The following is a 144,179-nucleotide window of genomic DNA, read 5'->3' on the forward strand; positions in this document are numbered from 1 at the left end:
CATGTAATTTTCTCATCACTAAAATGGGCATAAAGAGAGGATTCATAATGTTATAAAGAGTAGGTGAGCTAATGTCTGTTGGTCTATTATATTGAGTACTGTGTTTTAATGATTAGTGTTTATATCTCTCTCTTCTTAAATCATCTCTGTTAAAGGGGTGCTCTGAAGATCTTTAAACCCACAATATTCCTCTCCTGATGAGAGCATACAGAAGCTGCAATGCATGAGTGCAGTGAAGAAGAGACTACATCCTGAGACATGCTTGCTGCACGGAGACTAGCCACCAATTCTGCTGTGCAGAGATTTCAGGAGTTTACAGCTGGTTCTATGTTTAGTTGTATGGCCTCTGTATGAGAGACCAGTGTGCTAGCTTTAATCAGCCAGTCTGGCAGGTTTGGATGGAGACAGATTTCTCAATCTTTTCTGATTTTTTTTTTTTTTTTTCATTAAAGACATCTCAACTGGTTGTATTGAATTTCTACTAGGCACTTCACCTGCAAGACTCTGAGATTTTATTGGAGGCAAAATTCTCCAAATTAAAATAACAGTTCTCTTAAGCAAAAGAGACTGTAGTGGAATGAGGTGACATTGCTGGTCAATAGGTGAAGAGGCATGGCACAGTCTGTGTCTCAGTGGAGGATTTCTGGGAAAGCTAGATAGAAGGCATTGAATTTCTGTAAATGGAAAATGGCATTGATCAGTGACTTAAGAGACTGGCTGCCAATGCTTAAGATAATGGAAAATCTCTGAAAATTGTCAGAGATGCTTGCTAATCTGAATGGAGGAAGACATAATATTAGAAAATCTTCCTGTCCTTTGTTGGTTACAGTTTCAGTGACTGTGTTTTCTTTCCTTCAATGCTTCATATTATTCAGAGATATTAAAAAATGTTAATTTCATGTCCAGAAGAAAAAAATCAGAAATACAGTTAGTTCTTAATTTGCAAATGTTGCTTCTCTGTCTTCCTTTGCCCTCACATGCACATATTATCATCCTTTTCTGCATGTTTCCAGTTATTGTTTCCTGTAACCTCCTGCTTGATACAAGTTATTAGTTCAGTAAATCAACTTTCATAAGCTTAAGTTAGGAATGTCATCTTGTTTACTCTGTCAAAATAGCAAATAGAATTTCCTTCTGCGTTTACCTGATTACTCTTCTAAATATGGATTCTGATCTACCCTCTTCATAAATAATTTCATTTTAAACCCAAAAGCGTTAACTCCTGTGAGAACTAGTTAAGCTGTAATCTAACCAATGAAAGAACCACCATTTTAGACCTTGTCAAGAAAGTGACTCCTGCTTGAGCCTTTGTCCTGAGATCTTGTTCTGAGAATATTTCTTACAACTAGAGCTCTTATGTCCAGTATTAATGAGGAGGGAAGATCACACTCAGCTACCACCTCCAGCCACATGTTTCACTTTGCTCTTCCACCCCAAAGATATCAATGGTTATGGTTTTAGGCTAATAGTTCACTTAGAAGGTTTATATTTTTACCCCTGCACCGAAAAGAAGCAGTCCCTACTGTAAAGAAGGTTTGCCTTGATAACTGCTATTAATAAGTATTTGTTATATAGCAGGATGGAAGGCATATGAAACATCTGTTGAATCGATGTCTAATGAGCGAAGTGATGAATGAGAATGATTGTAGCTCAATGATGATAGCATTTTTATCACGTTTTTTCCAACATTTTCCCCTGCAGTAACTGTAATATTCATTTGCACCTAAAGGCCTATTTTGGGTCAACAAATAGGAGCCAAAGCTAAAGGGAAGCTGACCATCTGAGTACGACTTTATCTCTTGAGAAATCATGTTTTATGGTATGATGCGAAATTGTTTTGTTCTTTAAGATCACAATGATAATAATATTTATTTGTATTCACCCCTGGAATGTAAGGGAAAGATGTAATCCTTACATATCCTTTCAGAAGAAGTTTCCCAGATCTCATGAGGCCACAATTTTGGATGCTCTCCCATAATGAGAAGAATCTACAAATTGCTCCTGTTCCCCTTTATTAGTCCATCAGAGTTCTCATTTAATCGTCATTTTTTCCATTTCATGCTTTCCAGATCCGAAAACCTTTCCAGTGGTGGCCTTTATGCATTCTAATGATAGTTAATTGGTTGTCTTTCATCTAGCCTTAGTTTCTCTCCCAAACTATATTAAAAGCCAATGATTGTAACAATTCTAATGATCTGATGTGATATTGGACAGATCAAGTCTGGTCCCAGAATAATGAATAAAAAAACAAGAATAAAAGGATATAATACTTTCTTACACTTGATTTCTTTGCTGTGCTTCCTAAACTTATGCAATATTGATTGACACTGGTGTGTGGTGTTGGGTTATCAAGGGCATGAGAACAGTGTCACTGAATTTACAATCAAATTGAGACTAAAGATGGTTGTACTAATAAAGATAATAAATTTGATATGTTTGCGTATGGTTTTTAACCTATGCTTTTAGATTATCTTTCCCACTCCTACAGTACAAACGAGATGGGATGTTAGCAGCCCATGGCTGAAATGAAAAACAGCATGGAATGAACAGGAGACGAGATGAATGAATGAAAAGATGAATAATATATTTCTTTAGAAAAATATGCAAATATACATCTTTTTGCTTTTAACATGCTTTGTATTAATTTATACATATACATATCATAAGCATTTCACATAATTTGGGCAGAACTGTGTGCAATTCTATAATAAGCTATTTTGTTTTCTTCAGCCACTACTATATTAGCATAATAACATCTAAAATGTTTTAGCAATATATTATCACATTTGTACCAGAGCTGCCAGAAATACTCTGTTTTCCATGCTTGTAAACAAAAATAGAACAACACTACATAACACTGTGATTGGAAAAATACCTTCTTTTCAATTCCTCCCTTACATTCAGTAAAGGAGACTTAAACTACTTTAGTATCCAAAATTCACTTTCTCTGTAGAAATATAATTTTCTCTGGGTGCACTAAATATGTAACCATAACAAATCAATTTATTATCTTTCCACAACTAAATCACTTCTGAAAGGCAGTGGCAAAATATGACACAGATGAGACTGGAGATTTGGAGGGTTTCAATGTACCTCCTCATTTAGTGTACAAATTAAATAATGGTAACTCTGATTACTGTTGCAAATTCACAAATTAATTTCAGGTGCCGTTAATGATACTAGTTTATTCAGGATTGTTAAAAATCTTATACTGGGAAGTAAAGAGAGATATGGGAATACAATACTGGATTTTAATGAGAACCGTTAAACATGAATTAATTTATGGTTAAATTTGTAGCAGCTAATTTTTTCCCTCTCCTATTTTGGTAATAACAAGAAACAAGAGGTCAACCACAACATGATTTATAATTAGCCCTCCTGAATCTTCCTGGAAAAGACTGAGATCTTGTTAAGCTTTGAAGCTGGGTGGAAAGCAGTTAATGGACTTATGTGGAGTCTTTTAATTACCAATTTTCAACAAATTTATCTCTTACTGTTAGATAGCACCCAAGGGCAAGAGGTAATCTGCTTTATAAACCTTGGAGTAATTTGCTTTATAAATACTGGAGTTTAGGAAAGTGGAAAACTCTCTTTAAAGGGAGTATTGTCTTCCACTAAGAATTATATTTTTGGCAGTTTTGTAAAAATTTTTAGTGATAGATTTTTTGTGACCTCTCAGTTTATAAATGTCAGCAACTAAAGTACATTCAACATTAAGACCAATTCTTTACAACAGCTAGGGCCTGCCCAATGGACAGGATTATCCAAAACCAAGCTGAGCATGTAATGTTTCCAGCAAATTGACTCTAAATTTCTTTTGCATTCAAAGCATACATCTTCCTGCCAAATGCAGGTATTTTTCTTCACATATTTAGTAATCTCTCTATTAGAAAGCCACTTTGTCTTGCAGAGGTCATGTAGTTCATGTGGTTTACATTGTAAGGATAGTAAAACATCTCAGTAACATCAGAATTGACTGAAATTAAAAAAAATAAAAATCAGATCCATAGCCAAATACAGAAATATTCTAATTCAAAATCCAGAGTTAAAAAGAAAAATATTGACAATGATTTTAATTTTTCAAAGTTATAAATGGCTCAAAATTGACAAGGAGCACCCTGTATCTGAACTAGGTCAATTTCATTGTTTTTCTTTGATACTTTGCTTGCATTACTGTGACATTTGCATCTCAGTCCTGGATGAATGATGGAGTTCACAAGTTGCAGTGGGAGATTCCATTCCTAGACTGTCTCCCAAAGCAATAGTACCAAGATTAACTTTCTTCAAATTTACTATGGACAAATTCACTGAATAATTCTTCACAAATGATATGTTCGGTTCCTGGGAGGATGGAGAACACTTTAAACACATGGTGTTTCTCCCAGGAAATGATGGCTCAGTGATCACGATGCTGTGTTTGCTTCACATTCAAGCGGATGTTTCTTGCTCTATGATATTCAAAGGGATGATCTCAACACTCTCCTCGCCTTGGTTGTTGGCTGGTTCATTCCTCGGCTCCTGATGGCAGATGTAAACCCGGATGTCGCCGGCCTCCGCAGCAGCTGCAGCGCGAGCCGAGCGGTTGGAGGGGCGCCTCCCCCAGCGCTGGTTCCATTGAATTTTGAATTGGACCCATTGGCGCTTCACGGTGGTTTGGACCTGGAAGAGAAAAAGCAGCCTGGTTTTTATATGATAGTCAGAAACGATCCATGCAAAGTTTATGAACATCATTCTTAGAGCTTATCAGATGTTAAAGAAAGTTAAATTGTAATTCTCATCTAAAGGGCTGGGCTGTGTATGCTGTGGCCACAGAATATACTTGGAAGAAGAATTTGCAAATAGAAGAACTGCGTTACTTGCCTAAATTACCCCTGACAAGGTTGTTTGCTAGTTTTAAGAACAGGTTTCTTTAGCTTTCATATCCCGTGAATAAAAATTGATTTGGTTTACCAGGTAATGTGGTATGCATGTCATAATAGGGAGAAAGGTTGATAAAACTTTTTATATGCTACCATCCCTGATAAGGCAGAAGTTTTTATTTAAGTGTGCACATGAAAAATATATATGTAAACCATAGCGCAGTTCTGGATTTTATGATACCAGCCTCATACCGTGAACTTTTCCTTGTCCAACATGACTTGAGAGGGGGTATGCCAGACACACCTCTGGTTAATGCCATGACAACTTCTTAAGAATAAGATTTCAATCTCTTTCTTTTGAAAGACTTCTAAAATGTAAATAAACTTTCCAGACTTGTTTTATAAATACGATAAATTATATATTGAACACAAGAGGTGAAGATGTTAACATCAGAAAGCTCTAAATATGAAAACTACAATAACCACAACTGAAAACAGCATCACAGACAGTGAATTTGCTTGTCTAGCTCTGCTTTTTATAGAACCAAATTCAACTTAGTAGTTAAGTTCCTCCTTCCTGTTGTCTCCAAAATTCTTGCTTTTCTCTATAGCTGAACAAAACGAAAAAAGAGATTATTGCAATAATCTCTATTCTGTGTTTCTGAGTTTCTATTGCTTTGTACATATGACAAGCTTACCTAAAAATATTTGCATCAATTTATTAATACATCCTTAGTTCATTCTGCTGCCAAACTCACATATGACAGCTAAACACATGAGAGAGAAACTGGGGAATATATAATGTGAAATAAATCATGAAAACTACTTGATCATGGAGAATCATTTTATCTACTTTACATTTGTACAAATCTGAAAGATGAGAAAAATGACAGCAAAACCGATTACTGTTATAAAACTGTATGTATAATATAAGGCTGAATGGTTCTGTGGCAAATATACTTTTTTTCTGTATCTAGTAGAGTAACAGTCTCCTCTGAGAATTATATTGTTCAGATATTTTTAAAGATATTACTCAGGGAAAGACAAAGTCAAATGATTCCTCAAAAAGCAACTAAACGGAGTACAGAAATTGTAGCTGGAGAAGTTTATCTTCACATAGCACAGCAACCGTAAGGTTTGAGGTGACAAATGGCAATCAGAATTATTTAGCAATCTGATAGTTTGGAATAGTAGACTTTTCAGATTATGGAGGCAACACATCCTGCGTTTTGTTTTACTTTGTTTTGGAGGTAATGAGTGCTTGCATGCAGGGTACTTTATATCTAAAGTGATTTAAAACAGACAAAGACAAAAACTTTAAGTGCTAAGGAATAAGGTGGGCCATGCAGCTAAAAGTTGTATTGAAAAAAGCCACACAGGAACAAAAGATAGAATAACAAGTTTCAGCTGTTCATTGAGTGTTTACTATGTACATAAGTATGTGATCTATATTAACTTATTTAATCCTCACAACAGCCCTATGGGAAGGGCACTATTATCTTCACTTTACGGATGGGGCACTGAGGTTACTCAATGTGTCCAAAATCATATAGCTAGAATGTGGCAAAGCCACAGTACCAAGCACAGCCTGGCTTTATTTGGATGGTACCATTACCGTAGCTTCAATGCCAGGGTTATAATCTAGGAACCATCAAATGCCCCACTGAGAAACTGGGAAATATACAGGTTCAGCACGTTTTTGGAGAAGCAATGTCTCCAGTCAAAGGAAGTTGAGAGGCCGGGCGTGGTGGCTCACACCTGTAATCCCAGCACTTTGGGAAGCCGAGGTGGGCGGATCACGAGGTCAGGAGATCTAGACCATGCTGGCTAACACAGTGAAACCCCGTCTCTACTAATAATACAAAAAATTAGCCAGATGTGGGGGCGGGTGCCTGCAGTCCCAGCTACTCAAGAGGCTGGGGCAGGAGAATGGTGTGAACCTGGGAGGCGGAGCTTGCAGTGAGCCCAGATTGCGCCACTGCACTCCAGCCTGGAGGAAAGAGCGAGACTCTGTCTCAAAAAAAAAAAAAAAGGGGGAAGCTGATAATTTCCACTAATTCAGTATCTCTTAAATACCAAGATTTTCCTTGTAGCTGAAACTTACACATATATTTACAAGTATCCAAGCAGGCAGTTACGAGTTTAGAGTTAGTTTGCAAAAGGATCCAGCATGAAAAACAGGTCTTTTATTTCTCACCTGTCCTTTTAAAATAACTCCCATTAGAGTATCCATTTATATTAATAAAGTACACAGCCCAGCATGGGGCCAAACGGTTTGATTTCTATTTTAATTTTTTAAAGTTATTATTACAGAAAGGATCATGGCCTTCTCTAATCGCATCTAAAATTATAACCTATCCTTTTGTGTGGAGATGGCAACCTGCTTTGATTTGTAAACTATTCATATAATAACAGGCCCTTAGCAGCATATAAAAGACACCTAAAGAATTATAGACTAATAAGGGCAATTATCTCCTACAATATCACAGGTTGAGCCTGATGCTGCTCTGATGACGAGAATAAGGGCATTTAATCTGAAAAACAAAATAAAACAAAACAGGGAGAGTTTTGTTGCTCCTGAAAATAAAAGAAATGTTATTAGTTGTAAATGGGATAAATGTAACAACAACAAAAAGATTTGAATTATATAAATTCATCACTCACTAAAAAAGCAACACACTTTTTACATTTTTTCCTAATTATATCCATTTATGTATTGCCAACTTAAAGAAGTAGAGCCCTGGTCTTACAGTTTGAAGGCATAACTATTACATCTGGCTCTATTAATAAGCTTTGCAAAGTTGGTATGTTTAGGTCTCAGTTCCTACATTTGTACAAAACAAAATAAGGTTAGAGTCTTCACGGTTGGATTTGAACGTTTTTGTCTTTCACCTTTCTTTCCCCGAGTTCATTATAAACACCTACTATAGTTACGTACTGCAGAATGGAAGGTGAGGTTTAACCTAGGAGTTTTGATCCAATGAATGCAAAGATTGTAATGCCTACTCCTTCACACTGTCACCACAATCTAACAGACCTGCTGCAATCTGAGCTTAAGATTTAGAAATCATGATTTAGAAATCATGATTTAAAAAAATTAAAAAAAAAAAAACAACTTTAAATTCCCTGGAAGTTAAAAAGTAATTGCACACCTTTTGTTTGTTTGTTTGTTTGGTGTTTTTTTTTTTTTTTTTTGAGATGGAGTCTTGCTCTGTCTCCCAGGCTGGAGTGCAGTGGCGCAAGCTCAGCTCACTGCAAGCTCCGCATCCCGGATTCAAGCGATTCTCCTGCCTCAGCCTCCCAAGTAGCTGGGACTACAGGCGCCTGCCACCACGCCCAGATAATTTTTTTTTTTTTTAGTAGAGATGGCGTTTCACCATGTTAGCCAGGATGGTCTCAATCTCTTGACCTTGTGATCTACCCACCTCGGCCTCCCAAAGTGCTGGGCTTACAGGCGTGAGCCACCACGCCTGGCCTAGATGGTTTTATATGACTTCTGAAAGCCAGATTCCTATTAAGTCCTATTAATTAGATGCTAAGGGATACTTGTGAATATTATTTACAAAGTTGTTGCCAACATTCTTTTCAGCCTTTTGGAGGCCATAGTGGCAATATCTCTACTGGTCTCTGATTTTATCTTACAAAATCTATATGCTCTATAATTAAATTATTAATTTATCTATAATTAATCTATAATTAAGTACATGATCAGGGCTTTTTGATTCCCATTCATTATCTCTTTTCCTATGTTTGGGGAAGATTCCTTGTTCTAAAAGATAGCAATACATAAGTATCATTTATAATAAGGGTAGACTTTTTGAAAACATTTAACCTTTGTATTTCTTAATTTTCTTAAATAAAATTTCCCACATCTCCCCAATTCATTAAGTCAAGGTCATCCACTGCTTGAAACACAAGTATGATTGTGTCTAGAATCGTGGTTCTTAAAGTGTAGTCTCTGGGTCAGCAACATCAGTATCACCTGGGAACTTGGTTAGAAATGCAGGTTCTCAAACCCCACCCCAGACCTACTGAATAGGAAACTCTGCTGCTAGGGTCAAGCAATCTCTGGTTTCACAAATCTTCCAGGTGATTCTGATGTACACCCAAGTTTGAGAATACTGGTCTAGACCAAAGAAAATTATTGCTTAGCTTTGAGACTGTGAGTCTCAAAGCTGACTTTCTTATATCTCTAGAAAGACATTGTATTGAAAATCAGGCTTTATTGAGTGGAGAATATCTAAACAGAAAAAAACTTCTCTTTGCATATCTTGTGAAAATCTTACTGGTCTGCAGATAGTATTTTACTAAAAGCTACAGGGTAGAAAACATGTAGAATATGATATAGGTAGAGACCCTCACAGACAGGAAGGGGAAGTGGTGAGTGCACAGCCCTAAGAGGCCTGAGAGGAAGAGGAGAGAAAGACAGTTGCACAAATGGCCTTACATTTCTCCTTCATGGTGGGAGTACCTGGGAAAATGGGGAGAAGAAATCAAGCAAGAGATAATTTGCTTTCTTAGGAACACTCCATTGTATCAAGTTTTTCTTTTCGATTTGAAAGCAGAGTCTTGAAAATAGCTAGCCCTGAAAAGAAACTCCACATTTGCCCCTGGCACTATGTCCAACAGCAGAGCAGCAATGGCTATGGCATGTAAGGAAGATAGATTCACAGGCTCTATATGGTGTGAAGAAAGGAGCTGGAGTTCCAGGCTCCTCAGGTAGCTTGGTGGAAAGAACTCGTGAATCAGAATAGGGCTGTGGCTTCATCAAGGAGGCCACAGAGTGAAAAGACCTCTTGAGTGCTTAGTAGTAAGGGGAACCAGCGTGAACTTCATCAGTGGGTGCTGGCATTATAACTTGGCAGCCAGTTGCTCTTTTGGACAAAGGCTTTTTGAATTTACTGAATATTTTCTACAAAGAGACTGCTGTAAACCACTAGAAGCTGGTGGAATAGTCTCTTGAAAGCGGGATAAGCTACAGGAAACAAACAAAATTTTAGCTTTTGCACACTCCAATTTGTGACAGTTAAATGGAGATGTTTCTGATCATGCTACTTTCATCTATAAACTATTTTATCCACGATGTACAGAGAATAGCAAGACACAAGAAAAGGGAGAAAATCCAGTGTGTTGTTAGAACTTTCATTTCTAAGCTACTTCTTGGAAACAAATTGTGCATTTTTTATAGCTGCAATCATCTTTTTCAGGTCTTTTAGATACCTAATAATTTACTGATATGTTTGGATAATCAATGTCTACTCACTTGGAAGAGTCATTGTAGGAAATGCTTGATACATATGCATGCTCTATGGTCATCTCCCGATTCCTGTTACTTTAATTCTTCACATTCCTTTCCTGCTTCTAGTCTACCCACTGACTCTCTATATGATTCATTTTCATAATGATCATTTCACTGATAACATACCAATCATGAATCAAAATTCAAAAATGAAATAATCATTTCATTGATAACATACCAATCATAATCAACATTAAATTGAACATAACACAATGTGATGTGATCTCATTATCACATTGAGTTAGCCCCCTAGATTTCTGCTAAAACTCAGTATTCAGTCAGGCATCGTCCCATCACAGCCCTATCTTAGATGCAGCTGGAAATAACTTCCCGCATGTGTGAGTGCCCTATCTGTGTTCAATGTTGTAAGGTGACGCATTCACAGCTGAGACTCAGATGCCTAAAATCCATGGGCCTGTGATATTACATTTGGCACAGTACACAATTTCTACATTATTAGAAATGTCACACTTGTACCTTCCCCCAGTAACGGGATCTTAATGAAAATGGAAATGGTTTCTTTACTTCAAAATCAGAGATAGCGTACACTCAAATGAACTCGAGACATTCAATTGCTAGGGTACCCCTGGGTTTTCTTTCTATGTCCGACACTTTCAATGACAGTATCATAGCTAAGACGCAATAAATATTGTGGAATTTTTACAAATGCATGCAATCCTCTTGTGTTTTTCCAGGTATGCCCCACAGAGCTTGATTTCTTATATCAGCTCTATTTTGATATTATTTTAGATGAAAAAGTTTATTTTGCATGCAACCTGAAACAACCCAAAAGGCATGGATATACATTTACAGAAATTGATATAAACATGGGGTGACTTATGCCCTACTCATTTATTAGCTTTTATCATTCTAAAAAATATTAAAATTCTAAAAATATTGCCACTCTAACAGCTGGCAATGGAAGGATGTCTTTTCGTTTATATTCTAGGCCCTTAGTCTAGCCCCTAGCAATAGTAAATGCACAATGTATTTTTGTTGAATGAAGGAATGAGTTGGTAGATGAATTGATGAAGAAAGGAAGGAATAAAATGTAATAATTAAAATGAATAGGAACAATGTAAACTTTGTCATGTTGGGGTTGGAAACAGGTATGAACAGGTCACAGAATAGCAAAATATTGTAGGTGCTCACTAAATATTATTTAACTTAGAAAAAGGAATAGGGAAAAATTATCAACTGACAATGGTTAGAAACATTTCTAATTACTAATAGGAAAGTAATATATTGATGTCTTGGCAAAATGTGATTTGCCTTGTATGGAATTATTCTTAATAGGAATTGATTTAAAATGTTCGAATATGCTTGGGCATTAAAAGTTGTGTGGTTCTAGAAAAAGTATACTAACATAGCTCCAGGAAGGAATTATAGATATAGGTAAGTTAATTGGGACTTAGTCAATTTAATTGAAAATCAGGAAATCTGTGTTCCAGTCTGGGTTATAACCATAACTGCATTTGTGACATTGGGTAAATCACATGATCTTTCTGGAGTTTAGATTTCTTCCCTGAAAAATGAGAAAGATTTTGAATCATGTTCCCTAAAACCCTGGAAGTTCTTTGGAAGGACGTCTGGAGCTATAGAAGTTCCACTTTTATGTTTTATAGATTTGGGTCCCAGGAAAGATTTGGTTGGAAGAAAGGGTAACTCTGGCTAAAAACACCCTGAGAACAGAATGGATCAGCCATATGGCTCTCTAGATTTCACTGATCTAAATATTCGCATTGTAGATTATTTGAGAAATCTTTTTGAATCTTAACTTCAGGGTGATTTACAAACTCTGAATAAGTAGTAGGGCGCTAGCACCAAGCAACTGGAAAAGAAGGTAGGAACTAGTACAAACCGAATGGAGATTGTCTGCCCTAATTAGGGCTTGGGTCTTCCAAAGGGAATAGGCATATGACTTCTCTTTCTAATGGCATCCAGAATAGCTTTCACTATTGCTGCTAAGGGTGCTGATCTGTTCAAGATGCAACCCGAGGAAATTAGCTGGCTGTCTGAATCATATTTACCATTGTACTACACATCCATAGAAAAGATTGAGCTTGGAGTAGTGGAAAAAACATAATGTTGCTAATCACAAAACCCTATGAGGTCAACTGTAGAAGTGAGATGAAATGAAATGTGCACGGAGGCCCTTTGGAAAAAATGCTGCCTTTACATAAATAAGTGATAGTATTATAAGAAATGCCTGCTTACCTCATTGTTGCAGAAGCAGTAGATGGTCGCAACAAAGAAGCCCTAAAAAGGGAAGGAAAAATACAGTTCAAGTTATTTTTGTGCTCATTTTGTTGTTTAGTAAACAATATGATAGACTGCCGGAGAAGGCTCGATGAAGGAAAAAAAGCAAGAAAAAGAATTATCTACCATTCATAGTCAGTGCTGCACTATAAGAATATTCCATTAGAAATATATTTTTTCTTGTTAGGATTCCATTGTTTGGCTAAAAGGACAGCTCTAGTAAATCTAATTAATATTTTGCTCCCTTTAACATGGAGATTTATAGCAGCATATGCTGATTATGGTGAATTTGAAAAAAACACTACGCTTAGAAAATTTAAAAATGGAGACCTTGTAGAATTTAGTAGAGGGATCTTTTACAAGGACAAGTGTCACAGTGGATGGCTGTGGGTCTGTGTCCTGTGTTGTCACGGTGAACTAGTGCAGTACCATACCCACTGCCAAGTTCACCTCTCAGATAAGGACATGGACTAAGAAACAGCCTGAGACCTGGTCACTGCTTGAAGATTTCTTGTGCCCAAGGTTTGACTATGGCCAAAAGCACAGCTTGAACTATTCAAACAATCCCTAAACTTTCTTTCTAGTCCTATTCATTTTGACCTCCTCCTCACATTAAACTAATATAGAAAATAAAACTATTTTGAAATTTGTAATAGAGACAGCAAAACTCTGCCTAAGAGCCTGTGATAGAATTACTCCTGCCGAGGACTCCCACATCCTATCTTGCTATCCAAATACAGCAGTATGCTTGCAGTGGGGCTTTAGATCTGGGGAAAAGTGAATGGAACTAGGGCAGCCATTCTACTATCCAGTGTGGCAGACATGGGACAGCCCAGGACAGCCCCTGAGAGTCCGATGCATTCTCTCCTACATGAGGAGAGGCCTGGATACAACTTCCCTTTATAGCACTGAACCGTCATGAATGGATTCCTGACATTTGCCTGACAAGTGGAGAGTGATAGAGCAGGAGGCATGGACAGCTTTGTGCAAATTCCTCATTACCCTAGAGCCAGCATTTATTTATAAAGGAAAATCTGACAATTTCTGTATCTATGACCAGGGAGAACATGCCTGGATGGGACCAGCTGAGGGCCCTGGGAATGACAGGAAAGCAGGTACAGAAAGAAACAGGAAGAAAGAGCCTCAAAAAAACTGATGTCCTTAAGAATTTTGTCTGGGCTTATTGAATTGGAGGCTTAAATGTTATGACATTTAAGATCATGGGTTTGTCAGGCGTGTGCAGTGGCTCACATCTGTAATCCCAGCACTTTGGGAGGCCGAGGCGGGCAGATTACCTGAGGTCAGGAGTTCGATACCAGCCTGGCCAACATGGTGAAACCCCATCTATTAAAAATACAAAAATTAGCCGGGCATGGTGGCACACACCTGTAATCCCAGCTACTCAGGAGGCTGAGGCAGGAGAATTGCTTGAGCCCGGGAGATGGAGGTTGCAGTGAACTGAGAGCGTGCCACTGCACTCCAGCCTGGCGGACAGAGTGAGACTCTGTCTACAAATAATAAATAAATAAATAAATAAATAAATAAATAAATAATAATAAAAGATCATGGGCTTTAGAGTTAAAATCAGCTAGCTGAATAAACACAGTAGTTGCATAAATACATCTTTGGCTTCCTTACCTGGAAATGAATCAGAGAGTGCATCACGTAATCATATATCTTCCCAAGTATCTTGTTGGAAGGTCTCCAGGGAAAGACGACAAACTGGATTCCCAGCAGGGGCACAAGGATCATGGTGGCCTTCACAGCCTTCAGGTACATGTGGGATTCCGCCTCATGGGTTTCCCTCATTTTGGTCACAAGCACCCGGACAATGTTGAGCAAAAAGAAGAAATTGACCTGCAAATATATGGTGTTATGAGCAAATCATACAGAAAAGTATCACTTAAGAATGTGCACTGTCCTCAGTTTTTGTTTATCCAGTGTGAGCAACAAATGTTACCTATGTAGAACTAGAGAGTCTACCCGGGAGGTAGCACAATTTGCTCAGCATTTCTAGGGCTCTGGAGAAGTGGTTTAATTTTATGTTCCCTCCAGCAGTATATAAAACAGTTGCTAATCATCCTTGCCAACACTTGGTATGAACACTCTTTTTAATATGAGCCTTTCCATGGCGGGGGTGGTGGAGGGTAGTATTATCTCATTCTTGTTTTAATCTGCATTTTCCTGATGATACATGAGCTGAACACTTTTTCATACATTTATTAGTCTTTATTTGGAACACTGCAGATACCTTCTTGGACTCTAAGGTTTGTCTTTTCAGTCTTTAAATGTTGTCTTCATTTTAATGTAGCTGATTTATCAATCTCTTCCTTAAGTGCTTTTTTTATCCTGCTTTAGAAATCTTTCTGTATCTGAAGCTCATGAAGATAGTCACCTAATGTGTCTTTTTTGGGGGGCCTCTATTGTTTGGTCTTTCACATTTAAACCTACAGTTAACTGAAAACACATTTTTTTTGTGCCTGGTTGTGGAAGGAATCAGAATTACTTTTTTCCCCACACATATGCAATTGCTAAATACATGTTTGAAATTTTTTCTGTATGTATATCTAATTGACCATCTCCTCCCTCTGCTCAAAAGTGTTGCTGTCATAAATCAAGTGACCATATTTGCATGGACAGCTCTTTCAAAATGATAATTAATTGATGAATCTTTTTTTTTTTTAGTTTTGAAATGCACTAATGTGCATTTCCTTTAGTCATGAAATTAGGAATTCCAAACATATCAATTTCTGTTAATTTATAGTCATTCACAGTGAAGTATGCATATAATTATCTCAGATACACATTTTAAATTTGGATCCTGGAATCTGCATTTCCTTAAAAATTTCTAGATAATTAAGGCAAGAAATGTGTGTTTTAGAATTTTAAATATAAGAATAATTGCTAAAGATTTTACTTCATTTGTTATTTTATTAGGAGATATTTTATAACCATGAATTTATGAGTAGCTATTATTACTTTTGTTATTTTTAACAGATAAAGATATGGAGCAGTACTAAGTTTTAATGACCTAGAGTTAGAGATTATCTTCCAAAAGTACCTGAAAGACTATTTAATCTAACTTTTTCCTTAAAAAAATCAGGGGACATTTTTAGGTTAATTGATTTATCTAAATTTTCAGAGCTGGTAGATGATAGAGCTAAGACATGAGGCCAAGTCTACTGAATCCTAGGTAAGTAAGAACCGTAGCATCCTCAGGAAGAATCTGACATTTGGCTGGAGTCCACTATTTATTACTATCTCACTAATTGAGCTTGTGTTGAATATTTGAATTTCTGGACCTTAAGTTCACAGAACCAAAGACTTTTAGAGCTCTGGAAAGTCAAAGTTTTCAAAGATCCTAGATGTTCATAACACGAGCAAACTTCTTGCAGCCCCTTGGCCTCTCACCTTTACCTAGGGAGTTTAGTTATAAAAGTCTTAAAATATGAGCTACATTGCTGTTATAGTGTGAGTCTGTAATGAAAATGAGCTCACGATAACCCCTCCACGTGTAAGTAAAAGGCATTTTTTGAAGATTCTAAAATCAAATTGCTTTTTTTTTTACTATAGAATGCCATCAAATTAGCTTCATTTTGAAGTTATAAAACATGATACACAGAACCATATACACAGAAATCTCAACTAAGAGATAACACTACTAACATTGCAGTAAAAAACTAATTCTCACCACAAGTGCCGCCATGACAGGGCCATGGATTATGTAAAGCAAATGGGTTTCCATACTCAGCCAGCAGCTGAAAAAGGGCGAGGGGACACATTAATACACAAATACATTTTATTTATGAATATATTAACTTAAACATTACCATAATACCTACTTGTCATTGAAGTACACAGCCCTGGTAATAGCATGGATAGTGGTTGGCACCAGCGGAAACCCTACAAATGTGAAAAGTACAAATTACACTTGGTTTCTTGGTCATAACCTTTAAGTACAGCTGCATGGAAAATGGTAGTGTACTTGCAAAAATACTGGCAAATTGAGTGAATCTGTCAAGATGTTCCCCTGATATTTTCACAAAAATCGTCTTTGGTCAAGTCAGTCAAAATGCTCCCAGTTAGAACATCATGTACTCCCGGAGAGTTTGGTTAAGAGCATCCAAATAATTAAAAGCCTTTTACAAATTGCTGAGTGCAGTAGGTACACGATGACTATTATTACCATTGTTATGTTTGTAATGGTGACTATTAACTGAGACCAGAAAGTCTTTCATTGTAGGTGAACTGGGCTGTCTCAGGGAGAGGAGCTGGGTCACCCCAGAGGGATGTGACCTGGGACTGTGTATGAAAGCAATAGTCTGATTGCTCCTAAAGCCTTAGCTGATGTTCACATTCTTTCTTCTAGGCTTTTTTTGTTTTTCTGTCTGTTTATATCTCATGCGGTGATTCTGTTTCCTTTTAATATGAATACTTCAGAGAAGCCAGTACATTCCCTACTTTCTGTAGGTTCTGGCTAGAGAAACTTTATGAAGGCAGCTTACTGTACCTCCCTGACCAAACTCAAATTGCTAGTAAAACAAACAAACAAACAAACAAAAAAACACAACTTTTAAATTTATAAACAGGAAAATGGAGACAGTTATTGGAATACGTCCTTCTAGATTATAATTTTTAAATCAATTTGTATTCTATAAGTATAACCTAAAGTTGTAATTCTCATTAAAAAAGAAAAAATAAGTCTTTTTACTCAGATGTACAACAATAGAATATTGCTTGATTTGACTGAGACATCTGTAGAAAGAAATTTTGTTATTGTCATCAGATTAAGAAATGTGTCTTAGGAAAGAATGAAATCAATGCATTTTTATTTTCCGTGAGTTATATACAAAAAGAGGTCTCAAACTATTGAATTTCCACCTGAGAACAACCTCAGCTTTTAAACCCAGGCAGCATATATTTAATAGGACCATAGATTTAATGTTTGGCCTGAAATAATTTTGAGTTTCTTTACACAAAACATGATTGTGTTATTCGCTGCAGTTCTAACATACCATTTTCCCACTTGGGCTCAGAAACAGAAACAAAAGTCTCTGAATTTATTTTGAGATGCATATTTTAGAATTAGACAGAAAGAGAGGCATATGGAAAACTGAATCCCACCTCACCATTTTGTAGAAAGGAAAGTGCTTTCTACTTCATCTGGAGAGGAGTATAGACCCCACACCTTTTAACATCCGGGGCTCTTTGCCTTCCTCTGGCTATGATGCCTCCTTTTAGGTAGTTTGCTTTTTCTGTTTTTTTTTTTTTTTCTTTTTTCTTTCTATTCTTCTCAAGGTCCCAAGATCCATAACAACCCATTCTTTCCACCAAAGATGATGAGATTCAGAATAATCCTGTCTCTGTAGGGTTCATTTTTTAGAGGGATTTAATAAATTCTATTTGTTCAATGTAGAAATCCATGGGGGAAATTTCCTTCCTTTGATTTTTAACAAGGGGAAAACCAGCAAGGCAAGGCGAAGAAACAGTTTGAAGAGGGTTGCAAAATAAATGATTTTGCTGAGAGCTAAACTTCAGTTTTGAAGTTACTTTGATTGGAGAGAAATCAACGACTAAGTGGTGCCATGTAGACTTGGAAGGGAGTAACTACTGAAAGAACCGTTCTTTGATTTTCTGTTGGGCAGAATTTCACCATCAGATACTTGTTCACCCAGTGGCTGATGTTTACAATGTCTCTTATAATTCTTTGAGATTGGTTTCAAATCCTAGAGTTGGTAACATTATTCACAGCTGAATTAAATGAATGGGCTTTATATCACCTGCAAACAAATTAGGTGCTATAATACAACTGGGCGTTTTTGGGCCAAATTTTCTGCAGTCTAACTTTCAAGGCTCTTTTAAAAGTAGGTAGGTTTTGCTTTTTTTCTGGCATTGTAAAATTTAGAACCTATCATACTGTCTTCATGTGAAAAAAATTTTCAAAGGACTATAAAAATATTATCCAGAAGAGATTTATTCTCTTGCTCTATTAAACTTTATAAAGTTTCTGTGAAGCTATTTTTTCTTGAGAAATTAATTGGTATTAATTTTACCCATTGTCCTCCCATCCAAAGATAATGCTTGCTTAAAGTTCTAAGAAAGGAGCCATTGCTTTAAAATATGTTAATTTTGTTCTCAGAGTTCAGATTTGGCAATGTGATTTTTCAGTGGTAACAAGTTTGGTGGAATTTTGGGGTGTGTGTGTGTGTGTGTGCGCATGTAGAAAGATAGTCTTAGCTTTGGCATGCTAAAAACATTACATTTTAGAACTATTTGGTTGACTATCTTTCCAAAAATCTATCTACAGAAGTATAAATCCCTCCAATTCTTTTTTCAATTTAAATTTTTATATTATTGTGGCAAGAACAATTAACATGAGGTCTGCTCTCTAAACAGATTTTTAAGTGCATAGTACAATATTGTTACCTATAGGCACAATGTTGTACAGCAGAAACCTAAAATCTACTCATCTTGCATTACTTAATCTGTATAACCATTGATTAGCAACTTTCATTCTGTGCTTACCTTACTAAGTGTAATGTTCTTTGGGATTCTACTTGAATCACTCTAATGAAGTTTTAAATAGTTGTTGATTACAGAAGCTTAAGGTATCACATAAACAATTTACTTATTATGATTGCCTTTGTTTTTGATACAGCTGAGCAGCTTGTTCCTTTTTTCCTTTGAATTGTTTATGTGTTTTAAGCAGATATCTTCATTGAGCTGTCCATGATGATGCCAAAAAGTTTTATAACTAATTCACAATGAATCAGGATACTCCAAGAACAGTATAAATTGTTCCTTCCAGGGTGCCCTTGTCTCTGCTGAATGTCACAGACAATAATAAATTTACAGCCTTTTTTTCCCATGAAAAATTTTCTGAATGTGGCAGATAGATGTTTTGAACAATCAAAACTGGTAAAAGAAATATACCATAGATTTTATTTCAAAGGAAATAAATCTGGTAGAAAGTGTGTGTTTGTATGTGTGTTTGGGGTAGAATGTTATTATCAGGTCTCTGGAAGGCATTTGATCAGCATAAATTATTATGATTGTGATTATCAGAACTGCCATTGGAGTGATTAAATTGTATTGAGTCTATTCTTGGCATGACCAGATTTGGAAGTCTAGAAATTGTTGAGAGGGTGTACATATGGATGAGAAGGCCAGGGAAAGGAAAAATTAGTCTCTTTGGAAGGCTGGGGCTAAAAGAGAAAAAAAATAGTAAAAGGCCATTTTGAGAAAATTTTGTCCTGTTTTAGGACAGGAAAGAGCAGGAGAACTTGTTACCTGATGTGGAACCAGCAGGATAGTGATAGCCTGATTTCTAACCTCACTGGATGGTTAAGGAAACAGGGTGCAGCTGCTTCCTTAACAGCTGCTCCATGTAAGGGAGCAGCCATGCAGATGAGGTGATCTGGTGAATATCCTAGACAGCCTGTACAGTTCACAAAGACCCCTTTCTCAGTCCTTTGCTGGAGGGTTCACCATCCCTAGACATGTTCACACTATGTGACAACATCCCCCTCAATTTTCTTGGCCACAGTTTATTGAACCAGGGTAGGCTATCTGCCTACAGTTGGATCAATCAGATTCTCTTGTCCTGCTATTCAGAACTGGAACTTGGCCGGGCGCGGTGGCTCAAGCCTGTAATCCCAGCACTTTGGGAGGCCAAGACGGGCGGATCACGAGGTCAGGAGATCGAGACCATCCTGGCTAACACGATGAAACCCCGTCTCTACTAAAAGATACAAAAAACTAGCCGGGCGTGGTGGCGGGCGCCTGTAGTCCCAGCTACTCCGGAGGCTGAGGCGGGAGAATGGCGTGAACCCGGGAGGCGGAGCTTGCAGTGAGCCGAGATCCGGCCACTGCACTCCAGCCTGGGCGACAGAGCGAGACTCCGTCTCAAAAAAAAAAAAAAAAAAAAAAAAAAAAAAAAAAAAAAAAAAAAAAAAAAAAAAAAAAAAAGAACTGGAACTTAAAGATAAGCATTTAGTTTCTGTGAGTGCCTAGAACAGAAACATGTGTACTCAGGAAACTATGGGGCAGGATATATTTACTATGAACTGGATGGAACAGAGACCCTGTGGTCTATGGTCTATAAAGAAAGAGAAGGGTAAAAACAGATACGCAGAGGAAAAACAAAGACAAAAGGCAGAGGGAGAGAGCTCTTGGTTTATCCGGTCCCAGGCTACAGCCCTTTTAGTTGCCTGGCTGTATTTCTGCCCTTGGATTCCATGAGATATACTAGATTCTGACAACTTCTCTGCATTTGCTTAAGTTAGAACATCTTACCCTGTTGCTTGCAACCAGATAATTGTGGCATCATCAATTCAATTTTGAGGCATCCCGCCTATCTGCCCCACTGACCCACCATTATCGGATTATCCCATTGGGCTTGGGGAATGCATTTGGTTAAAACCATGTACTCCTGTCATGTAAGGGTGTTATGGAAACCAGTATGGCATAACACCAGCTCCTTTCTGCAGTTTGCAGACTGCAGGAAAGACTCCAGGCTGCTTATATGACTTCCCAAGCACATTTCTATAAAGTTGGTGACAATGCCTGTTGGGCAGGGCTTTAAATACAAAGGGTGATGTTTTAAAAATCCCTTGGATTATCCTCCCTCCTCACTTCATCTCTCCTCTCTTACCAGTATTTGGAGGGACTCCCCAGCCTGCTGCATTAAAGGGCAAGCTTAGCTGAAGGCCATCCACAGCCTCTGCTCTCAGAGTCACAGTCACCCATCATGTGGTATGGATGTGGTGAGAGAAGCCTTTGGCTCTATAGTCAGTGAGGGATGGCCCACGAGTTCCTCCTCTGGTATAGAAGTTTCAAGGTAAGGCTGAAACTTTTTTTTTGATAAGGCAGTAGGTGTTTTTATCGCATCATTTAATATTCTTTCATTGCCTCAGCTTCTGTTCAGTTCCCTTCCACCAGGGGGAGCTGGACTTTCAGCAGCCCTGGGGGAAAGGGAGCAATTCTAGAGCATCCCTGAAGGACTTCAGCACCCTCCCTTAGTTTGTACAGAAGCAGCCACAGCTTAAACAATCCAGCCCTAAGCTTTCTCGAGCCATTGCCATGTGCTGTGATGTCACACCGGCTCTACTTGGAAGCCCATGTGGTTGTATCTGCCTCTCAGCTGGACTCCGCTTCCTGAGCTTTCACTGGAGGAATCCTGCTGATGGATTGACAGGAAGAAATATTCTTGAGGAAGGAAAATGAAGCCAGGATAGGGGAGGTACATAATTCAAAAGGTGAAATTCTCCTTTGCTCTACAAACGTGATGAATAAAGCAGAAGGAGGCCTAATCAGATCTTCTCTCAATAAGGGAATGTTTTGTGTCCATTATTAGCTAGGTTTGTTCCCTGAAGCCACCCTTTGGAAGTCACCCTTATAGTCATACCTTCCTTCTCTGTGCAGACCCTCATGTTCAGCACAGTTGGATTGAGATTGTTAAAGGGCTTCTACAAGTCTTTTGGAGACTGAACTCCTGCCAGTACCTGTGTTCCATCATTCCTTGAAGGACCTGGGACTTTACTCTATTCTCTGAGACCAAGACTAGAAGAAGACTGAAAGCATACAGACAGAGGTGAAAGTGGCTCAAAACTTAGCTGCAGAAAATACATACCCCAGCCCAAGAGATAATACCACCGCAAGCGTTGCTTCTCAGTAAACACGGCCATGACGATGAGTGTATGAAGATAGATCCCTTCACAGAGCATCCAGAAATAGTTGCAGGCCATCATGTACTGGTGGAAAAAATGCAAAATCTTGCAGCTCACCTGTCAGAAAGAAAGGAAGATACTCAGAGGAAGACACAGGTAAAGATCTGGCAGTGAACACAGAGTAAATGTGAAAAGAAGCCAAAGTATCTACATTCAGCTTGCAAGGCAGTTTCCCAAGCATCTGTAAACATGTGCCACCCGCTATACCCACAAATCAGAGTGAATGCACAGATCACTGGTATTACATGTAAATAGCCAAATAAGCCAGTGGAAAACTAGTCCACAAAATGTTCTTCCTTGTTACATTCTGGGGACTTACACAGATGGGATCATTTTCCTTCAATTAGTCAGACTCATAATCTTAGGCACTATCTAGGGATTTGATGCATGACTTTTATGGCCCCTTTTCTATGGTCAATGAAGCAAATAACCCAGATATTTTTAATGCTCCTCCTGAAATTCACTGATTTGTTGATGATGTCCCTTTAGCAGTAAAGAGGAGAGAGTCAGGTGATAAATTTCACGTCTAAACCCAGGAGATATGCTGAGCTGCTGTTTATGCTTTTGTTTTCATATGGGAGTCTTGGTTTACATATTGGGATCAAGCCCTCTCTGGGCACAGAGATTAGGATGACATCCTTGCTGAGAACTCAGTGCAGATATAGGAGCTATACCCTTGGAAGAGTCAGATCAATATTGTCTGTATAGAAATAACCATTGCTTATACTGCATAATGGAATACTTTTATTCACTAGTCACTCCTGGAATAGGATTTTTCATCTTGGTACATTAGCATTTTGGAGTAGTTTTTTGTTGTTGTTATGGGGGCTGCCTTGTATATTGTTGGGAGTTTAGCAGTATAACTAATTTCTATCCATTAGATATTAGTAGCATCTCCCACACACTCTTGACAATCAAAAGTGTCTCCAGATGTTGCCCAATCTCCCCTGGGGAGCAAAATGCCCCTAGCTGAGGATGCCTGACTGAGGGTACTTAGCTGTGCTGATCTCTTAACAACTATAACAACAACAATAATGACAACAGAATTTAGCATTCAAAATCTTAGGTATTAGGGAGTAGTTATTTGCTTTACTATTATTTTACCAAATACTCTGTTGCTTCTTATTTTGAATTTGACTGCATTTTAGGCCTTTTCCTTAAAAAGTAAGATAGCCATGAAGTGACTTTCAGTACTGTAGCAACCTTTTCCAAACCATGCATTTTATTTAATGCATAAGAGTAGTAATTCATTTACTCAGAACCTGTTGTGCTGAGCTAACAGACATTATATTGTGTTTCCTTTCCTATCAGGGTTTATTGAACATAAGGAAAAGCCCCCTGGGCCCAGGAGAAGGCAGATATGGCATTGTCAGAGGTAGAATCAACCTCTGATTCTGACCAAAGTGGTACAGTGGCGCAGATAATTAAAAACACCAGGTAATCTAAAAGTAATTTCTATTTGGCTCAGAAAAGCACTGGCTTCCCTTCCCCCCACCTGATTACCTTCCTAACTGGGATTATTTGATTTAATATAATGTTAGTTTTGTATTTTCTAAGCAAGTACTTGCTATATTTACCTAACACCCAAATATATAAGTAAAATATGAAATTCAGTTGTTACTCTGGATTCATTTGGAAGACTATTCTTATTTAAAAGTCCTATTCCTTCTGGATCCAGAAATTAAGCATACGGTTTGGAGGCTGTCACGTGGGGAGAAGGAGATGGGAAGAGAACAAAGATGATGGTCTTATGCCTTTGTCACCCAGAGCAATTTTGGCTTCAAATTTTATATACAGTTAATTATTGTTATTTTCAGTAGTTATGGTCTATAAAGTTGCTTCAAAAACTGAAATAGCAAATACTGAGCCATTGCTCCTAGGGGAAACACATGGTTAGGTTCCTATAAGCCTCTGGTCACAACATTTTCACCCAGCAAACGATAGCTAACTTTGTTTTATGTGTTTTGTTTAAAGACACCTTATTTAACGTATGTTGTTGCTTCATTCACACTGAACTCTGTCAATAGCACTATAACTTCTACCTGAAGAAAACTTCACTGACACACACATATTCTCTGTCAGTCACATCACCGCTTTCTTGTACTTAGGAACACCATACAGCACTTCAATATTATGCTTGGGGGGCTATTTAAAACAGTAAAATCACCAACAAAATTCATAAAAATGTAAAAATCTTGGCAATAAATAGATCACAAAAAGGACATTTGTTTATAGTATGAGAAATGAAACAAGAAGGCACAGAGCATTGCCTTGTTTAACCTCAGCTGGGAGCTGCACATCAGGTGGCTCCAATTTCTGGACACTCTGTGAGTGTCTGTGAATGACAGTGAATTTGCTAGTATTGATTTGGGGGTTACAAATAATTTATAGGAAAAAACAAATTTTCAAAGGTGAAATTCATGAATAAAAATGAGAATTGACCATATTTGGGTTTGACGTAAGATATTGTTTGGAGGCTAAAGGCCTCAAAAGCTCACACAAATTTTTGAAAATCACCAGTCTATTCATTTTAGAAATAAACACCTCATGAAAACAATTAGAAATATCCAGGTGATCAAGCTATTAGAATTTTTCACAAAAATAGTTTAGCACTTAGATCAATGTTTCATAACTAAGGTGGTTTATCAGTGTCACTTGATAATTTTTTAACAAATACACATAACCATACCTCATCTCTGTTTTTTTTTTCAAACTATTTTCCAGAATTTCTAATTTAGGCCCCTGGTTAAGAATCCTGTGCCCAAGATATTCAAGGTAATTCAGTTGCATTGAACAAACATTTATGGAACACCTGCTATGAGCCAGGAACTAAGCCAGCTCTGGGAGTATCAGCATGAATAAGATATTGTCATATAGCCCCTGACTTAACTATAACCTTTCCATCAAGGGTGGAGTAAACCAGGCATTAAACAAAATAATGGGGTCTCTTGATTAGGGTTAGTCCCTACCGCCATTCTGAGATGGTTTCCTAATTAGCAGCATGGGGTATTAAGGAAGTCACTCTCAGATCAAATAAGCTAAGTAACTTTTCACTAGCTTTCTAAAGGTAAGTCACACCAGTGTAATTTTGTTTAAAGTAGTATGATCTCCCAAATTGCAAGACAAAAATCTATATTCAAATAATATAAATGCATCACTCCCAAGTTAAACAAGAAATACTTGAAGCCAAAAGTAGATAAAATTTGAGAGTTATGCTCTATTTTATTTTCTTCATTAACATAAAAAGAGATAATTGCCACTGTGAATGATATGTAAGTAAAAGCCATACTATCCACTTTGGCTTCAGTGAGTCGTAACACTATTCAGTGCCCTTACTACTAGTTCATGTTTTAATAAAAATATACAGTTTGTTGAGCAGTATGTAACTTTCAGGTGGAAGGGATCCTTCAGTTTTTTGACTGGGTACACTATTTAATCTATCTTTTCCACAAAATGCCCCAAAGGGCGCTTATAATAATTTGATTAAAATGGAATCAGAATTACAGAACAGTTTTTCCTTAATCTAATAAATCAAGTCAACCTTAAAACTTTATACAAGATAGATGCTCAGCAGTGAATTTATTTCCTATTATATTTTTCAAGGGCACTTAAGAAAATTCCTCTGATCTACATAACATAGGAAATCTTGTGTGGCAATATGTTCAAGAACCATTGATAAGGGAGCAAAGAGTGCTTCCAAATGTAAACTGCTTTAGAATTTTTGTTTTTTAAGAAAAGAGCAACCTTATAATAGATAATCAAAGTTTTGAGGTGTTTTTCTGTTGTGGTGGGGGTAGAGGAAGACCTTCAGTATGAGAAATAGAAAGCAGACCAGAGCTGATCTGTGAAAACAACGAAAAGCAATAATCATGGCCTATGTCCTACTTTTAAGCAATTGAAAATCCACCATGAACTATTCTTGGCATCATTTGCACCACAGACCTATTACCAGGTATAACAGGGAGCTAAGGAATACTATCTTGCCTTTCAGAATGTCTTCCATCATCTTCAGAATGCCTGAAATGCCATATGGTTTCATTTCTTTAGCTTAAAGCTGTTTTCCTTACTAAAATGCCAACACCTCAGGAAGGGATTACACACATATTTTACCCTATCACTCTCTGAAATCATACAGTAGGAAAACTGAGGGGTTGGGGGATCATAAAGAATGCAGATTTGGAATGTGATTTATCAAATATTTATTGAGCTTGTATTGTATTGCAGGCAGTAGGCTAGAAGATCCAAAGTTGTCAGAGTCCCTATTCCTAAGAAATTTACCATCTTGACAGGTTCACAAAGAGAAGATCCAGGGAAGTGTTGCCAAAAGTAAGCACTCTGAAAACTTTGGCAATGGCCAAGCTTGTGCATATTTCATTATTAGGGTATACTTAATTCTCATGATACATTTCGTGTGCACAAAAACTCTTAGCTTTCACACACACACACACACACACACAACTGCAACTTCTCCTTCTCATTGGTAAAATTGGGGTATTAGATTCAACTTCTGTGTTGATTTCATATGGTTAGGTATAATAACACATTAAGGAAAATTTTGTGAGATGTTTTAGTTTTGTTTTGCTGTAAAACACATTTGGCAAAGGATAATTTAAAAGAATAGCCATATGTTTCCTATATTCTGCCAGGATTTGATTAAAATGCACACTTTAGATAAGATCTTTTGGTTTTTCAAAACGGTGGCTAAGTTTGATGCAGTAACCGTGCTTGCATTTTTGTGTCCAATCCTGGGCTAGGGCTGCAAAAATAAAGATCAATGCTTGCAATCAAGGAAGTTACCTTCAGGTGGGGAGACACATACATAAACAAATAAGTGCCACAATGTACAATGATTTCCAGAAAAGGTAATTTTTGTAGCCTACTTTAAGACAGTTAAAAATTCTCTTCTCAGTTAAGTCAGAGGAGAAAAAATGGATCAAACTAGCAGGGCTTGTGTTATTAATATTAAATAATCTACCCAGTTTGTGTGAAAATTTACAAGGAACAGATTAGCAGATTCTGCCAAAGTCACACACATTCTACTCTTCTTCTAACTTTTCTATTTTCTATTTTTGGGGCTGCAATATAGGTTACTTTATAGTAAAAGAAGTGACTGACTATTAATTTACTTTTCAAATTCACATGGACAAAACTGAGGCAAAATGAAGATCCTGAAGAGTATCTTCCCCGTTTCTTTAGTTATTAGGGGGCCAAATAAATATGTTTGGAAACTTACAGCAAACAACTAAAACCACATACCCCACTATACAAACATATTAATAAATAAAATATTTAAAAATTATTTTGAAATGGTCTAAAGAGTACCAACTCCAAAATACTTTGCACTGAATCAAAGCTGCCAATTTTATTTCTGCCAAGTTTTGTTTCAAAACAGAAATAAACTTTGCTATATGTTCAGCATGATCTCTAATGATTAAAGATAATTATTTACATTTCCCTGAAGCTTCTAAAAACGTTTTCTCATCAGTTCACTTTAGCACAGAAGGAAGAGTGTGAAGTGATGTTTACCTGAGCAGGTGAAGACGAATCAATAAGTCAATTTCTAAATATTTTACCTGAAGAAATAGACATTTTAAGAGAGACTGAATAGTAAAGATTTATGGTCTATGTTGGTTAAATTGGTCAGGTTAATTTTTTTTATTAAGTTTTATTTAATGTATATCTAGATTACATATTGAGTGAACTTGTAATTGCTGTTAAATATGTTTCTACCTGATCCATTTTTATCTCTGTTGCCTCTTCCATCTCCACCCTCAGGACTTAAACCCAATAATATTTATATAGAGAGTGAGCAGCAGTTGCTTATTAAATCAAAATGAATATGGCTTTTGGTAGTGTTTATAATGTTGTTCTATTGAAAATATTTTAACTCCTAATTCAATATTATTTTATCAAGTATCCAAACAAGAGCTGCTTATCTATGATCTGACAAATAAATTCCAGGGAACTTTTAACCTAACAGCCCATTAATTCTTACAAATGTCTGCAAAGATCAGTACATACCTGCAGGGGTCAGGCTGCTGACATCAATAGAAAACTTAAAATGCTGGGTGAATTCCTGTGGGGGCATCTTAAATTTTTGTCAAGGTTTTCTAGGTTTCCAGTGTGGGTTCTTTAGAGGATAGCAGTCCCTAAGGTCTGCTATACACTGTCATTTATCCCCTGCAGTCTTGGTCGAACAGTTATTTCCCTTTGAACTATGGTCTTCAGACTGGGCATGCATATGTGCCTTTGGGTGTACACAAAGACTGTCCAAGGGGCATGTGAATATTCAATGGCCATTTGCACCGTTTCGTAGCATTCTTTAAGCTATCCTTTTCCATCTATCCTTTCGCTTTACAACATGAAAGAACACTTTTCATCTGAAACAAAGTTTACTGTGGTTCATTACTCAAGTGTTAAAAAACTTACAAATGTCAAACAATGGGACAATGGAAAAAGCTCCTTTAAAGATTAGTAAAGGTGCCCTACCTTGAGATGTTCTGTTTTTCTCTGTCGGACCTCTTAAAGTAAATAAATTTGATATGGGGTATTCTAGCTTGTTGGAATGTTCTATGAAGGATATGGCTACTAGATCATCCTTTCATTCATACACTAAAAAATACATATTGAACAAGTGTGACATGCTCATGGGCTCCTTCACATTCACATGGTTATGGGGTCAGTAAAAGACCACACATAAGTGTATACCCAGAATCTGAGGACCGTCTTCTCTGACTCTCTTCTTTTTGAGATTTATTTCCTTCACTTTTGGGGAGCTGTAGTTGGCCTAAATTCTGTCTTCTATTATTCAAGTCAGTAAAATTGAGAGTTTTCTATCAGAGTTTTACCTGTCCTGGAAAGGGATAAAACCATGGGAACTCTACTCACAACTATTTCCATTTTGAAGTCTCATCTTCTTTCTAGCATCTCCCTGTCTTGGTCTCTATCCAGGATCTTCAGATAATTTCTTTTTATATTTTGTTCAGGGTTTGTAGTTGTTATCTGTGAGAGGTTTTTGCCAGACAGGAGCTATTCAGCCATCACCATTTTATTTTTAATCAATTTTAGTTAATGAACCACTGTAATATATACTCTGTAACATCACATGAAAATTATGGTAGTAGGGTAATCATATGGGAAATTTTAAATAAAACAATTTTCTTCAAAAAGTAGGTCTTATATTATTCAGATATTACAGGATATGTAGCTCAATAACAGTCCATCTACATTTCAGGAGTAATCTTTTTCCCCCAGTTTATCTATTTAGTTGTAACACTTTTTTTTTCTGAGACACTTCCTGCCTTCATGATTTGTAGTTTATGTTAATGCCTTTCTGGTCTTGAGATAATGCTCAAATAAAATATTTAAAAATATAGTTGCCTGTAAACATTGTAGTTAAATTTTGATAGTATACTTGCTTTCACTTCGTAACAATAGTTCACATTTTTAAATTATTTACACTGCATGCAAATCATCCAGAACTTTTCAAAGCCCTTGAACTTATTACATGTAAAACCCATAAGCACTTTTTCTCATAAAGAAGACATGCAAGGCTTATTTATCAGCCGAATTCAATTACATGTGACACTAAGAAGGATGCTTGCCATTGAAGTACTATTTATGTATGCAATTGAATATTTTTTCCACAATGACCATTTTTACATGGGGCTCATTTAAAAGCTTGTCCTTTTCTGCTCCCCTTATCATTTCAATTAAAAGAAAATAAGCTTTGTCTGAATCAAATATACTCAGAGTCCGTTCTCTCCATCCTTCCATCCCAAACTGTGTTTCCTCAGAAAAAGAGCAATTACAGAGCAAACAAACCTAAAACAAAACAAAAAAAAAAAATGGAAAGGGTCCCACTTTATAGGGTCATCACATAAGTTTCGTTTTCCACCAGTCTGCCCTTGTCCATGAGAAAGAATTTGAGATTCTGATTCATAAGGTGTGGTGTGGGGCTTGAGATTCTGCATTTCTTATTTATTTATTTAAACGCAATAATATTTTAATTTTATTTTTTAGTTTTTTAAAGTTCTCCTTTTATTATAGATACAGAAGATATATATACACCATGGAATACCATGTAGACATAAGAAAGAATGAGATAATGTCCTCTGCAGCAACATAAATGCTTCTGGAGGCCATTATCTTAATTAATGCAAGAACAGGAAACCAAGTATCACATGTTGTCTTTTATAAGTGAGAGTTAAACATTGATCACACAAGAACATAAACATGGAAACAACAGAGACTGGGGACTAGTAGAGGCAAGAGGTAGAGAGGACGATGTGGGTTGAGAAACCAACTATTGGGTACTATGGTCACTACCCGGGTGACAGGACCTGTACCCCAAACCTCAACTCCATGCAAGATGCCCATGTAAAAGCCTACATGAGATTGTGCATCTCTAACCGAAGCCCAGGTGATGCTGATGCAGACCATGTCTTGGAAGAATTTAGGGTTCAGAGAGGGCCTCCTCAGTACTTGTTGCAGTGAATTTACTGCAACTCCTGTTGTAAACTCCTGTTTACACTCACAGTGCAATGAGAAACACCCTGACTTTGATTCACATATATTTTAAAACCTCATAAGGAGGAATTACAGACCTCTTTGTCAAAATGCCAGTTCAGTTGATAAACTAAGGGACAAAAAGACCCTCATCTCACCTGGTAAACTGTCAACTTGTACAGTCTTTAAAGCCAGCTGAATGAAGTAGAAACCTCATCAGAAAGTCTAGCAGTAAGCAGCTATGTAGGAAAGTGCTGCAATCTTTCCTCAGAGGAATTTAAGGATGTAACATTTTCAATTAAAAGTGAGTCTGTTGTGCAATCTTGAGATGATTCCTGATAAAGTCTCAAAGAAAATGAGTTTGACTTTGTGGAACTGCGTAGTTGTCATTTGGTGTGTTTAGGAAAAGAATTAAAAACAAACACTGGAGAACAAAGTCTCATCTGAGATAAATACAGTGGGAGATGATCCTGAAATTGGCAAAGGAAGCACTTTGGAAGTGTTAGGAAGACAATGCCAGAGCAAACAGAAGGGTAGGCTCTACACAATTCTGATTAAAAAACAAAACAACAACAACAACAAAGAAATGTGGTAGGGGAATAAAAGTTAACCACTTACTACTCTCAGGGTTTGTTCTCTATACGGTATAGTGAGAGTCTTATATCACCCTTCACTGGGGATTCTCAAGCCACCATTGATTTAGCTGTATATGTTCAGACCACAGCTCTTGAGGTTATTTGTGATTTACAAGCCTCTACATATGTGTATTCTACTTTTATACTTAGTCCCTTTTAGAATCAAGCAGTGTTTTACAAATGTTCTGAGTTTCACACCTCCTGTGCTGTATCACACAGAAATGAACAAGGTGCCACGGTTAGTAATTGACAGGTGATAAAGCCCTAGTGATAAAGCTAACAATGATAATACAAATAATGATAGCTGATTTTGAGAGTTGTGTGCCAGCCGATGTTTTGTGGACTTTAGGAATACTGGCTTATTTTTCATAGACAGCTTTAAGAGAAAGGTACTATTATGATCTCCATTAGGAAAGTAAGGTACGGAGAGGTTAAGTAACTTACTCAATATTAAAGATTAATCTGTTAAGTAAAAGAGCGAGGATTTAGATCCTGCAGTTCAGCAAGAACAATAATGTAATTTGGACTAATCCAGCTAAGCACAACAAATATCAAATTCGAGTGTCACTTCACAACTTTCCAGCAATGATCCAACATACCCTAACAGAGTGTGCAAAACCTCTAGCATCTCAATTGGAAGCTCTTTGACAATAAAAACAGATATATAACAAATTCTGCACTAAATTCATGACAGCCTTCTCAAAGCAGGGGAAGCTAACTGCAAATTTTGAGATGAAGACTTGCTATGTAAAACATGTCACAAGATACCATTTGTAAGTCACTGATTTCATGTGTAGTGGTACTACCAAGATCGGCCAAATGAAGGAAACCGGAGAATGGGTATATGTTTATATCCACTTTAGGAAGAGATTCTCCTTCAAATCTGTATGAGAAAGCATCCAATTATAAACAATAACTTTAAAAAGGAATAAAGAAATCCTCTATACTTTTCTGCACCATGTGACCTTGGTTAAAAGATCATTTATGGGTTTTGACATGCAAGTAAAGTGAAGTAGCATAAATGGCTAGGGTAGGATACTTCATTCCATTACCACATCTTGGCATTACTCTTTCTGCATTGTCCTTCAAATGCATCATACGCTTTCGTTCCCAATCTAGTTTTTTTTCATAAGCTACTGAAATGGATCATTTCAATCTGGTTTTATTTACCATTGACCACTCATCTCAAAAACTCTGCTATCACGATTACCTCTCTCATATTTATATATTCTCCCTTGCACCAGCCTCCCTTGGACTGGGCAGGAGTCCAGTTTCCACCCTGGGTTTTGTCTTCTCTAGTGTCTTGGCTCTGAGCATCCATTCTAAGCTAATCTTCCTGTGCCTACCTAAGAAGAAGCTCTGACATAGCCTGGTGGCTCAATTGTCCTGAAAAAATAAAGTTTAGAAGACATTCATGTTGCTTTCCAGAACTTGGAATTCATTTGACTTTACTTATATAAGAGGCTATAGAAAATACGACTAGATTGTTTCAGTTTCTGAGGTGCAAAGTGCTCAGGTTTCCAGTAAAAACTAATCTCTCTGCATTGTGCCTTTCAGACCCAGATAAAAAAATCAGAGAGAAATTTATTTCTAAAAAAATGACAAATATCCTGCTAGCTTCCTTTAGATGCAGCAAGAACAATGCTTTTAATTCTGCCTCCTGACTTTCTACATGAAGATCATCGAATGAGCACATAGAACAAAAAAATAAAATAACATTTCAGATATTATGGAAATGAAATGCTCAAATGACACAAATAACAATGGGCAATTTTCACATCACTCAATAAACTGAGGATGTATTCAGCCCTTCTTTATGCCATGAGTTATTCTGAGTTTAACTTTTTTTAAAAAAAAGAACATGGAAGGAATAAGATTCTCACCCTTGGCCGTTCAGGAGATAATATAACTTTCCAAAAACTACCCAGGGAAGAAACTATTAAATGGGAAAAGGACCACAGATCCACAGGGATTCTCCACTGACAGTGAGGACAGGGCATTGTGTGTGTGTGCGTGCGTGTGTGTGTGTGTGTGTGTGTTTTCCTTACCCTCAGCAAAATAATAACAACAACAACAACAACAACAAAAAACTCATAGAAATAGTGTGACAATATTTGGGATGAGGCAGCCTTCCTCTTCAAAAAATAACTTTTTAATATATTCCCATGGGCATTGGTGAGGAAAATGATTGCTGATTCAGTGACCTTGAATTGATCCAAAATGAAAACAAGCAAACCACAACAACAACAACAATAAACACACACAAAAAACCCACCCCTCTGTCTGTCTTTAGTTTGCTTAAGAACGAAGTGTCTTTAAAAATTTCGTATTTTTTTTTTGAAGAAAACATATGCCTGAATACTGACAGATGACATGCTGATAGATACACTTTTTTTAAATTTATGACTGTGGTTGTCATTCTTATGTTAGTTGCAATTTCAATAAATATTTGTAGATTGACAATGTCCAATAACTTCTCTTTCCCCAATTTTTTTTGGCTGCTTTTCTTTCTTCCTTCCTCCTTCCTCCCTTCTCCCTTCTCCCTTCTTCTTCTTCTTCTTTTCCTTGTCTCTACTTTTCTTGGCTAGGGAGGACCTTAATCTAGTGTATTCTGGAGTGTCAGTTTTTCAAGAAAAAATCAGTATTTAAAATAATTTATTTCAAGTAATTTTAAATATATGATTCTGACTTAGTAATGTTCATGACATGATTCTCAGCCTTTGGATACTCTTTTGCCTGTATCTTTAGAAGTGAAGAATTCTATTCCCAGAAAAGATAGGTCTTGAAAATAGCAGTAAAATCTTTTCTAGTTCTTGTTTATCCCCTTTATAATGAAATCTATTACAATGGGGAAAACTGCTTTCATGATACCTGAATTTACAGTTTCAACTGTAATCTACTTTAATAATCTTTTGGATGGGAAAAGATACTCAAGAAATTGGACTTCTATGAATGCATTTATGGCAGAATGTGCATTTTCAAGGTGAAATACAATACAAATTTCACCTTGTGTGTCTCTCTTGGTGGTGGCACATAACCAGTTTTTAGGATGAATAATGTATAAAACATGTCTCCTTGAGAATTATTTCCTTCCCTTTCTTAAACTGACTTTCCCATGCCTAGAGACAGCAACCCTATGTTGCTTGTATAGGGAGGGTTAGATAAGAGATCTAACAGCACTCTCATTGGAAAACAATGACTGTGTTATTTTAACACTGAGAAAGTACTAAAAACAAATAGCCTAGTTTATTTCCTCTAGGTGAAGTGTATGCTTCACAATTTACAGACATGAATTAAGTTTTGTCATTGTAGTTATTTTGTTCCAGTCTATGCTATTTATATGTATTTGAGGAGGGATATATGTTTCCAGATTTTCTCTTACGGAAGAAACAGACATTTGAAAATATGCAAGAGGCACAGTGTGTTCTCACATATGATATTGTCCATTGATCATTGTAAATGGCTTGTTATCGGTGGCTTGTTTTCATTTTGTCTAACTTCAGAGGGAAATGGACTCTTTTAAGCATATAGAGAAAAATGTCCAAATTTTTTGCCTCTTCGTTTTCTGTGGAAAAAATACAGTTTGAAATAGATAAAAATGTGACTAAACTCCATATGTGTGGTTGCAAAACTCACAAAGCTATTTCCATGTTAGACTTGGCTCATTGCGAGGGATTACATTTTTGGTGGTCAATAAGTATTTGACTGATTGGATAAAATTCTATTTTAAAAATGTTTTATCATTTTTTCTTAGGAAGTTCATTCTTGCATAGCTAAAAACATCAAGTCTGTTAGGTTAAAAATACACTGATTGGAAGAACCAGGTGCTACTCATGCCATAAAGATAAGCTGCTTTCCTTTCTTTCAAACTTACTTTAAGAATGCCTAATGTGTTTGGGTGAATCAATCTCACTCCTCCATACTCAGAGGAAAGTTTCCTGTTAATTTCTCTGGCTTCCTGAATCTCACACTCATATTCTCCTAGGAAATCAGGTGCATAGTGGCAGAGCCAGGTCCCTAGACACCTGCTTATGGGGTTTATTAAAGGTTACTAGACAACAGAGGAGCTGCAGGGCATATGTGGTTTGACTTAGTGGTGGCTGGGGGACAGCCTATGTGCTGTGGCTGGCAGAGCCCCTGGGCAGGTCCACCCCTAAAAGGCCTATGAAAGTGGAAACATCTAGCAATGACAATGAATGAGACTGCCAAGATCAATTAATAGAGTAACAGATTTGTTGGAAAAGTCAAGGACAGAGACCTAGGGAGTTAGTCATAAGGCGAGAGTTGACAGCAACCTTGTGAGCAATCACTTGCAATATTAGGCCCTCGGGGGTTTTGAAAAGCTTTATGCTTCTTTAGGCTCCAGGACAACCACTGGGAAGTGAGTAGAGCAGTTTTTATTATTCTCACTTGATGCATAAAGCTACATGGTTTCTATAATTTAGTAGCAAACTCAGAAAAATCCTGAATTTTGACTATTACAGGAAGATAGGTTGAACAAGATCTCGCAGTGGATAAGAAGTCCCTTTTATATTTATAGGTGGGAGACAGGGAGACATGGGTTTGAGACTCCCAAAAGAAGAGGAGAAAGAGTCTATTCAAGAATTTATGATACTTCGCAATGTGACTGAGCATGCTCCCGGATCAATGTGGTTGATTATTCAAAAACTGAAGCCTCATTTCTTGGCCTACTCCCTACAGAGAGTAACTTTCCTACAGTTTCCACTCTTAATGGGAAATGGAGAGCCACGATGTGACTGTTCTCTGCAGAGAGATTCTTAGTTAATTGCTTCTACCTCTGTTTTCATCTCAGTGGGGGCCAGCTTCCCTAATTAATTGTAGCGGGCATGTCTGGTTACGGGCAGCCATCATTTTGGAATGGCTGAGCCCATTTCATTAAGAACATATCTTTCTAGGGCAATAAATAAAGACAATCAAGAGTACCAAGTGGTAAAGAAGAGAGAGGTTGGCTCCTGTGTGAGATAGGTCTGGGTTTGAATCCCATCCTTAAGTACTCATGGTTCGAGGGACACTTGCTCTCACCAAGCCTCAGTTTCCTCAACTTTAAAAATGGGGATAATTCCACCCGTTGCTGGGATATTGCACAGATTAAATCAATTGACATTAAAAAGGAAAATTCATCAAGATAAACACATTTGGTCACATTATTCTGCAGGTAAGATGGGACTTTGTCTCTGATAACAGATGCCATGGTTTTAAAAGATAGATTATAATGTCTCTCTGCATATATTCATACTGCAAAAATTATTAACACTGTGGAGCCATTAGAAACTAAATTAAGCTGCTTTCCCATGCCATGCCACTGTTACACAGGATGCATGCTCTGGGCAGATTTCACACATTTTAGTTATTGGGTTGGCAGAATTGTCAAATGCCAGTTTTGAAAGATGAGGCTATCTACAGATGCTTGCATAACACAGTTAAGCAGAGAAACAAAAATGAAAATATCCCTTGGCCCTTCACTGCGAGCTAGGTAGCTTCTATCTGTGCTTCCAGATGCACTTTCTATCCTGCTCCCACTACCCTGGGCCCACAGAAATAAATCTGTACATCTCTAGCAGGGCTGCCTTGCCCTCTGGTTTCTGGATGAGCTCAGCTATGGGGACCCTCAGTAGAGACTGGAAGATGAGAGTGAGTGAACAAGGGATATTTATTTCTCCACTTCCTTTTGTGGAGTTGCCACAGGCTGGCTGTGTCCTAAGACAGAAGTCCTCAGTTTCCGTAGGGCCTCCTTTACCACACCACCTTTCTGTCTTCGGGTTCATACACCTTTCCCTCTATTTGTCCATTCGGGCCTGGGGTGGTAATAGTCCCCACTGTCACTAGATTCCAGTGTATTGTCTCCACATTTGCATTAGGATAAAACATATGGATGCATCAATTTTGCAAAACAAAAATTATCAAATATTGGTAATTTCATACTCAATCTAATAAACAGTTACATCATTAAACTGTTTTGAATAATTCAATTAAAGTGCAGTTCATTAACAAGTAAGGAAAATATTTGTTGTTAAAATTAAGGAAAGCAGGTTTGCAAAGGAGACAGCAGAGAAGCACTTGGAGATTTTTTGGGATGAAAATATTTACTGAGGGCAAAATAACTATTAAATAATAGAAGCTGTAATTGTAAATTATTTAAACACTGGATTGATAAATAAAAATTTCTGTAAAGTAAATGGTTACTTGGTATCACAGCACCAAAGTGATTTGATTTTTTAGAAATTAATCTGGTATATTTGGAAACCTAATCAAGCAGTTTGGTATAAATAAGCCCTCACTGATTTACAGAGATACATCTGATAATGCAAAGGAAAGAACAAAAACTGAGAGTAAGGAGACCTTAATTTGAGTGCCCGCTCCCCGCTCCAATCAGTTATATGATTTGAGGAAAATCACTTTGCCTTTTTGTCATCAAGTTTCTGATCTGTAAAATGAGGAGTCAGGGATAAACAACCTCCAAAATCCCTTTTAGTTCTGGTTTTTGTTAGTTTGTAATACCAGGGACTGGTATCAATGAAAAAGCAGAGCCTCAAGGTGCTCCTCCTCTGTCCTTCCCTGACAGTTTATTTGCTTCATTCAGTAGTTGGCTGATGATTTCCAAACTTGGCAGCACAGAAGAAATATCCAGGGTATATTCCTCGGCTCCACCTCATACCTACTGACTCTCTACTATCACGGGGACAGTAGCTATTTCATATTTACGAAATCTCCCCCATTGATTCTGAAGTGCAGCCAGGATTGGAAATCACTGTGAAAAACACTATCTTGGGTATAAAGAGAGAAGACTGATGACAAATACGGGTTATTCTGAACAACTCTCAGGACAATTCTGGTAGAAGAAATCCAGAATGGTTCTGAGTAATGGAGCTAAATGATTTCAGCTCTCCTGTTCTCTGTAGTACTCAAATAGAAAGAGGACAGTCACCATATTTGCTTGTTGCAATTGTGCATGTGGGCATAAGTTTCAGAGATGTTATGTCCTATTGCCCTAACTTTTGGATTTCCTGTGCCATTATAAACCTTTTTCAGAGCATAATGACACAAAACGTGATCATATTTGTATGGTTCATTAGCATAAGGGAATAGCTACTCATAGTGGAGATGACTGGGCCAAGCCCAGCTTATCATGAGAATGAAGAGGGGATCAATATCTAGGCAAACCTGTAACCACTTGTGGCACACTAGGATGACTGGGAAGCACTGCCTGAGTGTACCTAGTATCATCTATGTTCACAAGACGTGCTCAATACATTTGTCATAGATATTAATAAATTATTGGTCAGTCTTAGAAATACATGGTTTGGGCTGGGTGCAGTGGCTCATGCCTGTAATCCCAGCACTTTGGGAGGGCAAGGCGGGAAGATCACGAGGTCAGGAGTTCAAGACCAGCCTGGCCAATATGATGAAACCCTGTCTCTACTAAAAATACAAAAAAATTAGCCAGCATGGTGTCACATGCCTGTAATCCCAGCCACTCAGGAGGCTGAGGCAGAATAATTGCTTGAACCCAGGAGGCAGAGTTTGCAGTGAGCCAAGATCCCACCACTGCACTCCAGCCTAGGTGACAGAGCGAGACTCTGTCTAAAAAAAAAAAAAAAAAAAAATTTATGGTTTGTTGTATGATTCTTATCTGCTTACGATTCAATTATTTTCAGTTCTTTACTATAGCTTGTAATAATTTCTTCCAGAACCTACATAGAAATGACATGCCTCACAAAATGCAAAACTCAACTGTGGAAGTAAATATGATTACATATGTAAACAGCTGCTTAAGTCCAACATGAACACCGTGTTCACTATTTACAGGTACTATATCCTTTAAAATAAAAGTAAAAACAAAACTATGCAGTACTTACCGGGTCCCTTCGCACGAGCTCTCCATTGGGTACTACTTCAACCAGGTGGATGATGATAATCATGGAATTCAGAATGTAAGTAAGAAACATGTTCTTGTGCAGGGTTACCCTTTGGCAGCCAAGGCTCCTGGAAGAAAAAGTAACATAAAGCATTGACCAGTGCCAAAATGTTAGAGTACCTGGGAAAAAAACATTTTGGTAATATTTTTCATATTTTCTTTAAAAAAAAGATGAAAGAACATATAGAAAAAAGTAAGGCTGGTCTCCTTTTTCAGATTTATTACTACTTTTCTGCCTGATTTTAAAAAAGATGTTTCCAATCATAGCAGCTCATAGTTTTCAGTCCTCAGAGTGACTTCATACAATAACTGAAAGAGTGGGTGATAAAATCTCTTTTAATTATAACAAATGTTATAAAATTAGTTAACAGAAGGACTCTTAGATTAGAAACTATTAGGGTTTGCAGTGTGCTTCAAATGAAAAGCCTACTATTCACTGTTGCAACCAGGAAGAAAATATGTGGCCAGTGGGGTCACAGAGCATGAAGTCAGAACCAAGGCTGCCTGTGACAAGGTACCGAATCTATGTCCTTGAGTCACTGCATACACACACTTCACATCTCCTGGCATCCTCCTCTTCCATTATTTCTGTTGCTATCTTCTTATATCTTATATTCCAACTAGAATCATCACTGTAGTTCCTCTTTTCCAACCCTCCTGATGGTGGAGCTCAGACACAGGCAGATAATTCTTAATAGGTGCAAATGAAATGTCATTATGAGGCATATTGTGATTTGGATCCAATGAGAGCTGTCTAAGTGCTGCTGTTTCTTGGCAGAGTCATTCCCCACCTTTTGGGTATTAAGCAATTTGTTGGGCTTTTATTCTTTTCTCCTCCAGTTTCATAAACTTGTACATATGTGTTGGTGTGAATGTTCACATAAACAAACATTAATTTGAATATCCTATTTTCATTTTTTGATGTAATGGAGAGAGCCTACATCATGACTATAACAGAATTGCAGTGATTATCCTAGACAAATGAAAATCTTATATTTATCATATTTGATAAGGCAAAAAATATTAGCATAACATCATTTGCCATGTGAAAGCTTAAAACATGCAGTTAATGATGCCAATGACTCATAACACTAACTATTCCTAAAAATATCTTCATGGAATAAAGTTAGAAATGAAGAATTTTGAAAAGGAAATTCCGAGGAAAAATGAAATACAAAAATGGTCTGGGTTTACTTACAATGCCTTCTTATATTTCCAATTCAAAGGAAAAATAGTTGTCAATTATCCGTAGCAAAAAGCAAATTTAAGTAATAAAGGCAGCTGTTACAGCATATTTTAACTATAATAGCTACAGTTTTCAACTTTTTGGGAAGGATAAACAATAACTCATTAATAAATAATATTTTTAAAAATTCAACTTGTTGAACAGGGATAGGATGTAGAATTTACATCCATGAGGCAGGCTCTGATAAAGACAGGATTTAGGAAAGAGCTTTCTCTTACACACACGCTTCTATGGACTACTCTATTCAGCAGTATGGAAGTCTGTTAAATAAATCAAACCCAACTGGTTTTACAAAGCACTAAAGGTAGGTTGCAAAATTAAATTTAAACAAAAATATTACTTATGTGAAACCTCATGATCGTTTATACTGCATAAACTTCCATCTTGTGACTGCTGCAATCAGCACAGTCGAATCTGTGACCTGCCATCTTTCATAGTCACAAGAGCAATTTATAATTCTCACTGGCGGTTAATTATGGAATTCATTGTTTAATTCAGCCTGGCTTAGGCCAATGATAATTGACATTATCTAGAACTAAGGAGTATGAATGAATGTATCATACAGCGATGATATTCTTATGCCTGGTTTTCTTTTGACTGGGGAGAGCTCAATAATCTGCTGTTGTACATTAGCTTGAATGACTTCATTAACTTCATTCTCCTGTATAAACCCAAGTCACCCTGAATAAAATATACTTCCTCCACCTCCAGCTTACTCTCTTGTGTGCCTGCTTTACTTTTCTTCTTAACACTTATCACCTCCTGACGCAGTATATGTTTATTTATTGCCTGTTATTCTCTCTTTTCCTCCCACTAAAATGAAAGTGCTAAAGGAATTTATTTTATACACCTAGAACACTGTCTGACACATCATTGGGCTTAATCCTCATTTTTTTAAAATTTAAAAATATATTTAAGAAATATGTTCTGTTTTGAGCTGTGACCTCTAAGCAATTTTCCAATACACCAATGAATGACATTAAATGTTAGATGATTTCCTACTTTATACTTCATACCATACTGAACATTTGCCAGATTCTTCAGTTTCATATTAACTAGCTAATATGGAACATTATCCTGTTGTTCAACACTAGTTAAAAATAAATATATCATATAGCATATATACATACAAACAATATATTGTATATAGATAGATACAGTATATATAAAGAGTACTGTATCTCTCTATATAAAAGCATACATTTTTTTTTCATTGGAAACACAGAGAAAATGATAGTTTAAAACTAGATAAACTGCTAGTCTCCAAAGGAGAAGTATGACTAATACTTGAGTTTCTGTTTTTTGAAAGTTTTAATATAATTTTTGCTCATTGAGTTTTAAAATTTTTATGATACTAACTTGACAACATTTACAGTCATCTTTTTGAAGTGAGTCGAAGGTACTGCAAATTTTTCAAAATTCATTCAATAATCCAAAATATATGATTGTGCACTCATTATGATCCAGACCTGGTAGATATCAGGAATATAATGGAGGACAAACAGGCACTCTTGCCTTTAGGGCCCTTATATACTATGCCATTTTTAATTTACTTTTATTGTGATAATTGTTCTGAAGAAGAGGGGTGGGATGCTAGAGAGAATTAATTGAACTTAACATTAAAAATCCTCAGTACAAATATGTCTCTCAAATGAATATGAGAGAAGCTGACAACATTTTTTTGTCAGATCTGAGATGTCTTAGGTAGAAATAGCACCAACTTGACACTTACTATATTCTATTCCCTTGATTAAAAAAATCCAGACATTTAGATGGACAGAACATTGCTTATTATTTGAGTGACGGGAAACCATAAGTACCACACATTCTCCAGTAGTAGGAGGTTGAGACAACATAATCTACTTCTACAACATAATCTACCAATCAAGGTGTCACTCAAATGTGAGGAAGAGATAATGATTTACTTGAGTATGAAACTCAAGATGTCACATTTTAAGGCTAAAGCAAAAAGTCATTTTCATAGTTATAGTTTATCTGGTGTAAATCTTTCACATTTGTTTCAAGCTATTAGTACCCCGTGTGTGTGAGTGTGTACTTTTTGGGAGCTTGTAGTTGTATGAGATGGCATTTGATATTGGTCTTGAGTTTTGCCGATTGTGTAAATGAGTTTGCAGTATTTTCTCTTATATATCTCATATATAAGACCGTGTGATTATAGTCACATTCAAAGCAAACGAAGAAAGTAGCAAAAAGAAAACAAGTAAAAGTTGTTGTGAAGTTCTTGCTGCATGGGAAAATATGAATTAGGGATAATTTCTGTAATTGGTACAAGCCAAAGTCATATCTTCTAGTGTAACTTTTCATTTTCATTTACCTAAGGATCATATGTTATTCATGATAACATGAGAACTGAAAAGAAAAGAGAAAATGAAGTGAAGTGGATTGCATTAAAACTCCTGGGAAAATTCAAATACAATATATTATATATCTTCACTATTTGACAAGAGACTTTATGCCTTTTGATTTAGCACAAAATCCTTATCGTTAATAAATTCTCTTTCAATCAAAATTCTTGCTTTTCCTATTACCACTATTCTATGGGTGAAGAATATGCCGTGGTATGATCAACAGTTATCTTTGTTGTCTGTCCTGCCAGTGGTGAGTTGGAAGAAAGGAGGCCATCTTTGATACCATAGATTTCATGGTTTCCTTGGAGCAACAGGAAGGCAGCCAGAGATGTATAATGGTGAATACTACACAAGATAAAGATTCATATACTCACCCAATATGTAGAGGTGACATAGAACAAAGAGAATAGTAAGTAGTAGAGGAATCAGTCTTCCCTCAGTATGTCCCACTGGAAGCCACTTTTGTTGACCTCCATGATTACCTATATATGCTTTTGGTTAATGTGGCCAATGTAATGTCATGTAGACAATGAAATGAAGAGACTGCCTGTTTTCCAACCTATATTTCTATCAACTTTCAGGCAAGAATAATATTTAAAATACCAATCAGAAAGACATGGATAACAATCAGTCAAAATAAATGCTAATGAATGGCCTGTTATGCTTTTCATGAGGTAATACAATGAGAGGCTTACATATTTAGGATTATTCCACAGAAAAGCAAACTGATAAATTGTAATTGAAATTTATAGATAAGTGAATTTATTGGAAATTTGCTGAAAATGGTCAAGAACCAATCTCAAATAAATGTCCATTTATGTGTCTTTCCCAAACCAGTCTTCCCTAAGGGCATCTTCATTTTAGCTCTCTTGTTGACACTTACTATTGGAATCCAGCAGTAAGAGATCTTGCTGAACTAATTTGATGTTTATATTTAATCCCTTTCCATATTATCATTCCAATTTTTTCTGTGAAGATTTTAAACTAAATACCATCCTAATAATGCTGTCTTCTATCTTTAACTGGTGTACCAGAAATGACCTGCATATCATCTTGAATATTATTTAAACTTTTGAACAGTTAAGATTTTTAATGCTGACTTTTCTATGAATTAAACCCGAGAAACCGTTTTTTTCTACATTTTCTCTTTCTCTAGGAAGAAGGTATAGAAGATCAATTTTCTTCTATTAAAATGAAGGCTTTATATACATTTATACATTAATTTTCCAACAGCACAAGGAGCATGATTTCTATTTGCTTTAAGTTTACATAGTTCTGCCTTTTACCTTCCCCTGCATGCTCAGAATAAAATTACATTAAGATTAAAGGCATACTTTAATAAACTAATTCTGAGTAATATCCCAAGATTTTAGTGAGGTATTGGCAGTTCTAAAGCCTCCTGTATGGTCAGCGACTTTAAATTTCTCTGCAGGCCTCCTAGGCCTGCTCATTTGAGGAGGACAGCTGCAGGGTTCCTCCTTTTCATAAGGTACATTTGAGGAGTTCTGAGGGCTTTACAGTGAGATTTCAATGGAGTGATTATGAATGGGGCATCAGTTCTCAGAATTGGAGCTGGGTAACTTTTCACTCTGGTTTCCTGAAAGTTTTATAAAACTGTTTGGAGTCTGCAAAATTACTCAACCCTGGGAATATAGAATTAAGCAAGGGAGTGATGATATTTTTTGCTCAGGTTGCACACAGATGATGCCATTTAAGTGCATAAATTATGAAACTTTCTATTGTAATGTGCAGTGAAGATCTTAAAGACGATGTAGAGTATTTGAAAATAAATTCTGGAAAAAGTTTGCTAATTCACAAATAAATTCCAGTGATATATCAGTATTATTTTCTACTTCCACAGTCACTTTTAATGTTTCTGAAATTCAAATATAAAAAATATTAAAGGGTCAGGATCGAACTTAAATTTTAAGAAAACAGAAGTCCTTTATATTTTTAGTTTGGGTAAGGTTTAAGATATGGTTGAAAACAAGTATAAAAATTTTATATAGCTTTTTTTGGTTTGAATATTTGGCATCTCAACATATGTGCTTTTGGTATGTCATTTGTTTCTTGTTGTGTCTGCTCTGAAGAACTAGCTATTTCAGTTCATTTCTTCTCATTATTAGGCTCAGATGATACATCAATAAGACTTGTTTTTCTTCCTCAGATTTAAGTTGCTGTTTAGTTGGTTCTTAGAACTGAGAGACAGTAGGGCAAAGTTGGGTGCTTTCTAGACAATCTGTCCTCACACTCTCGCAAGGGTTTGATCAGCATCATTTTGCTTTGAGACTAACTGGAGTTGAGAAATATTCTACTTTGCCCATGTGCTGCACTTTAACACACCCATCTTCAGTAGCTTAATATAGAAATGATCATTGAAAAAAAATTCTGAATTTCTTTGCTGATTTGGCTTTCACATCTCCTCACTTATTTAAGTTACTGGAGAAAAAAGGAATTAAGATCTATAATGCCTTTGACATTATTACCTTTAAAGTCCTAACTACAATTAGTTGCATGATTACAAATTTGGGAAATTTTTCTTTCAATTTTTTTATGATTATATTTAAAAAACTTAAAAAATATGCTTTAGTGGCATATTTTAAAATAAAATTTGTTTCAGAACCATGATATGTTTATTTGCCATAATGAAGTGCAATTGAAAAATGAAGACATTCCAAGATTAATCATGTTGTGTGAATACTGTATTCTGATCATCAAAAATATTCTTCTATTCTAATTTGAGTAATTAATAATTCATGTCCTTTTGCTTTGTTTATCAGTCTTTCTCCTGTTAAACCATGTATAGAAGGAGCTCATTGTCTGTTTGCTTATGTTATCATTTGCTATCCAGTTAAAAATTGCTATTCACTTCTATTGCTTAGTCAATATAAGAATCTTTACTAAGATACAGACAAAGATTGAAAAATGATGAAGGAAAAAATAGTAATTGTACTAAGGATGTATTTACAGGTGATTATTCTCCCCTTGGTTTAATTTTCCTTAGTACTATCCTGACAATGTTTTAACAAAAATCAAATCAAGATTCTATTGTTCTATGTTTTAAATTTATTTTTTGTGGTAAAGTATAGATGTATAATTTACCATCTTTGCCATTTTAAGTATGTAGTTCAGGGGTGATAAATACATATATATTCTTCTCCCCCCTCATTCTATATGTGAATCACTGTACATTTAATCACATACCACATTTTTTTTTCATATTTTTTTTACACATACCACATTTTTTAAGTGTGGATGATTGTTTGTCATCTGAGTCTGCAAAAGGGCTTTTCTTTATGATTTCTATGATACCACCATGACTATTGTTACTACCAATAATAATAATAATGATATCAAACACCTATTTCACTTATGTGTCAGACATGAATCCAGACACCTTACATATATTATTTCATTTTTATCTAATTTACTTCAGTTTCTAACATATTTACTGAACCGTGGTGTGTCTAGAGAAAAATACATATGTGGCTTACTCTGAATCTACATTTGAGAATATACTTCAGAAAGCCAGCCTAGGACAATGTTATGAGTGCTTTATTTTCACTAAAGTTTGTTGTGATGAAAGCATACATAACAGTTTCTAACTTAAATGTACCATTACCTGTAAAGATCCTATTTTATATTCATGTAAGTTGATAAGAAAATTTAAAGTATTCAAGTTTTCCTTGTGTGTTTTCTCATATTTTGCTTTCTAGCATAATTGTGCACCATAAAACCTAAAGACAAGCATATTAAATTAGGTTTTGTAGAAACATGCTCTGATGTGCTTGTTTATTCCTTAGTCTTACATATGCTAGCAAGAAATAATTAGGCAGGTTATATGTGGATTTGTGGCTATGGTCGCCGAAAATTAGAGTGGGAGTAAAGAAGGTGGAGAATCCTCTCCTCTACCCTTAATGGTAACTTACCCATGGTAAATGGAACCTTTACCATGTTACAACAGTGTACTTATGGGCTCACAGGACTGTCTTACTTTAGGAAGCCTCAAGGCATAGTGCTTTTGAAAATGATATAAATTTATCCCCTTCTCCCCAAAGATAGGATTAAAAGCATATTTAAATTCATTTCATTTTTCTTGCTACTTCATGACTCCTAACATTGCATGTCGCTTGTAATTTGCTGAAGACCCTTCCACACCTCCACTCTTGCAGAATTCACCATTTATTTCAATAACTTAAAGGAGGAAATAAAGAGCAGATGCTGTAAGCGTACTTACTTGAAAAACACGAAAATCCCCAGGGAAATCACTAAGGTGAAAATTGACAAAGAATGACCCACGATAGCCAAATAGTACAGAACATACGCATTCTGGAACAACAAAAAGTAAAAACAAACAAACACAAAATGAATGAATGATTCATCAGAGAGAAAATCATTCCTTTTTCTAAATATATGTAAATCAACAAATGTTTTCCTCCTTTTAAAAAACTGCTACAATTATAACAAATATTTCAGACAATGAAATTATTTTTTATCTTTACTCATGGTATGAAAATAAATTGTCATTTTCAAAGAATAAAGTTCTTTGAGATGAAGTTCCTCATTCAAAAATATATTTCAGAAGTAGCTTTATATTCATTAAAAATTATCATCCCTAAGCCCAGTAAGCAATCCCGGTAGTTTTAAACTTCTGGAATCTTTTAGACAGTGGATACGTACTTCTATACCACAGACCTGGCAAAATAGCAATCAACTTTCCAAGCTGTCCTGACTCTCAGCATATACAGAGGGTGAGGAGAGTATGGTGGCGGGTTGCTATGCCTTTGTTTAAAATGATATCATTAGTATTTAGTTGGTTGAAGCTGCAAACTTTCCCCTTGGCAGCCATTTGATAATTCTTTTTTTCATAATCATGGTTAATTTTATTTATTCTCCCATAATGTTATGTTGACTTGGAAGAATGTCCCTCTCATGAACTGCATGTCATAGCATCTTTTTTTTCCTAGTCATCACAATCTGTCCTTTCCTTATAATATAACTTTATCACAGAGAAAACAGCAATTGATCTACTCACCCATCTCTCTCTCTGTCTTCTCTGTCTCTCTGTTTCTCTTTGTCTGTTTCTATGTTTCTGGTCTCTCTCTCTCTCATTCACTCTATTTTGACACTAGTTTTTGCATTTTGTACTATTTAGCCGGTTTCATCAACTGTAATTGAAGTAGACTTGAATCTATTGTAACTAGGGATTTTGTTTTCACTTGTTTTTCTTGGTGGAGCATAATTTGTATATTATTTTGTAGTTGTATCTTAATCTCTTGACTTTTGGTCTTAAGTTCCTTCCACAGTTTGTTGGGTCTTGGTATGAATGCAAATGTAGTGTAGATAGAACGAATAACCTCTATGAAGTTCTTTGATTTCCTGGAATAAATGTGGGATTTATATAGCCTTGTTCGTTTTGATTTTTATCAGTTTCCTCAGGAAGAGTCTGGGATTGAAGCACTAATTCAGCTAAAATGCACCCAAACTGTTCAGAGCCCTTTCTTGGTTATGTGCATTATTGCTGTCCTGAAATGAGCATTCCTTTTCTAGACCTTAGAATTTCAAAATGGACTAATTAGCTTCTCCTAAGTTGTGCCTGTTGCATCATTTGACCAGGCATTCCATATTTTTGGGGCATTTTCATTGTTGATACCACTCTCTTAATAGCATATTTTACTCTTACAGGAAATGTTAATAAAGTTAGAATAGTAGGTTTATAATTGGAGCTGATAAAATCTTCAGAGAGCTTTCTTGGGAGGGATTTAGGAATCTTAAACACACACACACACACACACACACACACACACACACACACACACAAACATTCACCTCCTATCTTTTCTCCCAGGAATTCATTTTCTAGCTATTTTTCTAACTTCACTTGTAGACAATATCAGGAGAGGCATTTTCTAAAAGTTTTTCCTTCTAAATAGTTTACTACGTAGAACACTCTTGCCCCTTAATTAATTTGGATATATCTGCACCCCCTCTTCTGTCAGTCTTTTAAGAAATCTTTGCATACTTTATTTCTAAGAAAAACTTATATAACTTAATTCATATTCTTTTCAGTTGCTTTCAGAATACTCCTTTTAAAAACATTTGTTCTTCTGAAATAGAGTTGTCTAAATACGTAAGATTAAGTCAACAACTCATAATTTAGTTGCCATCCTTGTGTCATTCTCAAGGGTGAGTTTTTTTTTTTTTTAAATGAATTCCAGGTTGGTTCCTTCAAATTTTAATGTGACGATATTTACATTGTGGAAGATTTGTGGAAAGCATTTTAATCATTATACTAGGTGCCTAGAGAGGAGCATTTCTTCTTTAAATTATTTCCTTCTCAGATGTGGCCAGTGTACGTGAGAAGTCCAAAGACAACACTAAGAATGATTTGGACTTGCACACTTACAACAATCCAGTTAACGTCAGCATAATTTTTTTCTGTAACATCATAATCAGCACTCATTCAGAAAATTCACTACTCCATGACATAGCTTATTAATCAGACTTTATTAGCAGCTCTCCATTAGGGTGTAGACATGCATCTGATTCTCAGGGTGACTAAACCATTTGTAAAGGGACAACTGACCGTGGTGCCTTAGCCTGTGCTTGTGATGAGGTGTCCCTCCTATTCAATTGGTCTCTAAGCTATATGTTCATCTTGTTTGTTTTTGTTGTTATTTGTTTTGTTTTTAATAAAAGAAAACTTTTCTACACCCTGAAAGCATCTCAACAACAAACAAAGGCACTAGTGTGCTTTTAGCTTTCAACTGAATAATTATTTAGTATACAGGCCTATCTTTGATGGAAATGATAGGTTTATGTTAGAGTCAGCAGGGTTGCTTAGAGACGCCCTGCACAGCTAAACATTGACCAACTGTAACTCCCAGTTCTGTGTGGTGAGGAGGCTGGTTGTAGACTTAGTGAACTTTTCAGATTTTTGATGCATCTGAGGAAGAAAGAGCATCTGTTCCCCCACCATTTGCTTAGATGAATATTTCTAAGCAGAGATAATATTCAAAATATTTAACAGACAGTAAAATGCAAGTACTAACAAATAAGAATGAACTTCCACCGAAAATAATCTAAGCAGCCATACCTGTATTAGCGGACTGATGAGATGCCCCACTTTAGGAGTTCTTTCTGTGCCTTATTGTAAAACTAAGGTCATGGCCAACACAGGGGAAGCATGCTGTCTTGTGACTTGTGGAAAAATCTGTAGTTTTGAAACTCTTCCAGGAAAAGTGAGATGTTAGAGAGTCCCTGGAAATGTTGCCTAATTTTGGCATCATTGGGAATCCATTCATCTGCTCTATGGACACTTATCCCCCTGCCATAAATGGACTGATTCTGTATGCTCATGGAACTTCAATTGACTCTTGACTCTGAGTGCCAACCAAGAAGTGAAATGTCATTTTCTCTAATGCTGCTCTAGAGATTCCTAGAACTTACCAGTTATCATATGATTTCTTTCCACAAAATCTGTTGGTTTCTCGGTAGCAGATATTTTACAGTTATATGTCCATTTCCTTGTACAAATAATGACATTCTCACTCAATACTGAAATGTGAAAAAGAACCTACCTTCAGTTTCTCAGGAGTGAAAGCATTGCACATAGTATAGTTGGACCAGGTTCGATTGTTTTCAGGATGTTTAAACCAAACGCCGTTTTCATCACAGTATTTTGTAACCTTTTCTGTTAATGAAACATAACAATTATTACACAAATATCTCAAAATCCCAAGAAGGAAAAATAATAAATTAAAGCTTAAAAGCCATTCCAACATATTAATCACTTTATAGAACTTGAATGTGAATATGTCAATAGAGACTATCACAAATCATGTATTATACAAAGTGTATTAATATGCATTGTCTCATTTTAACTTTAGCAAAGCCATGTGAAGTAGGCATTGTCATCTTCATTTTACAAATTCAAAGCAGACAGTGAGAGGAGTCATGGGCTTGAAAAGCCACTGAGACTGAACCAGGATTTAGACCCAAAGACATGGATATGGGTCAGACTGCAAAGTGCTACCTATACTCTCCCTCGTAATTTTTTAACAGACATTAAACTTTTGATTGTAGATGGAAACTATTGGAGAAGAACAAGAACATACCTTTCTTTATTTACTTGCAATGTTTTTTCATTAGATTAACTGTATGAAACAGTAATTTTTGGATCAAATGGTCAAATCTTCCCAGTCCCATATGGTTAAATCCAATAGAACAAAGAAGTCCAAAACTAAGGGATATATCAAGAGGTCATTTTTCTGCCTCTCAAGAGATTTCATTTGAATCATCTCTCTTCATCCCACAGAAAATATATAGGGATCCAGGCTTTAGCCTTTACTGTTTACTTTTTAAAGTATCTCATAGATGCTTGTTAATGAAATTCCTAACTCAGCTGGACTGACATATTAAAGATCTCCACCTTCGCTATGTGGGGGCCAGGCACCGCTCAGCACTTTGTAGAATTATCTTCTTTAACGTTAATAATGAGTCTTTGAAGTGAATATTGTTCTTCCCATTTTATATATAAGTAAATTTCCCTTCCATAACTAGCATCTAGTAAGGTCAGGCATCAAATCCAAGTCTACTTCATTCCAAATCTATTGCAGAGCTATTAAGCACTAATTAAGCCACTTATTTCTGTGGCAATGTGCCAACTGATCAGAGGAAACAAAACAGGCAAGCCCTTATTGTTAAGATGCAGATGTAGGTGAGAAAATGAGACGATGTAAATGGCACCTGGAAACTGGATTTGGCATAGAAATAAAAGATAACACTGGTTTGGCCCCCCACTTTTTTTTTTTAATTGATGCTTAGCAAAGAGGAGGAAAGCCTGGCATCTTACTGTCCCTCCAACCAGCAGGTCAATGATTCTGGGGTTGCTCACTGAGGTTAAGAGTTCTGCTTACACTAAAATATTTTGGAGGAAAAGGACAAGAAGATTTTGTTTGGGCCCTGAGAAAGAACCTTCCAAGTGCTTGCTTTGTGGTGTCTGCTGGTTCCCATCAGGCTTATTATTTTTTCAATTATTTTTGTGTGATATGTTCAGTGCTGGTTACAATATGATAAAGCCTTGGTGCTTTTTGAATTTTAATTTTTTAGCCAGTGTATATGTATCAGTACAAAGTAAAGTTCCAAATTTGATAGAAATAATAAGTTCTCATGGGGATGACTCATAATATCTTTGCTGAAATTCATACTAAAATATTAGGCCATGATAGCAATTTTCATAATTTTTAAAAATAATATTTGATAACTTACCATTACCAGACCCTACATCAAGTGCTCTATCTTAGAAATAAATAAGAAAACTTCTTTGTTCTGTATGTTGCTTAAATTATTAACTGAGTATATATCTGAGATTCTGGGTTAAGTGCATGAGGCTGGGAAATCACAATATATATTGGGAGTAAAGAGTGGTCAGAATGGTGAGATAATATTTATCAAGACATTATTATCAGCAGGATAAACACACTGTGAAACTAGTATATTGCTAGCAAACAACTAAAGTGGCACTTAACTAAAATTAGAATTTAGCTGGATTGTATTATAATACCGGTCAACAATATTTTAATTTCGTACTGGGACTCTAGAAGGTGAAATCTCATAAATGATCAAGGTTATCTATATTCCATTCCAGTGACCTAAAGAATTTTAGATAATGTTGTTGGCTACAAGATAATATTTAAATTCTAACCTCTGAATTGGCCAAGCAACTGAAAGAAAAAATCAGGTTGAATTAAATAACATAGAAATAATGAACAAGCAAATATTAAAATGAATGTACTTGCCAAATTTAATCTCAATCATTCAGATATTCTCTAGTTCTTCAAAGCACCTATGTGATGTGTTTATTGTCTGCGAGATCAAATAGCAAGCCTAGATTGGTATAATATGCAGGGAGATTTTGCAAATGTATTTGGAATCTTCACAAAATTTTAATCTTTGATAATTTCTCAGGGAAAATATTTTTGAAGCGTTTTCCTATGTTAACAAAGGCAAAGCATTGCTGTACCTATAGATAATGCTTTTATAGATGGTTATTTTCTTTTTTAGCACAGGATGTGGAAGTCAGAATCATATGGTAATATTTGAAGAACATTGCTATTGTTTTAAAGGCTAAGGAAAAAATATACTGAAAAAAAGGGAACCTTATTTGGCTGAAAAATCACTGAGATCTGATAATATTTAAAACAATTTTCTACTAGTAGGTTTGGTTACTCAATCTGCTTAGAGCTAGTACAAAAATCCTTTTTCCTTGGCAGTTTTTAGGTGTAATTCATCATTTTTTATTGTATGACTGAAACAGGTATTATTTTACTAAATGCAAGATTTAAACTGCAGGTTATAGAGTTATTTGTATGTTTAATTTTTATTTAAAATGTATGAAAAAATATTTTTTCAAGCAAAAGATGTTTTCAAGCAACCTATTAGAATCATTACTGCTTCATGTAAATCCGTTACAAAGTTAAATAAGAAAACTTAAAACTGTAAATTTACTGAGATAGCCACCAGACAAACCCTATTTAAAACATCTCTATTGAACATTAACAACGTGTGAAAAAGGATTAGCACTGATCAGCACAAAAAATTGATGTTGAAAATTTGTCAATTATTTTGCTAACGTTATTTGTCAATGACCAACCCTTCCAAGTTTACTTGCGATTTTTAAAAGTGGCCACATATATTTATCAGATTGCCGAAAGTAGTTTTTTTTTAAATAAAATGAATATAATTTGGTTTCAATGAAGTTATGTAGCCGGATATGGGAAAATATATTGTATGCAGAGAGACGCTACTCTTAAAGGTCATTCCATTCATGAACGCGGCTATAGGAAACGGTATTTTTTGTTTTGTTTTAACTTAAGTCTGGATCGAGTCATTTCTTGGTTTTAACTGTTACAACTATCAAGAATTTGTTCTCCTTCACCTGATGAGTCTTTTAATATTTGAAGAAAGGATTATGTTTACTCTGGGTCTTCCCTTTACAAACCAAACATCCTCCATTACTCACTCCCCACAGCTTGTCCGCTCACAGCCTGGAGACTCTCCACATGTGCTTTGATGATAGATATTTCTCTCTAAAATACTCTATGTGTGGACTGACCTGTGAAAAGTACGATGTGCTTCTCTTACTCCAGATTCACATGGGGGAACTACTTGAAGATTCTGAGGTCCTGTCCCTAGAGATTCAAATTCTATTGATCTGGACAGGGTCAGGCATCTGCATTTTTTAAAAGCTCACTATTTTTTTTTCATTTTGTGAAAGGGCATCTGGGTTGAGAATCACTGTCCCAAACCATATTTGGACCATCTTGGCTCTGTGCCATTAAAGTTGTTTGTTTGGCTTCAAGTGTGGGGCTGTAAATGCTTTCTTGTTAAATTTTGCTTTTTACATTCCCGCATATTCCTTCAGAATGTCAGCCTCTTTTGAATTTCAATACGGTTCTTTCACTATCTGTCTTTTACCAAGGACTTTTTCCAAAGTGAAACTTCTGGCATTTCATTAATGTGTTTTGTGTGTGTGTGTGTGTGTGTGTGTGTGTGTATTTATAATTTAAGTTTGGAATATATGTATATATTTCAGACACATTTTAAAGTGAATTTGTCCTGCAGCTGAGAGGTTTCTGTATAAGAACCAGGCTGAAAAGATGGATCGATGCCTGGAAATCTCTGATTTGTTGATCAAAATCTTGCCTTGTAGTCAATATTTATATCCACTTTGGCAAGTGCCGCATTGTTACTTTGGAACTGGCCTAGTATCCTCAACTGCACAACAGCTCTTTGTGCCAATCAAGTTACTTCTAATGTAGTTGTCAAATAAAGATTAATGAAGCATCATTCATTGGGAAGAGTCAATAAGGTCCTGAAGGATTATCATCAAATAGCATTTAGTTAGAGATTCCAGGAATGTAGCCGATGTAGCGCACAGCACAAAGCCCTTTCTTTCTTCACATCCCAACTTTTCCATCACAATGGGAATTCCCAGAAGTGGCTAGCCTGCACTGGTTTTAAAAGAGGGCCTCTGCAATCCCACTTCCATTATCTCTGCCTTACTGAGGTGAAATTTTGTTTTCAGGGACAAATTAGATCTTTTACTCTTGAAGGAAGCACAAAAAGCATTTTTCAAACATTGTTTCAGGGGTAGATTCATTTTTCTTCTTTAATTGGGATTCTAAAGCCACTTAACCCCTGTAGGCTCAGGCTCACTTTACTCTCAGGAACAAATTTCACCCATTAACAACCTATATGTTGTGCCCACAGCTAATCCATTTAGTTTCAGCATCTGGGTCTCCTTCATAATTAAGATTTCTACCCCCTTTTCAGTGAGACAATTGAAAAATGTTTAAAACTCACATTTAAATAAAACTATTCACAGAGTTTTAGAAAAGCTATGTTTATAAACCAGAATTTAATACCAACACATATAACTGACCAGCAATATGCCTTAAAAAAAGGACAGCTTGTAATATTTGTACAACTCAGCAGTATTTCAATTAAGGAAACGCTTCAGAAGCTGCTGAAATGTGGAGTATGATTAGGTAGGTACATTTTGTATCGGATTTTCTTCTCAAAACCATGAAAACTCTAATTCATAGCAAGAGCATAAAATGAAAATAAGCACTCTACCTGATGGATCAAAATCTGGAAAATAATCTGGGCAGAACTGATAGGACAGTACTCCAGCCGGTGTGTCATCCCAGCACAGCCATCCATCCCAGGTGCGATTGCAATATGGACCTGGCCATTTAGAAGGAAATTAATATTGAAGCCTTGTGGATTTAACTAAATGAGAAGATTGGTCTCAAGACAGCATTACATGTAGCTGGGCTCACTACACCAGTCATAACCACCTACTTTTCAAACGAGCCAAAGTCATTGATTTTGGAAATACAGTTTCAAATAGCCTTAGCATATCTGTGACCAAATTATCTCATTGGATGACAAGCAGGGCTCTATTTCTACTTTGTAAAAGGTTCCAAAGTTGAGCTTATCAAAAAAGCAAATGCCCCAAAGACTGCAAGACCCTCTCTCTCTCAACAAAACAAAACAAAACAAAACAAAACAAAACAAACAAACAAAAACCTACCCAAAACCATGAAGATTTACCTCTATAAAGGTATGTATTCAAAAGAATCAGATTCAGACTTTCAAGAAAGCTCTCAAAAATTATTTAAAAAATGAAAAGAGTTCTCAGAAAACCCCCGAAAATATCAGTACTGTGTTTTTATTGTCTCATTGGCTTCAACGAAATTGTTTCTCCTTCGGTCAGAGTTATATCTAATGCCTGTTCAGTTCTTGATAAACACTGAAATTACTGCAGACAGAAGAATAACATGTATCTGCCTTTCAGTTGACTTGATGTTTTTGTTTAAAGGAAAATGCTAAAAATAAGAACTACAAACTAAAACTTGAACTATTTGAAAGCAAAGAATGTGCAGTAACAGAGTATATTTAACCATTTTTTTCCTACCAAGTTGGCTTGTCTTAAAATGTACCTGGTAGTAGACCAGACACAGTGTCTCACACCTGTAATCCTAGCACTTTGGGAGGCTTTCTTGAGCCCAGGAGTTGGAGACCAGCATGGACAACATGCTCTACAAAAAAAATACATGCTCTACAAAAAAATACAAAAATTTGCCAGGCATGGTGGTATGCACCTGTAGTCCCAACTGCTCAGGAGGCTAAAGTGGGAGGATCGTTCTCGGTGAGAGAGGGAGATCCTGTCTCAAATATATATGAGATTGTAAAAGATCTTATTAAATCTTTCCAAATGCCTCAGGGGACAAATAGGAAAATTTAAAGGGATGTTGCAATGAGCTTGCCCATCACATCTCCCCTTTTGCTTTCTATGGGTCCTCTACAGCTAATAGAATATGTTTAGACTGGAAAATATCTGGGCAGTCACATACAGCCATTCTGGAGAAGCTGGTAGATAAGCAATGTCTGGCTAAGAGGTATCATTTTGTAATTCTCCTGGAAAGTGGGGCCAGAAAGTATGGAAGAATAGTATGGGTTGCCAACCAGTTGACAGTTAAAGGGAAGATACTACCTAATTAATCCAAGCAAGATAGGGTTTGATAGCATCCACCTCAGTCAAATTCTCTGCCCATTATTTTCCAATTCCCTTTCCTGTCATTTTCTACATCCCCTTCCCGACTCGGTCCGGTATTGTTCCTGCTCACCAGGTGTGAATACTGAATTATTGCAGTCATTTTATCATGAGGGCAGATGTTAGTCAAACTGCAGTCAGATGAACTTGGGCAAAGAAATTAGGCATATGCACTGCGTGAAATACACAAACATACCATAGTGTGAAAACTGCTGGCATATTAAATTAAAATTATTCAACACATATTTAACCACAAAAGAAAATGTCTTTAATGGTGTTTCAAACATACGTTCATATATATCCTTCTCTTTACCTTCTCCTTGGTATGGTGGTAACTGCTGCATCCGGTCATAGCATTTGTACTGTGCATCCATCATCTTCTTTCGTCCTACGATGTAAAGAAATGGCTCGGGCTCTATTGTTGGATAGGTTTGATTTGAAAAGGCAGGAAGAATTGGGATTGGGTGCTGTATTAAAAAGAAAAATCAGTTACTTATAGATAGGAGGAATGGGTGAGCACAAATGAGACAACGAAAAAATTTGAAAACATTTGTTTTTGCTCTCTAAGCAATATTTATTCATGGTCTCTATGTACAATTTTTTTTCGTATATATAACTAAAAATGTTTTTACATTTCATCTACAAATTCTACCTGCACATTTTATATTTGCATTTACTATTGAAAATGGATAACACCTACACACACTCATACACCTCTTTATCAGCTAGAATTGTTTTAACTGTATTATGATTCTAAAGTTTAGAAGTAAACAAAACAAATAATCTAATTCCCAAAAAATAAAATATTAAATCAACTTTGCCTTACTCTAAAGAATCATGAATCATGTTATTAAAAATAGACATAGTTCAATAAATATGCTTTTTTATTTGATTCTTTCAGCTAAATTTTATTGGTGCTGTGTACACTGCTAGAAATTTATCCCATCTATTCCATGGAACAAACAAAATATGTTTTATGCTCCTCATAATTGACCATAATCTCCTTAAGTTGGTTTCAACAGCAGATGACTTGTACAGGGCAATTTATTTTCACTAATGAAAAATCGATGTATTTCTTAGATATTTATCTCAGCACATTTGCATTTTGGTACAGATTGACAATAGTTTTTTTTTCAGTTTCAGTTAATCATCACCATCACAAGTCTCTCTTTTTCAAAGGTAATGGGGGTGTTTGAAAAGATCACTCTGTCACATTGCTCTTTCTAACTTGTGTTTATACAGATTTCAATTTCTTTTGTGGCTATGACCAATGTTTTTAGTGGTGTTGGAATCTGCGAATTTTTAATATCCATGTTCTACATAGAGATTTTTTCTTTTCTTTTTTTTTTTTTTTTGAGAAACCTAAAAACATCAGCCTGCATTGACTTTCCTTTTTCTGAATTTAGGAATGCTGTTTAATTTCTATCATACTCGTTGAAACTTCAGTTGTAAGAATGAAGTTTCTCCAGTTGTATTGATGGCAGAAGTGGTGTTACGTACTCTTCTATATGTGCTAGTTTCTAAACAAAACTCATCCTTATTAAGTTGACATGTATATTCCTGGCTCTTCATGGTGAATCCTCACTGTTTTCCATGCATGTCGGTGTGTATGTCCTACATGACAGCACATCACTAACTGCTAAGCTGTCCAGCACACAATCCAATCAAAATTCAGAGTTTGGAGAGAGTAGGGAGCACAAACATTCAGGATGGCTACAGATACAAGGTAGAATTTGAATTGAACCTTGAGTGTATGTAGTTTCTGCATAGGCACAAGGTGGGCTGAGAAGCTCTTTGGGATGGAGGGACCTTTCCCACAAAAGTCAGGAGGTTGGAAATGACATGCATGAACCACTGTGAGAAAATTATCTTGCCTGAAGGGGAGCATATTTGAGGGTAAGAAGGTCAGGACTTTGCTTTCAAGACTCTGCATTATCTGAATCTTCAGATAACAAAAAAAGTTAAGACGTGTTTTGTCACTTTGAGCAGATTAGCAACCTCTCACTAGATCTGTTTCCTCAACCTAGGAAATGTAAAATAAGAAGAGCAGAAAGAATAATATTTATCATCTATGATGTTGTGAGGATGAACAAGAAAATAAACACAAAGTGTGAGGGACACGAAAGGTTCAAAACATTTTAGCTAATATTGTTAAAACATGGTATATAACATAATGTAATATGATAAAGATGTTTTATAGATTTTTGATCAGTGAAGGTTGTGAAAGGAGAATTTTTAGTAAAATTCATGCAGCAGGCATCAGATGTCCACAGGTTACAGGTGCGGGGTGGGGTGGGGGCAGCAGGAAGTTGAAGGCCTGGCTGGAACAAGAAAGCACCACTCTTAGCACTTTCTCAATAATAAAAACATGAAGGCGTATTTGAATACAAGGAATGGGAAACAGTAATAGTCAAATAGTCCAGATATTTAGTCTAGATATTTGGGGGAAAATATAGTTCCCAAGAAAGGGGAGATGCTGGGAAAGAAAAACATTTTTAGGGGGGCTTCTTCCCCTTGGTAAGTAAGTCCTAGTTTGGGTTAGATTTGGAGATGGTAGCAAGCCATCCCAGTGGAAATAGCTTGCAAAGAGAAGATGGTGAATACTTAACATTATTATAACATTACTGTGATAACTTCAAATGGACACCAATTGTGAATAAAGTTGACATTACTCTTTAAACATTTTGTTTATTTCTAATTTTAATGTCTCTTGAATTTATGTCACAAGAGAAAGTAATGAACCCACAAAAATGATTAAAACTGTGCAAATCCTTTACCAATGCAGCTGAACACAATTCCTTTTGATATATGGCACTTTCCCCACTGGCCTTCAGATCAGTCAGCAAATATTGATCAAACTTGATGAGCCCAACATTGTGCCAGATACTGAGGATACAGTGTTGAATAAAATAAGTGTGGATCATGCTCTCATAGAGCTTACTGTCTGGCAAGATGGACCAACACTATAAAATGCATTTCTGATACCTGAAGTTATGAACAATAAAGAATCATCAGTCATAAAATTCTTAGATATTCCTAATGGAATTGGAACATGATTTGCAAAATTTTCAAAAAAAAGGTAATTTGAAGGGATTCTATGTTGAGGTTTCTTTTTTTAGTCTATTACTGAACATTTGTATGAATATATATGTTTTAAAAATTAAATTACATATCAGGTAACCATCAAAGCAAGGATGGATCATGATGCCTTCACAATAGAGATATTAATTATTGGTTCAGCTTATACATGTATTTTAGATTCTTCTTTTGTGGCTCTGAAATCTTCAGTTAATATGAGAATGATCATTTTATATATTATTAATTTCTGGACCATTTTCTCACCATCTTCAAATTGAATTCAAAGATGGAATATTATGTCATATATAAATCTTATCTGTCACTTGTATTAGATATGCTAAACACTAAGAACTATTTTGTTTAAAGCTGGCTTTCTTCCCAAAAGTAACATTCTGAATTCTCTTTTTAAATGGCTGACAACCAAGTAAGAGATTTTCCTGCTTTAGTTGGAAATTCATGGAAACCATAGGCAAATAGTATGTCCGAGGATATCAAGTAGAAAACCCTACACTTGTATTTTCAATTACATTTTTATTTGCTTTAATGCAGTTTTAACATCAGTAACAGTGGAAATATGACAATCTGTATATGAGTAGTTATAATTCATGCTGATGAAGGTAGCTTCCATCTTATCATTCTTGCAATATTGAAACAAACTCCAGTGAATTTGTTTGAAGCTGGTTCAGTAGAGATTGTTTCAACACTGAAGGAATGAAAAATTAGAACCTCTGTTGTCAGATGAGCAGTAGTAATCCGCATCAGTTCCTGGTCTGGTTCATATTTGAGCGCTGAAGATGGAATTTTCCCAGCAGTAGATGAATGTCTCAGTGGTCTTCTTCCTAAAATAACATACTCATTGGCACATTCTGTTTATGTATACAGTCATCCCTTGGTATACTCAGGGGATTGGTTGCAGGACCTCCTGTGGATACCGAAATCTGAGGATGCTTAGGTCCTTCATATAAAATGGTGTAGTATTTGCATATAACCTATGTACATCCTCCTGTATTATTTAAATCATCTCTAGATTATTTATAACTGGTACAATATAAATGTGATGTAAATAGTTGTTATACTGTATTATTTAGGAAACAATAAAAAGAAAAATAGTCTGTATGTTTTCAATACAATTTTTTCCTGAATATTTTCTATCTGAGATTGGTTCAATCTATGGATGTACAACCCATGGATACAGAGGGCTGACTGGATAGATAGATAGATAGATAGATAGATAGATAGATAGATACATAGATAGATACATAGATAGATATAAACATATAAATATATGTATATGTATGATTATATATATATAATATATATACATATAAAATTCCAATCATGGAATTACTACTGCTTAAAAATAACACATATACAAATTTCATGAAGTTTATTAAATGTTAAACTTTTGCTGATAATTTTATACAAATAAGAATTGCTGGGAAGGTGGTATTATTTTCAGCAATACAGAGACAAAATAAAACCAGTAATGATTCGATGAAACTACCAAGCAATGTAAGAGTCTTAAAATATCCTACTTATTATAAGTGTTAAGTCTGTACTACTTATTTCAGGGGGTTAAATAAATATATGATTATATGATCACATCCAGATAGAAATGAAATATTAAGGGCATATTGTTTTTCTGAAAAAAAAATCAGTTTTCAAAGTTTTGCATATAAACCATCTTACATTATTTTTCAACAAACAAACAAACAAACAAACAAACAAACCTCTTGTTGTCCTATGTAACAGTTTAGCTGCCGTATATGTGATGTCACTCCTAAAGGTTCAAGTAAATGGCGCCACAGATACGACCACCAAGCTGCCACCAACAGCAGTAGTCAGCAGCCCAAGCATCATTGTTTTTTTCAGTCAACAAATACTTTGAGTGCCTCTCACATGTCAGGCACTCTTCTAGGTTCTGCAAATTCAGCAGTGAACAAAACTGGCAAGCCACCTGCTCTCATGGAGCTTACATTCTAGATTTTATCCACACTAATCATGGAGTCCACAAGAAAGCTATCTGATTTGAAATGGTCATATGCTTATGCAATTCCTACTGTGATGTAGGACAGTCAGGTTGCTTTTGGGTTACAGTTTCTAGTAGTAGAGAGACAGTTACAGAGCTGTTCCTCATGGAACCTTGAGAAATCGTCCATCTCTGCAATAGTTCAAGCCCACTGAGTGTGTGGACCCAAGCTGCTGTGCTGAAGGGAGGGCTTCCTGTTGATTGCCACAGGCAAAACTGCTCTAAAAAGAATATAAACCTAGAATCTACAAACTGATGTAACCAATGGGATTTTCATGTCACCATCCTTAATGTTGATAATGTATATAATTATTTTTGCTTTTCAGTTACTTATACGTTTCAAAATAAGAAAGGACAAAGCACACTATTGTAAAAAGTGTTAGTCCTGGTTTTCTGGGGTAGGATCAGACGCCTGGCTGGTGTACTGTGTAATTCTACTTACATTATATAAACAACAAAACTGCATATATCATAAATTCAAAGCAAATAGGTGAACACAGCTAAGTAAACACATAACAATAACACCTGCTCTGAAGAACCTAATTTTTTATGTCTTCATTATTGCCATTGGCATTGTGGTCATCCGCATCATCACTAGCATCTTTTTCTGAGAGTTCACTGTATACTAACCACTGTTCTAAGCTTACTGTATACCTCACAGGAGGGAGAGGAATTGAGTGGGTGGTTATGGCTAATGGAAAGAGGTTAGTTGAAGGTGGTGACCCAAACTGATACTTTAAAAACTATATGGAAATCAAATCGATAGAGTTTGATAGTTAGTGTATTTTCACAACAATCTATTGTCTAAAAAGTAATATTTTGGATTAGTTAGGAACATTGTCATTAAATTTTTTTTCTCTGGGAAGTGTCCATGTGCACATAATAAATGTTTTGAAGAAAATGGACATATCAAATTTTGTTTTATGGACAAATCCTCCAAATCAAATATATAATCCAAATACAGAGAGAGAAGCAAATTTCTCTCTGTCACAGCAAAGAGAGCACAAACCCATTTAAATGCCCTGTTCAGTTATGCTTGCTGGTCAAGAGGTGCCCACAAGCCATAAAATGTTTCTGTCCATGGCTCATGCAAAGATGTGCATTTTTTTCAATATTTAAATCATAGACTACATTAGCTAAAAGTTTTGAATAAAAATGACCTGCTTTACTTTTTTAACACACTACAAATTTTCTAAAGTCTTTGTAATAAAAAAGGCAATTAGATAATCTTCAAACAATTTTGTTAGTGTTTAGTTCTTTAGTTTTTCTTCTGTCATGTTCAATATAATTATTTGATTTATGAAACATGATTATTCAAAAGTATTCAAATATACTAGATCACTTAGGATTTCATTTGAGCTATGAAAAATAACAGTATCAATAATATAGAGCAATATTTTTATATCCATAGAAGACCACATAAGGCCTGGGTATTTACAGACAAATTAAAATATTCTATTAGTTTCCACAGTAGTGTTGTTTAGTGTTTTTATTATATTTCCAATGACATAAAGAAACCTGCATTTCCAAATAATAATTACTTTTAGAAAACTTTACTGTAATTTATCTAAAGAAATATTTAATAGGATAAAATGATAAGACAACCTGACAATAAAATAAGTTATACTCATTGTCCAAATAGGTGCAAAAGGGTTGCATTAATAGTCATTCCCCTAAACCATTTATTTGATGTACAGTATTACAAAATAAAAATTGCCTTACAAACTAAATTAACATTTATGAAATAGTAGTAATATTTTTTCTTGAATAATATAAAGACAAAGAGTTTAGACAGACTTGTAGGCCTATACTACACAGTAATAAACAATGGAAATCCTGGAACCCTATGCAAGCTTTTTATGGGTCAGTACGACAGTATGAGATATTGAGTGATCTTTGCAGCCAGCTGTAATTCATTAGCAAATGTTACTCTGATGTGATAGAAAGGATAAGAAGCAAGGCAGCCCCACATTGATTTATGTAAAATTTACTCATCTCCCTTTCATGTGCTATTGAAGCTGATGTGATGGTGGGTTAACAATGTTGACACAAATAATAGGCATTGATAGTATTTTCTAAGATGATTGTATTTCCGATTACTTGCTAAATCTTTTAGGAATAAAACAAAATATAATTACATAAACATAATTTAAAAGGTTGGAGAAAGAATTATAGAATAATAGTGGTATATAAAGACTTGAAGATTCTGTAGTCAGTTTTTGATGAAAAATACATTTGAAATCAAATGCCAGACTGAAAGAGTTCAGATGTTTTAAAAGGATTGAACAGCCCAGATGTTTTAAAAGGATTGAACAGCCCAGAAACTATCATTCAAATCATAGTTTTGAACTATGATTCAAAACATAGTTTTTTCAACATGAAAACATTTTACCTGAGAATATTATTTACCATCTACGTTAATTTCTAAGATAATATGGAGATGTCTCAAATTAATGCTAAAGTTTTGTAAACAAAGCTCAAATTTCTGGGTAGACTATAAACACTAATTTAAATTAGAGACCGTTCAGAGGAGAGATTTGTTAACAAAATATTTGGCTTCTGGAGACCAATGCCTACCCTTGCAAATACTAATTCAATCACACTCAGAACATTCCTCCTTATTCAACATTCTTCATTAGCATGGCTTTGAATAATTTTGTTTTACTTACATTTAGAAGCAGAAACAGTGCGAAGCACCGGCATGTAAATGCGAACCTCATTTTTGGTTTTTGAAGATCTCTTTGTCCTAGAAAAATATAAAAGCAACAAAGACTAAAATTAATATATCTCTAATATTGGCTATGGCATTTCATTTTCATTTTTTTCTACATAACTTAAAGAGGATCGACATCCCAAGACACCCTAAAAAGCACATGTAGGAAAGAACAGTATGCTTGTGATGCAAATGCAGTGAAGATTCCATTGCTTTTCCTGTCAACCAGATTGTTATACTTGAGACCCTCCTATTAAGAAATTCTGGAACTGCCTTTGCATATTAGGACAGAAATAAAGACATTCCAAGAGAGCAAGAGCAAATCATGTCAGCTTCAATTAACAAGTGTCATCAATACAGCTGCTGAAAATTGCAATGAAGACGTCTACCAAGAAGTCACCTCACTGGACATAAACAAATAAAATCTATAATTTGCGAAAGATTAATCATCATGCCCTCTAGGTAGTCTAAGGCCAACTCTAAAAGTAGCCTTATTTAAAGCCTTGAGTAATTTTCTTTCCTATAAATGTTTCTTTAAGCTTCAAGTTGCTAGTAAGAACAAATTTCTTCCATAGCAATGACTGAATATTTCATTTAACAGCTCACCATTCATACTCAAGAGCATAATCACCCAAACAGTCTGCTTAGTCACAAATATCAAACAGTTTTTCATGGCTCTGCAGATAATTTTATGCAAGAAAAGATAACAAAGGGTTAAACATTTGAAATATACATATATTTCTTTTCATCAGTGGGATTTGTGTGAAATCTACATTCCAACTAGGGGTGAGTGGTTATGATTGCATCTTAACTGATAATTTCCTCTTGTACTACATCCATTATATTACCTATAGAATTTACCTATCCTTTATCCAGGAGAACTTCCTCAACCTAGCAAGACTGGCCAACATGCAAATTCAGGAAATACAGAGAACACCACTAAGATATTTCATGAGAAGATCAACTCCAAGACACATAATCATCAGATTCTCCAAGGTTGAAATGAATGAAAAAATATTAAGGGCAGCCAGAGAGAAAGGCAAAGTAACCTACAAAGCAAAGCCCATCAGACTAACAGCAGACCTCTCAACAGAAACTCTGCAAGCCAGAGGAGATTGGGGGCCAATTTCAACATTCTTAAATAAAAGAATTTTCAACTCAGAATTTAACATTCAGCCAAACTAAGCTTCATAAGCGAAGGAGATATAAAATCGTTTCCAGGCAAGCAAATGCTGAGAGATTTTATTACCACTAGGCTTGCCTTGCAAAAGCTCCTGAAAGAAGCACTAAATATGGAAAGGAAAAACCAGTACCAGCCACTGCAAAAACACACCAAAATATAAAGACCAACGGCACTATGAAGAAACTGCATCAACTGTTGTGCAAAATAACCAGATAGCATCATGATGATGGATCAAATTCACACGTAAGAATGCTAACCTTAAATGTAAATGGGCTAAATGCCCCAATTAAAAGACACAGACTGGCAAATTGGGTAAAAAATCAAGACCCATTGATGTGCTATATTCAGGAGATCCATTTCATGTGCAAAGACACACATAGGTTCAAAATAAAGGGATGGAGGAAAATTTACCCAGCAAATGGAAAACAAAACAAAACAAAATAAAACAAACAAACAAACAAAAAAAAGCAGGGGTTACAATCCTAATCTCTGACAAAACAGACTTTAAACCAACAAGATAAAAAAAAAAAAAAGAGACAAAGAAGGAAGGGCCTTACATAACGGTAAAGGGAATAATTCAACAAGAGCTAACTCCTCTAAATATATATACACCCAATACAGGAACACCCAGATTCATAAAACAAGTTATCAGAGACCTACAAAGACACTTAGACTCCCACACAATAATAGTGGGAGACTTTAATACTCTACTATCAATATTAGATCAATGAGACAGAAAATTAGCAAGGATATTCAAGGCTTTAATTCACCTCTGTATCAAGTGGAGCTAATAGACATCTACAGAATTCTCCAACCCAAATCAACAGAATATACATTCTTCTCAGTGCCACATGGAACTAGTTCTAAAATCAACCACATAATTGGAAGTAAAATACTCCTCAGCAAATGCAAAAGAACTAAAATCATAACAAAGAGTCTCTCAGACCACAATGCAATCAAATTAGACCTCAGGATTAAGAAACACATTCAAAACCACACAATTACATGGAAATTGAACAACCTGCTTCCAAGTGACTCCTGGGTAAATAAAGGAATTCAGGCAGAAATCAAGAAGTTCTTGGAAACCGATGAGAATAAAGAGACAATGTACTAGAATCTCTGTGACACAGCTAAAGCAGTGTTAAGAGGGAAATTTATAGTACTAAATGCACACATCACAAAGTTGCAAAGATCTCAAATCGACACCCTAACATCACAATTAAAAGAGCTAGAGAGGCAAAAGCAAACTAATCCAAAAGCTAGCAGAAAACAAGAAATAACGAAGAGCAGAGCAGAACTGATGGACATAGAAACTCAAACAACCCTCCAAAAAATCAATGAAACTAGGAGCTGATTTTTTGAAAAAATTAATAAAATAGATAGACCACCAGCTAGACTAATAAAGAAGGAAAGAGAGAAGATTCAAATAGACACAATAAAATATGAAAAAGGGGGTATCACCACTGACGCCACAAAAATACAAACTACCATCAGAGAATACTGTAAACACCTCTACACAAATACACTAGAAAATCTAGAAGAAATGGAAAAATTCCTGGTACCCTCCCAAGACTAAACTAGGAAGAAGCTGAAGCCCTGAATAGACCAGTAGCAAGTTCTGAAATTAAGGCAGTAATTAATGGCCTATGAACCAAAAAATGCCCAGGACCAAATGGATCCACAGCTGAATTCTACAAGAGATACAAAGAAGAGTTGGCACCATTTCTTCTGAAACTATTCCAAAGAATTGAAAATGAGGGACTGCTTTCTGGCTCATTTTATGAAGCCAGCATCATCCTGATACCAATCCGGGCAGAGACACAACAAAAGAAGAAGACTTCAGACCAATATCCCTGAAGAGCATTGATGTGAAAATCCTCAATAAAATATTGGCAAACTGAACCCAGCAGGACATCAAAAAACATATCTACCATGATCAAGTTGGCTTCATCCTGAGATGCAAGTCTGGTTCAACATATGCAAATCAATAAATGTAATCCATCACATAAACAGAACCAAAGACAAAAACCACATGATTATCTCAATAGATGCAGAAAAGGCCTTTGATAAAAGTCAACATACCTTCATGTTAAAAACTCTCAATAAACTAGGTATTGATGGAACATATCTCAAAATAAGAGCTATTTATGACAAACCCACAGCCAATATCATATTGAATGGGGAAAACTGAAAGCATTCCCTTTGAAAACCAACATAGACAAGAATACCCTCTCTCACTGCTCCTGTTCAACATGGTATTGGAAGTTCCGGCCAGGGCAATAATCAGGCAAGATAAATAAATGAAGGGTATTCAAATAGGAATAGAGGAAGTCAAATTGTCTGTGTTTGCAGACATTTTATATTTAGAATACCCCATCATCTCAGCCCCAAAACTCCTTAAGCTGATAAGTAACTTCAGCAAAGTCTCAGGATACATAATCAATGTGTGAAAATTGCAAGCATTCCTTTAATCCAACAATAGACAAGCAGAGAGCCAATTCACAATCATTACAAAGAGAATAAAACACCCAGGAATACAGCTAATGAGGGATACGAAGGACCACTTCAAGGAGAACTACAAATCACTGCTCAAGGAAATAAGAGATTACACAAACAAATGGAAAAATATTCCATCCTCATGGATAGGAAGAATCAATATCATGAAAATGGCCATACTGCTCAAAGTAATTTATAGATTCTATGCTATTCCCATCAAACTACCACTGACATTTTTCATAGAATTAGAAAAAACTACTTTAAATTTCATATGGAATCAAAAAAGAACCCATATAGCCAAGATAATCCTAAGCAAAAAGAACAAAGCTGGAGGCATCACACTACCTGACTTCAAACTATACTACAAGGCTACAGTAACCAAAACAGCATGGCACTGGTACCAAAACAGACATATACACCAATGGAATGGAACAGAACAGAGACCTCAAAAATAACACCACACATCTACAACTATCTGATCTTCAGCAAACTTGACAAAAACAAGCAATGGGGAAAGGATTTCCTATTCAATAAATAGTGTTGGGAAAAGTAGTAGCCATATGCAGAAAACTAAAAATGGAGCTCTTCCTTACACCTTATACAAAAATTAACTCAAGATAGATTAAATTCTTAAATAAAAACCCCAAACCATAAAAACTCTAGAAGAAAACCTAGGTAATACCATTCAGGACATAGGCACTGGCAAAGACTTCATGACAAAAATGCCAAAAGCAATTGCAACAAAAGCCAAAATAGACAAATGGGAGCTAATTAAACTAAAGAACTGCCACACAGCAAAAGAAACTATCATCAGAGTGAACCAGCAATCTACAGAATGGGAGAAAATTTTTGCAATCTACCTGACAAAGGTCTAATATCCAAAATTTACAAGGAATTTAAACAAATTTACAAGAAGAAAACAAACCACCCCATCAAAAAGTGGGCAAAGGATCTGGACACTTCTCAAAAGAAAACATTTACACAGTCAACAAACATGAAAAAAAGCTCAACATCACTGATCCTTATGGAAATGCAAATCAAAACTACAATGAGATACCATGCATGTCACACCAGTCAGAATGGTGATTATTAAAAAGTCAAGAAACCATAGATGCTAGAGGCTGTGGAGAAATAGGAATGCTTTTACACTGTTGGTGGGAATGTAAATTAGCTCAACCATTGTAGAAGATAGTATGGCGATTCCTCAAGGATCTAGAAATACCATTTGACCCAGCAATACCATTACTGGGTATATATCCAAAGGAATACAAATCATTCAACTATAAAGACACATGCACATGTATATTTACTGCAGCACTATTTACAATAACAATGTCATGGAACCAACCAAAATGCCCATCAAAGACAAACTGTATAAAGAAAATGTGGTACATATACACCATGGAATACTATGCAGCCAAAAAAAGGAATGAGCTCATATCCCTGCAAAGGATGAAGCTGAAAGTCATCATCCTCAGCAAACTAACACAGGAACAGAAAACCAAACACCACATATTCTCGTTCATAAGTGGGAGTTGAACAATGAGAACACATGAACACAGAGAGGGGAACAACACACAGCAAGCCCTGTTGGTGGGTGGGGTGTGAAGGGAGGAAACTTAGAGGACAGGTCAATAGGTGTAAAAATCTTATTTTTTAAAAAGAAAAAAATTAAAATAAATAAAATATACACTCACATATTTAAAAAAATCAAAGAAAAGTTAAAAAAAGTATTTACAGATTTTACCAGATATAAATTACTGTCTACAATGTATGCCTATTATACTTATCACCAAAAGAGTAAATTCTATTCAATTTACATATGGTATAACAGGAAATTGAGAATATAAATTATAATTTTCAAATGTCATTTTATATGTTGATCATTATTCATTGTTTCTGATTTATTTCAAGTTCACTCAGTAAATTAGAAGCATATACACACATGCATTAAGTGCTGAGGCACTACATGAAATTTAAATATGAGCTGCATGAGATATGGTTCCAGTATAAGAAGCTGAGCATCTGAGTGGGGAAGGGCATACACGATATAAGATGTTGCAAAATAACTCAAATGCAGACTGGGTAAAATGTTCAATGAAATTGCAAAAATGTAGAGCCTTATAAGAGGGTTACATAATTTTTGATTGGGAGATCAGGGAGGGTATTATATTTTGAGATAAAATTTGAAAACTTGAATAGGGTCTTGAAAAGCAAAGACCTCCTAGTCAGAGAAAGCAAATAAAAACAACATATGGATCTAGGAAAACTTAGGATAACTAAAGAATAATGAATATAATAGTTTAAGTTAGCTGGAGCATAAAGCCTCTTAGGGAGTGGAAATACAGCTGAAAAGGTAGGTTTTGAGTGCTTAGGAAATGTATTACCCAAACTACCCATTTGACATTCTGTGTATTTCTATGTATTTTCATCTACATATATACACATCTTAACAACCTTACCTAATGCTAAACCCTTTCAGATAAGAATTATTTTTTAGATAGCTATGCATCTCTGGCACATCACAAAATTGTTTATTTTTGTTTAGGTTTATTATTATTGATGTTTATTATTACTGATAATGATGGTGGCTTGTGATCTAATGAGTTAAAAAAAACATGGAATTCTGATTTTTTACAACTGTATCCTCACCACACCACCACATTGGCAAATCTAAATTTATTATTTTCTCTGTCCATTTTCTTGCATTTCTCATATCAGTGTCTTGCACAATTATCCATGAATTGTATGAATAAGAAAGTAGCGATCCTTCTCAATTCTACTCACTTCTTCATTCCAAGCTTCTAGTCTCTAGGACTCTCTGATTCCATCTGCATTTTGGGATCTTTTCAAACATGTCCATCCTATCTACTGCTTTAGTACAGGTCAGCATCTTTCTCTTCAGTTCCCTGGCAACAGCCTCTAGCCCAGTTTCCCTGCTTCAAGTCGTAATCGCTCCAACTGGTATTCCATATTAAAATGAGTGCAGTTTTACTCTTCTTTAGCAATTCCCTACAAACTTTAAGTAAGTGCAAAGAACCATTGGCCAGGAGTACAATACAGGACCCCCTTATAGTAACAAGCACCAGTGTGATCATGAAGAGAAATAGAGAAAAATTAAAATTGTCTCTTAGATTTGTGGCTTGGTAAAAGGACAGATAAGAAATTCAGGAGAGGAAAATAAAAGGCCAGATAAGAAATTCAGGAGAGGAAAGTAGGTGGAGGAGGCAAACTTTTGATTTGTGTCTTTCTTGTTGATTGGGAATATTACTACTTCCATATATTGGGTGAGACTTATTTCCTGGTGTGAAAAGTAGAGCTTTTGAGATGTATACATACTTGTGAAACTGACACAGTTTTCCTTGTCTATAGCCTGCATTTTACAAAGTACAAAGAAGTCATAGACACACATTAAATTCCTAAAGGCATGATTGTCCTGTAATTTAGCCTCTGAGAGAAGAAGGATACTTAGAACACCATGGGTGGTGCCAGAATGAAAAACCAAATCTTCTCTTGACATGATCCTCCTCATTAATTCCAAATGTGAGAGCTAATATGGTGAGAAGCCAGCTTCTTTATGAAGGTGAATATGAGTGATTATGGCTAATTGATAGTACATGGTACTATCCATGTCGTGTATTTGATATTTTGTAATGTAGAAGTTGCTGTTTGACTCAACAGTGTTATTAAAGTGAGGATCACTGGAGGCAATGGGAGACTTATCACTTTAAGGTGAATGAGCTGCACCGTCATCTTGTTCTAGGAAAGGGGGCCCCCATGGTCTTAAAGCCCCACATGTGACATTTACAAATGTATCACAAGCAGCTTATAAGAACAAAAATAGTATGAAAACAGATCTGAGAGTGAATATTCAGAAACAACAGAGGAGATTTAGATAAGAAACAATGTCTTTTGTTTTGCCTATTAATTGAAGAGGTCTTAATTTTAAAGACTTGCATTATTTGGAACTATAACAAATGCCTCATGCACATATTATAGTAGATCTCTGCTCACCAAGCCTGCCTCTAGTTGGAAAAGTTGCACTGCAGTTGTCCTGGGTTAAACAATGCCTTGTAGATATGGTTTTTTGAAAAAAAGCACATTATGGTGATTCCTGAGGAGGGGAGAAAAAAACATATACAGGTAGAGTTGTGAAGAAAGGAGGTGCTTTATCAGTTTCAGAGAGAAAAGCAGGCAAAGAAGAGTAGAATCAGGCTGAAGAATGAGATAATTTCCCTTTCCTGAGATTATTAGAAGGAAGAAAAGAATGGGAGAGAGAGTTAATGAGAGTGACAACCGTGGGGAATCCAGGATGAACTGACAGAGGCTGATGGCTTAGTTGAAGAGATGATTAAAAGACAGAATGAAAGGATGGATAGACTGGAGGGTGGAATCTAGAGATTGATTTAGTGTGGGATTTAAAACAGGCAAGATTCACGGTGATATTGGTTGTGTTCACAGTTCAGTGACCTTCAGGAGAATAGCCCTGACCTGAGCCTTAGAGAGTGAAACTGGACCCAGCTAGAAAGGACAATGTTACCAAACAGCAGTTAGTTGGTATGAAATGCACCTTGAGAACTTTCAAATTGGAATGGAAACAGGTGATACAGAAGACCTGCAACCAGAAGATCATCTGGTACACCAGGAAGATCACTCAAAGAAAATCAGAACAAAGTTTAACTTTGACATAAGATTATTTATTTACTTGCTTCTTGATGAATTACCATCTCCATAGCAAGGATTTTGTTCACTCTTGCAACCCAAGAACCTAGAGAAGAGCCTGGAACATAGTAAATGCTCAGTAAATGTTGGCTGCTTGGTTTAAGGGATAATTTAGGGACAGAACCTAAGGAATGTCAATCTGATAATTTAGTAAGACAGGAAGCATTGTCCTTTACTTAAAGTGCCCTAATCGTGGAGCCAAAAAAATTCTAATTTCTGCTTCTCCCTTTATTATTATTATTATTTTTGAACAAAGAACTTCACTTTTATGCCAGTTTCTTATCTGTAGAATGACTACTTAGCCATGCCCTCCTTGAATAGGAGAAGTATACAAGACCTGTCTCAGTAATCTGGCTCCTTAGAGTAATGATTTCCAACATGTCTTTTAACCACTTTTTTCAAACAAAAACCCTGACAGGAGCCCCATCCTGGTAGAGACAATGTGAAGCCTAAACCAGGTCAATGTGGAGCCTAAACATCTCATTGTCATGGCTGATTTAGAACGTACAAATGAAAAAGCTATTGTCAGAGGTTCAGTTACTGGTGGGACAACCGAATCCACACTGGTTTGTATCCATAAATGGACACTTGCCACTAATCTTCTCTCCAGAAAATTGCATCCTAGGGTGGCAAAAGTGGGTGGATCAGTGGGAATCATTTCTTCTGTGAATAAATAAAATCAAAATCAGTAAATCAATGATAATATGATTGAACAGAATGTCTTCATGTAAGGGGAACAAATTTACTTGAAAAGTAAAGTTAAATTATCTTTATTTTTTGTGGGAAGAGTACAAAATGTCAATGTCTGAAAATAATGTGTGTATTCTCATAGATTGACATTTCCAAAAGCATGTTCCATAGAAGAGCAGCAATCCCATGAGAAGCAGCACAAAATAAAGTTTCCAAGGCCAAATAAGTTTAGGAAATTAAGTCTTTCCTATTCTTCTCTCAGAGATTTACTGCAGACATTAGCACTTTAAAGACTAATTTTTCTGTACAAAAAAGATCCCTTTGATGTTAACTCTTCATTTAGCAAACCTGATTGACCATGAAACACTTTTATGGTGTGATAACAATTAATAACCCATCTATAGAGTATACTTTGGAAAATGCTTTTTTAGCTCAATGGCAATTTCTAAACCACTCTAGTTGATTAAGCCTGCAAATCATGAGAACAAGCTGCCCTTTTACTTATAATTTTCTCTCTTTCCCATTCATGAAGCAAAAGAGGAATTCCTGAGGTCTTCAACATTCTCTAGCCTTGGTACAAAGCCCAGTACTATAACGGGCATCTCATAGGCGATTACTCCCTTGGAGCAGTATTTGTCAAGAACCTTTCCACCAATATCTTGACTACGAGAACAAGGAGTAGGATGAGGAATGTCGGCAAAGAGTAGTGAAAAGGAACATGGCTTGTCTCAAAACAGCTATGAGTTGTTGAAACCCAAGGCCTAGAATCTTTTTCAAATATAAAATTTGGCATTTCTTTCTAGATAATTCTATTTAATATGTTTCTGTAGCTGCAGTCTAAGTGAATAAGCAAATGAACTTTGTGAAACCACAGGATAGGCTGGTTTGTTGTCATAGCAAAGCCTTCTGTTGGACGACTCCTTGATTATATAACCTATTTGAAAATCATTCTTCATTATTACAGGAACTAATTTGCCAAGGCATAATATGGCCATAAACCCAATTTATGTTGCCACATTAAGCAAAACAGAGTGCCTTCCTACTCCTCCTCATGAGTTTAAAATGTCTATCTAAATTCAAGCTCCAAGTCTAGCTGGTAGAAAGACTTGGCACTTTCTGCATTGGAGAACTGTTTTGGGTAAACAGCATGACACACAAGGTCAGAGAAATAATTCAGATGATGGGGGAAATAGAATAAAAATGATGTCATAATGAAAGAAATAAGACTTTTTCTTTTACTCATGTCAATGACCTGACTCAGCTATGTATTTTTACATCAGTCATGCTAATTTAGCTCTTATTGAGCACACTGAGCTCTTATAAACTTAACCACTTTGTATCTTGCATTTTGTGTATACATCATCTAATTGGCATTTAATAGTTACTGTGTTTTCAGTACCAGGCTATATTATTACATACATGTTCTTTGATTTAGTTCTTAAGACAAAATGTTGTAGATTCTCCTTTTACACTTAGCTTATGGATGAGCAACTCAAAGCTCAAGGAGATTAGCAGATTAGGTTAGTTTCCAGTCATGAAGTTATTGAGTGGACAAATCAGGTGTTCTGACTCCTAGTCCTGTGCCCTCAGAGTGGTCTCTCCAACCACCAAGCTATTTCTGTCTTAACAATATCCCTGACTTCAACCAGCCCAGGGCTTTCCATATTATACTTGTTTAATACATGTTTTTTGAGGGTATAAATGAAAAGAAGATCTAATAGCCATGCCCTTCATATCTTTTCAAAGTTTCCATGGAGAACCCAGTCTCAAATTACTCTTGATCTCTGTTATATCTGTTTATCAACTCATATGTTATTTTCACTGTTATTTTTAAGCACATAGATGATGTTTTTATTATCACTGCCTAGAAGTTCAAAGACAAAAAGCCCACAGTCCAGAAATCCCTGGTAGGAATAATCCAGCATGGATATATATTTCTAGCTAGTAAGGGGAAATGGCTAGAAAGCACATTTCTACTTCAAGATGCTAACCTAATCCTGGTGGAAATGGTATAAACTACTTGACAAATTTTGAAAAGTTACTGGTCACATTTTTGTTGGCATTTCTACTCTAAGACCCATCTCCTTAAGTAACTTTAATTATACTTGCTAGTGGGAAACACAACAATGATACAAGATGTAAAATGAAGCAATGATGTATACTGGTTTGGTGGAAGTTTTCAAAAATAATTAGTTTACTTTGAATTTGAGTACCACATCCTGTGTAACAGAGTAGTTAATACAAGACTCTACACAAAGCCTTGCACATAGTAAGTGCTCAATAAGTATTTATTGAATGAACAGATACATGACATCTAAGTAGTTGGTCAGGCAACATTAATAAACAAGGAGATCTTAGAGAAATGGTTCAGAATTATGTGCAGTTCAAAATTGTGCCGTTACTCGAATGGCTATTATTAATGGATCATTAGATACGATTTGTCTAATTAAAACTAATTTAAGAAAAGGGCATTATAACCTCATGTATACTTGCTAGTATCGGAAGTCAATAACAGCCATGATAAAGGCAAGATAGAAACTGTTTGGTTCAAATAAATTTAACTAAAAATACATCATGTACTTATTAGATGTGTTTCAATGCTTTCTTAAGGTAAAGCTGAACTTCAATATGTGAGAGATTGGGAGAAAAATAATCTAATCTAAAGGATCAGCATGAAGATACTGGAATCACTAAGCATACTGAAGAAACCCTGAGTGGCCTTATTCCAAAATTTGTGTTCTTAGTCACTACATATAGACTGTCATATATGAGAGAATAAAGTAAACTCAGTTTTGGACAAATGGAAATTGAATTATCAGAAGGGTCTTCTATTTGGAGAAACTGATTGTAATTAGTATGTTCACGGTTTCTTTGTAACTTTTCAACTTCTGTTAAGATCAACTATGGCAAATATTAGAAGAAAAGTCAATATGGCATAATGGAAAAAAAATAGTGGGTAAAGGAATAAGAGATACATATTGTAATCCCAGAAAAACTTCAAACTCACCACATGACTCTTAAGCATGTTACTATATCTTTCTGGGCATGCATTTCACTACTTATAACACTGAATTATAATTAAAGGTCTTCTTCACTCCAGGATAGGCTCTAATGCAACCATCATTAAAATACAAAACATGTATTTGGAAGACAGAGACAACGTAGCAATGTGTAGATAAATATTGACTCTACTTGACACTGTAATAGAAAATACACTAAAACAGCATTTTCACATTGGTTTTACAAAATATGATCTCTGCAAACACTCATTAATAACAAAAAGAGGAATGAGTAGTCCACTGGAACAAAGTTTGTGAAAGGTGTGAAATGTGAAATACCATGTGCTATTCTCTGGAAATTCGCAAGTATGTTAGGATATTAAAAGTTCTGCAAAATCCTGCAACCATGGATCCTCTAAATAAATTCGTTTAAATTAGCTGTTATTTCTAATTACATTTACCAACATTAATGTGCAATGAACGTTCAAAGAATGGATGACCAAGTCTTCGTAATAATTGACTTCCATTGATTTCCTGAATGAAAAGTATTTTCCTGAATAAAAATCTTGATTAGCAGAAAAAGTTGCAGTAAAAGGTAAATGTTGCAGACTTATCAGCATTTCTTTATTATATTGGAAAAGAAATTGCAGGACTTTGCCACGACTTGTTTGGTTAATTGAAACTCTGGTAAATATATGATTGGTTAAATACGTTGGTGCTTGGTTTTGAAAGTCCACTTTCACAAATACTGATGGATTACGCTTCTATTATATCTTACACAGAAGGCTTCCTGAATGGAACTAAATTGGTTGGCACAAGTTATAAACTCTTTTAAGCCAAGTTTAAAAATATTTATGTAGAAGTCAATGCCACACACATATGAAACCATTCTATAAATATGAACAGGAATTTAAAATGGTGGGATTAAGATATAGTCCTTATACAAAATATCATTTTGTCCTTATATACACACAGTTGAAAAAATCCTCTTTCAGAAAAAAGTACACCTGATTTTATTAAATGATGAAATTGGAAGGGATCTTAGAATTAAAATATCCCAAACTTCTCACACTATAGATGAGCAAAAGAAAACCTAGTGAATCATTTATTTTAAATCTGTTTGAAAGTTAGTGGAAGAGCTCTAATTAAAACTCTGTCACGGGGTCCAACCTAGTTCATGTTCTAAATTACTACTCTGTCTCGCATCAAAGATTTTTCCTAGTTGGCTTCAATATTCTGCAGTGAAGTTCTAAAGCTTGGTCTAGTTGGGGTGGAAATAGCCATAACAATAGTTCATCCACTTGCCCGGTTTTTTCTCTTAATTACCTTTAGAAATTCTGTTTGGTTCTGATATCAAGACTGTTTTAAGAAAGAATGTGCTTAGACTTGAATAAAATGAGGTTAAATAAAAGGATATCTGGGGTGTTACTCAACGTATTTAACAATTGTTGCCTCTGCAACATCCACCAATTAGAACAATTGCTGGCTGTTAGCCACAGGCCCTATTGTACCAATACTCACTAGCTATAAACCAGTCTGGGGTTCTTAATTTTCTGCTTCTCCCCCATAACCTTGCTATGCATTGTACATACATTTATCTTTGTATGTTTGTGCTTGTAGAAGTGGAGGTGGGGTAGAATGAAGCAGAGCACTTATTGTGTTTATAGATTCACTCATCAAATATTTACTGAATCCAGATGCAGTACTTGCTCTTACGGAGTCTTTCTGTATTGCAGAGAAAGCTTGAATGGGAGCTACCCTCATGCACCCCCTTAACGCACATATCTCCCAATCCTCTCACCACTTATGGGATTTCATACAAAGATATTTCATCTAGAACCTTATAGGAGACAAGCTTGCTCCTGCATTTCCAATTTCAGTGCATATATTTACTAATAAAGAAAAGCATCATCAAATGTAATTTAATCATTACAAACTTTCCTTTTCTTCCTATTAAATTATTTAAGAATCCATTTCCCTGAAATTTGAATGCCCTTGGAAATTATCCTTTCTCCACGGCTGTGTAAGTAGTTCAAAGGTGCTATAAAATTAGCTAGATTCCCTTGAAAAACAGAGCAATTAAGTGAGATTAATGATATAAGCGATGGCCAACCAAGTTGGATCTCTAAATGTCAGCAACGATATACAAATAGTTTTCATCATAGCAGTTGTTTCACACCATGACCCTAAGATCTTATAGTCAGTGATCTGATCTGACTGCCTTTATCTAAAATGATGATGTTAAAGTCAACTTCAATGTGGCAATTTAATTTTTCAGGTGAACTGAACATCTGGCTTTATTCAAGAAAGCGTAGTCCTTGTGAGAAACTTGCATATGACTCACCTTGACAGTTCACTTTTAAAAAATTGACACATTATAATTTTACAAATTTATGAGGTACAATGATCAAATCACTAGTTCACTTTTTAAAAATTAAGTATATAAAAAATTACAGCATATAAAACAAGGTTTAATCAACTCCACAAACTTAATGAGGAACACCAAAGAATTAATCTTAACTAATGTGATTTTGTTTGGGGATGCAGACAGGATAATAACTGAGAAGTTCAGTTATTTCAGAATGTGTCTAGAGGTGTCTACTTGACTTAGATCCATAGGTAATCCGATTCATATTTTGCTGATAGCTGACTCATATTTCTATGACATCTTGTATCTCCTCACCTCTCTCTGGTGGTGGTACACATTCAGTAATAGGAGTTAAAGGAAGCAGTGTAGAACTAAACCAGAACTTATGCAAAGTCAGTGAGCTGAACTGGAATAACTGAGTTGACTAAATTAATCTGAACAGGATCTGTGGCTTTCCCTAAAGGAACCCTGACTAGCATAGCTCCTCCAAGTGCCAGTTGACTCTAAATGAAGTTCGCTGCTTCTCTGCTGTTGCTAATGTGCAGGTTCTGGGTCCTGAACTAACTGCTGCCGTATGGGTGACAGGCAACAGGGCTCCTCCCTTGGTCTCTGTTCTCAGAGAAAGTTCTGATATTCTTTGGAGAGATATAGATGAAACCTAATGTTTATCAAGAAACTCTATCTGTTATCCTTGTTGGCTGATACACAAGAATATATGGTAGTCTTTGGTCAAATTAAAACATTAAAATGGACTCCTTTTTTGAGGAGGGGTTGGGAGTAGGGGATAACTAGTGGGAAAAGAAGGAAGGAACTAAAATGACCTGAATGCATATAGGAGCTAGACAATTTACACACATTACATTATCCTTATATGAAATGCAAATTGGAATTTAAATCTCCACTTTATATATAAGGAAATAGAGGTTCACAGAAGTTAAGTAACTTGATTAAGATCTCGCAGTCAATAAGCGTCAGAAACAGAACTTGAAAATAGTTCTTACTTCAAAAATCTATTTTCTTTCCATATTTCACACTGATTCTAGAAACATAGGTATTTAAATAAACATGCACATTGAAAACAATGAAGTTTGAAAATAAGTCGTCCATGATTTTCCTCTTTAATTGATCTACCCTTAAAGATTATATAACTATCTTCTAGCTAAGGTTTGCTGCATTAACATTGTAAGTTTGTAAGCTGTAAACAACTCTACATGCCAAAATTCTTAAAACATCCAGACTCTTTGACTAAGGTTTTTTTCCTCTTGATATTATAAATTAGTCCAGATTTGATTGTAGAAATGTCCATCATAACTTTGTCTACTGTGGTGGAATATGAAAATAATCTAAATGTCCAAAATAATGAATTTGTTAATCTTTGGCACACCTATACTAATAGAATACTCTGCAGCCATTAAAAATTGTGTACTAGAATATTTAATTATCTAGATAGATGTTTTTGGTATGTTATTACTTTAAAAAGGGACTACAAACTGAATGTATGATGTAATCTTATTTTTATAATTATATTTTATATGTGAACAGAAAAAGGCTTGAAGAATATAATATTAAGCAGCAGCCACTATGAGTATACATGCATTATCTCCTTTAATCTTTTCAATAGTCTTCGCATGTAGATACTCTTATTGTTACCGTAATTTTGCAGCCATGAAACTGAGTCTTAGAGAGACTAGGTAAAATACTAGATTTGCTATGTAACAAATAACCTCCAAATCTCAGTTTTTTAAAAGAACTGATTTTTTCTTTTCCTCAAATTACATGGTAACTGTGGGGCAGCTGAAGCACCCTCTGTGGAACTGCTCCACATGATTTTCTCTCTGTGAGCAGGGCTGATGGAGCAGCACTCACCTGGAATATGCTGTTCTCAGGGCAGAAGATGGTCCTGCCAGGGGAGCGGCACTTTGCTCAGATGAGGCAAGACACAACTACTCACACCCTATTGCCCTAAGCAAGTTACAACATTAAGGCCAAAGTTCACATATCATGAATATATATGCTTTTTCTGAGGAAGGAGAAAGCAAATAATTAGAAACATACACATACGCACACACACACGCAACACAGAGGAAAACTGCACAAGTTTCCATGGCAAGGTGACAAAGATGGTACTGGAACCTCTCCAGATGGTGGGATTGAAAGTGATTTATTTGATTTGATTTGACTTTGCTTGTCTGCATTTTCTAATTTTTGCAATATACAGGAATTGCTTTTGAAAAAAATGAACAGAGGAAATGAGCTATCTTGTTCTTGTTCTGTGTTTTATGCACTGTTGCTGATAGGAATGTTCCCAGTGGTGTAGCTTTGGAGTACAGAGTAAGAAAATAGTAGGGGGAGGCGGGAAGTTATACTTGTCTCACCTTAATTGCTTGGGTCTGCTTTAAATCTGTCTTTAGATAACTGGAAATATACTTTTTAAAAACGTTTGACAATAATCCCCAATAAGGAACAATCCTCAAACTAAAAGAAAGCTCTTAAACCAATGGGAACGCCATTTCAATGAGAACTATTCTCTATAATGAAGGTTTCATTCATGATACCAACAGCAAGTTGCAATAAAAAAATGAATTAGCACTAATTAGCAATACACTGAAGACAGAATGTCTGATGGGCTTTCTAATTACATCTCTTAAGAGTGCCCTGATGGTGATTAGGTGTTAAAAAATGTATTTCACAAATGTAATTACAAAACTATAAAGGAAATTAATCTCAGTGGCCAATGAAGAATAGTCATAATACACCCATAAAAACAGCTTCCAACAATATACAAACAAAGGCAGAAAGCATTCAACGATATTATAGAAAATTGCCCACATTTCCCATTTTAATTCTTATTGTTGTTTGACTTATTTGGAAATTCCCCCCGAACAGGAATAACAACAACAACAACAACAAATTCTATCTTACATTTCACACTTGCCTTCCCTAAAAACACTATCATTGTAATATTGTTTAAGTGTAGCTAAAAATAGTTATTTCTGTGCTGGAAATAAGGAAACCTCTGACTGCAAAGTAATAGACCATGAGATAGTTTCAATATCTAACTTCAGCAATATTTGGTGCTGAATGCATTCCAGTAGAAATTCTTTAACCATGTATCATTTTCTCTGCGCAACAGCGTCTTTTTCTTTCTCCCACCGTATGTAAAACCTATGATCTGCCATCTTGGGCAGATACTGAAATAGTACTTGTAAATATGTCCACCATGATCCATAAGTTTTTAAGACCTAAGAGAGATAAGTGTTCAAAACGTTCAATATCCTCAACTGCTATTCCTTTTCTTTCCTTTTCCGCCCTAGGCAAAGCTGTATTGTTTTTTAATTTAGTACAACAAAGAATTTAAGTTTCCTGAAATGAAATAACTTCATGCCATAAGAATGAGGTAAAATCTGTCCAGTTAATCTTTTCTGGTATTCTCTTAGGAAGACTGAGTTAGTGTTATCTACTCACTCTGGTAATAATTGTGACTGACAATTCCAAGTTCCTTCTAAAGCAAAGGCATCCATACAAGACTTATGTAAGAATCTTACGGGTGCAGCAATATTTCCATGAGGTATCTCACCTACTCTCTGAAGATGCTGCTGCAAAAAGAGCTTTTATAGTATAAGCAGTGGGGCCCCTACGGAAATTTATATCTGCCACCCCTGATATAGTCCCACCACCCACACTAATAAAAAGAAGTGTCAAGGAAGGTACCAGTTCTTAGTAATTTCAAGAACACCTGAAAAAGGCCTGCAATTCAAGCATATTTTCAATGATGTCTAGATAAGACTAGATATAGCTAAATGAAAAAACAAAAACAAAAACAAAAACCTACAAAAACTCAGTCACCACAATGTTCTTTGCAGAACTCCCCCCCAAAAATAGTTTGAGTTTCCTTTTCAAAGAATCAGTTGGCACATCTAGTTGCATCTGTTTTTGTCAAAGCAGGAAGAGTTTGATACACTGGTTGTGAAAATAGTTGTACTTTAATTTGGGACATTTAGGAGGCTATGAATTAGGGTGATAGATTCAGGAAAGTGTAGACATGAAAGATGTTTGAGTCAGACAATCAGACATTAGAGATTATCTAATATGAAACCCTCATCTGAAAATGAAGAAACCAAGGCTCAGAGAGGAGAAAGAACTTGTCCAAATTTACAAAGTGTGTACACAGCAATGGGAATCAGGTATGTGTTGGATGGTCTTCTGTGAACATTTCACTATGTCCTTCTCCTCCGTCTTCTCCCTTGTCTCCTTCTTTCAGGGAACTTTGCCAAACTTCTTATCTTCACTATAATCCATTATAAAGACTAAATCAAGAGAGAAGTAGATAAGCCATGTCTATAAAATAGGATAAAAAGAGAACCTCTCCCGTGCAAAATAGGAGGCAAAATAATGCGCACACACTTCTTTTTACCATCCCATTCTAGTTAGAAGTTTGTACAGGTTAAAAGGCCACCTGGGACTAAGTATGTTCAAAATGGCGGATCCACCTTCCCTTCTCTTTGCCAGCCCCATGTACAGAAAGGGTCAGGTAACAAGGAGCCAGCTAGGCAAAGGCCCTATTTGCATAATAAGATTAGGGGCCCCACACATTATGTAAACATCACACCTGGTCCAACCCATCTTTTGGCCCTATGTAAATCAGACATTGCCTTCTCAAGTCTGTCTCAAAAATCCGGCGCACTCCGCCTCAAGCCAAATGTCCTACTCAGGTGTCCCTGTCTCTCAGAACACAGAAAGCTGTTCCTTCTCTTTCTTTTGCCTATTAAACTACCACTCCTAAACTCACTCTGTGTGTGTGTCTGCGTCCTTAGTTTTCTTAGTATGAGATGACAAACCCCAGTTATTTACTCCAGAAAATTGTGCCGCTTCACTAGGTTTCTGGCTCTTATAATATGACTGATGCAGATGGGATTGGCTGAGATAGGGTACATGGAAGGAGAATTAGGATTTTGGGGGAGGTTCATAAGTTTAGGACTTGAAATTGTTTTCATTAAAGACAAATTTCACGGTTTCTCATCCATATTCTCCTGCAGGTGTGTTTCTCAGTTACACACTTAAGGCCTCATAACCAACTCACAGTGACTTTAAGAGCAGTCACAGAGGTAGTGTTTAATGTTACTTAGTGTATTTCCTTAATGTCCTTCAAACAAACAAAAGCAACAATCTCCTCACTACAGAAGAAAATTGCTAAATGGCCCTGTAGAAAACAAACAGGATTTTGTTGCTGTTACAATATGCCACCAAATATCTAGATGGCTCAATCGTTTGTTGCATTATTTGGTCAAACAGTTGTTGATTGTGATTTATTTATTTATTTATTTATTTTTTGGCTTCACTTGGTGGTTGTGGGGCATAAGACCAGGAGATTCTCTGCTTCCTCGCTTATTCTCCTGTGCATGAGCTTCTCCTCCAAGAAGCTGACTAATTATCAGGTGATATGGTTTGTTTGTGTCCCCACCTAAATCTCATCTTGAATTGTAGTTCCCACAATCCTCACCTGTTATGAGAAGGAGCCAGTGAAAGGTAACTGAATCATGCGGGTGGGTTTTTCTCATGCTGTTCTCATAATAGTGAATAAGTCACATGAGATCTGATGGTTTTATAAAGGGCAGTTACCCTGCACATGCTCTCTTGCCTGCCACCATGTAAGACGTGCCTTTGCTCCTGCTTCACCATGATTGTGAGGCCTTCCCAGACATGTGGAACTGCGAGTCCATTAAACATCTTTTTCTTTATAAATTACCCAGTCTCAGGTATGCCTTCATTAGCAGTGTGAGAATGGACTAATACATCAGGAAAGAATAAAGTCCCAAAGGGCCAAATTAGAATTAATTTAGGGTCAGTGAATAGTAAGCAGGCTTAATGTAATAAGGAGGCCCAGAATACTTCCTTGTTGAACACACACACACACACACACACACACACACACGAGTAAATAGACTAATAAGATGAGAAAGTGGTTAAAAAGAGGTGGGGTAGGGGGGACAAGTCAAGTGTTATATGTGAGTTAATACCCGATGGAGAAAACATTAAATGGTTAGGAAAAGTACTTCAAAGGGAGAGCCAGCTGTTAGGGCAATGAGCAGCGAGGAGGGTAAAGAGCCAGGAATGAAAAGAACAGGGGTGCTGCCAGGAGGGGCCCTCAGTGTAGGGTTTTCAAGAAAGCCTAGATGTTGAATCAGGTCCCAGGGAAAGAAAGTGACTAAGAAAAGCAGAAGAAACCAAAGAAACCTTTCCCTCCACCATTGTTTGTGCGAACTAAAATCAAGCTGATGAAGTCTGAGTTAAAAAAAAAAAAAAGAAGGTCGGGCGCGGTGGCTCACGCTTGTAATCCCAGCACTTTGGGAGGCTGAGGTAGGCAGATCACGAGGTCAGGAGATTGAGACCATCCTGGATAACACGGTGAAATCCCGTCTCTACTAAAAATACAAAAAAAAAAAAAAAAAAATTTAGCCGGGCATGGTGGCGGGTGCCTGTAGTCCCAACTACTTGGGAGGCTGAGGCAGGAGAATGGCATGAATCCGGGAGGCAGAGCTTGCAGTGAGCTGAGATGGTGCCATTGCACTCCAGCCTGGGCAACAGAGCAAGACTCCATCTCAAAAAAAACAAAAAACAAAAAACAAAACAAAACCAAAAAAACAAGAAAAAATTGTTCACATGGACCAAGATGAAGAAGACAACCTTTCTTGGATTTTCATTTTAAGAATTAATATACCCAATTTGCTGAAACCTAGAATGTCTGATTAACATACAAGTTCCAGAACCATTTTATGATATTTCATAAGATATACTCAGAGAATCTTATGAAAGCTTATGCGCTAAATACAATTCACAAGTATATTGCCATTTGCCAAAGAAAAATAAATGTACACTTACCTCACAAATGTTGACATAAGATAATTCTAATGTATATATTGGATATTTTACCAAAAAGAAAAAACAAACAAACAAACAAACAAAATGCTCAATGTGCTTAGTCAGGAGAAGGGGATAAAGAATCAAAGCAGAAAGTAGTATATTTTCCAGTTAGGCATACTACACTCTCAAAACTGTGGCTATCAGAGAGCATGTGGACTCACAAAGAAAGATGGACCTTTTTTTTTTAAAAAACTTTTTTTTTTTTTAATTTTAGCAAAATTCAATCAAACCATTAAATAGAATTACTTTTATATGCAGTTTTAGTGATTTTAAGCCTTAATTCTAATTCTGCTTCTATTAACATTGTTGAACTCTCATGTAGCAAATAAACAAGCATAGTTACGAATTTAAAAAGTATTTGAATGGTCTAGTGGGTAGGGTCATTGAATTATTTTTAACTAACCCTGTTTGAAATGAAGATTAGTCAAGGCATTACAGGTAGAGAGCTAAGATTTCCAGCAAATCCATGTAGTGATCTGTTTGTTATAACAGCTGTGTGCCTAGAGTGGTGCCTAAGGCCTTTACTTTCGTTACCTAAATTAACTCTCAACAACCCTCAAAGAAAAGCAGGTTTGCAGACGAGAAAGTGGAAGATTTGGAACTTAGTACCTGGTCTGTAAGATCTTACTGTCCATGTACCTCGTAACCCTAGGTACATGCAGTAATGTACCCCTGCAATAATGTCTCCCTGATTTCAGAGGAGTAATTTCTACAGCACTGTGTTAAAAATTGAGAATTTGGGTTTCTCTTTCCTACTCCCTCACTAAAACTAAATTCCCAGCTATTCTATCTCATCTCATGTGATTTGCCTATAAGATGAAGTGGACACTCTTCCATTGAGAGGTGGGGTGTATGTTCCCTCCTCTTGAATTTGAGTAGAGCAAGACACCGTGGTGCCATATTGGCTCAGATAAAAGCATAGCAGAGAGGAATCCCATAAGATTCCCAGGCAAAATTCTTTTCTCTAAATTTCTTTTTTTTTTTTTTTTTTTTTTTGAGACGGAGTCTCGCGCTGTGTCACCCAGGCTGGAGTGCAGTGGCGCGATCTCGGCTCACTGCAAGCTCCGCCTCCCAGGTTCAGGCCATTCTCCTGCCTCAGCCTCCGAGTAGCTGGGACTACAGGCGCCCGCCACCACGCCTGGCTAGTTTTTTGTATTTTTAGTAGAGACGGGGTTTCACCATGTTAGCCAGGATGGTCTCGATCTCCTGACCTCGTGATCCGCCCGCCTCGGCCTCCCAAAGTGCTGGGATTACAGGCTTGAGCCACCGCGCCCGGCCTAAATTTCTTTAAATTGCCCCCAACAATATTGGGTTTTAGATAGGAAATGATGAAGTCTTACCTTTCACACTACTGAAAATCTAATTTAAGGAGCCATCTTCTCCTAGAGTTGCAGGCAACTCTAAAATTCAAGTATTAGAAATACATTATCTGGAAAGGAGAACATCCTAATAGGACATTTAAGAACTAACAGGCTTCCTAAGTCAAATGATATAAATGAAGAGAAGCCTGAAATCCTTTTGGACCCTTTAGTACATAGGACAAAAACAAAACAAAATGAAAAAACTTTTAAGACAACTCAGCAAAAAAAATCCAATTTAGAATCAATCTAACACTCTAGAGGTCAACTGCTTTCAAAGCAGAAACTAGCTTTATTTTCTTTCAAAATCTTTGGGCAAAGCGAGGTTTAGAATACTCACATATGTGGAGATTAACTTTCTGCCAAATATAGAAGTTTCCAGTTTATTTACTCAATAAAATCATTCACTCAAGTTAATCTTATTTATTCCAGGAATAATGTTGCATTTGTAGACTGTGTCCCTGACTACAAACTTAGAATCAAATAAATTATATATATATGACAATACTATATCATGAAAGTCTAAATACTGAACTGAAAAATTCCTATGGTAAAATTAGTAATATTTAAGTTGAATCCCAAAAAGTGGATATGTATAGGATTAACACATAAAATACCGTTTACTTACATCATTTGTTTGACTCAAAGCTTCCCTCCAATCAAGTTAGTTGGGCATTATATTTATAACGCTTTTAATATTTTTTTAATTTTTCAGAGACAATTTGGAGTGATCTATATCTTTATAAAGAATAAACAACTCTTACTAAAGACTTTTGAGATTTTTTTTCTTGTATAAATTTCTTTGTCATGAGCAAGGACATTTATTTATTATTTCATTGATCAAAGCGGAACTCAGAGTAGGGTTGTGGGTCCTCAATAATTATTTACATTGATTATATAAAACTATGACTTCTCCTCCTAAAATCTGTTATTAAAAATCAGAGTAGGCCGGCATTTCTCTACTCCATGTTTTTCTGGTTCAGAGTAACATCAGGAGCTCCTTAGGACCCGTCCAACGTCCATGGGGGAAAGGTCCCTCATTAATATTGAGGCTGGGTTCATCTTTCACTGGAGGTCAGAAAGTCTCCAAGTCTCTCTGTGGCAGCCCCGTGAAGACTTCTATCTGATCTGGTGGGCCAGGGAGGCACCCATCAGTGAGTAGCAAAGCTTTCCCAAAGGAGTTTTAGTTACTTGAGAACATTTAAAACTACAAATAGCACTGCAGCTTGCACATGTATATCCCCCAAATTCTTTGCTTCTAAGCCTGGACAAAAAGAGATGAGGGGTCTCTAAAGAGGGTGGGGTGAGGTGGCTCAAGCTTATAATCCCAATGCTTTGGGAGGCTAAAGTGGGAGAATTGCTGAGGCTAGGAGTTGGAGACCAGTCTGGGCAACATAAAGAGACACTGTCTCTATAAAATAAAGGCTTTTAAAAATCAGCTAGGTGTAATGGCACGTGTCTGTAGTCCCAGCTACTGGAGAGGCCAAGGCGGGAGGATTTCTTGAGCCCAGGAGTTCAAAGCTGCAGTGAGCTATGATAGCACCACTGCCACTCCATCCAGCTTGGACAACAGAGCGAGACCCTGTCTCTACAGACACAAACAAACACAAACAAACAAACAAAAATTATTTAGGAGAGTGATGAGATTCTATTTGAAGAATGGGTTGGGGAACAGCAAGCCTGGAAGCAAAGCTAGTTAGGGAATGGGGCCTGGGTGATTTGGGAAGACTTCATAGAGAAGGTGACCTTGAAATGAGACCAGAAAGAGAAGTGTAAAAACTTGCACAGTGAAAAAAACTTCTCTCTCTCTCTCTTTCTCTCTCTCTCTCTCTCTACACACACACATATACACACATATATGCTCTATCTATATAGCACAGGGACATAAACATATGTAATTAAGAAAATAAATCATAAACACAGTAACTAAAAATTATAGAATAACAAGTAAGTTACCTCTGAGTGGGAAGGAGTGGATGGTGGATGAGGTTGGAGAAGGAATCATGGGTACTGCTAAAGATCTTCTTAAACTAGTATATGGGTGTTCATTATACAATTATTTTTATGTCCTATATATATTTTTATAACTACTCAAGATTTAATCTAAATTTCTTAAAAACAATTAAGTAATGTATAATTTAGTAAATTAATATGTGGGAGAGTTTAAGACAAACCTCCCATTGTTGAGAGTTCTAAATCTAGGCTTACATGGAGTTTTATAACAATCACTTTATCAACAATTTATTGAACATTTTGGTATATGCTCAGAGGTGAGACTCATCCACAGTAAAAAATTACTAGATATGTGAAAAGTAGGAAAGCGTAATTCCTTCTGAAGAGGAAAAAAAAATAGTATATTCATAGACAATGCAGTTGTTGGACTTTTCAGACGACACTTTAAAACAGTTATTAAACATACATTAAATAATTATAGAAAATGATGAATACAGTGGATTAAACCATGGTGAATGATGGCCATTGTGGATGAGGTGGTAGGGAATTTCAGGAGAGATTTTAAAAATTTAATAAAAAAAACGAATGGAAATTCTAGGAATAAAAAAGTCCTATATCTGAAATAATAATGCATTGGATGGGCTTAACAGCAGATTGGACCCAGCAAAAGAAAGAATCTTGTTTTCTGGGTAGGCATGCACTACTGGCATACAAGTAAATGTAGAGAGGTGGAGGTCACTATCAGATCCTACAGTTAAATCCAGCCATAAATCTGCCCTGTTTTAATGTCCTCCAGCTGGAATACTTCTTTCACTTAGAACCAGCCAAGCTTAATGCTCTTCCTTAGGAGCCAACTAAGTCCCAGCTAAAATGCAGTTCCCACTAACTACGGCCTCTTCAGTGGTGGTTGAAAGGTAGGCAGAATAATGTTCAATCTTCTTACTACATGTCTGGCAGAGTATGCTTTGTGACTATTACAGAAAGGACCTCAAAACGTTTGAGACCTGGTGTGACCAGGCATCATCATGCTATTTACTTTACATAGCAGCCCTGTATGGTATGTCGTATCTTCATTTTATTGAGGAAGCAACTCAAGTGCATCCCAGAGAGATTAAGAGACTTACCCATGGTCTTTCATTGAGCAAGAGGTAGAATCTAAATTCAAACCCAAGTCTTTCTGACTGTAAAGCTCATGGTTTCATTTTCCCAGTGCCTCAGACTGGTTTCTTCTTTTAGAAAAGGCTTTCTTTTTTTTTTATGGCATCACAATTTGTAATAAAAGTAATTCAGGGCCTTAAAAATACACATAAGAAGAGACTTTTATAAAGTTTACATGGAATCAGCAACCATTTGAAGAGTATAAATACGGGGACATCCTCTTGCTTAATTAAATCCAGCTGAGTATCCTAAAATATTTAAGATAATTATATTTTTTTGATGAAATGAATTATTATGGCTTGTACAGACAATCTGAAAAGGCTAATTAAAAAGCAATTTCTCTTGCAGAGTGGAAGATGCTCTTCAGCAGTTCTTGAAGAGCGCCATGCAATTTGGCTGCATCTGCCCCTTACACATGCAAGGGTATCATACAATTCCAAGGAAAATTTTATGGTTCTAAATAGCACTCAGAAAATTTTTTCCTTGATAAGCAGCAATACTGACATAACTTCTGATAACTGTTTTCCTTCCAACAAATGATTATTGTATTTAGGAGCCGGCATCTAATTAGTAAGACAGTAAAGCCTGTTATATAACAAAACAAAATATTTAAGGTAAACCAGAGACCCCATGAAGGCTAGGAATAACTGTTAACATTCTCCTAATACATGTCCATTGCCCAAATACAGACACAGAGCTGCTGTCTCCACACTGTTCTACACTCTAGAAAGCCTGGAAATGCCACTTCCGTGTGAATCCTGACTGCTTTGTCTCTCAGTGCACTTCTAGCATGGTCTTAACGTAATACTGGCTTCAAAAGAAATTGGGGGTACCTATGAGTAATCCCAAATGACAATTGGCAGCCCCAAATGTTCCACATAGAATGTGAAAAAAATTATTTTAAAGGAAGATAATTTATGTAATAAATGTTTTAAATGAAAAACATCTTTCTAATAACATCTGCTATTAAAAGAAGTATATATAGGTTTATTTACTAGGATACCTTATTAAATACTACAGTATAGAACCACTGCTTTCTCATAGAATAGCTGGTTTAAAAAGCTATTTCTTTTCCTTTTATATTTTCATTTATTTGAGTTGTGGTCCTATGTTTCATTCTTAATGCTTCTGTATGTATTATAAAAGGTAATGTTTTCTAGAAGTTTGGTTTTTCAATAAAACCACTTAAACTTTGCAGATGGCATCGTGGAGCGAGTAAGCTACCGCTGAGTTCCTGCTATGGTCTTTACAAGTTGTGTGACCCTGGGAAAGTGAATTTTTTGAGACTCCATTTTCTCATTTGAAAAATGGAGATTGTAATGCCTCTCTTGCAGTGTTAATGTGATCTTCAAGGAGGTTAGGTCCATAAAACAGTTGACATGCAATAAGTATTTAATATGTAGTTATTTGTTTTAATTTACAAATAAATATATAGATACTTGTTTTTACTTACAAATAAACATATTTATTTCATTTACAAATAAATATATAGATGTTTACTTCACTTACAAATAAATATATATTTATTTCATTTCCAAAAAAAAATAGATATTTATTTTATTGTGACCTAGGCCTGCTCCTTTTCTCCTTCAGCATAAACTGTAGTTTAAGAAAGTAGCCTTGAGAAGGCCTAATAAGTCAGAGGGAGGGTCAAGAATCAGACGGGTAGAAAGTCTTTAAAAGCTTATAGAATGAAGATAATAACCTTTATCTTCTTGTACAACAAGATTCTTAGGAGAGAGTCAAACATTTGCGGGGTTGTTTTTGCACATTCCTGGTAAACATTTTTTCTTTCATGACCAAATTTTAACCTCTAAGATTAAAAAAAAATTGTTCTGTTCATACACGTACTATCCTCTACACCATCTTTTCTCATTATAATTATAAGGAATAATCTGCAATAGAATCTTAAAATTATTCAGCTCTGAAACTGGTCTTTTTGGGTAATCTTGACTATTATATTGAGGCTATTTGGCCAGATTTTTTTTCCTGTGCCCTGTTACCAGCCTTCATAGATTAAAAACTGCATCTCACCAACACTGATGATAGGGTTTAGTAAATAAAAATAACAATAGCAATAATAAGAGCTAATATTATTAGCACTATGTATCAATAATTTTCAAAATGCTTTACATATGTCATCTCATTTAATTATCACCATAATGGATAGGGTAGGTACTGTTGTCACCCCATGTTACAGATAAAAAATGAGGCACAAAGATATTAAGAAGAGAAGAAGGAGTAATTGATGTGCTATGTCCTGGGAGCATCACATTAAGGCATGTTGCCCTAGATATCCTGAATGCAAATGAACAAACAGCTTACAGATTAAAGAAATGATGAAATCCCATCTCTCTTCTTTACCCTCTCTATTGAAAGCTTCCTTTGAGTATATCATCCATATATAGAACCAGCTCTGCATCCCGAGGAGATGGGGAAAGAGTTTTAGGGAATGCCCTAAGCACCTATGAAACAACATTTATAACTAAAATTAGAATTAAACTTAAAGGCTGTATACAATTACTGCAATTGCAAATAATATTCAAGTCACATTGACCCATAATCTTGTCCTGCTTTTACTGCTCACTGTATCCATATCATCTTAGGCCAATCAATATATCACTCTAGTTTCCCATCCATAAAATGAAAAAGTTTTATTAGCTGATATCTAAGGTCCTTTGAAACTTGACATCCTCTAGTTTTTATAACAGCTCAAGAAACTTCATCCTAATCTTTTATATGATATCCTGATCTTTAATATGTTTTGAGACTAAGATCCTTATCAAATTGCACTTGACCTCTACCCACAAAACTAGCTTACTGTCTTAGTCATTGAAAATAAAGTACAAGAGATTTCATTTGCCTTGAAAACAGAGAAAATGAGATTGACTTCCTATAGATCTAATCTTCTCCAGTTTGCTGACTGGATTATTTGTTTATGCTGTGATACTCACCTAATAAAAGAATTAGTAAGTTTAGTAAGTTCCAGTTGTGGCGAGACAAAGGGGACCTATTTTATAGGAGTTATGTCCACCTTCCACATAATGAGAATAAACTGTTAACACTTTATGTAAGAGGAAGAGTGAAAATCTTCTTGGTTATTATATGTTACAATGAAATTTTAACTTTAAAGGCCTAATATTTCTGCAGAGTTATTAGCGTGTTTGTTTGTATCAGTGTCAGTCTCCTTACATAGCAAGAGTAGATGGCCCAAACCAAGAGACCAGAAAGGTCTGACCAGAATTTGTATGAAGATTAGCATCCTTGTGAGTGCATCGTTCCGAATCTTTGAATCTTATACCATGTCATAATTTGCAGTTGACTTCCACATACATGATCTTATACTTCACAACAACCCTTAATAGAGGCAGCAAATGGCTCATGCCTCTAATCCAGCACTTTGGGAGGCCGAGGCAGATGGATCACTTGAGGTCAGGAGTTCAACAGCAGCCTGGGCAACATGGTGAAACCCTATTTCTACTAAAAATACAAAAAATTCACCTGGCGTGGTGGCACGCACTTGTAATCCCAGTTACTGGAAAGGTTGAGGCAGGAGAATATCTTGAACCCAGGAGGCGGAGGTTTTAGTGAGCCGAGATTGTGCCACTGCTCTCCAGCCTGGGCAACAGAGTGAGACTCCTTCTCAAGAAAATAGAAAGAACTTGCTCGTGGTTTACCATCTATACAGGCTAGATATAAGACAAGGAGACCAAGGAATCTGCATTTTTATCCAATTAGTAAGTGCTAAAGTAAAAACTAAACCCAAATCTTGCCAGTTGAAAACCATTTTCTTTGCCTCATTGTGCAGCCTCTATGATGTGCTTGAGACCCCCTTGAGGTCTAATTTTGAAGTCATTAGGTCTGGTCAGATATCTTTAACACACTCCCTATTTACCAACAAAGGAAATCAACATAGCAAATTAGCCTTTCCTTATCTGTAAAAGTCTTAATTTAAAACCAAATATAGGCCTAGAGGAATTTATAGATGTTTCTCCGTTTTTTGACATCCTGAGGGCCGTTTCTGGAAGTTTGTGGCTACAATTTTCTTTTGCAACTTTAGTAAGAAATAGACTTACACTTGGTGTTATGAGGGTAAACAGGAAGTAGAATGGCTTATTCCTCTCTTCCCTTTTCTTTGCTGACATAAGGGCTTAGAGCAGGAAAAGACACAGAAGATAACCATAAACACTCAAAACAAAAGGTAATTATGGAATGGTTTTCACCCACACAGAAGCGGAGGAAGGAAATTAAAATCCCCTCTCCTCCCTTCTCATGCTACAATATTCCAAAACTCTTTCATGTCATGGTCGCCGCATTGAACAACCATGAAGAATGCTTCAAATCTTTTGGTCAATGTGCTTTGGAGATCTGATAGACAAATACTTGTAGTGCAGCATTTTCCCTCAAATCACAGGCTGGACACAGAGGGTGACATTCTATGTTTGAATCAGTCATTAGAACTTTGCTTATCACAATTTCATTCACCCTCAGAGCACTTACTATACTCTGCACAAAGCAAAGGACAAGGTGGGCTAAGATGGTGAATTTTTAGTCTAGGTACTGAAATAGCCTGAATATAACTCCTATTCTCAATTAAGAGGTAACCTTACCATCAAAGAAATATAAAATAATTTATTTTTGCATGTGCAATTTTGGTTACTATATGCTATAGCAGAAAAGAAAAAAATACTATATAATGTGTAATAATTGACATCTTTGAATCTGAGGTTGGCCACATATTTAGTCTTTTAAACATTTGTAGCTATAATACTTTTGTAAAGGGGTCATATTGAGCTCTAAGTATGAAGAGGATCCATGCTGAGGAATTCCAGTTAGTGCTTCAATACTTCAAGATAAATAATTTGTTGTTATGAATATAATATAAAATTATCAGAAACTATTAAAACTTTCAATATAATAATACAATATTATTAACATAAGAATCTAATCTGAATTATGGCAGCTCACTAAAGTTGACACCACTCTATTACTGATACCAAATCTAAAGTAATTTCACTTCTTATATTCAGCATCATGTCTGTGAATGTACTAATGCACTCAAAATAATTACTTATTGAAAACATTAAGAATGTTCTGATTTGGGGTACTTGATTTCATGTGCATATTTTAAAGGTACTACATCAGTTTCCCAATAAATTTTATTTTCTCTTTCTCTAAGAATGCAGCCAATTAACCAATAGATAATCCTAAAAGTTCTATTATTCAGAGACAATAGCTTGCCACTGCATTATGAGCCATTAAGAATGGTAGCAGAGCAAATGGTAGCAGAGTGAATCTAGGTTATTCAGAAATACTTTTAGAAATCTAATGGAAAAGGTAATCTCATGTGCATGCAACTTAAAACTGTACCACTCAATTATATTCCAAGGCCATGTGGATTCCAGCAACACCTATGTCCTTTCTAAAAACATGAACATGTTTTTCTTCTGGATTCAAATACATCTTCAACTGTTTCTGACATCAGTAGAAAATCCTTTTTCTTCATACTTTCTAGATAAATACATTTTGGCAAATTGAATTACACTGATCAATTCATGATTCTTATAATTGTAAATCACTTTCTTTCAAGCCATTCTCAAGAATGGCTATAAGGAAGACTAAAAAAACTTCTAACATATGAATTCTTGTGTTTGGAAAAAATACTTATTAGCAGAAAATTTGTAGGAGTTCTGAAGCAAACAGCATGAAGTTATTACCCTATGGGAGGTGAAATGCTAGGCATCATCTGTTGCTATCTCCCTGACTCGGTGTGTTTATAGCAAAGGAGGTGTGTCAAAGCAGGGACCTTCTATTTTGACCAAAATTGCATGCATGCTTGGAAAATCTCATCTGATTAGTAATGATCAATGGCACAAATAAAATATATCATTGTGATTATTATGAATAGCATTACTTTAGCTGTTATTATTTTGGTGTTTATGTTTCTCAAATATATCTGCTTATATATATGTTTTCTTTGCTACACTCTTGTTTGATTGATTCTAATGAAATATGTACATATACACCATTTGCACATTTTTCACAACTGAGTATCTCAAAAGTAGATTTGGATCTTATAATTGCTGTCAGTCAGAAGGCAGTCACGACAAAGCTGTCTGTCCTTTCTTACCAATGCATATTCAAATTTGTAGAATGAGCTTCAGAATTCAAAGCTGAGTAGAAAAATATGGACATGGACAATTTTGAGTCAAAAAGTTATTTAAGAAATGCCAAAATCTGAATGTGAAGTTTTAGGGTGCATTAAGCAATTTTGCTTTTATCTCTTTATTTTTATTTCAATGTTTCCACAAGACTGATATATTATAAAAATCTATCTATAAATGGATCTAAAATAATTCTTTCAATAATAATAAAATAAAATTAAAACAATAAGAAAGCATTGAGTCATAGTATAATTGAACTTTATTTTCTTTATAGTGATACATAAAATAATGTGTGTGCATAATTTCCATTATTATTCAAAATCAGTGTGACCATATCCCAGAGTCCTATCCTTTCTTTTACAAGTCTCACCTTAAAATTTTCTTCAAAAAATGTAAAAGGTTGAGCATCACCCTCTATTACACATATAAAATGGTTTTAATTTGGCTCTTCAAAACCATGATAATCCCAAACTTGTAAGCAAATAGTTGGCATAAATAGATGGCATAGTTGGATGATTGTTGTGATGTGATCCAAGAAACTATGGTGCACCCACTAGAATGACCTAGAATGCCCCACTAGGAAGTTGTTTCTTTAGGCTAAGTTATTTCACAAAGCTTCAAAATTTTGTGTTCACATTGATTCATGAATTCACTGTTCAGAATTTATTCTAAGGAAATAATCATATATGGATAAAGATTTTGCTGCAAGGATACTAATCTTGTGGCTAGTATCATTACACCAAACAATGAAAACAGCCTAATGTCTCACAACAAGGAGATGGACACATTGTGGATTGCTATGCAGCAATTATGTTGGAAGAGAATTCAGTGACATGGAAAGATATTGTAAACATATCCTAAAATAAAAAACAAAAAGGAGGCTATCAGCCATTATGGTCAGTAGAACCCTTCAAAGAATAAATACATGCACGTCAAAGAGAGTCAGAAAGTATGTTACATGTACATACATAAAGATTATCTCTAATTATAAGATGATGGATGAAGTTTTCCCATAATGCTACTTATTTTCCAAAATGATCTATATATTTCTTTAATAATTAGAAAGTAATAATAGAGTATCAGAAGTCCTCCATAAAGTATAAATGGCCCAGAAGAGAGGATGATGTTGCATCACTCTTAAATTATCATGGGTTTTTAGGAGACCACTTTAAGATCCAGAGCTGTAAATTTATAGTGTTAAAAGTGAAAAGAAGTTACGGTTTAGTGCATAAGAGTAAGTTGAAGGAAGACAGACTTGGTTAGGACATTGGAGTGGCTTTTTGCACATTAGAACCATGAGAGTATAAAATGGCTGGGCATTGAAAAGCAGGTATCATAAGGTTGCAAGGAGGATGTCATAATTAACCACTAATTTCACAGTTTTGCTTCTGCCTAGTCTATTATGGACTTCAGAAATAATTCCATCTTAACATAGGGAGTGAGAACAGAAGATGTTTTTACCACTCAATACCTATCACAGTGCCAGGCACAAAGCCTAAACTTTAAAAATGCTTCTAACCTCAGGAAATCTGAAGTAGTGGAAAGAACTTTGGATTACTATAAAAAAATCAGAGTTTGATTTGAGATCTTTTTTTCTTTTTAATTTGCTAGCCATATGGCCTTGTACTAATGACTTGCATTTCTGAGACAGAATTTCACCCTATAAATGTAGATGATATTAATAATGCTTCTTCACATAGTTGGAAAGATTAAATAATCATGCATTATAAACTAGCAATGATTTGTTTCCATAAATTATTACTGTGCCTATTTTTGCAAAAGGCCTTTTAAATATAGCATTACAATCCATAACAGTGCTGCTATCTGCTTAGAATTCTTAAAGATTACATAACTGAAAACTAAAAGCAGGTGAACTATATGGAAAGAAAAACAAATCTTTAATTATTCTTACATTCAAGCTATCAAAACTTTAAGGATCTGAAATATTAAAAATGAAACAAAACACACTGAACTTCTTTGTATATAGTTACTGTGAAGACAGTGACCTCTTAGGATTTCTTTCTATCTCATGGTTGTAATGAGGATACCTTTTCAATCCAAGATAAGGAACTCTCATTGAGTGAAACATTGACAGAAGGAGAACTTTGAAAGAGATTAGTTCAATACAACTAAACAGAAAATCCAGAAATAAGTACAACTCCCCTTAGGAATTTATTATAGGGAAAGGTGACATTTTATATTGGTAGGGACAAGATGGGTTATTTAATAAATGGCCCTGGAACAACAGCAAAGCCTTTGGGAAAAAATGGGTTTCTTCTTCAGTCCCTACTTCTAAATAAATTTCAGATGGATAAAACAAGTAAATGTAAAAACATGAAACATTGAGAACAGTAGATAAAAATATATGTATTTTTGTAATCACAGAATAGAAAAAGAACTTCCAAGGGTGACATCAAATTTAGAAGGCATAAAAGCAAAATTGATAATTCTGGCAAGATAGGAATTTAAAATTTATTTACAAGACCCCCCGTCCCACCCACACACACACACACACACACACACACACACACACACACACGCTCTAAAACATAAAAAAATTCAAGAACTGGGAAAAACATTCACAACATATGTGACAGAAAGTAGGTCTAAAGTCCGTATAAAAACAAATAACAAATCAATAAGATGAAAACTCAATAAAAATGAACAAAAAATACAAATGACCTATTCAAATATGAGAAAACTCTACTCATAAATACTTGACTTTATCATAAATAATTCTATTCATATTTACATATGTGCAAATTAATGTCATGAGTTTTCCCACCTGTTAGCTTAGCAAAGACTAAACTGTCTTCTATTGTCCAACATTGGTGTTTATATGAAGAAAAATGCACTTCTGCATTATTGGTGGGAGCATAGAGATACAATTTTTTTGAAGGGCAATATCTACAAAATAATGAAACCCAACCATTCCTATGAATTTACTAGAACTATACCAGGATGTGGAGAGTATACAGAGATGTTTATTGCAGCAGTTTCATAAACAGCAAAAAACTAGAAACAATCTAGAATACTGATTTTTTCATAAATGAAATAGAATATTATATAACTATTAAGAATGAGATCAATCTCTATGGGATAATACGGAAAGACCTTCAAGGGGCATTGTTAAGTTAAAAATAAAGTATATATTAACATTTATAGTTTTATGCAATTTGTGTTTCTAATAGACATACATTTATATTTACCAAAATATATCTGTAATGATAAAAAAGAAACAATTTAATGTGTGTTCCTCTGAGGAGTTGAGTTGTACGATTGAGAGAAAAAATTTTTTATCTAAATCTTTTGTATTATTCAACTCTTACATAATGATCATGTTAATTATGTAATAAAAAGCTTAAGCCATGCTGAGTTGTGAATTATGCTTATTAACACCACTGTATATAATCTTCTATTTTTTAAGAGTTTTTACATGAAGGCTTTTTTAAACTTATAGACTTTAAAGATGTTCAGTCTTCACTCATACATACTAATGTTTTCTCCTGGTTTTTTTTGTTGTGTGAATTTAAATTCTGTAAATTTGTTTGTCATATATCTAGAATTCCTTATATTGCCGTAATTATCTGGTTAGCTTAACATAACTTAAATGAAAACTGATATGTAGCATCAATATGATAGTTTAATTAAAATAATTTTATAGAGTAGTGATTCTAGGATTCAACTATCTAAATTTACGTACGGGCTCTCTCATTTATTAGTAGGGTGACCCTAGGAAAGTTACTTAACCACTCTTAGCCTCAATTTACTCATTTGTACAATGAGGTAAATCATAGTCCGTCTTTATATTATAGGGAAGTTGGGGAATTAGGTAGATTAATACATACAAAATGTTTAACAGTCCTCAGCACACAGTATTTAATAAATATGTTGAGCATTATGATTATTTATATTATTATTAAAATACTTTTGAAAGACATTTTCAAATTCCATTCTGTTACAATATAGTCTGTGATATGGTTAGGCTCTGTGTCCCACCCAAATCTCATTTTGAATTATTATCCCCAGGTTAAGGGAGAGACCTGGTGGGAGGTGATTAAATCATGGGGGCGATTTTCCCCATGCTATACTCGTGACAGTGAATAAGTCTCATAAGAGCTGATGTTTAAAGGGCAGTTCCCCTGGACTTGCTCACCCTTCTCTCTCCTGCTGCCATGTGAAGAAGTTCCTTGCTTCCCCTTTACCTTTGACTATGATTGTAGGTTTCCTGCGGCCTTCCTAGCCATGTGGAACGGTGAGTCAATTAAACCTCTTTCCTTTATAAATTACCTAGTCTTGGGAAGTTCTTTATAGTAGTATGAAAATAAACTGATACAGTTTATCTTCAAATATAAACATTTTTCAAAATGTGTTCATAAATATAGAATAAATTACTGTTATTTTTGAAGAAGAAGCAACTATTTCTCATTTGTTGAAAAATATCAGAGTTGCAAATATTACTTTCAGTTTCTCAAGCAGAAATAATGGAATATGCAAAAAAGATGGAAAATAGGTGGTAGATATTAATAAAGGAAAGTGAGATGAAGATAGACTCTGAATCGGAATTGCCAAATGAGTTCACAAGGAGGAAGTAAATGCCATTCAACCTGATGGTGGGGAACGAGATTACCGGTGTATGAGGACTTCGTTCAATTAGTTAGTTTTTACTTTCTTGACAGGAAATATGTAAACAATATGTGTAGCATTTTACCTAACTGTTTTCCCTACATTTCACTTATACCATGATTTAATTATTAAGAGAGTAAGTGGAATATTTTCCATTTGTTGCATCAGAAGAAGCATTGTTGACTAGTTTTTACAGTCCTCATTGTTCCTTATTGTGCTGTTTTTATTTGTATAAGTAAATGTTGCTGAATTTAGAAAAATTATTTTATTTCTTGCAAAGATATAGCATTCCTCCCACCCTACTTAACTCATAATAATTCCATGTATAGCTATAAAAAAGAGAAAAACATCAACTTTACGAAAATTAGCTTATTTACCTTGGAGAGAGCTAACTATAGCTACAAATATTCTGACAAAAAATGCAGGTTTCTTCTATAGAAATTGCCTGATTTTTATTTATTTTAAATGCTACATGATGCACTGCCTACCTGAAAGTGGGGCCAATTTTTTGATGAACTCTTTTACTTTGAGTTCTATTGAACGTAAAGAAACAAGGACAAAATTTTGGTGAGTATTTTTAGATTTATACTTTTTATAGGGCCACTTTAAATGGTGTTGGAGACCATTAGCAACAAATACGTGCAATTCGAGAAAGGTCACCATGACTTCCTGTAAATTAGGGGTTTTATTAGGAAACCATGGCTATAAAATATTTGGTGTTTCTCAGTTGGCTTCCTGTGTAGGTGACATATTTCCTTCCCTATGTTTCACAGCCAGTGAAAGGTCCAAACCCTTCACCTGGTACATCTAATGTTATTTAAAAAAAAAAAAATTTCAACAATTTGTCACATTAAGATCTTATTTAGTAAATAGCTCTAGGGACTATAAGTTCTAGCACGTCCGAATTCCAGTTGATCGATTTGTTGCCAGTAAGGCTAAAGTTGGGGCCAGCCTAGGTGAACCGTACCTCTGTTCAGTGGCCCAGGCCACAGAGGTCACTGGATACAAAGGCACTTGGTAGAGAGATATGTCTGGTATAGTAGCAATTGGCCACCTCTTCTATGCATGAGAAATAGTATACTGTCCAGATCCTACTGGCAAGTAGGAACAACCTCATTTTTATAGATACAAAGGAATTAGCCGTATATTAAAGTGAGTACATTTATATTTCCCAAATATATATTTTTCCCTAACCACAAAAAATAAATGTACCAAGAAAGTACATCCTCTAATTCAGGAAGCTAGGGGGAGAATCTGCTGCTGATAAGTAAACATTACAGGGCTATAAGATCCCTTTAATTTTCATCCTAGATTCTAGATTTTATTTTTCTAAACTATTCTTTTCATAGCCACATAATTCCAAACCACTCTTTTTGTATCCATATAATTCAGTCCTGGGGATTCTTTCTCATTCAGAACTGTGCAGAATCAATGATATGAAGATGCACAGATATTGCCATATCTATTACATATCTATTAATACTATTCTATTCCATTACATATCTATTAAATACTTTATTAAATAATTCAAATCTGCATTAAGAATTAAATAATTCTTTCTCTTTATCAAAATCCCAAGAGATACAACATTTTGATTGCTAACTTTTGTTATGTGGTCAAACTCTTGCTTTATAGTATCATTTTGGAGAAATCAAAAAATTACCAACAAATTTCTGAATGCTCTTAACTTCAGTGAATTGTTTCCCTTTCCCCAATATTTTGTTTTATTTTTTGAACAATAATTCAAAAAAACTTCCATAATTATAAATATGTAAATGAAACAATTTGTGTATGTTTGCGTGTGTGTCTGAGCAGGGATTTATTTATTTATTTTTTTAAACACAGCATGAGGCACATCACTCATATCATGGAAAAAGCCATTTTTAAGTTTATCAGCTTAAAAATAGAGTATCCAATTTTTTAGGTGATAAATCTAGCAAAGATATAAAGAAAATAGCTTTAAATATCTCAATGCTGATACCGACTTATCAATTTGTAAGATATTTGAAACGATTTCTCTTTTCTAGTCAAGATGTATCATCATTAACTGAATTGAATATTATGTGATTGTTTGCTTTGGATACTCCGTGGACAGGAAGCATATCTCTCTCTCCTTCGTTTTTGGCCCTCTGGGTCCTTCAAGGGCTTTCAGAACTGGGGGCTGAGTGTACTTGCACATAGGTATGTTCACCTACCTACCTGTCTATCTATCCATCTACCTACCATATCCTTTTCATGTAAATTTTTAGGTGTCAAGAATTTGCCTTATAAAAATGAAGTATTTCAGACTTGCAGGGTAAAATTATTTCTACAATTGCCTTCAAATCTTCCCATTTTGAATCTAAGTGAATTGAGTCAAACAGAGCTGAGTAGTCTTTACGAGATCACAAAGCCACTTCAAGGCACAGTCAGGAAAAGCCCAGCATGCCATCTGTGCTCCAGGCTTCCTTCAATTCCATCATGCTCTCTTGTTTTGTACAGTTCCTCTCATGTTAGTATGAAGATATATATGATTAAGAAAAAAGACAAGTATTTAAGTTAATGATTTTTTAAAGTCATGTTCTGATATGCCACTGGCAAACCTTTTGGAAAAAAAATCAAGGAATGAAGTACAATCAATTTATTTTTAGTTAGCTTATTACTTTCTGCTTTTTTCAGTTTGTTGAAAATAGGTGAAGAAAATTGAGATGATTCTACTACTACATTATTAAAGTTAATGTTTTAAATTAGCATTTGAATCAATACTGATCACTTTGACATAGAATAGAATATGGTAAATTAAAATTTATTTGTTAAAATGAATACTCAAGAACACTTCATCTATGAATGTGTTCCTGGATTAATCAGGTTGCTAATTTGTTTCCCTCCTTACCACTTAGAACCTAGAAAAATTGCTTTGAATTTTCTCTCCAATAGTTTCAAGTATAAACAGTTGCCTACTTCATTCTGGATGGTATATTATACCTTTCCATAAGGACTTGATTTTGACATGCTTCTGTACCCCCCACGGTCTCCTCCCTGTTTTTTGGTAGAAACACAGAAGGTGCTTAATAAAAGCCTTGAAATAGACTAGGGATAAAAGAATGAATCCATATATACATTGTTCTTGTAATCACTACATTTCTTATTTAGTTCCTCTCCTGGACTGTGAGGTTATTGCAGGCAGAGACTGTGTCTTATTTGCTAGTATATTCCTGTCATCTACTAGCTATTCAGTACTGCTTGCAGAATGAATCAATGATTTCTTCTGACTTTTATTTAGGTATATGTCTAATGTCTTTGCCTAGTCTGAGAGTTCTTTGAGAAAAGAACTCATATTCTATTGATCTCTGTAAGCTTCAAATAAGTTCTTATTATGCTATGAATAAAGTAGCACTTCAGAGGTACTAGTAAATAAGCCAAATATCACCTTAGATTGCTTTTTTAAGTCCAGGACTATTTTTCTATTTTTATAAGCACAAACCATGCTATTGAAATAAAATTCAGGTCAATATAAAGAAGCTTCTAATATTTTTATATCATTCATTTGATATCTAATTCCAATATCTAATATTTTGATAATGAGGTAAGTTTCCTTTTGAATTCATTGATTTTCTAAGATCCAAAATCTAACAAATGTGCTTATTACTGCCTAATAGTTTCTCTAATGGATGCTCATACTTTATAGAAATTATTACAGATAATGTATTTATAACTCTAAGACTCTGACTATAACACTATATAATTACATTTCCTACTTTCATCCTTGAATATGTTTCATCACACTAGTAGTAATGTTACTCATTAAGTAAAATGAAAAATATATAAAGAAATAAAAAGTTGGCTAGAGTCTCACCACCCCCAAATGCCTCCAATGTTTTGGTCAATTTATTTACTATTTGGTTTTTTAAAACACACATTTCTGATTTTCTTTTCCAAGTTATATTCAAATTGTAACAGTATTCTTATATCTCATATATTTTATTTATTAGCTTAATTTCTGCTTGAGGAGAAAAACGCTTTCTAATACTAAGCAAATATAATTCCAAGTTGTTCCATACTTATTATGTTCTCTTCCCACAGAGGGCTCACATATGTAATTGTTTTCACAGATAAAAATGAAAATAATGTACATATGTGTATATGTGTGTAATTTTTATAAATATCTGTATCTATAATCCTTTGTCTCAAGTAGATAATGAGACTCCACAACCTTTCCCAGAAAATTAATCCCAAAGATACTTATCACAAAGCACACTATAAAGTAAATGTTGTGTCCCTATTGGTTTCTAATACAAAACTAAAGTTTTTAGGGCAAGTCACATAACCTCTAAGCATCAGTATCTTCATCTTTAAAAATAAAGGGCTTATATAAATACTTACCTTATTGTGTTGTTTGGAATATTAAAGAATCTATGCCTGCAATATGCTTAGAAAACATCTAATTCATACAAAATACTTCATAATTAGAATTATTCTTACAGGGAAAGTCTTATGGTCAAAACATTATTTCCAAATTTTGAGGTTTAAAATTTTTTCTTTTCCTAGACTCAGGGAAATAAAAAATGATAATAGTTTCTTTTTCATAATAATATTTTAGAAGTCACTTAAACATTCCGATCTCCCCTCAGTTCTATACATTCCTATCTTTCCACTTGACAAATGCAAAAAAAAGTTAGGAAACATTACCTTTTAATACTAGATCCCTGCTATACTTTTATCCAATTATTAAAAAGAATTTTTTTAGCAGAGTCTGGCTTTTGTGTAACAGAAGTTGCTAGGCTACTAGGGGCTTGAAGGCTATCTCAGAAGTGACCTGGTTGGATTTCTCAGTACAATGTTCAAACTAACAGCATGAAATACTTATCCCATCATGGCAGAGAACTGTTGAGGTTAAGGAAGAGAGCAGAATATGAAGCAGAGCAGGTCATGGTGTGTATGTTGAACATAGCAAAGGGGCCTTGAACTCAATTCAAACCTACTTTGTCAGAGGACAATGTATTCTGTCTGGCTAACAGTACTACAGTTCATACATTTACTGAGATCAAGGATGGAGAGTTAGTCTAGAGATTTAAGTCAGTAAATTTGTCAATTTAAAAGTTTGACAGTCAGTTAGAAACCAGATTGACAATAGTCAGGCAGAATTAATTCTTAAATTGTGATTGCCTTGAATGTAACGTATTTCAATAATGGCTTCAAATATTTTTCTTCAGTTAATGTTCTTTATGCAGTTAAGAGATTTGTTTTACATTAAGTTAATTTAAAAGTTACTGACCTTGGGAAAAAAATCTCTTTTGTGGGGAGGAGGCATGGGAATCAGTGTTTAAGTCTAGTGGAACACATGAGCACTATTAGCCTTTGCTATTAACCTTTTTGCTTTCACTGTCACTTGTAGACATTTAATTTTTATAAAGTCATGAGATGCAAAATAGTAAATAGACAGGAACAGATGAGATGTGATTGGAATCAATGGATATTGCAAGACTTCTCAATAAACTGTTCTAATGGGAAGTCAACATAAAGATTAGAAACCACTATTTCAAAATGATTCATGGGCAGTAAGATACAGAAAGGGGCTTTAGAGTCCATCTTTGTGAACTGGATCATTTTTGTTTGTTCTTATGTTTGTTTAAGTGAGGAAACTTGGACCCTAAGTGATAAAGTGATTTTCTCCAAGATGACACTACTGAACAGTAACAGAGCATGGATGAGATACCGTTTCCTTTGGCATTTATTCTTTTGTCTCACCAATACATCACACTGTTACTTGTCCTTTGGAGATAAGTGGCCAATATTCTCTCTAGAACAGGATAGCAAAGAAGGGGGTAAAAGGCAGAGAATTACCAATACTGACTCAGTATAGCAAAGAAAGGGGAAAAGGCAGAGAATTAACAATACTGACTCAAACAGTACAGCAAAGAAGGGGGAAAAAGGCAGAGAATTACCAATACTGACTCAAACAGTATAGCAAAGAGGGGGGAAAAAGGCAGAGAATTACCAATACTGACTCAGAGATAAGATAAAGGAAAAAATATAGATTGCAATTTATAATGTATGATTCATATAGAATTGTATATGGATTACTTATTTAAGTGTGGTCTTAAAGAATGTTAATAAGACTTTTGAGATATTCTAGAGAATATGAAATAATGTAAAGTAATAATTTATGAAATTTTATTCCATTAAGGCAAGTCAAAACATTTAAACAGTAAATTGTTGCAAGAAGAAATAAAAGACATTCTGTGTTTATTCAATACGTAGTCCAATATGTTAATTCATTCTTTTAACTACAAAAATTTTAGAAGTTTATTCAACAACATAGTTACTTATGACTTCAACAATTTCTTTTAAAGGAGAAAGACTCTATGTGTGACAACATAAGATTGTGACCAATTAAAAATAATAAAATTCTAGCTTTGAGTCACTCCATTCCATGAATACATGGCATTAAGTTAGTTATATCATAATATAAAGTGAACCAAATTGTTCCAAAGAACATAAAACTATAAAGTAAAACAGTTTTTGGTGAAAAGTCTATTTTTTTCTTCATACCTGATCTCTTTCTCTCAAATTTGGATTTGTATTATGAAATGTATTTTTCTTTATAAGGTATGTTTATATATGAAACGTAACTTTAAAGTTTTTAATAGAACTTCAGATTCACCCAATAACATATCTTCTTTTTTCTCTCATCTTTCTAATAGGTGTCTTGGCAAATGGAAGAATTTCAGGGAATTGCATATATATAGTATATTTATGTTTATGAAATATGTACATATCATTATACTAAAATAAACATGTAAATATATTTATACAAATGTATATATGACATATAACTTTTTATGTGTTAATACATATTATATGTTATTCACTGAAAAACACAAATTTATATTTAAATGGTATATCTGAATATCAACTATATTTCTATATGCAAGTTGTCCCAAAAAGCTTAGTACAGTTTTAAACTTTAATCACTTCCATACTATAAATGCCACAAACTTATAAAAATAATGCTTGAAATTTAATTGCTTAAATTATTTTGTACTAGTTTTGTGATTTTTGAGTAATAATTTTTAAATTTCAGTTTGCTTTAGGACCTCTGAGTAAAGATGACAAATTAAAGCCTGCAGAACCATGAGTTAATTAAACCTCTTTTCTTTATGAATTACTCAATCTCAGTTATTTCTTTACAGCAATGTAAGAATAGACTAATACATATACATTTCATGTAGTTGCAAAGCAACCATTTGAAGAACCACAAGAACTACATATTTATTATTTTTTTTTCATTTATTTTTAAATCACGTATCCTATAGACGTCAGGTAACTTTTCATGTGTCTTTATTTCTTCTAATTTCATATTTGGTCATCTTGTATCTGAGATATACAACTTTGATTAAAATATTGAGTTAAGGCACAGTTTAAAAGAACACCAGATACTAGTATTTGCTCAATGAAGAAATAAATAAAGGAAAAGATGACGAACGTTTAGATGAAGTCAGTGGTTACCACTCTAAAATACTTAGAACAGTCATTGGAAAATCAAACGAATGTTAATATATGTGAAGGCAAAATTTAAGTCTGTGTTTAGAGTAACAATCCAATTTACATTCTCTCTGTAATAGCAAAAGCCTTACAAATACCACTATTTCTACATTTCTATACGTAAAGCACAGCTCTTGTTTTCATTGCTCTTTGTTGTACTCCAGTTTCATAGCATGATCTCTCAGGGAAATTGGTTAACCAAATTGAACAAATATATACTAAAAGGTATTTCCACTATTATTTTTAAAAATCAAGTTCTAAAAAGAGCTCTTTCAATTATTCCTATTCTCACTTAATTATGGGGCAGGTCAACATAATTGTCCCTTATTGTGGAAATGAGAAAATAGTGTTTGAGAAGTTAAGTGATCACAGAAAGTCAGTGTCAGAAGTTGTGATTTGGTCGGGCGCGGTGGCTCAAGCCTGTAATCTCAGCACTTTGGGAGGCCGAGACGGGTGGATCACGAGGTCAGGAGATCGAGACCATCCTGGCTAACACGGTGAAACCCCGTCTCTACTAAAAAATACAAAAAGCTAGCCGGGCGAGGTGGCTGACGCCTGTAGTCCCAGCTACTCGGGAGGCTGAGGCAGGAGAATGGCGTGAACCCGGGAGGCAGAGCTTGCAGTGAGCTGAGATCCCGCCACTGTACTCCAGCCTGGGCGACAGAGCAAGACTCCGTCACAAAAAAAAAAAAAAAAAAAAAAAAAAAAAAAAAGTTGTGATTTTTTTTTTATTTATAAATCACAATTTATTTGATTTATAAATCAAAATATTCAGACTGCCTAGTCCTTTCTCAACTACCATTAATAGATTATTTGGGTACTGAGCAGGCGGACCAGTTTTTGTTTGTTTGTTTATCTTGTTTTGTTTTACATGCTACAAGTCACATTGATTATGTGACTATTTCCACCTTTTAATCTAACTTTAATGCCACATCACTCAATCATAACACTCAATTTTTTTGATTAATATATTAGACAGGAGGCCTATAATTTCCTTTACACAAAAAGAATCTCAAATCATCCACAAGTGGTACATTTTAAAATTCATTAGAGATCTTTGACATGCTCTTCTATTAGCAAGATTTCAGAAAGCACAGATGGCAATTAGTCACACAGATGCTGGTGGTTAACTCCTTTGACTGAGGAGAGCAGCACTATCCATGAAAAGAACTTTCAAGTCTCTGGAAACAAACAGTAATATTAAATGCTATTCAAAGCATTTCCTGTCAATACTCCAGTCTTATTACATCCTTATATAAATTCTCTGCTCATTTTTAAACTTTCAGAATGGCTGGTTGTTGGAAAATCCAATCCTAGCAGGATGGAGGGCCCTTTAAGCTACTGGTTCTTCAAGTGTAGTCCCTGGACTAGCAGCACAGACATCACTGGAGAGCTTGTCAGAAATGCCAATTCTTTGGCCTCACTCCAGACCCACTGAACCAGAAACTTTAGCAGTGAGGCCTAGCAATCAGCATTTTGATAAGCCTTCCAGATGTTTCCCATGTAAACAAAAATTTGAGAATCTTTGCTGTAAGTTATTTGGGAGGTGCCTGGGGAAAAGGCTCTCCACAGAGATTGTAATGGAATGTACAAGTTAAATTATTATTATAGTTTACATTATATTTAAATTATAAAACATTATTTGACCATAAACAGGATGTTAAATTCTTTTTTTATGTCTTTATTTTGAATTCATTAGAATTAATGTAATTTAATTAAGACTTTCTCAACATAACACTATATGGATGCTACATGTGCCTTCACTCTGTGGAGAAGAATTTGCTTTAGGCAATGGAGGAATGGAAATTATTGAGTAGGAACCTGGGCTGAGTTGTTACCAAAGTCTGCATATTGGCAGGGATTTGAGATACTAAATTACTACCTTTGGTTTCTCATATGTCCATCCTCATGCCCTGTGACTTCAGAAATGTACCCTTCCATCACACATTAACTTTACATATTACAAAACAGAGCAGAAAATTACATGCCATACTGGAAGATGGAGAAATCAGCAAATTGTCAATCTAGAGTGCTAACATGGAATAAGTTTCTTTTGCTTGAATTTATTTTTATATACTCCTCAAAGCAATTTCACAATTCCATGGGAATATGGATATATGTGATCTTACAATTATATTTACATTCTCTAACCCTTGATTTCTTTAACTGTGTTCATCCTTATACTAGTTTTCATGTCAACAATGCCAACTGCGAACACAACTTGTAATGGAAGCTTAAAAAACAAGCAAAAGAAAAGTCCTCTAGCTTAGAATACTTGAAACAACCCAAAGATTGGGTTAACTAAATCTTAATCAAAATTCAATGTGCAACAACTAAAATTTTAATATGATGAAGTCATCCTCAATGAATTATCATAAAGGTTTTTATAAATTCATTGATCTGAAGAATACTTAGTACATATAACTGGATAAATAAATTAACGATGATCATTAATATGATTAACATATACTCAAAGTTAAAAATGTCATTCTTTCTAATATTTTAAAAAACAACTATAATGCAAGATTAATATGTGTTTTGGTAGTATAAACACTATCAAATACCCTAAAGTACTATCTCTTGATAGTCATGAAGAAATAATTGTCATAACTATATGACATGAATAAAAGAAAGTAGTGGTAAAATAAATCAGTTTTCACTGCTTCAAAAGTTCCCTCCTTTTCAATTTTGGGAGAGAGACTGCAAAAGATGATGAAGTCTGTCTAAAGGCAAGTGCAACCTCTATGATAAAAATCTATCTTCACAAGCTTCAAGGAGAGTATATCTGGTGTTGAAAGGTTTAGCTCCAAGAGTGTAACAGTGCTGAAGACAGGGAGGGAACTCTTGCCAGTCATTCAGTCTTTTCTACTCTCTTCTACCACTACTTTATAAGTCCTCCTGATATTTGTGCTGATGTTTGCTGCTCCTCTTTTTGCCTTAGGCAGAGTAGAGTAAAGTTCAGGAGGTTAGGTTAAAAAAGACCCCAACCAGCAGGGAATGTAATTTATTGACGGCGTTCTTTACAGATAGATAATGAGAGTGATGAGAAAGCTACGTAATTGCTCTTCATAGTGTGCCAAAAGCTCAGTCAATGGCTGATATACATGAAACAAAATTATTAAAGCACTTTATATCAGACACTGGAATGGTTCCCTAAACTGGGACAGACTTGCTAACAGCCCATCTGGTTAGGTTTTGGAAGAGTGGACAGATTGTGGCCTATGGATGCAATTCTTTACAATACAAATGGCAGGTGTGATCCTTTGCCAAAAGACCCAAGAGCACTTCTACAGGAATTCATTACAAATCTACATCATACAATAGCCTTGATTCCTCATGTCCAAAGAAAAAAAAAAAAAATTACTTACTCAACCCTAACTACTTTTCTTTCATGAGCTTTCACAAAATGAAGGTGATAATAGTACTTGCCTTCCAGGATTGTGACAAGTATGAAGTGGGAAAATACCTAGTAACACATCTGAGGGATTAAAGAGGGTAATTCCCTAAAAATAACCTGGGGACTAACATTTTAGAGGATAAAAGTGAAGCCAATTTTCTCATTTTTATCCTTGTTTATTCAATGAAATTGGTAACCTAAATTGAAAAGTACTCTAATAACATAGCTTTGTTCAACTTCATTTTATTATTACATTTGAAATACGTAATAATAGCTTCGTTATACATCATTTTGCTTAAAGTCACAGTTACCAAGAACCTATTGACAATATTAGGCAAGGACTAACTGTACTCCCTTTTTCTTGGGACTCAGTGTGGTTTTTATTTTGAATAAGCCAAAAGCATGTCTGATAGACAATTTCATTTTTTTCTGTATTGGCTAAAATGCCCCAAAAATGGCTTGGTACCAATCGTCCAGTATGATTTTATTTTCGTAAAATGTTCTAGAACTCTTTCCTCCAGAAGCCTGACACTTTTTTACAAATTACGCTTCATACTTTCAACGTAATTATCAGCCTTTGACCTCTGTTGAAGTGCAAAGACCAATAGGAGGGATGAAGCACTAAACTGCTATTGGTTTCTGTGTTAATGAAGCATTGAGATAAGGTTCCAATGGGAGAGGAGGTTGAAGGAAATATTTTTTTTTAAAAAAAGCGGGGGGGCATTGTTAGATGCTTAGACAGGTACTGGAAGGTTTAGGTGTGGAAGCACTCTGAAAGGCTGGATTTGCTCTGATTCGAAGGAAGTATACAGATGGGGTTCTTAGCTCATTAAACTTTGTAGGTAAGTAGATCTAAAACCTATAAAGTATCAATGTTTTAGAGACTTTTTTTTTTCCTTTCCCAGTAAATTAAAAAAGTACTCCATTTTCTTCTGCTATAAATGTTTTATCTTTGGGAAATAAATCTGGAGGTCACTGCTCATGGGTTTGGTAGTAGCCTGCTTTTACCTTCATACTGTTTAGCAGTTGTACAGACACTCTCATTGCTCTAGAGACCACTTCTCCGTCCCACATTTTAAAGTAGAAAACAAATAAACCACCATTGGTTAATAAAGGATCAGTGCGTTTATCTAACATAAGCATAATTTTGAAAATACCACTATAAAAAGAATGATCTAAAGTAGAAATATGACTATAAAGGTTTTGTCAATGTCATAAAGTTCTGTATACAAATAGCTAAATATAAAGCTAAGAAACATGATTTAGTATCCATGTATCAAGTGTTTGACGACTGCATAACGGTCTGATATTTACAATAGCCCTAACAAGTATGTATTTTTATCTCCAGTTTAAAGAGTAGAAAGTAAAGCTGAGTATGATTAAGGAGTAAGTCCAAAATCACACAGAAAGTAAATGGATGAGCTGAGATTTGTAAAGTAGGAGAGCCTGCTCCAGAGCTCACTCATTTCCCTGTACACCACGCTGCCTCTTAAGATGTGGTCTCTCTGGTCACAAGTGCACAGAATTGCTCAAGATGTTAAGCCTGACTCCTTCAAAAATAATTGTCACTCTTTTGAATAAAGATATCAATGCAAGTAGACATTATCTCAACTATGTTAGTACCCTTTCCAACAAAATTCCACTTTTACTAATTACCATTTCAAAAGAGGCCATGCTTAGGAAGGGTTTTCATTTCTAATAGTGATAATGAGGGAGTATTAAACTCATACATAACAGGATTATAGAACTGAAGACAACAAATATTCTTCTGAAACTGGAGTTTCATTACATTTTTCTCTTCCTCCTTCATTTTCCAGTCAAATCATTGCAGCACAAGGCTTTACTGAAGAAACACACAGCTGTTACAAGAAATATTTATTCTAATACAAGTCCAGGGAGCCTACAGTGTTTAGAAATACATAGATAATCCTGTATGGAATTATTCAAATACAAAAGAGAACATTTATTGAATTATAGTAGGTGTTTTATATAGAGCGTTCAATCTATATAGAATCCAGTAGAGAGACTGATTCTTGCCTTCATCTTACAGATGAGAAAACTAAGGTTTAGAGAATTAAAAACTTGCCCAAGATCATTAAATCAGTCAGTAATTAAGCTGTGATGCTAATCTTCCCAGCTCAGTAAACTATAGTGCCTCTCAACATTATTTACAAATTGTTTCATGGCTGTTTGTAATCTTTCCATAATTTTTCACTTGAATACTCAGAAATGAAAGTAATACTCACTATTATTGAATCTTGCTGACCTACGATTTTTCATTTTATACTTATGCTCTAGTTCTCCAAGTCCAATCAACATTTCCTGTAATAATAAGACACAGCTTATATGAGACATAGGTAATTACACAACTGAAATCTATGGGATAATATATCCTAAACAAGCTGAAGGGCAAATATTATTCTTCCCACTAAAATAATTACACCTAGCTGGGTATTTCTCCATGGAAGTTTAAATTTCTTAAGTACATGGGCCCGTCTTAACTTTTTATTCTTTAGCACTTAAGCACACCTTTCATCAGTAAGTATGAGGATGACATAACATTATGTATGCTAAAGTCTTATGAACTGAAAATGGACACACATAGTGATTGTTATGACACTACTACTTCTATGAATAAACTCACAGTTTTTGAATGCATGAGTAAATAATGTTTTCATAGAGACCATAGGGCATCTCTCCTTGGTCCAGTAGTTTTCACTTGAGTTATACAGAAAATTACAACAGACCGTCAAAATTGAAATAATTTCATATTTTAAACCAGAAACAAATAACCTCAACTTATTCACCAAGGGCTGTGTATGCTCTTTATGGATGTGTCCTTGGCCTAAGAGACGGTGACGACTTCTGTGACGACATTATGAAGTTAGATGCAGACTAAGCCATATTGTGGGACCTTTGGAATTACCAAACAAAGCCGAACTCTCTTGCTAATGCTATAATATGTAAAGTTCTCTGGTTAAAAACAGAATTTTTAGTTTAAAAATATATTTGAAATAGTTTTTTGCATCCACTCAAATCTCAGCCTTCTTAACCTGTATCACATTGAATAATTTTGTGTATTTATTTAATGCTGCTATCTGTATGTATGTCCATGCTAGTGTAGATAATGCATTCAGGTTAATATTTTGCTACTGCCTTTGAGGAAAAGGAGTAATTTAACTGGTGAAGCTGTCCAGTTCTTTCTTGCTTCCAGTCATTGATTTTAAGTTGTGTGTGCAGCAAGTGTAAGAGCACTTTTTAAAGTGGGAAATAAATCCTGATGGCTGTTTTCTGTGCTAAATGCCTCTTGCCCCTAGACAGACACACACTATTTCATGGAAGTGAGTGGCATACTTTGCCAGTAGGCCTAGCCATTAATTGTGTTTGTGCTCTAATGATCCGCTTAGAGAAATCTGTCTCATAGTGCCATTCACTTCTGTTTAGGAAACGTTAATGTGTCCTATTGACTAATTTTGGAAAGAAAAACCAGAGACTTTGCAGAAAACTCTGAATTATTTTGATTTTATGTAAAGAATAAAATCTCTAAGAATTATAGAGAAAAGTGGACTGCATCATCTTTTTCTTTTCCCCCAAGAGTAAACCTTTTTGTTTCTCTTATATGTTTAGTAACTTCTGAATTTTTTTGTATATTCTCATGGAGTTTATTTTTACTATTCTTGACTTTTTTTTTCTTTTGGATCATTCTTGACATAAGACATTAGTGGTGGAATTTAAGTATGAATTGTGAATTAAATAATGGTATTATATCACTGTTAAATTTCCTGATTTTGAGAACTCAGCTGCAGTTATCTAAGAGAATATACTTGTTCTTAAGGTGGCTCACGCCTGTAATCCCAGCACTTTGGGAGGCCGAGGTGGGCGGATCACAAGGTCAGGAGATCGAGACCATCTTGGCTAACACGGTGAAACCCCATCTCTACTAAAAATACAAAAACTTAGCCAGGCGTGGTGGCGGGTGCCTGTAGTCCCAGCTACTCGGGAGGCTGAGGCAGGAGAATGGCGTGAACCCGGGAAGCGGAGCTTGCAGTGAGCCGAGATTGCACCACTGCACTCCAGCCTGGGCGACAGAGCGAGACTCCGTCTCAAAAAAAAAAAAAAAAAAAAAAAAAACAAAAAAAAACCCCGCAAAATATTTTAGGGTAAAGTAGCACAATGTTTCCAACTTACCATTAAGTGATTTAGAAAAAACATAAATGTCAAAGATTATAAAGAAAATGGATTGGAAAACCTGGATAAAGAACATATAGGATTTTTTGTTACTATTCTTGTGACTTTTTTCTAAGCTTGAAATTCGATGCAATCAAAAAGTAAAAAAGAAAAAAAAAAACTAATGTTAAGAAAAAGTTGTGAGGCAACTTTCCTCATTTTAAATAAGCATTCATAAACATTTATTAAATTGTTTAGTGAAGTAATAAAGTTGTTTTATCTTACACAGTGTTCCAAGTTTTAGGTTATAGTGAAATTCTCTCATTGCCACCATCTTCTAATGTGAATTTAGTACTTCAGATGAGAAGAATATAGTTTAATATTTTGGGTAATGAAGGTATCATTTGCTAGGTTACCTCATGGAACTGCAGTATATCAGAACAGATTAAGACAAATATTGGTGGCTGAAATGGGAACACAACTGATGTCTCCTGATGTTATTTTTCTTTCACTATGTTGCATTAGATAATGCTTTTATTAGTTTAGTTCTACAGTATACATTTTCAACTCTTCAATTTACAGTTTTTTTATGGTTATGATTATTTTAAATTTAGCCTTTAGCAATTAGCTTATTTAATCATTTCTTGCAATTTTATTTCAAAAAATAACAAAAATAATTTTATGTCAATTACTTAACCAGCTTGTTACAGTGCTTTCCATGAAACACATTTTACAAACTTCTTATCCTTGTTTTGATTATATATGTGCATACACACACACATACATACATACATACATATATATAAACCATCTGGATGAAAAGTCAACATTTTAATCTCTTATGAAAAGTAAAACAACATATTTGAGAGGTTTGTATTTTCCTGACCAAATCAATGAAATTGACTAGTTTATATGAGATCGTTTTATTTGGGTCCCAAGACAATGTATTTTATGGTATCCCATTCATAAATGTAAACTTAGTTTATTAAAATGGGTATTATTAAATAAAACATTTATTATATTTTTCTAGTAGAAAATTAGCCAAATCATGTGCTCAACATGTGCATTTTAAAAGAAATCACTAAATTTCATTTTAGTGATCATTTTGCTATAATAATGGAAAATTAATGAAGAACATAGAAAATATAATAAGGGACTAACTTAAATTGTTAATAAAGTTATGCACTCAAAATACCTTAAATATCATAAGGTCTTTTTCTTTATTGGGACCTTTGTGGTTATTACAATTACAAAAATAGCCAAGAAATGCATAGTATGGTTCTACTGAAAAAGCAAACAGGCCTGGATAACATATCTTTTCGTGTGTCTGACTTCCTGGATAGATGATTGTCTAGTTTATTCCTACCCTCTGGGGTATTCCCAGCATTTTTAGTGTGAAGAAGTATTTATTTCCTGTCTCAGTTTCTTCTGCTATAGTTTTATGAAAGTTATTCTTCTTCCACTTTCAGTGGAGATAGTGAATACTTATTTTTAGTTTTTGGAATTAACATATTTTTAACATCATTGTATGCTGAGATCTTCCCTCAGTTTAGGGCTTCTCTCCTGGGCTAGGTAATGTTTATTCCCTTAATATTGAAACTATTCTGTTTCTCAATCTTTAAAATACCTTGGCCTTCTTTCCTATATTCTGGTGATACTTAACCTGTTGTTTTTGTTGTTGTTGTTGTTGTTGCTGTTTTTGTTTTTTGTTTTTTTGGATTGCAGATCCCTTTTGTGCATCTGATGAGAGTCACTGACCTTTCTCTAGACAGATAGGTGTACATGCTCAAGACTTCACGAACCTTTTCATGTGTGCTGTGCCTCCTAGAGATTGTACATGTACCCTTTGGAATAGAGGTTGTCAAAATAAAATAATCTGCTTAGATGATTATTTAAACAGTGGATTCCTGAGACCAATCCCCTGAGATATTAGTTGAATACAACTGAGGAGGATCTAGAATCCATATTTTAACAAACTCTAGGTGACACTGATGTATGCGGATGGTGTTATATTCGAAAACAGACTCCTCTAGAGTTTAAGAGTCTCAGATGAAACATTTTCACTCTATTCTTCTTCCAGATTTTGTATTTCTCAACTCTTAGAAGAATCTAAACTCAGAGATCTCATATGCTTTATTCAGTATGTGACGTTATAACATGTTGATATGTTACAATAGCTTCTCAGGCAGTTTTCTTCTCATTGTCGTTCTTTCTATATATAAAGTCCATTAAAATCCCCGGGGTATGGATTTATGAAATCCCAATCAGTAAATCAAAGGCCCATCTCTCCTCTGAAGTGTCTTGTGAATTTCGTAGCCTATGATGATCTACATTTATTGACTATATCACTTGTTTGGCAAATATATCATGTTTTATGTATTCAAAATCTTGGTTGCCATTTAGAGTAGGTGTATGATGATTATCTCATTTCTGCCATTTCAATCAGGGACTTTTAGGATCTAGTATTATATATCTCTTTAGTTACCAATTACTCAGCCCAGTGTTCTAGTAATACTGAGAAACCTAAATCATTCTTGGTTGATGAATGCGTGGCTCTATAAAGAAGTGTTCCTCTGAAATCAGTGACTCTCCTTATGAGTCTCTGACAATGTATTCTTTGGTCAATTACACCCAAAGAGTCATTTCTAGATGGTGTACATCCCTGGAATCAGGCATATATAACCTAGGGTTATATCCCAGCTCGAATATTTATTATGTGTTCTTGTGCAAGTTACTTAACACCTCTGAAAGGCTTGCTTTTTCCATATGTAAAAGGTGGTTGCTGAATGGGGAAAGGCAGAACATTCTATGGCAAAGGCTGTGATGGAAAGAGCATGGTGTGCTCCAAGAAGTAAAAGAAACTTCCCTCTGATGTAATTCTAGAGAGTAGGAAAAAGAAGCAGTTCACGCCTTTGTATGACCTGAACTGAAGAACACACGTCAAAGTAAGGATTTGTGGGGCCGCTGTCCACTGCTGAAGACATTCCAGGTCTACAATGAAATGAAGCAGAGGAGCATACAGCAGCAGAGATGAGAATAAGAAAGTACTTCCTGGTTTCCTACTAGGCTTTCAATGCCTAGTTCAATTCCCTTCAGGGAATTGTGGAGAGAAGAAAGAGAGTAGCTGCTTTCAGATTCGGAAAGTCCGCGACCCTAGGATTCTTCCAACAAAATACTTGTTGCCCTGATGACTGCGAATTAATTTTTATGTGCAATCAAAAACTCCGATTAATTCAGCAGGACTTGAAAAGCAGGTAATTCAATATTGGACCTGGTGAGTTTTCAGTGCCTGTGAAAGGGTTGCATGGGTATACTAAGTAGGAAGACAGCAGTCAATGGGTAGGATACTACTCTTTTGTATGGATGGCAGGTAAATACATTGGCCCATTTGAATACAGTCATTCTGTTTTTGTTAAAATTGCAGTTGAAACTATTTTGTGCTGATGTTCAACATTTTAAATACATGGTACCATGTATTAAAATTCTGTTTGAATTGAGATCCAATAAAATGTTTACATTTATTGATAAAATTTCCAACTATTTTGATCTTTATGTAACTCCCTGTGTTTCTTTATTTGCATTTACTTACAGCAAAAATAAAGACAAATTTAATGCCCCATGGTAATCAGGATATTTTAAATGGCTAACAAACTTTATCTTTTCTTATTTCTTTTAATAATTTGTATTTGTTTTATCTCTAACTGTCCTAATTTTAAAATATGCTCAAACTTTATGATAGCTCTAAGGAAAAAGATATACATCTTTATTATATTTAAGTGGTATAAACAGAGAATGGGAGAATATAAACATTTCTCTATAAATCAAGTTAATTCAGCATCTTTCTTTGCCCACTCATAATCAGGATTCAGTAGAAAACAGTTCAATATTAATAGCAAAAAATTCAATTTCATTAAGAAAAATGACAAACGAGTGATTTGGCATTAGAACTCACTACAGCCTTATAAAGACTGAAAAAATTCAGATATGTTTTGGTTTATAATTTGTAAAATATGATTGCCATGCAAATTCACTCCACTGGGCTGAACAAGACATACAAATTGGATTATAAATCTCAAAGTATCAAAGTCAAATTATGACTTTGTAAATGAAACACCAAACTTATTTTTGAGACAGAGTCTCGCTCTGTCGCCAGGCTGGAGTGCAGTGGCGCGATTTCGGCTCACTGCAACCTCCGCCTCCTGGGTTCAAACGATTTTCCCACTTCAACCTCCCGAGTAGTTGGGATTACAGGTGCCCACTATCACACCCGGCTAATTTTTTTTTTGTTTGTTTTTTGTATTTTTAGTAGAGACGCGGTTTCACTATGTTGGTCTCTCTCTCTTGACCTGGTGATCCGCCTGCCTCGGCCTCCCAAAGTGCTGGGATTCCAGGAGTGAGCCATGGCGCCGGCCTTTATTTTTACGGTAAAAGAGCAACATAATTGAAGTTAAGTGCTAGAAACTGGGGAAAGATACATTCACTTCTGTATTTACAATAAATATTGACTTCAGAAAAACATATTGAATACTTTTATTATTAAAAAAAATCAGCTGCTGAGGTGTTTTATGTTCTTTTGGTATATGATAGGGCTAGAGGACAGCACAAGATTGTGACTTATGTGCTAACATACAAAGAAAGCTGCTGAGTGCAATTCAAGTTCCATCCTATCCGTTTGTCCACATGCAGATTTCAAGAGCTATATGGCTGGAAGTATTCATCCTTCTTAAAGAGTTTGGTCTATGGTTATCCACGGTAAACTGGATCTCCAGACTTCTAAATAATCCCTACAGTCTGCTATAGGGCATTAGACAAATTTGTGATGTTTTTACTTTCTGAGAAACTCTTTGATGAGCATTATGTTAAAATTCATATTAGCAGCTGGTATTTTTTGGACATAAACACAGTATGGCTGATTACATAAAATTTGGAAAATCAGAAAAAAATACATAGAGAAAAAATCACCAAAAACTAATAAATGAGTGATAATCCTTGCTGCCATTTTGATGTTTACCTGTCAGTCTGTTTTTCTACGAATGCAAATCTATACAGTGATATGTTGCTTAACAACAAAGACAGGTTCTGAGAAATGCATCCTTGGGCGATTTTGTCATTGTGCAAATATCATACAATGTACTTACACAAACCTAGGTGGTATAGCTTACTACACACCTTGGTTGGACAGGATAGCCTATTGCTCCCTAGGATACAAACCTGTACAGCATGTTACTATAATGGGTACTCTAGACAACTGTAACATGATCGCAAGTGTTTGTGTATCTAAACATATCACACCGTAGAAAAAATACAGCGGAAACACAGTCTAAAAGATTTTTAAAATGGCGTACCTGTGCAGGGGACTTATAAATGGAGCTTACAGGACAGGAAGTTGCTCTGGGTGAGTCAATGAGTGAGTGATGAGTGAATGTGAAAGCCTAGGACATTACTGCACACGATGTAGACTTTATAAACACTGTACACTTAGCCTACACAAAACTTATGAAAAAATATTTTTCTTTCTCCAATAATTTATATTTAACTTACTGTAACTTTTAAAATTTATGAACTTTTAAATCTTTTGAACTTTTTGGCTCTTTTGTAACAACACGGCTTAAAACACAAATTGTACATATGTACAAAAATGTTTTATTTATTTCTTTATTTTATAATATTTTTTAATTAATTTTTTTCTTTTTAAACATTTTTGTTAAAAACTAAGACACAAACACACACATTAGCCTAAACCCACAAGGTCAGGATCATCAATACACTGTTTTCTACCTTCATATCTTATACCACTAGAAAGTCGTCGGGGCAATAAGACACACGGAGTTGTCATCTCCAGTGATAACAATGTTGTCTCTGGAATACCTCCTAGAGGACCTGCCTGAGATGGTTTTGCAGTTCACTGATTTTTTTTTTTAAGTAAGTAGAAGGAGTACATTCTAAAATAATGGTAAAAGGTATGGTATATTAATACATAAACCATCAACATATTCATTTATTATTATATATTATGTAACGCACATAATTGTATATGCTATACTTTTTGTTTGTTTTTTGTTTTTGTTTTTTGTTTTGAGATAGGGTCTTGCTCTGGGGCTACAGTTATAGTTGTATTATAGTTGTATATAGGGCTATAGTTAGACACACCAGGCTGGTGTGCAGTCGCACGGTCTCTGCTCAGTGCAACCTCCACCTCCCAGATTCAAGTGATTTGCATGCCTCAGCCTCCTGAGCAGCTGGGATTACAGGTGCCCACCATGGCAACTGGCTAATTTTTGTATTTTTAGTAGAGACCGGGTTTCACCGTGCCGGTCAGGCTGGTCTCGATCTCCTGATCTCAAGTGATCTGCCCACCTCGGCCTCCCAAAGTGCTGGGATTACAAGCGTAAGTCACTGTGCCTGGCCTGTATGTTACACTTTTATACAACTGGTAGTGCAGTAGGTTCATTTACACCAGCATCACCACAAGCATGGAAAGTAAGGCTACAATGTGAGCATGGCAATGGCATCACTAGATGATAAGAATTCTTCAGCTCCATTATAATCTTATGGGACCACTGTTGTTTATGCAGCCTATATTTGACTTAAATGTCATTGTGCGGCCAATGATTATACATATATACACACACACACCTGAGAACATACAGTTATTGTGCATTTGGGATCATACTGTAACTAGTTTTTTTGGCTAAGATTTTTTTCCAATTATATTTTTTTCCAGGCCCAATTTTTTTAAAACCAAAATTTTAACAACGACACATTAGTCTATCAAATTGTTAAAACTATCATATTTAATATTTTAAATTATTGCTTAATTGTATTGTTTCTTCCATTACTGGTCTCAGTAATTATTATAATTAGTACTTAGGGTATATTTATATGTGATAATAATTGCTACAGTACTTCTGTTTTTTATATTTTAGTAGAAATTAAAAGTAAACAAGGCATAAACTGCTTAACATACAAACAAAATAAAAAAGCAGAATAGAAATTGAAAAATTTACAGCATAACTTAAGACCAATCATGACAATTATGACAATAAACGTAGTTGGAATACACTCTTCCATTAAAATATAGTAACTTCTAATTTTGTTAAATAAAAATATATCCTGCTTACATTGATAAGAAACTAAAACAAATAATGAAAAAATTAATGAATAAAATAAAAACGAAATTTCTTCTGATACCAAATATTAATAAAATGGAAGAAGGCTTAAAAAATTAAAAATCAGGTGGGCTAGAGTCTCCATATGCTAGCTAAGGCTGGGTGTTCACAATTTTTTAAGAAGTCTTCCAGTTTGTAGGCAAATGTTGTACTAGTTACATTTGTTTACCTCTCTCATCGTTAGTAAATTTGAACATTTTTCACGTATTTGGTTAAGACTTTTTCTCCCTTTGGTATTTGCTTTCTATTTTCTTTGCATATTTTCATATTAGTTTGTCATTTTTGAAAGAATTTTAAAACATCGTGGATGTATTTTTAATAAGTTGTCTATTATATAGATTGTGATTTTGCCTTTATTTTTCTTTGTAAATTTTGTTTATGAAGGTTTTTTTCACACATAAAAGATTTTAGTTTTGCACTGTATGGTATTTTGCTTTTCTCCTTTGAATAGTCTGAGATATAGACTCATCTACATGTTTTTCTAACTCTTCGTAGGTCTTTTAATTGGAAGTTGGAATGGGACTCACCAAGCTTCTCAGCAACAGTGTGACCTAAATGACAATTCCTTTATAAAGGCAGATTTGGCCAGGAGGAGCTTGTGGCAAATCTTCCCACAGCTTTCCTCCAACTGCTCAACAGCAAAGATATTTATGTCACTGCGAATCTCTACACCTGTGGTCAGTGATTTCATGCTGCTCAAGGCTCATTTCATGCTGAGCAGCAGGAAAGGCCGCTGTGCAGCTTTCCCAGGCTGAATATGAACTCATCTTTTCTGGAGCTGTCCCACACTTTCCCCAGACTGCGGAGAAGGGCAGAAAACATGCTCTGTGGTACTATTGCTTGGACTTTTTCTTTAGGCTGCTTCACGGATAAGGTTGGGCCTGCTGCAGGTTAAGTTGGTGGGATGGAAAGGATAAGGTACTCATGTGATATGTCTCTCAGCCTACCTTGTAAACACAGAGGCCTTACACAATTGCTGTTCCAGTTGATATTATTATCAGGAATAAAGGAACTTAGTTGGCTCCTGGATAAAATATGACTTTCATGTATGCTGTTGCTTTTCAGGTTACATAGATTAAAAATCCTGTCCTCTGGCTGTAGAGTGCTGGTTTTGTTAAATTTAGACTTAGAAGGGAAATAAATATTAAAAGAATTTAAACTATCCAACGTAATTTCTGCCTCTAGATAGACAGAATCAAACAAAGTGAATTTTGGTTAAGAAGTTGCATTTAACAGAAATTTAACGTGGTATGTCCTCATATTAGGATTATGTTGAATTAAAAGATCCAGGTCAAACGACCTTGCCTGCTGGACTTTGATGATGTTTTGCCAAAAAATGATGGAAGTCCCATCTTTGGGGAAGCTGATGCTAGGCTAGCCAGGACCCTGAGAACATGTTTTAAAAAGACCCTATGCTGGCAAGAAGTATAGAGATTACTTCATGGGACTTCTGAATTACCGATTATTTTTGCTGGATTTTTGACACAGTATTAAAATTTTTTAAATCTAAACAAAAAATAGCTGTCAACTTCCTGAAGTTAAACTTTAGTCCTGCAACTACCACGGGATTGACCTCATATCACCCCTTTTTCATCATCTGACAGGGTGGAGATTGGAGCAAAAGCAAGGAATCTCCTTACTACTACACTCCATGCTTGGGTTTCTCTTGGACAAAGTGAGCTTTCCTCTAGCAACTAAGCCTAATTAGGGATTAGAGTAGGGGCTAAACAAATGAAACAGTGATAAGAAGCTCCCCTACATATATACATTTGAGCACACTCTCTCCCCTTACTAAAAAAAAAAAAAAATACTGCTGCAAATTAACAAATTCAGAAAATGCTGATATGAAAGAGAATGCCATATTCTAAGAAATTTTTTTCCATAATCCCATAGGCAATATCAATATTTTATTAATAGGATGTGAATAGCCCATTACCTCTAACAAGGTCCAGGTATCATGCAAGGTCCAGGTACCATGCCAGGTGTTTTATTATAGAGCAAACCCCTACACCCTGTATTTCCCAATAAAGTACTGGCTCACACCTGTTGTCCTGAGGTAATTATTAATAACATCCCTGTTCACTCACAAAAGTGTACCAGTTTGAATGACAATTTATATGGTTATACTATTTTTATGTGACTGATTACCCTTTATCTTAAAGAGAACTGTGACAAAGATGCTATTATTATGATCCTCACTGAGGAACTGATTTACATAAAGGGTAAACAATTTATTTAAAGCCACACAGTATTTAAGTGGCAGTAGCTGGAAGTCAAACCCAGACTGTCTGGCCTCAGAGCCTGAAATGGTGGCTTCCCAACATTTGTCCTGAAGCTGGGCCCATAAGTGAGCGTCAATTTTTTTTTTTTTTTTTTTTTCCAAGATAGGGTGGAGTGCAGTGGTGCGATCACAGCTCACTGCAGCCTTGACCTTTTTGGCTCAAGTGATCCTCCCACCTCAGCCTTCTGAGTAGCTTGGGATAACAGGCATGCATGACCACACTTGGATAATTTTTGTATTTTTTTGTTTTTTTTTGGTAGAGATGGGGTTTTGCCATGTTGCCCAGGCTGGTCTTGAACTCCTGGGCTCAAGTGATCCACCTGCCTTGGCCTCCCAAAGTGTTGGGATTACAGGCGTGAGCCACCACACCCTGCATGACTTCTAATTCAAAGGATATTATTAGATTGGAGGAGAAACTGGATGCAGATTTGGGTTCTCTTCCTCAAGATAAACTGCTATGTATGCCTTCATTCTCATCTATATCCTCCCATAGTTGGGTAAAGGGGATATGTGAGTATATGAAGGGACAAGCTCTCAGAAGGCACCTGAGACGAAAGTGCAGAATGGAGATAGAAATTCTCTCACCTGACTCTAGCAAATTCCAAAAAACAAAGGAAAAGACCCTTGATCTCATGGTACAGACCTCTTAGAACCTGTTATCTGACTTGTGGGAACTCTACTCTTGGCAGATCTGGATGAAAGCTAGAGATTGCATATTTTAGCTGGTAGTTAGGGTCACAAAAAACATTATGTTAATTTATAGATCGCAGTCCCCTTTATAGTTTATGTTATACATGATGCTATAGATAGCACTGCAGTTTATTGATTTCTAATTTCTGAATGCAGAAAACGTTGGGGGATATATAAACAAATACATGAAAAGTACTAAGTAAATTGCATTCGAAATATCATTTATTATCCTGCTAACAAATTTACTTTTTTGTTACTTAAAATTTCCAATGCCTTAAAAATTAGAAGCATACTATTTAATTTGAATAATTTTTGTAGGTGGCTTTGTCCATGAAAACCACATTTGTCCTGATACTCATTCAACAAAGAATTTGAAGCAGGCCATACTTAATTTGCTCCTCTGTTTTATGGACAGGAAAGCAGAGATATGGGTGATCTACTAGAAGTCCACACAGGTCAACCATGTGGAGTTTGAATTAGAATGCAGGTGCTCCCAGCTCAATCACAGCAATAGATAATCCCATGCAATTATGTTTCCTCACACTTGGAAAGTCACACCTGAGCATTCAAAGCAAGTAATTGGTCCCAGTAACTTAATGGGCTGTTTCTGAATCCACTTGACCTCGCTATCATGGACTTTCAGGTGTGCCATCTCATCAAAGGCCTCAGAACATTGTACAGGGGGTAGTTTGCCCCTAAAAAAAGAGCTTATGGAACTGTCCTGATTGCTTAAACATAAGAACAGATGTTTATTTCAAGGCCACACTCCTCATGCTTCAGAACATTGCTTCCCTGAGACTTCCCTAAGACAGTGGTTTTCAAATAAGTATACACATAACCCTGTCTATGGAAATTCTTTCTAAGGGGGAGGGCATATGAGTAGTTTTGAGTTTCAGTTATTGGGTTCTCAATCTCTGTATATTATCTTTCCTAAGACTGATCTGTCTTACAACTTGTCTGAGGTATGAGGAGCTCTCTTTTCTCTAACTCCTGTTCATAAACACCCTTCTCCCACTTTACAAAAGAACAAACAAAACACAAAAGCCCACCTCTCACTCATCTTGGATAGAGCATCTTTTTGGGAGATAAAGAACCTCTTGGCTCCAACACTAGGGCTTGTTGGCAAAGGGAACGACTCTAATGACCGGTTAACAAAGCTTTTTGCAAGTCTGGTGGTTTCCAGTTCTTTGCTTTCAACAAAATTATAGGAGGATCTAAATAAGTTGTTAAGCTGAAAAAGGATTACACATAATTCTTAATGATCAATCATCATGTGATTTTTGACATATAACTAGGGAGGAATTTATAGAACCGAGGGAAATAACTATAATAAAACTCCAATTTCACCTACTTTTAATATAAACATGTTTTTCAGCACTGAGGTCAGAAAAAACAAAATTATGAATAGAAATGAGGGTAATATTTGTGTACTTCTAGCAAAATATAATCTTTGAGCATGAATACATGAACTAGTTAAAATACAGAAAAACAGGAAAAGAAAAACCCAAAACAAAATACTTCACTGATCTCATTAAGAGAAGCATTTGTAAAAAAGTTTTACTTTAAATACTTACGAATTATTAGAATTCATAATGTAGTTACGTTGTCTTGGCCAATTGTGAGTTGATAATATTTGTAATAATTCAATCCAGAAGAATTTTGTGTGTGTGTGTGTGTTTATGAATGTAAAGTTTCATTCCCTGGGACTTTTATTAAGGTTTAAATTTTTATACAGTTTTTTTTTCTTTTTTTCCCTGAGAATTGTAATGCTGTGATTATAAAAATTTTCAAGGAAAAAGGTATTATGTTGGATTTAAGTTATTTCTTTATTTTTGGGAAGGGAAATGGAAATATAGTTACAGCATATGACAAAAAAAGATATAGAATTTCTAACTGTTAAGTTTCTGCCAATTATTCAAAGAAGGATGTCTAGTTGATCATTTAGCTTTTTGTGACTTCATGTTCTCATGTTTACAGTGGAGGGGTTGGATAATCACCATTTATTATTTTAGCTGCTGAACTCTTTATTCAGATGGAATCTTAAAATCTGAATGACGAGAAAGTATTCTTAGACCTGTTTTTTTTTTTTTTAAATAACTAAGGGCAACAACATATTTTTCAAATGATTATCTTAGTTCTCAAGTCTATTCCCTTTTCTCAACTAGGGAAGGTAGAGAGAAAAAAAGGGATATCTGATAGAAAAGGGAGAATGAGATCCTCTCAACTACTGAATTTTCCAGTTTCCTGAGCATTCTAAATTTGTAAACCATTTAAAATACTCAGCTTAGGAAGTTGTTGTTAAATAACATAAAGACAATCGCCCTGGAGACTAAGAGAGGAAGTTAATCATGATTTTCCATAGAAAGTTTCCTAGGAGAATAATTTTAGGTTAGGATTTGTGGTTAAGGTATCAAAAATGAAAACATCAAATTAAAAACATTGAGACCTTGATTTTAAAATTCATTCAAGCAATCCAACTAGATAAGCCTCCTCTATTAGGGGTCAGGGCTTGACGAAGACCTTATTAAATAAAATTAATGGAAAATGCAAAGCCAATGGGGCAGCTGTGTGTCTTTGTAACCTAACTGAAACGTAAACACCATGAACAGTGTGAAAACATTACCATAATAAGTGCATTCAAGAGATGCTATCCGGGAGCTAACCTATCCAAAATGACCGCATGCTGCCGATAGGGTAGTGCTTTAAACAGCACAAATAGGCAATTCAGTTTCAATCACTAAAAATCTCATCTTCTGAAGAGATCAGACTGGCAATATAATTAAATGCAATAATTTGCTTCAGAACATAAATGATAAGAGTTCATCATTTGTTGCACCTTAACTAAATACAACAATATGTCAAAATATGAGGTGGAATCTTTTTAAATTTAGAATAGAATATTTAATCAGCTTTATTTTTAAAAATAATGACTTGGTTAGATGGCATTTACTACATATTCTATGTATATCGTTTTGTTTTCCCTTTAAAGAAAAGTTAGTGAAGAAAATTGTCAATTTAGGCCGGGCATGGTGGCTCACTCCTGTAATCCCAGCAAGTTGGGAGGCCGAGGCAGGTAGATCACCTGAGGTCAGGAGTTCGAGACCAGCCTGGTAAACATGGCGAAACCCCGTCTCTACTAAAAATACAAAAAAATTAGCCAGGCGTGGTGGCACATGCCTGTAATCCCAGCTACTCAGGAGGCTGAGGCAGGACAATCGCTTGAACCCAGGAAGCGGAGGTTGCAGTGAGCAGAGATCATGCCATTGCACTCCAGCCTGGGCAACAAAAGTAAAACTCCGTCTCGCGGTGGCGGGGGGGAAGGGAAAGAAAATTGTCTTGTCAATTTGGTCAATGTTGGCCGCTTTAGTATTTTTAGAATTCACGATAATTACAACCAAGCATTTCCATTTGGGTGACACACACACACACACACACACACACACACACACGAGAGAGAGAGAGAGAGAGAGTTTTGTGACAATTGCTAAAGGGTATCAGACAAGAACAATATCTGAATGCAATGACAAAACACCTACTTGATATATTCAAATAACTAAAATGCATTGATGTTTTTGTCTGAATCATCTGCATAATTTGTACATGTGACCTTCTTGTTGTTTACTTAGCTACTACTATGGTTCAACTGCAAATAGTGCACCTGTGATACCAGCTTCTAGCAATCCAACACAGATATTCTTGTTTCTACAAATTTTCACTTCCAAGAAGTTTACTAAAAACATCTGTAATATTTAAAGGTATATTTTAAATTTATATGTGCTTCTACTTATCTCTGAGAAGGAAAAAATAATTAGACATGTATAATTTAAATATTTGAAGGAAGAAGGCATTATGAATGAGTCTAAAATTAGCAAACCAACACAAAACAAGATATAAAAACTTGCAAATTACTTAATTTCAAAATATATTTCTACAAATGGAGTAAATATGCTGAGTGTATGTGAAAACACCATGTATAAAAGCATGTCCGTCCTGAGATTTTCAAACAAGTTAAAGAAAATTCTTTTTAAAAAAGGCAAAAAGCCATTAACAGAGTGTTAACACTGCGCCACCTAATGGAGAACTTGTCAGCTCCTAAGAAATGCGCTCAAGACCTTGAAATGTGTACTTCATCAGGGAGGGTTCTAAGAGCCTTTGTTAGGGATGAAGCTCTGGGTAAAACTTTCTCAACTCATTTAACAAGCGATGCCCCTATTTATTACTGAGGGCTTTTTGCTGCCATGATTCATATGCTCATTATCAATTCTTAAATGTTCAAACAACCATAACAACAACTTCTTCATGGGTTTTTTAGTGCCAGTTGTTTTGGGTTCCATTTCCACAAATACAGTAATAACTTTATTTGTAGGCACTAGGTCAAAAGTGACAGCAAAAGTAAAGAGGATTTTGGTAAAATCTTGTAGGAGCTTCTGGTCTACCACCCTCTGACCCTTTGGGAAACAAATTTGAGAACCACCCTTTGTGGGGAGCATCTCCTGCGTGGAGAGAATGGAAGGTGCCAGTGACCTCTACCGTCAGCAAAGGTATCTGTAGTTTTGGACTGTAGGAGTCAAATTCTGCAGTATTTTGCTTTATTTTACAGATCTCACAAATGTGAAATTATATCCTGATGATATAGCGTGTTAAGTCTATCTAAGTAGAGATTTCATATTTTGGTAAATATGATTGAGATAAATTTTCAATATAGATGACACAACTTAAGAAAAAGGTCTGTCAGCAGTGAAATGGATAACCATAATAAAAAGAACAGGATATTATATTGAAATATTTACCCTGAAATCAAAGAATGTCAAAGTGGCAAAGAATGTGCAGAGCATGTCGACCTTGTGGCTACGAAGATGTACACTAAAACTCAGGAAGTGAAGGGATAGAAATAGTTTAATGCAGAGAAAAGCTTGAGTCATCACATTCTAGCATTGCCATTTATCAGCTGAGTGATCTTGGGCATTGTTAATTAGCCCCTCAGACTAAATTTTCTCATCTGTACAAGGTAAATGGGTTACCTAACTTACAAAGTGGCTATGAAAATTAAGTAAGGTAAAATGCCCAGCTAAAGTTCTCAAAGCCAAACAGTTGCTCAGTAAATATTATGAGCTTAGCAAAGTCACAAAACCTGTTGGCAGAGCTGGAGATGGAACTCGGGTGTCCTGATAGTTTGTGTGATGCCCTTTCCCAGGCCACACTGTTTCAGGTCTTATGTTAAGTCATTTAAAGCTAAGATTCAGCTTCATTGGTATACAAATGAATGGGCCTACAAATATGATTTCAACTAAAACTAAGGTCAAGGACTGATCTTTATGAACCCATTGATTGGCTATATTTTATTCAGCACCATCTTTACAAAGCCACTTTCATGCCCAGGAGTATGGCTGAATCAGGTTTGATATAAAACCTTTATATTAAACCACATCTCTGTAATTATTCCTCTTTGGCCTTTTCCAATGTTCTCTAGAGGACAGAACTAGACACCTAATTTCTTTGATAATTAGCATTATCTCCAAACATGAGTATAGCACATTAATAGATTGTTATATTAAAGATAATTTGTGAATCTCAAATAACAAGAAATTGACAGAGCTCATAGGAAGAAATGCTGAAGTAGAGTTCCCCTCTTCCCTATGTAGCACTCCTCCCCAGTAAAAAGGGGATTTATTTTGTCCAGATGGACATGGTGGACCATATTCAGTGTAGCACATGTCACAACTTTTGGGAAAGACCCAAGAAATTCTTCCTCACTGGATGAGATAAACATAGCACTTGTTTCTATGGCAATGGTAAAACAACAACATATCCATCTGTCTGGCTACATAATGGACACCTGAACTCACACCTTCTCCTTTCGAAATACATCATGTTATTTTAGAGGGAAAAAGTTTTCAAATAAAATGAGCTTTTATTCAATTATGGGCTATTTAAAAAATCTGCTATCTCCTTTCTCATCAAATTTCACGCATGGTGGAGATATTTCACTGACAAGATGTAGATTGTCATCCTGTGGAAGACAGTGTAGATTGGTTTGTGTTGCTCCATCAAAGGTGCGAACCAGAGGGAGGGAGATTTTGGTTCAATATGTCAAAGAGTTTCCAGAGCTGCTCAACAAGGGAAGAGCCGGGAGATCCTGAGGAGGTACTGAGTATTAAGGATAGGATCCTTTAACAGACGGAAGTTTGGTCCAGATAATGAGCAAGATCCCTTGTTACATGAGCATTCTGTGGTGCTAGGTTTACAAAACGCATGCCGTAGAAATATGTTAATGAAAACTTACCCTTTTTTTTTTTTGGCACAACAAACTTTGGAGGCAGATTAATACAAGTGGTAAAGACACAGAGTGGGGTCAGATTTCCTGACAGCTCTGTCAATAAGCTTTGCTCATTATCATTATTAACTATATCACCTGGGCAAGCCACTAATGTTTTCTGTGCCTCAATGTCCTCATTTGGAAAATGGGGCTAATAACAGCATATATTTATAGTGTTTATTATGATGATTCTATGAATTAGCACATTTGAAGTGCTTTGAAAAGCGCTTGGTTCAGACTAATCTTCTGTACTCTTCCACCAAATGTTAGTGTCTTCTCCCTCTCCACAAATTTATATTGTATTTGAGTATACAAGAGGATGTCTGTGTGATCCAAAAGCAAGCAGGGATGGTAACTACATGATACAAATCCTATCACATCCCACTCTATTGCCATGATAGATACTGTCTTCTAACATGCCACTAAATCCCACTGCACTTAAATGTGACCTCAGCATCCTTCTCAAAGCAGAGATCTAGAGTAGACAATGAAAAGAAACCTATTTGTCATTTCTGCTTTTGTAAGTTTGTTTAAGAAATTTGGATTTAAACTTTAACTGTTAAACTTGTCAGGGTCAGAGATTAAACCTTCCATTGCTATATGTACTCCACTTTTTGCTTTGCTGTGACATTTCACATGGGTTTGTCAAATTACTACAAGACTGATTTTGTCTGTTTATTTTTTTATATGAGAAGTTGTTATCATGAAAATTAGTGTATAAAATATGCCTTGTTGGAAACATCATTTCTATTACAAGTCATGTGTTAGACAATATATTTATTTCTCATGAAATTCTATTTCCTAGAGTTTGGCAAGTAAGGTTTTCAACACTTGCTAGAATATATCTGTTTCTATTCCTTATAGAATAAGAATCATCTTACACATGCAAACTTTCCTTGAAGAAAGGAAAGAGATCAAAGAAGATAAAAGCTAGACAGCATGAGTGACCTCAATGATTAACACTCAATGATTAACACCTCAATGATTAACACCTCAAAGTTAACACTGTCATAATTCATTTCCAACAAGAGATTTATACTGATCACAACCCTTTCTGGTTGTGAGAACAAGGTAGCTAAACCTACGGAAGGGAGAGATGAGAAAGGACTATAGCAATATAGAGTCCAGCAATAACACACTGGGAAGAGCAGAAAGTTTAAGACCCATTAGCAGGCTTATTTCCAGTTTAATCTAAGCACTATGTTCCAAAGGGAAGTCCCATTTTCCAGGATGGGATAAATGCAGAATTCTGAAGGTAAAGATGATAGATGTTCAAATTGCCAGGCCATATATATATTATATGTACATGTCATTTTAGAAAGTACACAATACCATTATTTGAGCACTTATTCTGCACTAATCATGTGCTGAGAACCTTACTCATTCAGTCTTTATTGACACAGTAACTCTGAGAGCTAGGATCGTCCCTATTGATTATGTGAGAAAATTGAAGCATGAGAAAATCAAATTGTTTTTTTGCAGGCCATGTTTGCAGTAACTAGCAAGACCAAGACTTGATCTTAGAGTCTCTGACTCCAGAGTCTGTGTACTGAACTGCTACACTGAGGGGACTGGTGGTGCTGGTTACAGGGAATTGTCAGGTTCCATCTCCCTTGGGCTTGAGGGCTGCTGGGAACTTCTGTGTAGGCAGGTCGCAGCCAGATGACAGGGGATGTCAAACAGACATACTACTCATGTGTCAGTCCTCTGCACAGCACTGGAGAACTCCTTGGATGAATAAAAGGAGGTCAGGGTTTGGTAGCTGAAAGGGGACTTTTATCTGATCATGCTTCAGCAATGCCCTATCATTTCTGTGCTTGAAACAGTGTGGGTACAGTTAATGCAGAGTCCTGAGGGACTATGGGTATGCTAGAAAAAGACTGACTTATTACTCTCAAACTAGCTATAGGGAAGAAATAACAAGCCTGCATACTCCTGGGGTCATCTGGAATAGACAGGAAAGGACTAGGGTTAGCAGCCAAAATGAATTTGATAGTGGTTTAAACTGCAAAAAGTCACTTATGGAGAAGGAAACAAAACAAAACAAAACAAAACAACAACAACAAAAAAACCTAAGCATTTTGAATGATGTCTACCTTCCAGTTGTTTTGAAAGGATTTAACCTTTCAAACATTTATCAAATGGGAAACATTGAATTCCAAACTTAGTAAATAGTTTATTGGTACAGTCCAGCAATTATTCAAAGTGGCATAGATTAAGCACAGCACTGAGTTTATCATATGTTTATTAAAACACGTAGAAACATAAAGCTAACATATAATCTGAAATCATGTTTTTAAAAACAGGTCTTAATAAACGAGAACTTGATAGGAAGGAAACTATACTTGGGATAATCAGTGGACAGATATTTATTGCATTTATGAATGAACAAGTTTTTCTGCTCTATTTTTATTGTAATGAAAACACTCATGTTCGCTGAGGTCTTTTAGAACAACAATGAAAAGAGTAAAGCTCTTCTGTAATACTGAGGTGACTCAAATAGCAATTGCTTGGGACAGATATTTCACACTGTGTGGCTTCCCTTAACCAAACACGGCATCCTGCAAAGAGTTCCTAAATGAATATGGCCATGGAATTATTTCTGAATTCATTAAGGTTACCCTTAAGTCATCAAGATACTTGGGGATACTTGAATTTTTTTCCCCGGGGCGAGTGTTTGCTTAAAAACAGTAGAGTAGGGATGCAGAAAGAAAACAAATGGAATTTGGATGGACCTTATTGTCAGTGGCCTGATATTGGCATGAAAGCAAAGCCTGACACTAAAGGGCACTGATACTCTTGAGTCAGATATAAGTGAGAAGTATTTTCCCAATATTCTGAGATCCTGTTCAAGAACAACTGGTCTACAGTGTTTGAGTTCAAATGTCTTTAAATGTCTTTCACTTTTTCATTAAAATTTGCTTTAAAATATTTTCCATTATATATTTTTTCTGATTACCTTTAACAAAATATGTATTTTAAATTATGAAATCTAAACTGGAGATAACTTTTGTTTTGTAATTTATTTTATGTGTAAAAGTTTTCCCTCATACCCATTCTACATCTCCCACATAACTCCTCAGAAGTAGAAACAGTTAACAATTTGAGGTTTACCATTCTAGATATTTTTCTGTGCACATAGGCATGTGTAGAATGTATAATTTTATACAACAGGATCTTTTTTGTCTCTCTCTCTATATTGTCCTGAAACTTTCTTTTTACTTATATATGATGACCATATTTTCATGTCAGTACATATAGATCTGCCTCATTCTTTTAAAATAGGTGTATGACATAATACATTTGAGTATTTCCCTATTGATTGGCATTTAGGCAATATCCATCTTTGAAATACTACAAATGATACTGCAAAGCACATTCTAGATGCACCTAAAGATAAGTACAGAAAGACTCGCATTTCTGTAGGGTAGAAAATATGTAGAAATGCTGGGCCGAAGCATTTAAGATTTGTAATTTTCACAAGCAATACTAAATTTTCTGCTTCTCTTTGATTATTAGTGAGGCTAAATGTCTTATCATAACTACCTTGGCCATTTGGTTCATCTTCCATGACTTCCTACTTTTTGTCCTTTTTATTTTGAATTTGTAGAAACTCTTTTTACCTCTGTGTTTAATAACTTTGGAATCAGAGAGATCTGAATTTGAATCCCAGTTTTGCCTCTTTCTTGCTAGATGACTGGCACTTTACCAAATGTCTCCAATTCTCAGGCTGCTTATGTATAAAACGAGGATAATAAGAGTACACATCTGATAGTTTTTATCTCTTTAAAAAATTTTTAAATTGACAAATTAATATTATATATATATTTATAGTATGCAACTTTATGTTTGGATATATGTATACATTGTGGAATGGCTAAATCAAGCTAATTAACATATGCAAGAAAAAATGGTAGTTTTTTTCTTAAGTCTTAAAAATAACACGGTGATTGTAAATTTTTAGAATGGTGCTTGGTACAGAATATGTGTTCAATGAATATTATTTGTTCTATACATTGTGAATACTTTTTCTATGCTGTTAGTTGGCGTATTACTATTTTCAGAAATTATCACCATATAGAAATTTTATATTTAGATATAGTCAAGTCTTTCATTCTCTCTTTATCTTTTGGCTTTTGGGTTTTGTGTTATGTTTATGATTATAACACCTAGATTATAACAAATATATCATCTTGTATTTCTCCTAGTATATCAATATTTGTTTCTGAGTATGATAGAAGGTAGATATCTGTTTTGAATTTTCTGTCATTTTGACACTGATTTAAAATGCCAATGTTATCATATACTAAATTCTGATATGTTCCTAGACTCTTTATTTTGTTTCCTTAATATATTTATCCGTTTCTGTGTCAGTACTGTAGTACTTTAGCTATTTCAGCTTCATGGTATGTTTTGACCCTTGAAAAAGCAAGACCCTAACTCCTTTTAATCTTTCAGTTATATTTGTTTATTTGCTTATTACCTAGTTTGTGCTTTAGAGGCTTTCAGGGAAATGTCACCTTGTCTTTATTATAATTGCCTAAAATAATACTTAGCTCAGACTAGGCACTCAATTTAGGTGAGTTGAATAAACAAACTTAAATCTCATAGTCTTTTTTAACACCTATTTTTTTGCTGTTTCTTAAAAATTCTTATTGATGAAATTAATCACGAATACAGAAAACAATATAAAACAAAAATATAAATACCCTTCTACCTACTCCCCTGTATCCAATTTTCAGAAAGAAATACAATTCTTGTGCTTTATAAAATTATTTTTCCAGTAGTAGTAGCTTTCAAAGCAGTCATATTGGTAGAATCTTTATTTCTTTGTATACCATGGTTTGATAATGTTTATTTATTTATACTATTTAAAATGATATTATTTACTCTGCTATTTGTTTTAGAAAGAAAAAATATTTCCTGGAACTTGCACCTTTAGTGAGTTAGAAGAATGCCATTTGAAGAAAATAGAGCTTCATTATTTCTCTGTATCTCTCAAGGAATCAGTAGAGATATTGAGAGGAAAAAGGTAGGTTTCACATGTCTTGCTGTTCTTGATAGTCGTTTAAATAAAGACTCTTTTTATTGTATTTATCATCATTTAACTGGAATGAAAAAAAGCAACTTTTGTTTTCCTTATTTATACAGTTCTGTCTCATATAAATTTGGAATATTGGAAAGAAATTACTGGAAGAAAAGAAAATACTAGAAACATGGGTAGTGATGAAGCAAAGAATTTGAAATGCTTCACTCAAAACCCCTTGAACTGTGGAAAGGATGGGGAAGAGAGTATGTCAAATGAAATCCCTAGGAAGGAATGTGAGTTTGATAACTTGACCAACAGCATCAAAATGACCTGAGAACTTACTAGAAATGCAAATCCTTGGGGCTCACCTTAGACTGAATCAGAAACTCTGGGAGTGGGGCCAGCAATCTGTTTTGACAAGCTCTTCGGGTGATTCCATTGCTGATTAAAGTGAGAAAACCACCATTTGAGTACAGCAAGGAGAGCAGTGTGTTGGGATGACATGGAAGGTTTAAAAATCTGTCAAATAACAAAAAATCCTTGTCCCTGTCATCAACTTCCATGTCATGAGGATAAAAGGGAAGTGGGAAAAATTATTTGAGAAAATATGGTAAGACTGGCAGCAAATTGTAACTTTAAAAATTAGTAGGCACATTAGGCAAGCTTCTACCACACCTCTTTCTTACCCAGATTCATGCACAGAAACCAGGCTGTCCAAAGGACAGCCCTGCTTAATTAGATACTGAGGAACCAAAACTTTTCCACTCCCTCCCATCAGTCCCTAAGATGCAACAAATCAGTTTACATGATTGCTGTTCGGCAGAACCAGGCCAATCTGGTTTTCTACAGCTTGCCTATTAAAAAGTGCACACCCTCCTGGGTTATGTACAAAGACCTTTGACCTTTTGTAGCTTAGCAGAATGATTTATTTGTGTCATTAGTCAATCTCTTATTTCATCCAAAATATTTCCATTACCTGAAATAAACCTGCAGTCCCAATGATGAAAGCTGTGTCTCTCCTCACTTTTAACAGTGGTGTTAAGTTGCTGGCAAGATACTCAGGTACTTAAAACTTTTTTTTTTTTTAATATTTCTACTCATTACTTTTAATGGAGCAAAGCTAATCTTTGAGGAAATATTTCGGTCTTTTACTGTAAATATTTTCAAGCCATTTTCATAAATTGGGGGCAGCAAAAGAGATTCTCAAACATGATCTCCCACCCACTCTCTCATACTTCTCACTGGTATTCCAGTCTCTTATAACTCAACTTCCCTTTGGAGATTGGGGCTTTGTTATCCTTTCTGTCTGGTGGCTGACAAAAGATGTAACAGTCTCTCTGCTGCAAATTTGCACCCTAAATAACAGTAAGGTATGAAACTTAATAACTGTTAAATCCTTTAAGTTTGTGATGCTCATTCTCACAACACCATGTATATTCAGTATTTACTTGTCTCTGAATATATTAGAAACAACTATTTAAAATCCAAATCTCTGATGAGCTCAAAACAAGAGATGGGACCCTAATAAGTATGTTACAGTAAGATAAAAATAAAGCCCTCTGAAAGAAAGGAAAAGAGATTGTTTTTCCTTCCTCATTTTCTCCCTCTGAGAACTGAACTATGTCATACTTCTGCTTTCTCTTTAAAAAGACAGAAACTCTTTATTCTTTAGAATTATGATGAAAATAAAGTTTTTAACTAAGGAATCAGTGACATGTCCACTTTTTCTAATTTTCCATTGGCAATTAAAACAATGTTCTACCCTAGAGAGATGATGTCACTCTCCAGGTAATTTAAACCAAAAACAAAATAAACATAAATAAGCACACTGACTATTGGTATCTAACAATTTTGAAAAATATATCTGCTGGTATGCACCTATTATACATTGAGGTATCTTTTATAGATATAAAAATTATTGGTCCACCTTCAAATTTTATCTTCCCTTAAACTGGTGACCTTCAGCCACAGCCTCCTTTATGCACTGTAGGATCCTACTTTTCAGATTATCTGAAAAGCTTTACAATTTTAATTTATACTTCTATTTGTTCTAATGCAACTTTTATTGGATTGATATGTACAATGAATCATTTTAAATTTTATTTGATTTTTCTACTTAAAAGTTTATTTGCTGTGACCATGTGGACAAAGACATCAAAGACACATATCTACAGAATGGTGGAGGCACATTTAGATCAGTGGCATTTCTCAGCTTCTAACCATTACTAAAATTGTTGTGTGGGATAGTGAAGAGAAGGTTTGGGATTCATATAGAACTGTGGGTGAGTGACAACCAAAAGAAACTTGGGGGATGCAGATAGAATTTGTCTCAAGCTCCAACTTCATCACTTAACCAGATGAACTACTTTAACTCATGCTTTAATCTGAGTTGTAGTTTTCTCATTTGTAAAATGAGGATCATAATAATTGCAACAATAGATAGCAGTTATTGACTGCTATAAGCCTTGTGCCATGACCAAAGTTTTCCTACATTATTTAAAATCCATGAAATAATCCTTTAAGATAGAAACAATTCATTCCTAAAAGGAAACTGAGGCTAAGAGAGGTTGAATAATACTAATAAGAAGTATGTCCTGTTGCATTTCCTTTCTGTTACAGTAGCACTGTGTCACGGAATGTTGGGTGCAGATCCAATGAGATGCTGAATGTGAAAGCACTTAGTAGGTTGCAGGCACATGACTCAGCCAAAACTTAAGTGTTTTGTATTTGAACAGTGCTATTCTGTAAAAATATGTTTATACACTAATAACATCATTTTCTTTCAAGTGTAACCTGCATCATTGAAAATTCCTTAAAAACCATAAAATGGTACTGACTAGCATAAGGCTTAATCTTGGACACTCTTACAGAGGTTGCTTTGGGTACCACCCTTCATTCCCTAAGAGCATTTTTGCTTTTTCAAAAGAGCCCAGATTTTTAAATTTTCCAATTAATAAATACAATTCCTTCTCCGTTGTCCACAGTGTGAGGCAGGGGACATATGGTTAAGAAAGTTATAATTTTTAATTTAAAAAGTTTAAAACTATACTATCATCAACTATCACCATCATTAGATAAAAAGAAGGGATATTTTTGATCCAGAAAAGGAAGGATATAATCCCAGAACCAAGTGTGATTCTTTAAATTGAACATACTTAATGGTAAGAAAAACTCTTAAAATTATCTTCTATCTTTTTATTTTGCTGCCAGACAGTGAAACTCGAAACCCTGTCATGGATCAGCATAGATCATTAGACCACATTTGAGAACCACTGTTTTAGATTAAAAGCTGTTTGAGACCCTGAAAAATCACAGGCTGTTCAGCAAACAGGCCCTGAATAAGAATGTGTGCTCTGTCTTTAGTAGGAGTATAGGACTGCGATTCAGACCGTGAGCTCTGTAGTTAGGTATTTTAGGTTTAAATCCTACCGCTGCTTCTGCTTGTATGATCTTTATGTCTCTAAGCCTCATCATTTCCTGGAGTTAAAATGGATATAACAATAAATCAGGTAAGTCTCATAATAATGTGATTATTATGAAAATTAAATGGAATGATTCATCCAAGAATCTTTATATTAAGTCCTCAATAAATGTTAGTTTTAAATTTAACTTAACACTATTATTAGTAATTATTATTGTTATTCTTATTTCATATGATTATTAATTTATTTAGCTTCTTTGATTTTCAGTCTTCATATTCTGTAAAATTGAGATAAAGTACCTAGTTTTCAGAGTTGCTGTGGAGCCTAAATGAGGTAATGCATGTTTGTACATAACTTGGCATGTATCAAAAGCCTGATAATAGTGTTAAAAGCAAAACATATACATGATTTTCACTTAAAGACTGACCAATATCTATTCTGAAGCTCTACTTACAAGTATTATAAAAAGGAACAACAGCAACAAAAAAAAAACAATGAAGACATTATAATTTTAAAAACACCTTCAGCTTGGATATGAATGATGGTAAGACCAGATATACTTGCTTTCTCTCCTGCATAAGCTCATATTTTCAGGTGTCCTGGACAATTCTAGGAGTCAACCATGGTGCATTTATCTCCCACACCTATTGCCCACTAGCCATCACTGCGGTTATATCTGGAACCCAAACCTCCCTTTTATTTAATGTGGGGCAAAATCTGGCCTGTTGGAAGATTCTAGACAGTGATGGAATAAAACAAACAGATAAAATCAGCCTGTATCACTCTAATCTTGGTTCTTCAATAAAGAATATCCTAACAATTTTCTAATTCATGGGGAAATTGGATAATCTAACGTAAGCAGTTAAGGTTTGAGATCAATATTCTTTCTTTTATTATTCTTAAAATGAGCTGGAGCAATGAAAGGGAAAGAGCTTTAGACTAAAGCATGTGCAAATATAGAACGTATGAAAAATTTAAAAACAGTAAACAAAAGAGCTAAAATTAAATTAGAAAAGAAAATAACCTCAAATATGGTAAATAAATTTAAAAATATCAGAGATAGTAAATAAAAGTCACTTGCAAAAGGCTGTGTAGCCTGAACATGGAAGTACACACAAAGTTTCCTTTGAGTATCAGAACAGATCCCTCCCATTGCACAAGTACACAGACTGCCAAGGTAGTCATCATATAGGGAAATGAGACCATTTCGAACACATGGAAAAGAGTCGCCATGCTCCAAAATAGATCTTGGAAAGTTTATCATTTCCAAGTGAGTGAATAGGAAACTTGACTATTTTTAGCCTAATTAAAATTCAATGTATTTTTTTCTTGCCATTTTTAGACCACTCTTTTTCTCTCCACATTATTAAAACCACACATACCATGGGTTTCTGACTAATTTTCATGTAAGTAATCAAAGTATAGTTTTGAAATTCTATTTAAAGCCATGTTTTGCTAAGAGTTGTATTTTGCATTTTGTTAGTAGAAATTGCACCTTTAAAACAGTAAAGTAGATTAGGTTTTTGCATTTGACTCTAATTTTTATGAATGGGATGTCAACCTGGCAAAGCACAATTTCCCTTTTGTGTAAACCACAATGCAGAGTGGAATATTATAAGCCTGAGTATATCCCATGACAGCTGCAGAGGTTAATATTTAGAATAAATAAGAAAAATCACTATTTAATTCTCTTGACTTTCTATCCACGGATCTGCTGCTCAAAGGCACACAAAATGCAAAACTGAAAGACATTTTATATCCTAACAACAGAGCTTTGGCTGTCATGCATTTATAATGAGCACACTTCCCTTTTCTGATCTACTTACATACTGGAGTCAGACCTCCTTGGTTCATTTCTGAATCCATCTTATTAGTTGCGTGTTCTTCCGTAGGTTACTTACCTCTCTGTTCTTCAGTTTCCTTGTGAGTAAAAGCATGCAATAGTACTTACCTCAGAGGGTGGCTGTGAAATTAAAATATATTAAAATCGATAAAAGGCATAGAAAATTACTGGCTCATAGTAAGTACTCTGTGTTAGCTATTATTACCATTATTGCTATTATTGAAATATTTCAATGTCTATTTCATATCCGAGTTTTCTAGAAAGTTTTCACAACTTACTTTTTTTAAGAAAGTAGAAATTATACATTTCTGGGAATCAGGGATTGATCAAAGTTTCACACTGGTGTCTGTTTAGATTATATTCCAATCAGTGTCAACACTATCATTTAATTTCCGAGAATCTACCAGAAAGAGAGTACTTTAGGTACTAAGTGGTGAATGTGTGGGGAGGGCACAATGCTGGCGAGCAGGTCAGATGGAAGGTTGTTGGAGTAGTCCAAGTGATAGATGACAGTGGTCTGCCTACCTTAGAGGCAGTGGATATTAAACTTTTAACATGCTAAAGTTTAGTATAAAGCTTCTTCAAGTTTAGGAATAAAGACTCAAACACATTTGATCAAAGAACATACCATTAATATTGATAATACACTTTTTTTTTTTTTTTTGAGATGGAGGTTTGCTCTTGTTGCCCAGGCTGGAGTGCAATGGCACTATCTTGGCTCACTGCAACTTCCACCTCCCAGGTTCAAGCAATTATCCTGCCTCAGCCTCCCAAGTAGCTGGGATTACAGGCACACACCACCACCCCTAGCTAATTTTTTGTATTTTTAGTAGAGACGGGGTTTCACTATGTTGGCCAGGCTGGTCTCGAACTCCTGACCTCAGGCAATCCACCTGCCTCAGCCTCCCAAAGTGCTGGGATT

At 35.3% G+C, this 144,179-nt stretch overlaps 1 protein-coding gene across 1 annotated transcript; it reads right to left on the reverse strand.

Moving 5' to 3' along the window:
• Positions 1–427: 427 nt before the first annotated feature.
• CALCR (calcitonin receptor) lies at positions 428–65,739 on the reverse strand. Its single transcript, XM_021936034.2, has 12 exons — positions 64,738–65,739; positions 57,275–57,428; positions 55,479–55,589; positions 50,420–50,532; positions 47,077–47,168; positions 39,166–39,292; positions 22,049–22,202; positions 16,260–16,320; positions 16,109–16,175; positions 14,056–14,274; positions 12,376–12,417; positions 428–4,659 (listed from the first exon to the last, which is right to left on the reverse strand). The coding sequence occupies exons 1-12, from the start codon at positions 64,786–64,788 to the stop codon at positions 4,429–4,431; spliced, it is 1,422 nt and encodes a 473-aa protein (XP_021791726.1). The 5' UTR covers positions 64,789–65,739; the 3' UTR covers positions 428–4,428.
• Positions 65,740–144,179: the final 78,440 nt, after the last annotated feature.

The sequence above is a fragment of the Papio anubis genome, chromosome 4 (assembly GCF_008728515.1).
Source record: "Papio anubis isolate 15944 chromosome 4, Panubis1.0, whole genome shotgun sequence".
Lineage (NCBI taxonomy): Eukaryota > Metazoa > Chordata > Mammalia > Primates > Cercopithecidae > Papio > Papio anubis.

Bases quoted from the DNA above. Each gene is read 5' to 3' on its own strand.
- CALCR (XM_021936034.2), bottom strand. From the start codon at position 64,788: ATGAGGTTCGCATTTACATGCCGGTGCTTCGCACTGTTTCTGCTTCTA. The intron at 57,429-64,737 runs GTAAGTAAAACA...TTTTTAATACAG, and splicing joins CACTGTTTCTGCTTCTAAAT to CACCCAATCCCAATTCTTCC. The intron at 22,203-39,165 runs GTAAGTACTGCA...TCTTTCTGACAG, and splicing joins AGCTCGTGCGAAGGGACCCG to GTGAGCTGCAAGATTTTGCA.